Source organism: Rosa rugosa, chromosome 7, assembly GCF_958449725.1.
Source record: "Rosa rugosa chromosome 7, drRosRugo1.1, whole genome shotgun sequence".
Taxonomy (NCBI): domain Eukaryota; kingdom Viridiplantae; phylum Streptophyta; class Magnoliopsida; order Rosales; family Rosaceae; genus Rosa; species Rosa rugosa.
Window position 1 is genome coordinate 25,552,962 of NC_084826.1, and position 142,253 is coordinate 25,695,214.

The 142,253-nt window shown below is 38.2% G+C and overlaps 12 protein-coding genes and 1 long non-coding RNA gene across 17 annotated transcripts in view; 7 read left to right on the top strand and 6 right to left on the bottom strand.

The window, feature by feature from the left end:
• Positions 1-2,020: 2,020 nt before the first annotated feature.
• On the top strand, positions 2,021-2,539 carry LOC133723110 (uncharacterized). The gene has a single exon (XM_062149938.1). It carries the CDS (start codon positions 2,021-2,023, stop codon positions 2,537-2,539), a length of 519 nt encoding a protein of 172 aa, XP_062005922.1.
• Positions 2,540-2,891: 352 nt separating this feature from the next.
• Positions 2,892-8,476, top strand: LOC133722359 (S-formylglutathione hydrolase). The gene is made up of 7 exons (XM_062149248.1): positions 2,892-3,096; positions 3,698-3,815; positions 4,204-4,251; positions 6,457-6,653; positions 6,822-6,920; positions 7,004-7,069; positions 8,107-8,476. Exons 1-7 carry the CDS (start codon positions 2,941-2,943, stop codon positions 8,296-8,298), a joined length of 876 nt encoding a protein of 291 aa, XP_062005232.1. The 5' UTR covers positions 2,892-2,940; the 3' UTR covers positions 8,299-8,476.
• A 568-nt stretch (positions 8,477-9,044) lies between these two features.
• Positions 9,045-11,082, bottom strand: LOC133721600 (calcium-binding protein CBP-like). The gene is made up of 5 exons (XM_062148258.1): positions 10,533-11,082; positions 10,081-10,127; positions 9,810-9,985; positions 9,661-9,679; positions 9,045-9,300 (listed from the first exon to the last, which is right to left on the bottom strand). Exons 1-5 carry the CDS (start codon positions 11,026-11,028, stop codon positions 9,196-9,198), a joined length of 843 nt encoding a protein of 280 aa, XP_062004242.1. The 5' UTR covers positions 11,029-11,082; the 3' UTR covers positions 9,045-9,195.
• A 7,711-nt stretch (positions 11,083-18,793) lies between these two features.
• On the top strand, positions 18,794-21,350 carry LOC133723457 (peptidyl-prolyl cis-trans isomerase Pin1). Its single transcript, XM_062150282.1, has 3 exons — positions 18,794-18,955; positions 19,858-20,222; positions 20,956-21,350. Exons 2-3 carry the CDS (start codon positions 19,988-19,990, stop codon positions 21,078-21,080), a joined length of 360 nt encoding a protein of 119 aa, XP_062006266.1. The 5' UTR covers positions 18,794-18,955; positions 19,858-19,987; the 3' UTR covers positions 21,081-21,350.
• A 528-nt stretch (positions 21,351-21,878) lies between these two features.
• On the bottom strand, positions 21,879-24,836 carry LOC133723585 (peptide methionine sulfoxide reductase A5). Its single transcript, XM_062150448.1, has 5 exons — positions 24,491-24,836; positions 23,620-23,966; positions 23,114-23,226; positions 22,892-23,036; positions 21,879-22,374 (listed from the first exon to the last, which is right to left on the bottom strand). The coding sequence occupies exons 2-5, from the start codon at positions 23,929-23,931 to the stop codon at positions 22,177-22,179; spliced, it is 768 nt and encodes a 255-aa protein (XP_062006432.1). The 5' UTR covers positions 23,932-23,966; positions 24,491-24,836; the 3' UTR covers positions 21,879-22,176.
• A 9,434-nt stretch (positions 24,837-34,270) lies between these two features.
• LOC133720078 (cation/H(+) antiporter 19-like) lies at positions 34,271-38,074 on the bottom strand. The gene is made up of 3 exons (XM_062146264.1): positions 37,722-38,074; positions 36,466-37,467; positions 34,271-35,738 (listed from the first exon to the last, which is right to left on the bottom strand). The coding sequence occupies exons 1-3, from the start codon at positions 37,914-37,916 to the stop codon at positions 34,503-34,505; spliced, it is 2,433 nt and encodes an 810-aa protein (XP_062002248.1). The 5' UTR covers positions 37,917-38,074; the 3' UTR covers positions 34,271-34,502.
• Positions 38,075-41,805: 3,731 nt separating this feature from the next.
• Positions 41,806-52,970, top strand: LOC133721527 (chromatin-remodeling ATPase INO80). 2 transcript variants are annotated; one of them, XM_062148168.1, is made up of 23 exons: positions 41,806-42,043; positions 42,175-42,262; positions 42,511-42,895; positions 43,022-43,454; positions 43,550-43,750; positions 43,923-44,033; positions 44,365-44,783; positions 44,899-45,007; positions 45,116-45,196; positions 45,269-45,441; positions 46,936-47,061; positions 47,551-47,712; positions 47,794-47,851; positions 48,476-48,706; positions 48,846-48,992; positions 49,702-50,262; positions 50,413-50,670; positions 50,779-50,886; positions 51,104-51,198; positions 51,327-51,483; positions 51,710-51,907; positions 52,045-52,200; positions 52,327-52,970. In XM_062148168.1, the coding sequence occupies exons 1-23, from the start codon at positions 41,978-41,980 to the stop codon at positions 52,534-52,536; spliced, it is 4,533 nt and encodes a 1,510-aa protein (XP_062004152.1). In that variant the 5' UTR covers positions 41,806-41,977; the 3' UTR covers positions 52,537-52,970. The 2 variants fall into 2 exon arrangements, with proteins under 2 accessions (XP_062004152.1, XP_062004153.1); XM_062148169.1 differs by having other exon boundaries at positions 42,193-42,262.
• Positions 52,971-53,504: 534 nt separating this feature from the next.
• On the bottom strand, positions 53,505-56,689 carry LOC133721528 (eukaryotic translation initiation factor 3 subunit E). Its single transcript, XM_062148170.1, has 8 exons — positions 56,374-56,689; positions 56,138-56,292; positions 55,729-55,956; positions 55,491-55,612; positions 54,811-55,030; positions 54,583-54,725; positions 53,946-54,083; positions 53,505-53,850 (listed from the first exon to the last, which is right to left on the bottom strand). Exons 1-8 carry the CDS (start codon positions 56,579-56,581, stop codon positions 53,757-53,759), a joined length of 1,308 nt encoding a protein of 435 aa, XP_062004154.1. The 5' UTR covers positions 56,582-56,689; the 3' UTR covers positions 53,505-53,756.
• A 4,572-nt stretch (positions 56,690-61,261) lies between these two features.
• Positions 61,262-65,355, top strand: LOC133721597 (alpha carbonic anhydrase 4-like). The gene is made up of 7 exons (XM_062148255.1): positions 61,262-61,500; positions 62,556-62,773; positions 62,914-63,020; positions 63,303-63,405; positions 64,090-64,248; positions 64,352-64,405; positions 65,081-65,355. Exons 1-7 carry the CDS (start codon positions 61,341-61,343, stop codon positions 65,168-65,170), a joined length of 891 nt encoding a protein of 296 aa, XP_062004239.1. The 5' UTR covers positions 61,262-61,340; the 3' UTR covers positions 65,171-65,355.
• Positions 65,356-68,660: 3,305 nt separating this feature from the next.
• LOC133720446 (uncharacterized) lies at positions 68,661-69,461 on the top strand. The gene is made up of 3 exons (XM_062146747.1): positions 68,661-68,780; positions 68,870-69,055; positions 69,136-69,461. The coding sequence occupies exons 1-3, from the start codon at positions 68,685-68,687 to the stop codon at positions 69,433-69,435; spliced, it is 582 nt and encodes a 193-aa protein (XP_062002731.1). The 5' UTR covers positions 68,661-68,684; the 3' UTR covers positions 69,436-69,461.
• A 22,159-nt stretch (positions 69,462-91,620) lies between these two features.
• Positions 91,621-93,199, top strand: LOC133720458 (uncharacterized). The gene is made up of 4 exons (XR_009851873.1): positions 91,621-91,878; positions 92,030-92,166; positions 92,707-92,834; positions 93,008-93,199. It is a non-coding gene; the product is annotated as an uncharacterized LOC133720458 (long non-coding RNA).
• Positions 93,200-104,883: 11,684 nt separating this feature from the next.
• Positions 104,884-117,435, bottom strand: LOC133720171 (fatty acyl-CoA reductase 3-like). 4 transcript variants are annotated; one of them, XM_062146359.1, is made up of 10 exons: positions 116,979-117,435; positions 116,526-116,629; positions 116,225-116,427; positions 111,673-111,773; positions 111,371-111,566; positions 111,117-111,278; positions 106,008-106,089; positions 105,579-105,833; positions 105,345-105,463; positions 104,884-105,227 (listed from the first exon to the last, which is right to left on the bottom strand). In XM_062146359.1, the coding sequence occupies exons 1-10, from the start codon at positions 117,055-117,057 to the stop codon at positions 105,053-105,055; spliced, it is 1,476 nt and encodes a 491-aa protein (XP_062002343.1). In that variant the 5' UTR covers positions 117,058-117,435; the 3' UTR covers positions 104,884-105,052. The 4 variants fall into 4 exon arrangements, with proteins under 4 accessions (XP_062002343.1, XP_062002344.1, XP_062002342.1 ...); XM_062146360.1 differs by having other exon boundaries at positions 105,387-105,472; XM_062146358.1 differs by having other exon boundaries at positions 105,345-105,472.
• Positions 117,436-139,441: 22,006 nt separating this feature from the next.
• Positions 139,442-142,253, bottom strand: part of LOC133720442 (uncharacterized) — an 8,574-nt gene continuing 5,762 nt past the window's right edge. The window contains exons 7-11 of the mRNA XM_062146738.1: positions 142,231-142,253; positions 141,533-141,768; positions 140,939-141,017; positions 140,669-140,809; positions 139,442-140,159 (exon numbers count right to left, since the gene is read on the bottom strand). The exon at positions 142,231-142,253 is cut by the window's right edge and continues 184 nt beyond it. Of these exons, the coding sequence (XP_062002722.1) occupies positions 139,947-140,159; positions 140,669-140,809; positions 140,939-141,017; positions 141,533-141,768; positions 142,231-142,253 (692 nt within the window). The 3' untranslated portion in view covers positions 139,442-139,946. The remainder of the gene's footprint in view (positions 140,160-140,668; positions 140,810-140,938; positions 141,018-141,532; positions 141,769-142,230) is intronic.

The following is a 142,253-nucleotide window of genomic DNA, read 5'->3' on the forward strand; positions in this document are numbered from 1 at the left end:
ATAGATATCTTGGGGATGTTATTGAAGGTGATGATGAAGAGTTTGACTTGTTGAATTGGTGAAGAGTGAATAGAGTTTCTAAATATCCTACATTGACCTGCATTGCAAGGCATATTCTAGTTATTCCGGTGTCAACTATAGCTTTGAAATCTTCATTTAGCACTAGTGGGAGGGTAATTGATCCATATCAATATAGGAATTTGGTTATTGAAAATACAAGACACAAAGAAAAATATATGTATGGAAAGCGGTGTATCTTCTATTATCACTAGTTCTCTCTCTCTATATTATATTGAAGTTCCTGGATGATCAACATCAAGTTTGGGTTATTTAATCATCGATCACTCACAAGTTTTCTTGATTTAGAACATTAACTAGATGAGTCACATATTGACCCCAATACAACGTGAAGAACCAAATAAATAATAATATTTACAGCAATTTCATATTCATTTATATTTATGTATGTTTTGTTTATATGATTTTATGTTGAATATCTTTTGTTGTTGTTTTTTTATAGGAAGAACGACAAAATTTATTAATGAAAACTAATGATTACAAAGGATTACATCAAGTATCGGAAGGACAACCCCACTCCAAGAAACTTGCAGCCCCGATATTGGAGCACTATTAGCTAACATGTGAACAATTTTATTAATTCCCAGTAAACATGACAAAAGAAAGACTCAACCATAGATATTAATGTCATAGTGAGGTCATCAATAATCCTCCCATTATCATAAATATCCTCACCCTCTGCGTGAACAACCTAAACCAACTGTAAGCAATCAGTCTCAATAGCAATAGGTGTCAATTGATGCTCTAAGACTACTTAGCAAGCCAAACGACCTGGAAACGCCTCTACCATGTAGGGAGAAGTGACATTGTCACACCTACAACATGCTCTAGCCACATTAATATATTTTGTTGTTGGTAGGACTTTATTCAATAAAATATAAGAAACAAAGCATTTGGAGTTTTGACCTCATTTCTCTAATATAACATACAAAAATCATTGAGCTTTGTTGTGTCAACTTTAACAGTTAGGTGAAACCATTTACCTTTGTTGTGTCAACTTTAACAATTTAGTGAAATCATCTACCTTTGTTGTGTCAACTTTAACAGTTTAATGAAACCATCTACCTTTGTTGCTACATTTGTTGTGTCAACTTTAACAATTTAGTGAAACCATCTACCTTTGTTGTGTCAACTTTAACAGTTTAATGAAACCATCTACCTTAGGCAGTTTGATTAAAGTAAAAATATGTGTACATCAAATTGAGTTAGGACTAGACTAAATCAAGAGCAATTTCCCGTAACAAAAATGATCTTAATCCCTAAATCAGGGCCTGGTTTGAGCCTGTTGGTGATTGGGCCTGAGGTACTACTCTAGGTCCATTAGGGTTTGTTATTTATATTAAAGCTTTTAGTTATATTAATTTATGTTTGCTTGGCAATTGTTGAGTTAATAAGTTACTACCTTTATTTGGTAGGACGCAGTGGGTTTGGTCCCGATCTATGCACTTTGTGTGCCTTGTTTGCTCTAGGTAGGCGGCGACTTTTTTGCTCTGGCGAATGGCCGCAACCTTCTAGTGGCAGTAACGTATCTGCTCTAGGTAGGCGGTGAGTTCTTTGCTTGGTCAAATGGTCGCTACCGCCTAGTGGCAAGGTGAAACCAAGCGTCACCGAATTTATATTCTGGTGGCAACATAGTGGGAAAGTTGTGCTATTTGTAATGATGTTTCTTCGTAATAGAGTAATATTTCTGGTATATCACCACAATTGTAAAGCGAATGGAGTAGTTAGTAGAGCACTATTCGCTAGTTGGTGCTTGTTAGAATACATTGTTTTAGTTGAGACTCTTGCTATTATTTTAGGATATTCTCATAATGCTTATTGTAATATGGGGTTTAGTCCCCCCCCCCCCCCCAATATATTCTGCAGTTTCATTAATCAAGGGTTGAGAGCAGCCGCACAAGCCCTTGTTCAAAAAAAAAAAAAATTCATCGGTAATTCTCCTATGCGGATTAACGTGGATGGGAGCTACAGACCTGATTTTGGTGATGGTGGAATTGGGGTTGTTATTCAGGATGAGCACGGTATGTGTCAAGCAGCTATGGCGCGTTATTTTCCTCATGTTCTCTCTGTTTTTCATATGGAGGCAGAGGCATGTAGGGCTGGCCTCCTTTTGGCAATCCACCAAGGGTGGGAGGATTTAGAACTTGAAAGTGATTGCTCACTGATGGTTGTTGCGTTGAACACGAATGTGGAGGACCGATCTGAAGTTGGGCGTATTATCGATGATTGTAAGTCATATTTGACATCTTTTCACTCAACTCAGATTTGTCATGTCTTCCGTGAAGCAAACGGTGCAGCTCGTAGATTAGCTCACCTTGCTAGTTTAAATTATCTTAATGATGTATGGCTAGAGGAGAGTCCTGCTATTATTCAGAATGTACTCTATGAGGACAATTGTAACTATAATCGAGGTCAAGGCCCTATGTCCCCCTCGAGGTATGATTCTATTTTAATGCAATAAGTCAGGCGTGTGGATGAGCCTCCCAGTTTGGCTGGGTTCCAAACCCCTTCAAAAAAAAAAAAAAAATATTATAAGCAAGTCCATTTCATCAATAACTGTTGACATAGCTCTACGAGCATCTCTGATGTATATCCTAATTCAATTTTTATATCACCATTTGCGCTAACTCTAAGGGCAGACTAAAATAATTTTTAATAAAAAAAAAATTAAGGTAATAAAATGAATTTAGTCAAAAATAAATCAATAACCGAATAAACTAGAATAAATAAATTCCAATGAAAAAAAAAAAAAGGGGAGAGAGAGAAAGAGAGTGTTTAGGGGGGGACCCTACTTTGGTTAAAGAGCTATATATATATATAGTTGGGCAGCAATTCCAGTGGGAAAGAAGCACAAGTGCAGAGATGGAGGAGTGTAAGCCCACTGAGATCAGCAGCTCAAAGATGTTTGGAGGGTACAACAAGAGATACAAGCACTTCAGTCCTACGCTGGGCTGCTCCATGACCTTCCACATCTATTTTCCTCCTTCTCCTTCCCCTTCCCCTTCCCACAAATTCCCCGTAAGTACTGTTTTTCCATTTCCAAATTTTCATTATTTTCATACCCAAATCGACTGATAATCTGGGGTTTTATCTGATTTTGATACCCTGTGGGTTATGTGGGTAAATTTTTTGTATTTTAAGGTATCAGTTGTTAAGGGTTTTGCTCTGCTTGTATCTAATTTTTCCGGAGTTGTGTTCTTTGTGCATGTCTTCTGCTTTTTTGGTGTTGACATATACACACGTAAGGACAGACAACCCACAATTGAGAAACCTGGAACTGTGGCTTTCGATCAGTGTAATAATCGAATATTTTTCATACCTCTTTCTAAATGGAAGCAGTTATGCGCTTAATTGACAACGTTGTCTTTGATGAAAAATTCAGTAAAATTTTGTGTTATATGTCATTGTTGTAAGCTTAAAATCTTTTCATTAGTTTCTTGGGAACCTTCGGTAGCTAGAAAGATTTCAGATAGCGTTTCTCTGAGCATTGTTTGGTTAGCATTTGAAAACTACTTTCCGGTGCTTCTTGTAGTATCTTTGCCCCATCATCACTGCTATAAGTTGATGCATTAATAAGCAACAATCAGACTTAACAAATTATATTTGCGTTGATGAGCAGGTTCTTTACTGGCTCTCTGGCCTTACCTGCACAGATGAGAATTTTATAACCAAATCAGGCGCTCAGCGTTCTGCAGCAAAGGAGGGTATTGCTTTGATTGCCCCTGATACATCTCCTAGTAAGTCGAGTTCCCTCCTTGAATCAAATCAGGATTTATCTCGTGAAACTATGGTGTTAATCTTCGCAGCTTGAGCGAGGCAACAATTCTTTTCACTCTGTTTTTAATCTTCTGAAACTTTTTTTTTTTTTTCCATTGCTATATCTTAAAATCCTAGTTGTCTTATTATCCAGGCAAGAAAAAATTGGGAATGCTATAGGTGTATGTTGGAAATTGAAATTCTAATGAGAAGCCACAACTGCATTTATGAAAAGTCTTGTTCGCATTAATTCCCTGCTAGTAGCTAAGCTGTCATATCTTTCATCTACTATGGTTTTCATTTTCCTATAATAAGCTCATTGTAAACCACCATTTGCTGACTATTTCTTCATGTAAACACTTTTAATAGGAGGCTTGTCTATTGAAGGAGAAGCAGATAGCTGGGATTTTGGTGTAGGTATGCAACATTGGACTGTTATATATCATCTTATGAAGTGTTTATGAGAAATTGTGTTACATCCTTGGTAAACTTCTATCACTTTATTCAGAACAGATAGCATCTAAGCAACGGTATTCCAAAATAAGTTATTTGTATATTAAGCATCTAAAATGGAGTCATGACTATATGTGTATATATAGAGAGTGCCCTGTGTATAATATTTTTCTTTGAATGTAATATATAATGGTAATGAATTCCTTGAAGGTGAAGAGAGAGTAAATAGGTGGAGAATGCCCTATATAATATTCAGATAACTCAGGCCACACAAATATTTTACAAACACAAATCTCCATTGACTGCTACATCCCCTGCAGTGCTTTCATGGCACATATGTTGGACCATTATGAAACATTCTAGATTTCATGTTTAATGTGAAGATGTTGAGGTGCATGAGTGGTCATACTGAATAATAGGTGGGGATTTAGTATTAATGTTTAGTAGTCTCTGCAAAAATAACTACCCTATACGATAGTTTTGATCATGTATTGGGTGGAGGCATAAATGTTTATGTTCAGAAGAGGGAGAAGAAGTAAACATGACCAGGAGGACTGGATGACAAGAATATAAACAGTGAGGAACAATATTTTGATAACAAAATCTGAATCCCACTTTGAGCCACCCATGGCTAGCCAAACTGTATACCTTCACTTGCCTGTTGATGTATCCAGGATTCTACCACCATGACCCCAGAGCAACCATAGGCCGTCCATGCTGCCTTGACAAGCTAATGAAAGCTTGTAATGTTTTGCATTGGTCCATGAGATATATGGTAGGTAGGAAGGGTGGTGTCACTTTGTAGTTGGGGTAAAGGTGAGTTTCGTGTTCTTGTTGTGTTTTTTAGAATGGGGAAGACTACAAGGATATGGGTCTTCTGAGTTATCTTAAAAAATCTTCCTTACCCATCTTTCATCAACATCCCAATCCTATGGCTGCAATTTTGTTTGATGTATGAACCAAAGGAGCCTTAAAAGTTAAGGTGCCTGCTTTTCTTTCAAAATTTTATGGTGCCAATAATAGGTAAAAAAACACCATTGTCATAGATCCTGCCAAACTTTTTAGATGGCATTGCCCATACGCTGGTTATAAAAATTTGTCTGCATATTTTTTTGGAATGACATTGACCCAAGTTTTCTTTTTTCTTTGAGAACCCAAACTGTCTTTTGAAGTTAAGCAAGTTCAATTCGTAAACAAACTCTTATGTCAAATTTTCATTATGTAATCAAAATCCACTTTCTTTGAATATATTTTCGTTTAAAGGAAATTTGATGCCTTGTTTTCTTTTATTAAAAAGAAAATTTTCCACTTAGAGGGTCAGTTATACCAAACACTTGAATTCCATGTTAAACGTATCACCTTTCTATTGTGTTACTTTAGACTGAATTTATTCTCTATGGATTATAGATACCTCTCCATGATTTAATTTGTGACTGCTCTTTTTAAGTAGTCCTTTTCATCTTTCCTTTTCTTAATTAAGGTATAATTGGATCTTTGGAGCTGAATGGACCTTACATGTTCTTCAATGTTTGACAACTGGGAATTAAACATATCACATGAGCTGATCAAGTAACCTCTGGGCTTTCTTCTAGCAATTTTATCACCCCCTTTAAACTATTAAACTCTTCTGATCCATTTCTATGACGTTGGAAAAACTTTTATGCCGAGTGATGCTTTTGATTCACTCACTTCTATGCTGAGTGAAGCATGGAAGAGAAGTTAAATGTTTTCTCGACCAAATCGAAGTGCATGAGCATGCTGAGTACTTAAAATATTCCAAATTTTCATTATAATGTTTTCTTGACCATTATAATAGAAAAATTGTCCTCATGGGCTTTTAGTAGTTTTAGCTGTGTATATATTCCAAATCGAAAATTTGCTTGAGGACCTAGAGTTCTGTTCATGCAAAAGGTTTGATCTTCTGATATTTCCTAGCTATAGTTTTTCCTTCTTTGTTTTTCCATGCAGATCATAAATACCCAATGCTAAATTATCTTTCATGCATCTTCCCAAAAACAAATAAAATAAAATGAGTGACATTTTTTGCAGCAACTTCTTGCATGCAATACATTCCGACAAGCTTGGCATGGTAGTTTGTGAGCACTTAGTGATATGTGTAAAGAGCCATCACTGAATTTTGTCTGTGCATTCTATTATTTTCTCAAACAGGTGCTGGATTTTATCTCAATGCTACCCAGGAGAAATGGAAGAACTGGCGTATGTATGATTATGTAGTCAAGGAGTTGCCCAAACTTCTGAATGAAAATTTTCCACAGCTTGATACATTGCGGGCATCTATATCTGGTCACTCAATGGGTGGACATGGTGCTTTGACAATCTACCTGAAAAACCTAGACAAATATAAGGTAGTAAATCTTTTAAAAAAAATATTAAAAAAACTGTATTAAATAGCTTTGTATAATTTTGTTTTCTACATTTAATGCAATTATTGGAATGGATCTTGTTGCTATCACTGTAGAATCTTACATTGGTTCTAACTCCTTTCTGTGACTTTTAATTCACTAATTCTCCAGTCAGTATCTGCCTTCGCACCAATTGTGAATCCTATCAACTGCCCATGGGGTCAGAAAGCTTTCTCAAATTATCTAGGTGGCAATAAAGCTGACTGGGAGGTAAGTCAAGAAATCTAGTTAATCAATTATTTGTTATGATCTTCTGGTCCCTACTTTGTAACAAGCTGTATGCAAAAATGCAGGAATATGATGCCACTTGCCTAGTTAAGAAGTTTAATGATGTGTCAGCCACCATTTTAATTGATCAGGTATGATTTGTGTCATGCAATATTTGCCAGCTGTGATTTTCATTGTTTGTCTTTCTTGATACGATAATTGTTTAACTTTGTTGGTTTACCACTGTTTCCAAAACCTTAAGATGGTGCATGCATGCCTACTATATTTTAATTGTTTCTCTTAGTGCTTTCATGCAATTCAATGTAGACTGAGAGGTTGCAGTTGCAAGAGTCTGAACTAACTACATAGGATCATTACTCTGATTTCGTATTAGATTTTTATTTTTTTGGTTATCAGTCTGTCAGAAACCTTTAGTTAGGACGCAGGCCAATTGCCTTTTTATACTAAAGAAATTTCCTTGAAAGTGCTATTGATTTGAAGATGCATCACAAATTTGCATTCAGCATTGTAGGTAAATTTTTTATGATACAACTTGGTAGAGGAGAGAAGTAACAAGAACCCTTTTTTTTTTTTCCCCTAAAACCTTTAGAAATTAGTTGCGGTATTGGATCATTGTGGTTGATCATGTCAATCCCGTAAATGGTTCTTTACTTTTATTATGTTTCATTCTTACTATTCCCATATTGATCAATGGAAAACTGGAGGCTGCTTCATCTCTCATGAGCTTAACAGTCTGGTCACACAACAGTCCCAAGACCTTTATGCTTGAAGGTGCTGGTACTTAATACTAGAGTTGCTGCATAGACTTGAGCCCCTGAGGCTAGACCATGCGATGAGTGGCGTATGAAAAGCGTTAGTATTAGGTTGAGTCATGGGTTTGATCCCATCCTATGTTATTAAAAACCAAAAAAGTTTACAGTTTATGTGGCCTAGTGACAACAGATGCCAAAATTCAAACTCATGCTAGGCATAAGCACAGGGTTTTTAATTATGAGCATAGTGTCTTTGCATTACAAAAAAGGGATTTGGAATCTATGAACAACAACAATAATAATGATTACTTTATCTACCAGAGGTTGCTGCCATCACTAGGCCCTTTTTGTGTAGATTTTATTTGTGTTTATTAACCAGTGAAGCTAATTAGTCATTACTATTATTTTTGGCGAAGGGGGAGGATGACAAATTCTTGCATGATCAGCTACTACCACATAAGTTTGCTGAGGCATGCAGCAGTGCTAAAGTTCCACTTCTACTGCGTACCCAGCCCGGTTATGATCACTCATACTATTTCATTTCTACCTTCATAGACGATCACATCAGTCACCATGCTCAAGCTGTTAAACTGCCTACACCACCATGAAAGTTGTGCTTGTTATGAATCTAGAACCGAGAAAGCTTTAAGAACTTTGGATAATATCTGCTTCTTTGCTCTTATATTTTGTTTCTTTGACGATACATGTTTCGGAGAAATATGTGTTATCCATGATGTGCAGTTTATGCCTTTTAATAATAACTTGTCTAAATGGTGAATTTCCTAATGTCCGTAATACTGGTTATTCTCATAGAATGGCATTCTCCCTGCTATATATTTTGGGCATTGTTTCATGGTGAGAACAGAGGATTCGCATGAATACCGTTTTAGGATTGTAGTGCTCTTACAATTGGTACAACTATTTTGCAAACTAATGCAACCCAAATGCATGTAGATGGGTCTATTCACACTCATTTTTGGGATCTTTAAACCGATGCGAAATGTCAATGAATGGAGTAGCACTTTTTTTTTTTTTTTTTTTTTTTTAGGACAGAATGGCACTCTTTCATATTTGGAAACATTGAGCTCAATTTCAAATTCACATTTATCTTGTTCTTATCAATAAATTCCTCATGGCATAACAGAAGATATTGTATATATTGATTTATCTATCTTGCATTTTAAGCGACACCTGCAAGGTGATGGAAATCTCAATTTGAATCGAATAGAATACCTTCTGTAGTGTGTGTGTTGTTTCATGGAAAATTAACCACAGTTCAACCCTCGTCAACCACTACCCTTTTGACTTTCACAAAACAATGTAGAACAATTATAAGGAAATTAGGCAAGGTGCATGGTCAAACCAAATACTTGAACATTATTATACTAGAGCAGTTGAGCACATAGAACTGTACCACTAAAGTTCACTAGCAAACCAGCACAAATATTACATTAGACTCTAGCGGAGAAATCATAATAGTCTTTCTTCATTAACACACCCTCTCTCTATGCGATGAGGAAAGGCAAAACAATCAACATGAAGTCCTCGTAACTAAAAGTTGCATGACCAGTGTATGCTTTGTCCTTCTCCTTAAACTTCTCAGTTAACCCCTGCAAGAGACACAATAAACAATAGGAAAGTGAATTTCCATCAAACTTATTGGTTAACCCGTGAATTTTCATCTTTACTCCCTACTTCTTTTCCCCTGAGGGAGTTAAACCTTTTTCTTAGGTATTTAATATCCCAGAGTTTAAGGGGATGTGAAATGGGTACAAGGCGTCTCCCAGGTGAAAAAGCAAAAAAATACAGGATTCTTCTTTTAAAATTGGCTATGAGCTAAAGGTAAAAAGTTCAACACTTCAACCATGGTGCAATCCTAAAACCATAATACTCGCACAATCACAGTAGTAGTAGTAATATAAGTGAATGCAAAGAATCAGCAAATAAGATTTAGACACAAGTAAGCTCACCTTAACAGTAAGACAACACCTGCATTTCACCAAAACAAAAAGAAGCAATGATTTCAGATTCAGCGATTTGAGTGATCAAAGAAGATGGAAATAGACCACCAAAAGAAAAAACGAAACGAACAAAGTTAAGAAAAGGGGAGAGAACGTACTCGATGAAATTATCATATTCAATGGCCTTCATGTGGCCTCCAGTCTTATCAAACTTGGACACCAGCAAATCCAAAACCGCAGGTGAGACAGAAAATCCCAGACTCCCCAATGCATCTCTCAACTCATTTGAGTCAATTTTCCCACTCCTGTCTCTGTCGAACTTCTCAAATATTCCCTAATCCACCCAATTACACAACACTAAGTAAATCCAAATTTCACACACACAAAAGTACAAAGCATTTCAACAAAAAAAAAAAAAAAAAAAATTACCCTCCAGTTCTGAAGACTGTAAAACACAGCAGTGAATTCCTTAGGCCCTGTATTCACAATTTACCCAAAACAAGAAATCAATAAAAGTTACTGACTGTTTAATTTCATATATATTGGTCCATGACTCCATTCTCTGAATAGTCCTATTATTAAAATATGTGGGCCACGCAATTTATCCGTTACGGGCCCAAATACAAAATAAACGCGGTTGGATTACGCGGACACGTGAAACATCGCGTGGCAAGAGATCATCGAGGGGCATCACCGACATTTCACATTCCCAATGCATGGACGACTCGGCATCCGTCAGATCACTGACCCCCACGACCAAAACGGTGCCGTATTGAGACTACTCGGGCTGATCAACCACCGGGAGCAACCCTAATTCTGAGAGTAGGATCGGCCAATTTGGAGGAGAAAAGAAGTAAAATTAGAGATAGAAATGGTTTTACCGATCTTTCTGGTGTTGGTCTGGGTGAAGAGATACATGAGAAGATGAACAGTCCTCAAGCTGAAGCTCTGATTGTACGACGAGAGCGCCTTCTGCAACTCCTTGTCGTCGATGAGCCCGCTGCCGTCCTGATCAGCAATCTGGAAGCAAGCCACCACGTTCGGGTCCGTACCGGGCGGGAACGACGACGGCACCAGAGCACCAAAGGGGCTTCCGTAGCCCGGAGCCGAGGCCGGGGCCGGGTATCCGCCGCCGCCGTGTTGTGGAGGAGCCGCGTACGGAGCACCGTATCCGGCGCCTCCGCCGCTGCTTCCGTGAGGAGGAGCGGCGTAGGGCGCGGAGGGAGCTCCGTACGGGGAGGAGGCCTGGTGTTGTTGGGGTTGGTGTTGGGCGGCAGGAGGAGGTGCGCCGTAGGGAGGGGAGGCGGCGTAGGGTTTGCCGGGCGGAGGGGCGCTGCCGTAGCCGTAGTTTGGCGGTGGTTGTGGGTATCCGGACATCTTTGGTTGCTCTCTGTAGACTGTGAGAATAGTGAAATTGGGTTTTTGGTCTACCAGGGCCACATAGATTTATCATTTATATGGATGCAAGCTCAGACATTGGGTGTAAATTACAGCGTTGCCCTTTGTTTCAAAATATTTCCTTTCTTTTTCTATTATTCCTTATGCACCAAGTCTTTTTTTTTTTTTTTCCTCTCTTGTTTAATTCGTAGCAATATCAAAAGATTCTCAAGTCTAACAACTAACAATCAATAACAATAAAAATAGGAAGTTCTTGGTGTTGGGTGAAATGAACGAGGGTGTGAAATTAGACCGGAATTAAGATATCTATCTTTTAATCCATGACATAATTAGAAAAGTAATGGTAATGATCCAACATACTGTTGGAGTAGATTATCAAAAATAGTTTTCTACTTTCCTTGATTACAATTTTTGGTTTTAAGGCGTCCAGTCATAGTGTCATTAATACCGTGTTGGTTATGTGTCTAAATCTCATTAGCATCATGAATGAGTCAGTAAAACAGAAAAGTTTGTTTTGAAACTCTCGAGAATGAGTTTGTTTGATCCTTCTCAGCACTAGCATCCTTTTACATTCTAATTTCTCTTTTCCATTTTGTTAGTAAACATTGGAGTGTTCTTATCTTGTTTACTTGATGAACAAAAAAACTATCATGACAATGCCGCTGAGAAGGGAAATCAGAAAAACAATTGGAACTATTTCTGAAAGGTGCAAGATGAAGCCGACAAAGGAGAGCCCCGTCATCATCATCCTCAACTAGAGAAGGGAGAAACCCCAACTCTTCCACCCAAAATTTTAGTGCCGCCGCCCAGAAACCCTAGCGAGACCCTCATCCTCTTTGAGAGAGTAAGAAAAAACACATTAAAGATTTTCGCCTTCATAGCTAAAAGTAATTCTACTTTAGCTTTTATTTGGTCATGTAGAGACTCTATGTCTTTGAAGTCTGCGGGAGGCAGATTTAGGAGGATAGGTTGCTATTATGACTAGTTGCGCAGCCCTATTGGAGCACTTTTGGTGCTCTATGGGTGGCCCTGGACATCCGGTTTTAGAGGGTTGTTGGAGGCGCACGGGGACAACTGGGTCGGATCTGCAAATGGTTATGATGGCTAACATGGTATGGGTACTAGGTGCCTGGACTTCGACAGAGTTGGAGAGATCTCAAGTTTGAGAAATATCACCAAGGATACCCACACATCCTGTGCCATTTGATTGTAAGCATGGGTTGTGTAGGGTTATTTTGGATGAGCTTCTTTGTTTTTAAAAAGGTTGAATTGCTTAGGTAATGAGTCTTTTATCAGTCTCATTAGAATATGTTGTTATGTGTAATTTCACTAATCAATAAATGAGTTGGCATGATTTCTAACTTACTTAGGGGGGTGTATTGTATATGGAATTACTGGCATTTTTAAAGAAGTCTATGGAATTTAAAAGTCTGGGTGTATTCAATACAGACTTTTAACAATCCATAAAAGTCTGGGTGTATTCAATTAGGATTTTAAAAGATCTTTATGAATTCCACCAAAGTCTAGGTGTATTCAATTAGGACTTTTAAAAATGAATAGAAGTTTAGGGGTATTCAAAATATCATTCATACATATGGAATTAGAAAATCATGGAAAATCATGGACTTTATAGTCTTTAGTATAAATACCAAACTCCAATATTTTTCCAGCCATCAGAGCAAAGATTTTGAGCGTGGAAAAGTCTATCAAAGTTCTTCTCTCTACGCGCGAAGAGGTTGGTCCTCCATCATCTCTCTTTCTTAAATTTTTTGTTGTCTTTTCTCTAATGTTTTGTGGTATCAACTTCTAATACCTAACATGTTCATTGTTGTTGTTGAATTTGATTTTTTTGTTTTTCAATTGTGATGCTTGGAACCCTAATAACCCAAATATTATCATCTACTCCTAAAACCCTAAAACCCAAATTTGTCGTCTGTACGTATATGCTTAATGCTTTTACGTTTGATCATAGTCCTGCGTCTTGCGCTATTGTTGTTATTGCAATTGTCATCCTTATTAATTAGACTATTATGCAATAAGTTCCGTTTCTTCTGTTGTTTGCTGCGTCTGTTTCTTCTTCTCTCTAGGTTTTTGGTTTCTTTTATTACTTGTTGCCGTCCTATATTGGCCTGGTTCTCTTTGTTTAATTTGATATTGGTTTGCCCTTGTGGCTCTTCAGTTTGGGTAGATCAGCCGAATGGTATTTATGTGTGTGTGTGGTTTTTTTTTTTTTTTTTGTGTGTGTGCATGCCAGACCTTCTTTTCTATAACTAAAGTGTGTGTGATTCTACTGATAGAAAACAAAGAAGTGTGATTAAACAAGTGCGTAATTGAATGAATTATGAAAAAGAAACATTAATCAAAGAGAAGCTATCTGGGTAATAATCAATATGAACAGCCTTTTGCTATCAATTAAAATATTAAATTACATAGCCTAAGCCCTTACTGAGTGAGGGAAGGGAATTAACTAAAGGGTATGTGAGGTCTCCATTAATCATTAATCTCTATATCTTAAGTGAGTGGCTGTGCAGTGCACAAAAACATGACTAGCACTCTCTCCCTCACTTTTACGCATTAGACAACAATGATAGTACTTTAAGCTTGTGAATTGCAGTAAATTTCAATATAGAACATGCTAGCCTTGCTTGAAATTTTTTGTTTCGGGCTGGTGTTGACAAGTGTAAGATAAATAAGTTGCAGGTCCACTCTAAACTAATCTCTAGTTTGTTTTCGTTCTTATTTTTTAGATCGGACTATAGGAACATATAACTACAGATATTTTTCTTACTTCATAAGAAGCAACAATTTATTGATACAAACAGAGGACACAGAAGTGGTCTTGTAATTTTTTTCCGGTCTATACTTTTTTTTATATTTTTTTATATATTATTATTGAAGACTCATTTTCTCATGGCTTCTGATACTTCAAAGTTGTACATACATTGCTTTGAATTATAATGTTTTGATTGATAAAAGTTGCATGTATGATTACTTCTACACAATCGTATAGTGGTTTACGTGTTATACGACCTTGTATTCAGCATACGTGGTGAACGCATTAGACGTCCACTGACTCGGCGACCAGTGACATCAAGTGGATACATATATATGCACAAAATATTGGACAGAGACCCTCAAATCTTTAGAGAGGTGTATAGAATGTATCCTGACGTTTTTCATATAATAGAAGTCATTCATATAAAGTCTGTAGATTTTTATAAATCAGTAAAAAGTCTATGCTAAAAGTCAATAGTTTTAAGAAATCAATAGAAGTCTATGAACTTTTTATAGAGTCCATGGACTTTTGAAAAAGTCTATCATTTAAAAAAAATCCACATAAATCCAAATACAATACACCCCCTTAGACAATCTCTATAATTCTACCATCCCATAACACAATCATTTTTTCTTCAGTACTTTAATAGAGAGTAGACTGTTTTTTTTGTTATATAATAGTAGTTCATTTGAACAATGGACTTGCCAATAGTTTCCTTTAAAAACAAATTTAAAGCCATGTAGAATGATCCTATGTAAGACTCTGCACATGTAAAGCTTTCATAGATCCTTCTAACGCGGGGCATTTAGTCAAATTCCATGTATACTCTGGGGCAGATTTAGAACGGGAGAGCGTAGAAACTACCTCTAGTTAATCTTCTTGAATGTTATAGTTAAGTTTCATATTCATGTGTTTTACAAGGTTATGAGAAGACAAAGTGTTCATAGAAATATCCCAAAGAATTGTGTAATAAATAAAATAAAAAGAAGCGAGTTGCGATTGATTATTTAAAATAGACACATTTAGAAATTTGCAACTATGTACAGGTTTGCATCCTTATTGATAACTTACTTTGGTGGTAATGCATAATCGGTCCAAATATTTGTTACTTTTGGAATCCAATATTGTGTAATTGTGAACCACAACTCAACTTATATTTTTTTCTTTTCTTCCAATTATGAAGTGCATATCCCATTGGTTGTGAGTTGTAATCCACTGACTCAATCATCAGCCAAAAGAGTTTTTCCTTTTTGCATATGCTTCTACACTCATTGACCCCAAGTAGTTCTTAATATCATGATGTGAGCAATGTGCGTATGAATGGTATATTACAATAATGCAAAATCAAGTCAAGATGATACAGATATTAATGCAAAACCCAGTCAAGATGATATAGATAATAAAACCCAGTTTTCTTGAACCAATCTTTGATTTTTTTTTTTAATTATTTACATTTATTTTTAAATTCAATCCATTGGAGAGTTACTAGTTGTATGTGTTTGAACTTTGAACGGACTTTGTATTTTTGAAGCTCAGCCAAAAAAAAAAAAAAGAGGCTCTTTAAAATTGTCTTAGGGATACAAAATTTGTACATGATATATTGAGAATGATAAAGAAAGAACCGTGTTGGACAATAGTCAAAAGGTCAAAAAACAAAAACAAAAAAACTAGTTTTATGAGGTTAAGAGACTCAAGTTTCTGAACCATCAGCGGTGATCCTTCGTCGAATCTATCGGTGTGGCCCTGTGTCGTCAAGCTCGTCAAATGGCTATTCTCTCATCGAATAAGTATGGGTGATATTGCATGTGTTACTGACTTGTCCAACCACTAGAGGTGACACAACCAGCTTTTGAGCAAGTTTAGGTATTGGACATAGGGCCGAAGGATTGTACTTTCATCTCTCCCTTTGAGATTTGGGATTTCAAGTCTAAATATCAGATGAGTCTGATTAGGTCTTCATATGATGTTTAAAATTAGACATTTCAGGAGGGTGTCTTACTACCACACTTGACTAGGTAATTACTATACCATACTCGACTTATAAGGATAGTAAAAGGGGAAACCCAATTCCCTTCCAACCACTGGAGTTGAAGGTTGGATTGCGAAATGTAATAGCAAACAGCGGCGGAGGCAGGACTATATGTAAACGGGGGCAAAAAATTTTCTTTTCTTTTCTTTTCTTTTCTGCCTCTCCTCTACCCGTGAATTCAGAGAGATCTCTCTCTCTCATTGTCTTTATTCCGTTCTATCCATTCTTCCTCGATTTAGAATCCACATCAGTCTTTCTTTCCCAAACATCTAATTCCTAGTCTCTTCCAGCTCTGATTTGAATAAAATTCATCTATATCTTCAATTTGTAAACTCAATCTTAACAAAAGAATAAAATCTCAGAAAAAAAAAATGTGGGTTATCATCAGAATCTCCATTACACCACTCCAAAATCAATTTTATTAATTAAATCCCAAATTTTTTTTGGTCCTTATTCGCATCCAGCAGACAATGTCTTGATCTCATGAAGATGAGCAGATCAGACAACATCACCTCTCACAACCGATATCAACAACAGAGTCTCCGTCCATCCTCTGCACTTTGTTTCTCTTCCTATAAATTTTCTTTAGAAAAGAATGCAAAATTAAGGGTATACTCTATATGAGACGAGCGAAAGATTATGAGAAAACAACCTCTGAGGAAGTATGGAAAAGTAATGGAACTGAAATGATCATATGAGGCAAAAATAGAAGAAAATGTATTGAAAACAATGAAGTACATTTATAGAGTTTGACTCACACAGACGTAAGTCTAGCATGCGCATACTATTAATATATGTCTAATTTAAAGCTATGGGGCCAAAGTAGGCCTGGCAACGTGCGGGTATAGTGCGGGTACGGTGCGGGTTCTTAACGGGCCGGGTTTTTAACGGGCCGACCCGATAAAAACCCGTTAAGTTAACGGGTTTCGCGGGCTAAACCCGACGGGTTTGCGGGTTTTCCGTTGGAACCCGTTAAAACCCGTTAACAATTTTTATTTTTTTTTATTTTTTTTTTAATTTTTAAAAAATTTTAGACAATAGCACAGCTAAATGATTTCTTGCATGCAACTTTCTTTTTTTGTCATCACACAATCTCCTTAAGCTTCAACTACTGCAGAGGGGAAGCAAGCTCATTTTATGATAAAAGAGGGGAGACGGAGTCTAGGCACAACATGAACAAAGTACCAAGCAGGCAAAACTTTTCTAATACAACCACTAAAGAGCAGTGTTAATCAATTAGCAAAATAAGCCTGAGAATTTACATTTTGTTTGTGGGAGTATAGGGTTTTTCTGTGATATCACTTTCCTACTAGAACTGTTTTTTTTTTAAAAAAAAAAAAAAACTATAAACACAGTCCTTCATTTTCTTTAACTGTGAGTCTGTAAGCAGCTTTCTGGTCTTTCTGGTCTATAAACACAGTCCTCCATAACCAGCAATCAAACAACAAAACGACGACGCACCCTTAATAGCAGAGCACTCTGAGAACCCAAAGTTGGAAACTTTCTTTCATTACAGCAAAAACCCATAACCGAAATCACAGTATTGATCGAACCCAGTTGAGATTTGTATGAGAAAACCAAAACCCATGTTGCAAAAAGGGACATAAATAGGGTCTCAAAGATTCAGAAACGCGTAGAGAAAAGAAGAAGAAGAAAAAAAAGGACCAAATCCAGATCCAGAAATTGAAGCAAACCCAGATCACCATTTACACCAAAACAGATTTCAGATTATAAAATGCAATACCCAGATACAAAGACTGCAAGGAATCAAAGAAAACCCAAAGCAAAAGACAGATCCATGCAATACCTTGACAAATTGGGTTGAGTTCCAGAGAGAGAGTTGCGTTTTGGTGAATGACGGAAAGGGTCGAAGACTCGAAGTGGGTTTGTTTGGAAGTAAACGGGTTCCATGGGTTCCAGTGGGTTTAGCACGCAAGGCCCGTTAATTTGTGGGCTTTTTGCGTGCGGGCTTTTTTAGCACGAATTTAATAAATGGACGGGTTCGTGCGGGCTTTTACCGTGCGGGTTTCGGGCGGGTTTGCGGGTCACGGGCTCAGATGCCAGGCCTAGGCCAAAGGAAGCTCATGCAGTTAACAAAATTCATGATTTTAGTGAGGGCAGTGGGCCCCACTCGTCCGCTCCGCCACTGAATTAGCAAAAGTGGTTCCAGAGAAAGAAAAATGTTTGAGTAATAAAATGGTGGAAGAACATAACCGCAATGGACCAAGTGAGAAAAAAAGGTATTACAGTTTTTGGATTGGATTGGATATTTGGTACGTATAAAACCAATCCTGATAAACAACTCCACCCAATATCTAACTACTCTTTTTGGATTGGCACCTATGTCTTACGATATATGACTTCAAGTCAAAATTGGATGAAGACATCATTTATGAACTCATGTATCAATATTTTACTGTTGGCGTTAAATTATTTCTTTTGATATGTACTTTTGCGAGTTTTAAATTTTAATAGTGGAGCTATCTTGTGATTTAAAATACTAGAAAAATTATTATACGTATCATCGCGGTTTTTCCATTTATGATTTAACATGATCATCAAGGTTCATGTATAATCCAAGCAAAACAAAAACTCATAGTTTTGTTTTTCAGAGTAGCACCCTCTACATGCTCTCTTACACTAATCTAATGACTCGACAACTATTCATGATTTCGGTAAACAGAAAATGAGACTTCAATATTTCTTTAATATTATTACCGCTACTAATAAGAATAAGAATTGAATCCATGATCTTCAAAATTCCAAAATCAACAGGTGTTTGCTCACTGATGTATTTAGTTGATTGTATCTATCGACTCTTGAAGTCTTCACTTATTTTATCAGTCATTTCTTTTGCTTTTTTTTTATTTATGTTTTTTTCCGAAAAGTTTCTTTTGCTTTTTTAATCACGGGCTGATTGGACCCGAGCCCAGACCAAAATAAAAAGAAATTGAAAAAAAAAAAAAAAAAAAAAACCTAGGAAGAAAAGAAAGAAAATATATAAGTAGGAAGACGTCTGGTAGTGTGAGCATATATCCAGAGCTAGAGTCGGCGTCTTCAGTCCTCCTCCAATCGATCTTCGACTTCATCTTCCCCAAAGTGTAAGTGTCTCTATTTTGAATTCTTGTTCAGTTTGGATTCAAATTTTAGGGTTAAAAAACACTTTAGATGAGTTTAATTCCTAGTTAGTTAATATTATCTCTGCGATTCTTATCTCTTGTATTGATCTAATCTGCTCTAGTTTCTAAAATCTTCTTTTCTTCTAATCATGATCATTGAGTTTGAAGCTTGAGGGACTTGTAGGGTTGGAAATTTTTTTTTTTTTTTTTTGTATATTTTTTTTTTCCTAAATGTTGTATTGCATTGCATCTCTATTTGTTGTTTGATGGGTTAATGTTTATATAGATTTTTACCAAGAACTTTTAGCCCACCCTGGTTTTGATTCCTGGATCCGCCACCGGTAGGACTAGTGTAGATTGTTTGTTTCCTTCAGACCAATTGGTTTAGACTTGAGCACAACTGTAATTGTACCTTGTTTTGGTATACAACTTCACCAGTTTAATCGTGGTCAGTGTTGGGATAATGATTCTATCTTATATGAGTGCCATCTTCGTAACGTAACATTAAAGGGAGCAGAAAATACCAAGTTTGGTTTTCTTGGGGAAGGGTAAGGATGGATTGCAGCATTGATTTCTGTTTGTGGGTGGCTATCGATTTAAATATTAGCGTGGGAAATATGAATGTTGCTGAACTTAGTCGCAGATATCAGAAATTCTCCGTTCTAGGGAAAATGGCTTTCTACATACTACAAAGAAGCACGAAATTGTTTTTTTTTTTTTTTTTTCTCTTTGTTTTCTTTATAAGGAATGTTATAGAATTCTTCGGTCTTCATATATGGTAAGTGCTAACGTTTTGGATTCGTATTCCATGAGAGTGGGTAACTTTCCATATGAAATACTTGACAAATTAACAAGTCCTTCTAAATTGTCTTTTACACATGCAGAAGATTCGAAGCCGCAAAGATAGAGCCATCCGACCGTAAAAGGAAGAAAGCAGCTTCTTCCCTCGCAGCAGATCATTTGGACAATAACAAAGACAAAAGGCAGAGAAGCACCAAGAGCAAAAAGACGAAAATGTCCTCATCGAATCAGGTCAGGGCATCCCACATACTGATCAAGCACCAAGGTTCCAGAAGAAAGGCCTCATGGAAGGATCCAGATGGTGTTGTTATCAGTAACACCACCCGAGATGCGGCTGTCACTCAACTCAAGTCACTTCGTGAGGACATTGTTTCTGGCAAGTTCACGTTTGACAATGTTGCTACTCGCTTCTCTGATTGCAGCTCTGCCAAGCGTGGTGGTGATCTTGGTCAGCTCCTTACTTAACTTTCAAAGTCCAACAAATCAGCGTTAAAGTTTTACATTTTTTACGTAAGGGATTTAAATGTGAAAAAGCCATAGAGAAACCTTTACTTCTTAACTATGGAGACTATAGTAAATTGAAGCTTACTTTTCTTATATGTTGATAGATTCAAACAAGCAGCTAATACAATGAAGCTTTAGCTATCAAACAACAACCATAAAATATAGTTAGGAAGAAACGAAAAGCCCAATTGATATCTATAAATTTTATCCCATATAACTCCTCCCCTTAAAAGTCCTTCAAAACCCTGTTATTCTTACCACAACACTAAATATCCCTTACACCTCTGCCTTCTTTCCATCCCCAAACCTTGTGCCTAACATTAAAACAAGTCTCAAAATGTTAAAAAATTACTGAAGACTGTCCATTGTGGCTTTTATTTAGGACTTAAAACTTTTACTTGATGAGATATTAAAGGTAACCAGTTTTGAATTTCTTTATATACAAATAATACAATACATTTCTGAATTCTGTAATATCTGGACGACATAATGGTCTTCTCTATTCATCAATTGTTGTGAGTCTCATAAGTTATCAATTGTCTTAATTGTTTTAACAAGCCACAAGGATTAGTCCCCAGAACAAGCATATATTTCCATGATTTTTATTTCTTGGCAACAGTTCCTCATCTCATATAAATGGATAGCGCTGATAAATGTATGGTAAACTTTTGTTGCAGGCCCTTTTGGCCGCGGCCAGATGCAGAAGCCTTTTGAGGAGGCAACATTCTCTCTCAAGGTTGGGGAGATAAGTGAAATTGTGGATACAGACAGTGGAGTTCATATCATCCTGAGGACCGGTTGATCAGTTGGAAGTGAAACTTGTTGATTTTTGAGCATCCAAGTTTATCAGTAATATATGGATTGTTGCTTTCTTTTGTTATTGCCAATGACTAGCCATTCATAGTGTATGAAGCAAAATTGGCTAACTAGATGGATTTGAACACTTCTTTTGATAACATTTATTATGGGAATTTTATGGTTGTGATTTGGAACTTTGGATTTCCTATGAAGTTTTATTCTCTGTATTTCAGAATTCTGATGTTATGGCTAATAATAACTTTGATCTGAAGTATCATGTGGACTGCTTCTGATGTCTTATATCAGTAATCATCTTTACTGGTGATTTTGAAGTATTAATTGCAATTATGTTTTTCTGCTTTTTATTTATTTATTTTACCCAAAGTACTATTTAAATAGTTTGGACAATCCCTATTTTGGTGAAGCCTAAATAGTATTTTTTGGTAAAGTAAATAAAAAGCAGAAAAACATAAATGCAAATTTTTTTTTTTTCAAAAGAAATAGGTGACAATTGAAGGAACTTCACCGATTAAACGTGCATTGCACATGTAGGAGACTAGTTTAATTATCAATAAAATTGTGATAATATTCCTTTTCAAAGATATAAAATTAATTCCCCGGCCACATTTTCAACTTTTGTTTTTTCCTGTCATTTAGGCATCTGAGATCAATATACGGCAGAATAAGACCAATGAGGGAAAGATGAAGCTTCATTGGCTTCATTGGTTTTTTTTCCTTTGGCTGAAACCAATGATGCAAAGGTTAAGGATAAAGCTAACAGTCTAACAACGACTACCACAAATGACAGAATGAGACCAATAGAGCTTCAGTATATTCATTTAGCCATGACATTAAAAGAAACAACAATCAGTGTCGAGAAAAATGAATAAATTTATATGAGTTAGAAGACACTGAATGATCATCGTACTTTATGTGATCGGAGATTTCTAGATGCATACATAATGACGAGCCAGAGTGGGCAAAGAGCACTGATGAATTGGATTGCCTATTCTACAGATAGGGGTTCTCGGGAAACCAGCTTGACCAGGCATATAAATGGTGTACAAATGCGAGACCTAAAACTCTACCGCAAAGGCCACCTACAAGTCACTCAAAATTGGCCATCCTTTTTTAATAATCTCGTTGATCTTTACATCAATCTTCTTCTGAATATTTGGAGGGCAAAGCTGTGCGGCATAGCTATTCAGTTTCGCTGCCAAATGTGACCTCTCAAGTTCCTCTTCAGGCAAGTTTCCCATTAGTTGAAGAAGGAATGGCCTGCGCTTCAGCTCAAACTTCTGCATTTTAAAAGTGAATCTGTCATTCAAAAATTTTGGGATTACCAAGTAGAAAAGGTAGATCTGACTTGTAGTTTTAAAAAAAAAAAAATGAACAAGCAAGCAACCCAATTTCCAAGTATAGCAAAGAATCCATTTCCAGATACTACACTCATCCACTAGACTATTAGTTTCCAACACAAAACATACAAGACCATATAATTTGGCACATCCATTTCTCTTGGTGAGGATGCATTAACCCTTCAGCTGAAATAGCAGCTTGAAAAAGGGAGGGGAGGTCGAAAATTTAAGTACACTTTCGGGACCTACCATGCTATTATCTCTTCTTCTTTCTTCTATTCAGATTCCCAAAGAGCTCCACATCAAAGGCAGGCTCTAAAATACCAGGAATAAAAGAAACCAACACCCCCCCCCCCCCCCTGATGATATAAGAAATGTTTAGAATAAATTATCTGACTGAAAATTCCCTCCTTAAGACTATAGTTTGGGCAGAAAGGTATAGGATCTTGAGTTGTACCTGATGTTCAGGCTCAGCAGGATAAAATGTTCCAAGTGGTTGGATTTGAGTAGTGACAATGCTGCTCTTTGACTTAGTTTGCTCTCTCCCTTTGCTTACAGAAGCCAATCTAGACTCTTCAGTTCCATTCGTAAAAACGATAGATCTGTTTACATAACTAGTGGCGATAAGTTGATGTTATGGAAGGATGAATATGTTATGTGTTGTCAGTCAAGCTTTTACCTGTATTGGTTACCCACATCAGGACCTTGCCCAAATACTTGTCTATAATCATGACTAGACCAGAAAACCTCCAAAAGTTGCCTGAAGCTGATTAGCCTTTCATCATATACCACCTGCAAATCATTTACAAAACATACACAACTATATCAGTCACTGAAACTTTCAAACATACAGGTAGCAATTGTATAAAAAGCCAGATATCTACAAATACATCATATGAAATGAAAGGAAGTGAAAAGTTATACTACAAAATTAATGTGTAGCCCACCAACACTTTGATGCCATATTAAAAAAGATGAAAAAATAGGGAGGTCATATTTTGCACAAGATCGAATAAATGATCCTATTTGGTCGAATTCTTAGAAATATCCAGATCAAACTCCCCATTTAAAAGAGACACCATATTGAGGTATGAATGCTATCCGATTCAAGCTTAAATTCACGGGTGAATGTAGAAAAGGGGAAAACAAAATCAATCAATCAATCAAAAAAAGAAGGGAGACCACCTGCACACACTCGGCATGATCACCCAAACTTCTGTACTCAGGATTGGTTTTGGATCCTCCAGCATAACCAACAGTGGTCTGAAGAACCCCATTCAAGCACCCGAACACAGCTTCAGACCTCCAAAAGCAACCCAGAGCAAAAACTGCTGATTTCAAAGGCGGGCTGGTCGTTGGGTGGATCCCTAGCCTTGTAGTTTCAGTGATCTGATCTGGGATCCGGATGCACACCCGTTTCTCAGCCACTAGGATTGTCATAAGCACGAGCGTTGTTAATACACGGCTAAGGGAAATGTTGCTGCAAATAATAGCCATTGGCTTTGTCCAGTGGTGGATCCAGGAATGAAAACCTGGGTGGGGTTAAAACTTCTTAGTAAAATGAATTGAAGGCGAGAGAATTTTATCAATTTCAAAGAAAGATACACCTAGTCAGTGGGGATGTAGTGAGCATTACCCCGGAATCGTATATATAATCCTAAAGAGAAAACTAAACAAATAAAAGTGGAATGCAATATATATAACCCTGAAAGTCCTAGAGCTTCAAACTCTGTAATCACTGAATCATGGTTCTGGGTTCCAGGCTTTCAGCATTAACACTAAGCAATGGAGAAAGTGAGCAATAAGCTAATTCAACATCAACTGATTCCTGATTTTGTTTATCCCAATTCCAAAACATTAAAAGATATCAACTTTACATCGCATCATCTATTCATCTTTGGGAGACCAAACAACAGAGGCAAGAAATGCATAGAAGCTTAACAAATCAGAGCAAATTAGATGAATTTAACAGTAGGAATACTGGGGATAATCCCTAAATTGAACTAGGAACCCTAAAATCTTGTATCGAATTGAACAGAAAATCAAATAGACTTACACTTGCAGAGATTGGCCGGAAATTGGAAGAAGAACTCGAAGAAAGGAAGAAGCAAGACTGGTTCCTTGGCTAGTCGCTTACACTCGTATATAGGTTGATCCCAGGCAGGGTAGATTCCAGTGGCGGATCTAGGATTCGAAAATGGACAGGGCTACGTATTCATGTGTACCTTTGGGCGAATGCCAAATTTTTTTTTTTAGTACAATTATGCTCAGGTGTGGGAATGCAAGAGTAAGGACACGAGAACCTGAGAGTTCAAGTGTTCAAAGATTGAATTTAATCCGGAATTTAGGCCTTTTTGAGAAGAAGAAAAAGACGAAGAATCAGAATTTGTGATGGACGCAGAGAATGGGAGAGCCAGGGAGGAGTTTGACTTCGATAATTCGGGAGTTCATGTGAGCTTCGTTAAAGAAACATATATATAAACAAAAAATATACATCTGTTTAAGGAAAACTGAATTGGGAGAGAATTGAATCGTACTTTCATTGATAATAGGGGCCTCTTTATATAGAGGATTACAAACATAGAGATAGAGTTGTACATGGAAACATAATCGTACATTGATTGGATATCTCCTAAGATTCTCCGAGAATATCTCTAATATAAACTCTATTTCAACTAGAGCAAGTAACCTCTAGTTTGGGCCAGACACATATTCTAGATTTACTTAAACACTCCCCCTTGTGTCGCCCAAACGTGGTGCTTCTCTCGTTGCCTCGCTAAAAACCTTGTCGAGTAACAAAAACCCAGTGGGACAAAAATAACCTCGGTCGAAGGGGAAAAAGAGCACAACACACCCTTCACGTTTCGAGACCATACATATAGACATCTCCCCCTGATGTCTGCATCCCCCCCTGATGACTACGGTCATGGGAATTCAGATAACTTCCGCAAACGATGCTACCAACATGTTTCCCGAAAGTGGAATTTAGGCAATGACTTAGTGAGCAAGCCTGCCGCACTGTCCTTAGATTGAACATAGTTCACTTTGATCTTGAGGAGAGTTTGTTGTTGCTGATTATCCTTGGTGATGTCGCTTTTGATGTAGCCTTGCTTCATTTGTTCAAAACAAGCAGCATTATCATATATACTCGTAGGCTCATCTGTGGTAGACTTCAAACCACAATTGTTCGAACATGCGTAATTATGGATACAATCCATATACATTCACGAATCACTTCATGAAGAGCAATAATCTCTGCCTTGTTCGAAGATATAGTGACTAGGGTCTGTTCTGTAGACCTCCAAGATATCACGGTCTTTACCCATGGTGAACACTTAACCAGTTTGGGAATGACCTTTGTGTGGGTCAGAGAGATACCCAACATCAGCAAAACCTTCCAAAACACATGTTGTTTTGGGATGGGGATAGAGGACGCAGGCCAGTGTTGGCAGCGTTCCTGGTGTGTGATGAGTCTGAATCCATCATCTTTCTATAGGGATAGAACAAGCTCATATCAATCATACATCTCAAGTACTGAAAGATATCTTTTACACCAATCCTAATAGCGTCGCGTTGGCGCAGAGCTATATCTTAGCTAACAAGTTCATGGCAAATGAGATGTCCGGTCTTGTGCATTGAGCTAAGTACAATAATGCGCCTATTGTACTTGACTAGGGCATTTCTGCCCCTAGTGCATCTTCGTCATCATCCTTTGAACGAAGAGGATCCTTTTTCAGGATCAAGACTACGGACGATCATGGGGGTGCTTAAAGGCTTGACTTTGTCAAAATGCCTAAGCATTTATCAACATGATGCTCAAGTTCCAAACCGAGACATAATCGTGTTCCCCCATAATCCTTCATCTCAAAATCGGATTTCAAGTGTTCAGCGGTTTTCCTTAACTCTTTAAGGGCTTCCAATGAAGATCATGTCCAACATGAACCGCGATAGAATCCGAAACTTGTTATGGAAACGCGCGGGCATATCCCTTCCCAATCAAGTAGTCACTTAAGTGAGCGTTTCAACCTTATTGCAAACGCGATCCGAGGTCTAGAGCCACTTGACTTGGGTGAATGAAGTTCACCATGAACCTTCATGTATATTCCGTATCTAGATCCCCATAGAGATACGTAGTGACCACATTCGTAAGCTGCATGGTCAGTTATTCGGAAACTACCAAACTGACAAGGTAGTGGGGTGCAATGACATCCATTACGAGAGAATATGTCTCGTCGTAGTCGATTCCAGGGCGTTTTGTGAGAAGCCTTGCGCCATAAGGCGAGATTGCCATCTCTTTTTCTCATCACGCTTTCTAACGAAGACCCATTAGTCAATAGGTTTTATGTTAGGAGGTGTTGGCATCACTGGCTCAAAAACTTTCCTCTCCGTTAGAGAATCCAATTTAACCTAGATCGCATCTTTCCATTTAGGCCAAATCTCTCTACGTTGGCATTCATTCATCAACAGAGCGTGGTTCGATATCATATGACTCAACAAACTCATGCGCAACTACATCATCAATTATGATGGAGTTTCTATCCCACGTCTCATGTACACTAGTGTAAGTTTCATAGAGCTCTATATTCTCAGGAATAGGTTCTGACGTTGAGGCGTCCCCCAACGATAACCATAACCCGGAAGATACTCATGAGACGGATTTTGAGTGTCGATGATCAAAGGATTGCAGTGTGCGAAAGTATCCTTCGAACCCACGGGCCTCCCATGCATCCTAGCTGGGGCCATGGCCAGTAACGCCAAAGTGCCACTCTCTATGGCGTTGGCGCCATGCCTACCTCCGTGGAGGGTGGCGCTACGTCCTCTTGTAGAGACGTCCATCCTTGCAGGCATGTTTGCAGCATATTTGTGTGATCTCGTCACTTTAACGGGGATCGAGATGAGACATAGTGGGGACAGGCCACGACAATTCCTGTCGTTCCTGCTGAACATCTGTGTTCTTATCTCCCCCTAACGATGGGAAGACTCTCTCATCAAAGTGACAACCCGCAAATCTAGCGGAAAGGAGATCGCCTAGCAAGGGCATTAAGTGGCGGACGATTGTTGGAATCTCAAATCCAATTGAGTTGCCCATTCGTCTGTGAGGACCCATCATAGAACGTTGTGGCGGGGCAATTGGCACATAAATGACACACTCAAAGATGCGTAAGTACGATACTTGTACCCAGTCACTAGCTGTAACGCAGAGGTAGATTGAGTGGTGGTGGGTCGTAGACGAATTAGCATAGCTGCATGCGATATTGCATCACTCCAAGCGAATATAAGGAAATTAGTGCGCATTACCAATGTCCGGACTACCATAGTAGTCGTTTCCGCGAGACCAATTGGGTGTGTTAATGAGAATATGATGTCCAACATCAGTCACATTGCAATATCCATCGAAAGTCTTTGATGTAAACTCTCTATCATCGTCAAGTCCAATTAATGGAATAGGATGATCCGGGGAGTGAGCCCGTTGTCATATGATATGTGCTAGAAGTGTAGCATAAGCAGCATTTACAGGTGGACAATGGCACAACACGTGACCAGCGTGTTTGCGTGTCAACCAATATCATGAGATATTTAAACGTCCGCAAGTTGGTTGAATCAGTCCACAGAATCCCTATGGATTCTATGTAAGAACATAATGAGTATTTTTATATCCTTTGCATAGGACGGTCTCAGTCCTAATTTTCCTAAGGAACGGGCTTTGTAAAACGAGCGAGAGGCTTTAGAAGCAACCAATGAGGATTTTGGTTGGGCCTGAGCGTCTGAAACGCTATTTGAAGCAAGTTGGTGATTGCAGCATCACATGGGGCGCCATCACCATGATGGACGCCATCCATGGTGTCATGGATAGGGACTGTGCCAGCCCTAGGCTGGTGGTGGACGGCGGCGGTGCCAAAGGCAGCGACGGCGGTCACACTTAGTCCAAGAATCAACATTTGATTCATGCTTCATTTCTCTCGAAAGAATGGATGTCCGTGTGAAGTCTTTTGTAGACGGGTCATCATATCATGACTATGATGATCTATCCTATCGTGACAAAGCTAATATGTGTCTAAATTCAAGAGATCTTCTCTCATAACTTTTATTGGATTTAATAGCTCGAATAGTGACATAGAGTCCACTAGAGAGACACATAAATTTCTCTAAGATGCGCCTTTGTTCGCAATCATTCTAATTAGTAGTGTCGATCAGATATGTGCTTATCTGAATCGACTTGAGAACTGTGAGGCTCTACTCAATTTAATTTTTTTTTTTTTTTGAAAATAAAGGGCTTGTACGGCTACCTTCAAGCCTTGATTAATGAAACTGAATACAAGGGGGGGGGGACGTGGAGCCTAAACCCTTGATTACAATAAGCACCTAGAGAACGTCCCGAAATAATATCAGGAGTCTCTACAAAATACATATATTCTAACAAGCACCAATTAGCAAAGAGTGCACTACTGGCTACTCAATTTGCTTTGACATAACGGTGACATACTTGAAAGATAACTCGATTACAACGAAGCATAATTACCCAAATCAAAGCTTTCCTACTATGTTGCCGCCGAAGATGAAACCCGACGACACTGAGTTTCATCCTGCCACTAGGAGGTTGCGACCATTTAATCAGAATGGATCGCCGCCTCACTAGGACAGACAAGGCACTTAGAGTGCACACACAGGCAATTAACCCGACTAGCCCTACATGATAGCTGCAGGGATTTATTACACGCCAAAGGCGAGACAATACTAACCAACTAACAGAAGCAAAACTAAAAACATAAAATAAAAAACCAACCCAGGCTGGGCTCAGAAAGAGGGCTCAAGCCCACGCCTCCACCCAAGAAATAGGAAAAACCACAGCCACCATCCAAGCCCCGGCCACCGCTGCCCCGCCGCGCCAGATTCGCCGGACCACCCACCTTCTGCCACCCTGATCACGCCATCTCGCGCCACCACGAGCGAACCAAATCCCAACCAGTGTGCGCCCGATCCATCCCCAGATCGGATTCGTCCTTAGATCGGATCCCATAGTACCAACCCAAATCCGCAACCACGACCTAACCAAATCGGACACCACCCAGATCAGAAGCAATCCTACCGCTGATCCGACTCCAGCCACGCTGCGATGACAACTCCACCAAACCCGACAACTGCTGCGATCTCTCCCATTCCGCACCTCACATACCGCCGCCTCAATCTCCCCAATCCAGACCAGAGACATGGATCGAGAAGCCTGGCCTCACAACAGTCCCACACGGGGATAACAAGACCCGTCTGACGACGGCGAAGGGCTCGCCGCAGGACAGGAACGAAGATCGCACTTTTTCCTTCAGGCGCGTGCAAAGCGTGTTCTTTCCTTGTTAAAAGATGATTTTACTGTTTATCTTCAATACTCAATTTGATTAGATTGGGACAGATAGATTACTCTATTTCAAATTAACAATTGGTTGATTGTTTCTTATGCCAGTGGGTTCAAACCCACAATTATGGAGATCAACCGTCTCTGTTTATTGCGAATGTTAATTATGCTAGTTTTCGTAATCATTCTCCAAAACATTTATATGCGCAATTTAGAATTCCTAATTGGAAAATTATCATTTTGGTCATTCAATTATTACTCAGTCATGTTAATAGTTTTAGTATCCATTATATGTAAAAAGAGTGTAAATAGAAATAAAAAACAAACTCATTTAAACATAACTATAACATCGAAACCCACATATCAGCGCCTAGATAATGGCTCCAGGCGTATATAATATTGGAACTAATTTTCTCCTTCAGCTTTAACTCATGCAAACCTGGCTAATTAAGCTTCCAACATATCTAACTTTGTATAGCTCACATCACGTCATACATCATCATCATCATCTTACTGCATGTGATGAGCAATTGATGTACATTGGCATGGGACCGGGTCACTATAGCTTGCAGTTGAACATTAATTAATGTGCATATGTACATCTTTGTACCTAAAGTAAGAACCTTTTAGAAATAATCAATATTTCAGATTTCAATTTTGAAAGCCAAAATAAAAATAATGCATTTGGAATGAGCAAAATATGAATTATATATCACTTCCATTTCCATGTTATTATCTTCCATTTTCCAACTATGAATGAACTAGTCAGCAGTTAGCTACCTTGAACTTAATGCATGCAGAAGAACTAATTTATAACTTGTTTTCATTTGAATTTTAAATTTAAATAAGAGAAACTGATGTAGCTCCAAGGCCAAAAGAATAATGGAGGTTTCCTCATTTAGTCTCTAGCTAGCATTATATATGTCTATGCACTTCCAACATTTCTAGCTATCTTGCTCACATCACCATCTTTGGTACATAATGATGAGAATTGACATGCATGTCAAGTTAAGTGCCCTTTAAAACAAGTATGGTCCTTTAAAGTTTATTTTGTTATGATCTAATAGTTGTGTTCAAAATAAGTTACTACATATGGATTGGTCTTCATGGTGTTGTTGACCGATAGCATGCTGTCCTGTAGAGGTGGCAAACGGGCCACTAAGCACGAGCACAGCACGAGCCCGGCACGCTTAAAAGCGGCCCGGCACGGCCCAAGCCCGTTAGTGGCCCGACACGACCCGAGCACGTTAGAATAACGGGTCGGGCTGGGCCTAAGAATATTGGCCCATTGGCCCGGCCCGGCCCGAGCCCGTAATGGGCCCGACACGGCCCGAGCACGACATATTGTGGGCCGGCCCGTTATAAACACAAAATTTCATTTTGTTTTTAAAAATATTAAAAAACTACAATGATGAGATTTGAATATGAGACCTTTTTATTTAAAATCTCATGACAATTCCACCAATGCTTTCTTTTATATTGTCAAAATAATGAAACAAAACATTATATCCTTGTTTTGACATAAGTATTTTTTCTAAATATTAAATATATGTTTATTAATAAAGACTAATCTCATAATAATACAACTATAGAATGAAGGAAAGAATAATAGATACTAAATCTTCATTATATTAATAAAGATTAATCTCACAATAATATACTAAAAACAATATATTTTGAGTTTTTTTTTTCTTTCTTTCTTATAGTGGAATATAAAAAAATTATTAGAAATCTAATCTTAAAAAGCTAAGATTAAGAAAAACGTTGTAGAACTTAATTTATTTTAATTTTCTAAATAGTTAAATAAAATTAATTTTTATTTGTTCAAATTAAGATTTTAAAATCGTGTTTTATAGTGGGTAGGCACGAGCACGGCCCGTTATTGACCCGGCACGAGCACGGCCCGGCACGATATGGGCTCGGACCATGGGCCGGGCCGGGCTTAATGTTTAAGTAAATGGGCCTGCACGAGCCCGGCACGATAATAAATGGGTCGGCCCATGCACGGCACGAAGCACGACTAGGCCCGCTTAAAATGGGTCGGGCCGGCCCGTTTGCCACCTCTACTGTCCTGATGACATGTGTCCATTTCATGTTTTTGTTTATGTTTCTGCTCTAAGTCCATATGGATGTAGTAGGTGTCAAAATAGGAAAAGCTTACCAAATATCATGTCTTTATATAACATAAAAGTTCATTTAATACTACATTATTGTTGATCTGGTTTGTTATTATAAAGTATTTAATCTCAAATTCTCACAACAGAAGTATGAGATTGGGAATTTGGGATGAGCAATCTTAAACTTGAGAATTCAGTAGTCAAGGATTGCAGTTTGGAAATGAGGGCCTTAGGTGCCATTTCTATGTAAAAAGCCAACCAAAATGGGGAGAGATAGTATTTGATACATTATAATTGATTTGATCAGAAACATAATATGTGGTGGACCAAAATGGGTAGAGATAATATTTGATATTTATGTACAAGCAGTGACAGAAACATATGCTAATTGACTAGAGAATTAGAAGGAAAGTTCATGCATACAAAGAAAGAAAATGAAAGTATTAGAACGCAATGACAAATAAGATACTAGCAAAATTTAAAAGATGAGTTTTTTTTTAATCGGCCCGAGGGGCAATAATATCATTCATCACAAGCCAGAATAGGCCGTTGCATACCCTTCCGCTGCCATTTAAGGACATAGGCAAACAAGAAGATAGTGGTAGTACCCACAATGGTACATAGAAATAGACATACTCATTAGACATCAAATACGTAGAGGTAGCGGAGATCCTCCATTGGTACTACGCCGGAGGCGCTAAAAGATCTAGGTTCCTAATACAAGGAAATTATTGTAATTAGACAAAGCCAAAAACATAGAGTTGGGCCAAGGGCAAAAGCCCTAGCCCAATTAAAGCCCAAATATAGCCCAAAGAGGAGAAGCCCAAAAACCACATGGCCCAGCAGGAAGCAGGCCCAAAACTTTATCTCCCCGTGTGTCTGTGCAAACGCCGTCAGCTCCCACCACCTGCCTGACTGTCCGCTGTAACTCACCGGCACGACCCAGCATACAACGACCACCGCTTGGCCTCGCCGCGCTCCCCACCAGAATCCCAAGCCACTCGGATCCTCCAGATCCCGCCGCCGCACCGCTCCTCTGAACTATGCCGCTGCTCAACCCATCAGAACCGCGCCGCCGTCCGAATCTGTAGAGCCCCACGCCGGACCCCCATCCCTGCAAAAACGCGACGCAAACACACCAGAGATCTCTGTCTGGAAACCACCCAGCCCCGTCTGACACCATGAGTCTGACGCTTCTCCCTCTGAACCTCCGAGCAAATAGCGCTCAACACCCGTCCGGCAGCAGCCCACTAGAGGCGAGGCGAACCTTCACCGATCCAGAGCGCCGCCGGATGAGCAGAATTTCTCAAAACCTTGACCTAGGGCAGTCCGAGTTTCTTAAATTTAAAAAATGAGTGATAATTATATATGAGAATATACTAATTACTTTATTGATTATACTTTTCATTATTAATTTTAAGGATGATAATTAATGGTGAATTATTATATTTAAATCTTGGCTCCCCTAAACTCTAAATTCTAGTTCCACCCCTGATAAATATGCAAACCTCCTCACTCTTGAAAACAATGCCACACTGATGACATAGAAATCAAGGCCGTGAATTTAAAGGATGACGACAACGAATTGAGGGACCTTAGGGTTACATTTTAACTAGAGGAGGATCCATCACTGAGTCACCACCCAATTGAAATTTTTAAACTTTGTTTCTGTCGCTTTGTTTGCTTCTCTATGTTGGTTTTGGCTTTTCATTTTCTCTTATACGGGTGGTGAGGTTTTGAGGTGCGCTGGTGAGGCGACACATTTCAGAGAGGCGCGATATCTTCACCTGAAAACTTACAAGTTGCATCTGATGATTGACTTGCCGAATAAAAAAATAAAAAAATAAAACATAATTGCAAGGGTGGATAGTTAGGGTAATTTTTTTAAAAAATATTCGAATTAAAGTAATAGAAAAATAGAGAGAGCTGGTGAATAGAGAAAAAGGTGTGTCAATGACCTAAAAAAAACTGAAAAACCTGCAACAACAAAAAGAAGAAGACAGACCAAAACATAGATGGAGGTGACATGCACCCCAGTCAAACCTCTACACACATTCCGATTGACACTCGATGTTCTCCGGTTATTGACAAAATCAAGCATTTGGTTTTTTTTTATGGGATAAAAAAAATTAGTAATCAAACTAAACTAAACAACATAATTCAATACTACCTTATACACCATCGCAAAAAACTAAATCTTATACACTGACAAGAATTCATTAAGGTTCGCACATTTGTGGCTGAGATGTGGATAAGAAAGATAGACGTTCATATTGAAATGCATATTTGCTTACTACACCTTTGCATTCTTACGTCCCTAGCTACAAACAAGAAAATTGTTATTTCATTCAGTTTCGTTAGAAACTTGGAATGAACTGATACCTAAGCAATTGTTATTGGCGCGGCACTCTGCGTACTACAAATACAAATTTGGATGAGAAATACAAGTATAATTTGACTACAGTGCTTTATGACCCTATGGATGATCTCCTAGCTCATTACATCAAAGTTCGAAAATGCTAAAGCTCTTACTCCTGACCTAATTTCATTAAATATCTATATGCATGCATGTGTTTGCAAATATACTGTATAATCTCTCATACTTAAACCATAGACGACGACTCTGGCAACTCATAGTCAGCTTCCTCCACCACAAGCGGTCGCGACGCCGTAGCATCATACTGTTGAATCACCACAACTGAAGCTGTGGAAGAGAAGTCTGACGAGGCTAAGAAGCTTCCGATTGGCCCAAGCTCCGCACAGTCACTCGACTCTACCAACGGGACAGTCGGCGACATTCTCCCTACTATAAACAAGTTGTGCTTGCTCAGAGTCTTTAACGCCACCGCGATCTCCCCTTTGCTGTCCACCACCTTCTCCTCGTAAAACATGGACTCTTCCTTTTCCTTACTGCTACTTCTTACATTCTTGTACTCCTCCAAGAACTTCTCGTCCTCTTCATTCTCTTGGCTACTGTCTTCTTCTTTCAGTATTTTCTTGTTGTCAGCTGTTATCCCAACTAATTTCGCTCCAAATCTCAATGTCTTCCCTTGTGGAGCAACAAATCTAAAAACAGTCAACGCAATCCCAGGATGTTCAGCCAGTCTCATACCATAGGCCAGTGCCTCCCGGTCATCTCTTCCTCCGAAGAACGCTATCACCGCCGTATATGACACGTCGCTAGCTGAGACCTGCGTGGTGCCACCGAGTCCTCTATCAACTAGAATCCCAACCGAACAAGGCGCATGTCGGAGCACACGCTCGTTCACCACTTGAAATGAGTGTCCCACCGACTCCATGGTGCCGTCCAGCTTCTGATGCTTGTGAAATGGCAACAAAATCATTGCCGCGGTTTTTTGGTGTGCGCAGGCGCATATGTCCTCGTGCATGTCGTTTAAAGAAGAGATGGCGGTGGCTGGCCGAATCTTGACGCTGCTGAGCTGCTCGTAGGCCTCGAAAGCAATAACCATTTGGTCATTTCCATCACTCTTCTTGTTCCAAAATGGGAGGCCATTGTAGCGGGCTTTGTGGACCATGGAAATCGCAGAGGACCGCTCAGAGAGCTCCATGAGGTGCATGGCGTAGACGGTGAGTCGTCCGCGCTTGCGGGTGCCGCGGGACGACTCGATGAGGTTGATCATGGTGGGGATGTTGCGGGTGGTGTGGAAGCATGCCAATATTCGAAGTTCTGTGTCCGGGCTTTTGCGGAAAATGGTGCGTAGTTTGTAAGGGGCTCCCTTTCTTGCTGGTTTGTACACTGCCATCACTAGTGGTGTGGTGATGAAGGTGGTGAACAACGCCATCAAAATAAAGATGGCAAAAGTCTGTTCGTTCAGTACCTGCTCGTAGTCACAAGAAACAAGATCAATAATGTAAGTAATAGAACCAAACAAATATCACACACAAATTTTCTAAAGTAAGATGTACCAAAACGCAACTTATGCGCTGTTGAGGTAGAAGGTACTAATAGAATGTGGTAGATATGTTAAATAAGTTCATCCACAGAGTATAAAATGAGTTCTTATTCGGCTAATTAAGTCATCAAAGTGGTATTCATATATGCCAAACATTTTTGCAAGAGATTATATCAACAGTGTATTATGCTAGATTAATTTAATACAATGAAAGACCCGGTATATTACTAGCCCCCACTAAGCTACTCCACATGTATTCGGTTGTTGTGATTAAGTTTAAGAGAAACTCATTCGACAGCTAAGAGAGAACCCATTCAATTTTCATAACTAAAATGAGAAAAGGTGGACTTCACGATTAAATTTATATGCATTAGATCTAATTAATACATTTTCAGGATGAACGATAAATGTGCGCTACAAATAATTTCTAAGTAATTATCATTATAAAAGTGTTTTTCGTATGGCAACATGAATGGATTCATGGTTCATTTTCAATAAAATTGATCTTGTTTTGTGTTTCTTGCTTTGAAAGTTTCGATTTATAGAGGTCAAAACTCAAAAGCATATATATATATATATATATATATATATATATATATATATAGACACACACACATATACATACATACATACATATAAGGAGGTAAATTACCTTTCTATCCTTGCCAATATTGAGGACGATGAGCTCCACCAAGCCCTTTGTATTCATAAGGAAGCCAAGTGCCAAGGCCTCCTTGAAAGGCACCTTGAACAGCATCGACACAGTGACAGTCCCGACGATCTTCCCAAATGACGCTGTACATATCACCAGCACCAGCATACCCCACGACACCCCCCCGCTTATAGTCAAAAAATTAGTCTTGAGCCCACTGGATACAAAATAAAGCGGCAACAAAAGCCCCGAAACCAGGTCCTCAATCTTCTCTATCAACACACCTGCGAACGAACCCTCCTTCGGCATTATGATCCCTACCACGAACGCGCCGAACAGCGCGTGTATCCCAATTGTGTCTGTCACGAACCCCGCGGCCAAAACCAGCGAGAGAGTGATGCAGATGTAGAGCTCTTTCACGGGTTCACCCTCCGGGGACCTTCGCGCCATCATGACCAGTATGGGGCGGATGGCAACGACGGCGAACCCGACGAAGCCGGCACCGCAGAGGAGGACCCAGACGGAGACGAGTGGGGAGGTGTTGTTACCGGTGAGGGCGATGGCGAGGGCGAGAAGGATCCAGGCGGCGACGTCGTTGACGGCGGCGGCGGACATGGCGATGCGGCCGACGTCGGTGGTGAGGAGCTTGAGCTCAGCGAGGATGCGGGCAAGGACGGGGAAGGCGGTGATGGAGAGGGCGACGCCGTTGAAGACGAGGAAGGGGCCTTGTTTCACGCCTTTGGAGACAGTGGCGCGTAGGGCTTCGGAGGTGCCGATGCCGAGGACGAAGGGGAGGGTGATCCCGCAGAAGGCGATGCCGAGGGACTTCTTGCCTGTGCGGCGGATGGCGCTGATGTCGAGCTCAAGGCCGACGAGGAAGAGGAAGAAGCAGAGCCCGATGTTGGCTACCGTGTCTAGCACCGTCATGCCTTTTGGCGGAAAAATAGTGTGTAGAAAGGTCTTGCTCCTCCCGAATGCGGAGGGGCCCAACAGACATCCGCCCTGCATTCATTAAATTTGTTTACCAAATGATGCACGCGTGCATGAAAAAATTGATTCAAATACTGTTGCGGTATAAACAAATTGAGTGAGCATTAGAAAAAAGCGAGGAGCTTGGTATAAAATGTCATAATGAACAAATTTGATGAATGCAACACTGTGATGTCAGAGTTTTGTAAAACACTTTGTGCCAGAAATGTTGATCAAAAAGAAAAAATGAGCGTTTGTTTAATGAACAGAAAAGGAGAGGCTCTTACTATAACTTCGGCTATGACTCGGGGTTGCCGGAGAGGTTTTAGAAGATATGCAAGAAACCTGGTGAACACCACGACCAAGATGATTTGGAGGATGAGTAAGGGAAGAGCGTAATCAAGTGGATTTTCACCTTGAAATGATCCATTCGAAGTGGCCTTCATGGGCGGGGTGGTCGCCGGCAGCGGCGCAGGTGCCATCTTGAGACCGACTTAGTTAATTGTGATGCATACAATAATCAATACGAAAATTATCTCAGAACCTCATAATTATGTTCTTCCTGTTCTGTTACATGTATAAGAGAGCACCAAACGCATAACTAACTGTAATTTTGGGATCTCTTAATGTATGGACTGTGGAGGAGCACAAGGCTAGCAGTACAGCATGGGTGGAGAGTTTAAATATAACTAACCAACTTAATTATAGAAAGTAGGACTACACATGTCCATCGGTTTCTCTGCTTTGGTTATGGTCTGGTTTGGTCTTATTCCTTCTTCCTCTCCTATGTATGGTTATTGTTTGTTTGAAAGACTTAAGACTTGTGTGAATCTCTTTAATTTCACCCACTAAATTTTACTCGACATTTAAACTTTATCACAAATTTTTTTTGACACACACAGGAAAGGCAATAAAAGTAACAAGGAACAAATAAGCTAACAAACTATACCTTACCACAAATGCAGCCACAAACAAAGAAACATAGAACAAATCAATTCTCTCTAGTTGTATGCAAGAATTTTCTTGCTTAACAACTCCATAATGTCCGTAGCTCTAACAAACTAAAAGTCCTTTATAACTGTTCTGATCTCCTAGCAAATGATACTGCTAAATTAAAACTGTAAAATGGGCATAAAAATTAATGAGATGAAATAACCAACAACATTCCATATTCTCTGCGTTTGGGAAATGTCATGAAAATTTTTTCTATGATGTTTGTTAAGTGCCTTTGATTCTAAAACTGGTCATGGCGTTTCATAAAGGTCATAAAAAATATATATATATATTATGACGTTTTACTAAGCTATTTTTTTTCAGGCCGGGCAAGACCAAGTTATTTGGGTGGACAGGGCCGAGCTCATTATATATATAGGGCCCTTCCATTAAATGATCTTTTTTTTGACCATTTTAAGGGATCCCTTGTGGGACCCAATTTTCCATCACATATCGACGTCTTAACTGTTCAGTTCTTAGGACTCCATGAATAGATCAACTCTGCAAATTTTCAGCTAAATTGATGATCGTTAAGGTATCGAACTATATCAAATCAATGGACAAATCAAATATGTCCAACCTGACGATGATCAAATTTTCAGTTTTGAATGCCTTAACGATGATCAGTTTAGCTGAAAATTTGCATATATGATCTACTCATAAAGACATAAAAATTGAATGCTCAAGATGCCCATATGTGATCGAAAAGTTGATCTAATAAGTGATCCCTAAAAATGGCCGAAAAAAAGGATTCTTCACTAGAAAGGTTCTATAAATATATTCAAAGAAGTACAAAATGCTATGGGATAGCTCTTTTGTGGTTAATAATAGAACAAGATAGAATGCAAAATTAAAGGGAAATATGGTGTGATGAAATAATTGGTCAACACGTTCAACTAATAACTACATAAAAAAATATTAATACTAACACTAAATGGGCTTTTGGGCTGGGCTTATAAGGTTGGCCTAGGCGGATTTTAATGGTCATATATTGGGTAGTTTGGGGTTTATACCTTCCGCCATATTATCTCTGCCCTATGCTTAATGGGTCGAGCTTTTTCAGGGCACCTGAAAATAAACATGTCATCTTGTGCCCTAATCGATAGCCAAATTTGAAGACCCCAGACCTTCACCATCGTCCCTATAAATGCCTTCATTCAGAGAGTACAGCAGCCGCCCTACCACATAGTAGTGGTTCGAAATGGTTGAATCGCCCACATAATCGAAAGATGTCTTCCCCTTGTCGGAGATGGCCCGAGACGCCGCTAGTCTAGCTAAGACTTCGTCCACCATTGTTCAATGGTGGAGGTGTTGAGAAACCACGAAAAAAACCCTAGAATTTTTTTTTCAATTTTTCTCTCTAAAATAACTTTCAACACTTTTTACCTTGTATATTTACCCACATATATAAAATGAGAAAGATACGAGAGAGTGTTATTCATATATAGATTAAAGTGGAAGTCTGAATTATATAAAGGGAAAATGCTCATTTACCCAATTTTAGCTTAAAATGTGCCCACTTGCCCGACTAAGAGTTTTTAACCCCATTTACCCAAAACACTCTAAGGGATTATTTCCCCTTTACCCAATTAATTCTTTTTATTAATTTTTGGGACTTTTTTGCCCTCTCCTTCAATCTCTCTACTCTCAGTTTCTCTCTCTCTCTCTCTCTCCCCCTCACCGATTTCTCTCTCCTCCCCCCTCACCGATTTCTCTATCTCTCTCTCTCTCTCTCTCTCTCTCTCTCTCTCTCTCTCTCCAGAAGACGTCGGATCTCTCTCTCCCTCCCTCCATCCCTCCGGCAGGTCGCCCACGACGCCTGCTCTAGCCATCGCCGCGCCGAAACTCGTCGTCGTGCTCTCCGCTGCCAGGCTCGACGCCAAGCCGACGGTCCTCGTCGCTGAGAAGCTCGGCGAGGCCGGGGTTGACCTTCTGAAGGAATCGACGACGGACTGAAAATGGCTATCTGCTATTGTGCAGTCATAACCATAAAAGTTGTAACATTAGTGCCCCCCAGTAGACTTTGTATTGGGGGCCAATGATGACTGCTTTATTTATTGACGGACTGAAAACTGCTATTCCAAAGTAAATGTAGTGTTAAATTGCAGTAGTTGATAAATGAAAAAAATTGTGTTGTTTGTGTCAGTCTAGTGGGGGGCAGTAGACAGAATATTGACCCTCATAATGTGGGTTTTTAGACATTATCTGTTGTTTTGAGTGTGAATAACTTGTATAATCTGCGAAACATAGGAAGCGGTGTAATGTTTGATGGTCTATTGGGGGGCAGTAGACACATTAGTGCCACCCAATAATGTCTTTCTTAGGAGACAGTAATCATCTCTTGTTGATTTGTTTGTGATAAAGTGCAATACACTGTGAATCCTTGAAACTGGTGCAAGTTTTAATGGTTTAGTGGGGGGCAGTAGACACATTACTGCCCCCAAATAATGTCTTCATACGAAGTCAGAACCCTTCACTTAACTAGTGCAAGTTTTAATGGTTTAGTGGGGGGCAGTAGACACATTACTGCCCCCAAATAATGTCTTCATACGAAGTCAGAACCCTTCACAAAACTGAGGCAAGTTTTAATGGTTTAGTGGGGGGCAGTAATAATGGTTTAGTGGGGGGCAGTAGACACATTACTGCCCCCAAATAATGTCTTCGCGTTAAGTTTAGGGTTTAGGGGCAGCGTTAGGGGCAGTAGACACATTGCCGATGAACTGCGACGAGGACGTTGGAGTGGCTGGATCGCCGATCAATCGAACGGCGACGAGAACGTTGGATCGCCGACTGGAGCTTCATCGTCGTGTTCAGATTTGGACTGCATCTCCGGCGCGGCGATCAGAGAGAGAGAGACAGACCGGAGGTGGAGATCATGGGGAGGAGAGAGAGAGAGAGAGAGAGAGAGAGAGAGAGAGAGAGAGAGAGAGTGGAGGTGGAGATCGGGGGGAGAGAGAGAGAGTTTGGGAAGGAGAGAGAGACTGATAAGAGATGGATGAGTTTTAATTTAATTAACAGGGGCTAAAATGTCAATAGATGTAAGATTGGGTAAATGGGGTTAAAAAACTCTTGGTGGAGTAAGTGGGCATTTTTTGAGCTAAAAATGGGTAACTGGTCACAGCCCCTTATATAAAATCTAGACCATGCATGATGAGAGAATCAATTCTCATACTTGGATCGGTGTCTGAATAGGATTGACCGAACACAACGACATCTGTTTGTCATCAAAAGATGGTTGGATGACAGTGATCTGGTCATGTCATCTTTGAGATATATACACTAGTAAGTATCTTTGTAAATCATAAAAATTCGTAAAAATATTAAAAATTCTAATATTATTGCGACATTTTTGAAAATAAAATAAAAATTCGAGAAAATTGGCTGAAAGGAAAAAAAAGAGAAAATCTAATGGCGGATGAAACTCGGAGGCGTTCCAATTTGGAAAACTACGGTATAAAACAATTTTGGGCGTCGCGCAATGGAGGAGTCTGGACTTTGGGTTTCTTCTTGAACTCCTCCTAGGGTTAGCTTTAAACACTATTCGACCCACATGGACCACAGGCGCCAATCCAAGGACTCTCTCTCCTCCTCCTACTCCAACCTCTTCAATCTTGAGGTTCCTCACGATTTCAATTCTCTCATTCTATTTTGTTTTCTCAAATTTTACGTCTTTGATTCGCCGTGTTCTTGTTAGACTTGGGAATGTTGAATTTTGGTTGTAATTGTTTATTTTCTGCTGTAATGTAGCCTTTGATGAACTTTCAGCTTCCACAGCCAGATGATGATTTTGATTATTACGGCAATAGTAGTCAGGATGAGAGCAGAGGTAGCCAAGGTACCCAATTTCTCTTCGTCTTTTGGGTTTTTAGGTTCAAATTTCTCTTAATCTTTAGCTCAAGCTTGATAAGACAGTTTTCAATTTTTATGTTTTCTAGTAAATGCACGTTTGTTTTGCATATTTATAGACCCTGTGTGTGTGTGTATAAAAGTAGAGTGAAGTCGGTTAGACGATTTGAGCAGGAAAGGTGTGGACTTGTGTATGCTGATAGTTTGTTTGTGCTGTCTGGCTGGTTGCATGGGTAGGTGGAGCTGCTGGTAATGGGATGATGTCCGACCGCGAACTGAATTCAGTAAAGAAAAGGAGGCGGTCTCAAAACAGTGATTACGAGGAGGATGACAGTTATTACGGGACGCACATTACGGAGGACAAGTATAGATCAATGCTTGGAGAACACATTCAGAAGTACAAAAGGAGGTTCAAGGATTCCCCGTCAAGTCCTGCACCAATCCAGATGGGGATTCCGGTTTCAAAGGGTAATAAGGGTTCGAAATCGAGGAAACTGGCGAATGAGATCCGAGGAGGGTTTTATGAAATGGAAACCACGTCTGAGTGGCTCAATGATACTATTCCTCAGAAACCAGGGAACTACCATGATGCTGATTTTGCGCCACAAAGTGCCGCTGATAGGTTTGTTTTCTTCCTCTGTTTTTCCCTGTGAGCATGGCTAATATTCTGCCATGGGACCGTATCTGTCATTATATTCACATAAGTAATTATCCAATTATTATATCTTCATTTATGTGTTTTATGCAGAGTAATATATGAACCTCCTTATCTGGATATTGGAGATGGTTTCACATACAAGATTCCACCAATTTATGATAAACTGGTGACATCTTTACACTTGCCGAGCTTTTCTGATTTTCGGGTGGAGGAAGTTTACTTAAAAGGTACATTGGATTTGGGATCCTTAGCAGAAATGATGGGTAGCGATAAAAGGTTTGGTCCAAAAAATCGGGCAGGAATGGGGGAGCCCTATCCCCAGTATGAGTCCCTTCAGGCAAGATTGAAGGCCTTGTCCACTTCTACCTCTGCTCAAAAGTTCAGCCTCAAAGTTTCTGATATTGGGTTGAATTCCTCCATCCCAGAGGGGGCAGCTGGAAGTATAAAGAGGTCTATTTTGTCCGAGGGTGGTGTATTGCAAGTCTACTATGTGAAGGTTTTGGAGAAAGGAGACACATATGAGGTTTGTATTCTGCTTACCTTTTGTTTGGTTGATGTATTTTTTTTTTCATGGGGGCATGTGCTATTTGGGCTGGGTTTTCACTAAGCGTTCTGCAGATAATTGAACGAAGCCTACCCAAGAAGCAAAAGGTACAGAAAGATCCTTCTCAGATTGAGAAGGAGGAAATGGAAAGGATTGGAAGAGTTTGGGTAAACATTGTAAGAAGAGACATACCAAAGCATCATAGAATGTTTACTACTTTTCACCGCAAGCAACTAATTGATGCCAAGAGGGTTTCAGAGAACTGTCAAAGAGAGGTACTTATGATGTCTAAGGGCAATTTAGTCTTCTGATTCGTTTTCTTGCACTCAGTTTTTGTGTCCTGTCTGACCTTGTTCAGACTGATTCTCTTAACCTTCTGATGAATGCTTTTCATTATCTTACAGTTGTACTACCTACTGAGGCTATGAATTGTTTTTTTTCTCTTAGGTAAAAATGAAGGTGAGTAGATCACTTAAAGTGATGAGGGGTGCTGCAATTCGCACAAGGAAACTAGCCAGAGACATGCTACTGCTTTGGAAGAGAATAGACAAAGAGATGGTATGCTTTCTTTCTTTACGAAAAATGCACGAGTACAAAGATTATATGCAAGAACATATAAAATCCATTCATCCTATTGGCCTTTAATCTAGTTGCATGTATAGATATTAGTTGGCTTGAAATTGTTATTCTTGAAAGAAAAAAAAAATCATGCGCAAAGTTCTGTTTTGTCATTTCTCCGGAGGCTTCAATGTCAATATATTATTCTCATGAGTATAGCATGCTATCTTTTGTTATTTAGCATGATATTGAATGTGTATTTTTGATTCTTTTTTATTAAAACTCAACTGATTTTTTATTGGTTTATTTTCTGTTGTTGAAACTCTGGCAGGCAGAAGTGAGGAAGAAAGAGGAAAAAGAAGCTATTGAAATGCGCAAGCGTCTGGAGGAGGAAAGAGAAGCAAAGAGACAGGAGCAAAGGCTCAATTTTCTCATAAAACAAACCGAACTTTACAGTCACTTCATGCAGAACAAGTTAAGTTCACAGCCATCTGAAGACTTGCCTGTAGGAGACGAAAACCAAGATGACCAAGATGTATCTCCAAGCTCCTCAGATATTGAGAATATTGAAGAAGATTCTGAGGAAGCTGAACTGAAGAAGGAGGCATTAAAAGCTGCTCAAGATGCAGTTTCAAAGCAGAAAAAGTTAACTAGCGCATTTGATGACGAGTGTCTGAAACTGCGTGAAGCCTCTGAACCTGAGGCACCACAGGATGTTGCTGGAGCTAATAACATTGATCTGCATAACCCGTCAGTCACCTTAGTCTTTTATTGTTGTTCATCTTGCTTTTCTTCTCGGTTGTACTACGAAATTGGAGGCAAGCGTTTTTAGTCAAGCTGATAAAGTTTCTATTTCTAATTGCAGTTCCACTATGCCTGTTACGTCAACCGTTCAGACACCAGAGTTGTTCAAAGGTTCCCTTAAAGAATACCAGCTAAAAGGCCTCCAGTGGCTGGTTAATTGTTATGAGCAGGTTGGTAACCTGTTCGGAAGTGGATATACATGGACACAACACACATACAATAGATCACTTGGATTTTTTTTTTTGATTGACTAATAAGAAGGTTTTCTTGTCTTTCAGGGTTTAAATGGCATCCTTGCTGATGAGATGGGCCTGGGTAAGACCATCCAGGCCATGGCATTTTTGGCTCATTTGGCTGAGGTAATTGTTTGACTTGGTGTTGTACTCATATAACTTGTATTTGTAGTAACTTGGTTTGGTTGTCTCATTCAGGAGAAAAATATATGGGGGCCTTTTCTGGTTGTTGCTCCTGCTTCTGTCTTGAACAACTGGGCTGATGAAATTAGTCGTTTCTGCCCCGACTTGAAAACTCTTCCGTATTGGGGTGGCCTTCAAGAGCGTACGATACTTAGGAAGAAGATCAACGCTAAGAAACTTTACCGTAGGTAATTTGTTATGCCCTTGCCGTTATTTTACATTTTCAAGAACGAGAAAAATGGTGATACTTGACTGGTCTTGGTGGTAGGAACAAAAATATTGGCTGGGTTACTAGATAAAAATTTAGCTTCTCATATCTGGGTCCTTCTGTCTTGCAGACATGTTTGTGCTAAAAAGACCTTTGCAAAAATTTTAAAATAAAATAGAAGTATTACCTATAAATGGGTAATAATCAAAGAAAGTTTAGAACATATTACTTTTTCTTGTATTTTTTATTCCCTTAGCTTTTCAAATGAACACATTGTTTTAGTCAGTTTCAATTATAATTTCCATCAATGGAAATATGTTTCTTCTGAAAAAAGAGTTTCAGCTATGATACGGATAGAATATAAGGAATAAAAAATTATGGAACTGTTAGCAGGAATAATGCTGGAAAGAAGATTTGATAAGGGGGGAAACAGTCATTGTATTTCATTGATTCCGCATAAAAGAAACATAGCTATCTAACCACCAAAATTTCCTGAAAAAGCATACAAGGCCGTAAACAACCTCCATAGAAGAGAGAGAGAGACCCAGTCATCCTTCATTATGACTTCTCCTATCTTTAATTTTTCATTCAATTTTGAGTGAAGGCAACTGGCAATTTGGGTAATGCACTATTGCACTGTTTGACTGGGAATTATGAAAAATTTAGGTATTGCAGTTGTTAAATATCCACTCGGTATGGATTGTGCATAATGTGGTACTGCAGAAGTTGTATGAGATCAACCAAGAGAGTGTGATTGGTTATTGGAAACTGGTTATGGGTTTTCGGATTATGGGTTACAAAAGGCTCGAAAGCAGTACCTGAATGCAGAAGGATGAGATGATTTTATGAAGAGAAATACTGCATTATGTTCAGAAACAAGGAAATGAAAGAACTTAGTGTTTCCTCTTTTACAGATGGAAGAAAGAAAAGTAGAAGCAAAACATAGTCCTCCGTCACACTAAATGTAGCCTAAAATTAGTCTAGCTTAAGCCACCCCCATTTATCCAGGACAGTCTTGACACCTAGGGAGGCACACGGGCACACGGCACTCCTTTATTCCAAACGACCTAAGAGTTTCAGTACCCTTGAGCTGGCTATAAATATTGTCATGTTTGGTTATGGAACTTGTTAAAATAGATGTTTGGTTATCGAAGAATGGATTCTATGTTACTATGTCTAACCGCATAAAGATATTTAAAGCAATACATTGTTCCTGAAACATTTTTGTCGGCATGTTTTATGCAGGAAAAATGTCAAAATATGAGATTTTCTTTTCAGTTTATCACTTGGGATTATCAATGACTTGAGTAAAAAAAAAAAAGATTAATTAAAGCAAGAAAATAAAGATGACTTTTTAAAACTGGACATTGACTTATAAGTGGTTCATATTTTCTTGAAACATTTTTGTACCTGAATAATGTCATGCCTTAGTATATGTAATTTATATCAAATTTTGTGTTCTATTTCTTGTCAGGGATGCTGGGTTTCACATTCTCATTACCAGCTACCAGTTGCTAGTGGCTGATGAGAAGTCTTTCCGGCGTGTGAAATGGCAATATATGGTATTGGATGAAGCACAAGCTATCAAAAGTTCTAACAGGTTCGGGACTAAAACCTTGCTTAATAAATTACTGCAAGGCTTTTGAAACTGCTTGTACTCAGTCTTGGTTACCTCTACGTGAACCTGGCATTCGTCTTTCTTAATTTACTGTTTTAGTTGTTTTAGTTTACCATTCACCACTATTATTTTACTATTAGACCAACGGGCTTGTATTATTTGATCCACCTTACAATCTTTCCTCATTTATCTTTTTTTGAAGTTAAAGATATAAGTGATTTAAATCATAAATTTACTTTAATTTCTAAATGAATTTAGGAATTGTTTATTATGGGTAATAAATGTTACAAATTTAACAATAATAATAATAGTAACATGACAATAATATGTAATAGTAACAATAATATGTTAATAGCAACCATGGACAAAATTTTTGTAAAGCCAATTAGATTGTAGGTTCATTTATTTTCTTATTTAAAATCATATTTGTTCCCATCTCATCTGTCTGTTGTTGGATATTTTGTTTCACAGTATAAGATGGAAGACACTGCTCAGCTTTAATTGTCGAAATCGTTTGCTGCTTACTGGTACACCTATCCAGAATAATATGGCAGAGTTGTGGGCCCTACTACATTTCATTATGCCAACCTTATTTGACAGTCATGAACAATTCAATGAGTGGTTCTCTAAAGGGTATGCAATTTTATATCACAAACTCCTACCCACTCACTAAGGTTTCTTATTAATTTTTAAAATTTTATTAAATATTACCAGAATTGAAAATCATGCGGAACATGGGGGTACTTTGAACGAGCACCAGCTTAACAGATTGGTTAGTACCCTGAATCTGATTATTGCTTTTATTAATTTTTTGGAACTTTATTGTATATTCTCTTGACCTTAAGCCTTTGGGGAGTTCTAATGTTGCTAATGAGCTTCTATGATATTGATCCTTGAAATGTGCTGCATTGTTAAATATTCCCCTGTTAGTTAGAACTTAAAACTATCAATTGTGAATGGGCTGCACGTTTACATTCAGTCCAGCGATGGTCTGTTTCACCGGTGTGTGATTTGAGAACTTCCAAACCCAGATAGGGGTTGAACATGGGGGTTTTTGGCGAAGTTTGATCCAAACAAAGGACCAATGGATGCTGATTGGTTTGGGTTATTTAGATGCATTGGTAATCATCTAGTGAATTGGGGACTTAAATTGTGGCTGGAAGTGGGACATTATAGCGGGAAAATATGGATAATGTTGTTCTTTTTGACAGTAACACCCGATTTAAGATTTATTTGACAAATCATTAGGCAAACCAATATTATTATTTCATCATCCTGTACCCCTGAACATCTTGGAACTGTGGGATTCGATACCTTTTTTAATATTATTTTTAACCTTTCTTAATATTATTTTTAACCTTTCTGACTTAATACTACTTCTGTATTCTTCTTACAGCATTCGATATTGAAGCCATTCATGCTCCGTCGAGTTAAGACAGATGTGATTTCTGAGCTGACCAGGAAAACTGAAGTTACTGTGCACTGCAAGTTGAGTTCTCGGCAACAAGCTTTTTATCAAGCTATCAAAAACAAGATATCTCTTGCTGAGCTGTTTGACAACAATCGTGGGCATCTTAATGAGAAGAAAATTTTGAACTTAATGAATATTGTCATTCAGCTAAGAAAAGTATGCTATCTATTCCATTGCAATTTTCATTTCGGCAACAAGCAGAATTATTAGTACTCTATAGGGTGGGATGCAATGTTATCGTGATATGTGTCTAATGTTAACAAGTGTCACAAGTATTTCATTTGTTTAATGATAGGTCTGCAACCATCCTGAGTTATTTGAGAGGAATGAAGGAAGCACATATCTTCACTTTGGTGAGATTTCAAATTCTCTTCTTCCTCCGCCATTTGGGGAGTTGGAGGACGTACACTACTCGGGAGGTCAAAATCCTATAACATACAAGGTACATTCTCAGACCATTTTCCCCTTGTATGCACTCTGTACACAGAACTCTCTTTGGTCATTGAATACCCATCTTTGTAGCCTATGGATTGTGCTGGTGTTTATTTGTGTATCCTCAAGGTACTGTCTAAGTTTAGCTAGCTGCTGGTGTAGTGTGGGTTTGGGAACCATTGTTTTCCAGCCGTGGAGCCTAGATCAATTTTGGGCCATGGTTTTCAGACTAATTTTGGATCCACTGAATCTGTTCATAAGTTTTGAATCTATGACTTAATTGCCTCAATAAACCCTTGAGAAGTTTTGATCTGTTTTTTCCCCCGTTAATTATATTTTAACAAGTATGATGGATATGAAGGTTGTGCTTTTGAGTCATGCAAAGCTACTTGAAATTCATGTTATGATATCTTAGATTATGTTCCTTTTATGTTCCTTTTAATTTTTGTAATGCACATCAGAGACCTGTATTGAAATGTGAAGACCTTTTAATGCATTACTGAGGATCATTACCTTGTAATATGCCTCCTTTCATGTGGGTTTTACACTTATTTCCTACAGAATTGTTAGCATAATCATTGCTTCAGCAACCCATATACCTTCAATATGTTTATCCATCGGAAGAAAATTAAAGTCGCTGAATTATTTGTTTTGTGCTTTAGTTTCAAGTAACTGAACTACTGAACTGAAGGTTAACTGGAATTTTCTTGTTTCTCCAGGTCCCCAAACTTTTATATCAAGAAATACTCCAGAATTCTGAAACGTTTTGCTCTGCAGTTCGGCATGGTGTCTACAGTGAATCTTTTCAGAAACATTTTAACATATTTTCACCGCAAAATGTGTATCGATCAATATTCTTGCAAGAGAACGACTCAGATGAGTTGTCGGTTGGAAGTGGAACGTTTGGTTTTACTCATCTGATGGATCTGTCCCCTGCAGAGGTTGCATTTTTAGGAACTGGTTCTTTTATGGAGCGGCTAATGTTTTCCATTATGAGATGGGACCGGCAGTTTTTGGATGGATTGATAGACACACTAATGGAAACCATGGATGATGATTCTGAATGCAGCTTTCTTGAGAGTGGAAAAGTGAGAGCTGTTACACGTATGTTGCTGATGCCTTCAAGATCTATAACTACCATCTTTCAGAAGAAATTGGCCTCTGGACCTGGTGGTACTCCATTTGAGGGTCTAGTTGTCTCTCATCGGGACAGGCTTCTCTCTAATATTAGGCTTCTCCGTTCGACATACACATTCATCCCCCGAACTAGAGCTCCCCCAGTATGTTTCCATTTATTAATATTCTTCACTGCTTATTTTTATTTTTTGTGGTGAGGCAAACTGACTCCTAAATGGCAGGAACAAAGCTTGTCATTATCTCCGTGAACAGTTTGAAATATATTTCCTTTCTTACAAACTTGTATTATGTAGGTTAATGCCCATTGCTCAGATCGAAACTTCACTTACAAAATGAGTGAAGAACAACAGTACCCCTGGGTGAAGAGGTTGTTTTCTGGCTTTGCGCGAACATCTGACTACAATGGACCCAGAAAACCTGAGACTCCTCATCATCTAATACAAGAGATTGATTCTGAACTGCCTGTTGCACATTCAGCTCTTCAGTTAACATACAGAATTTTTGGGTCTTGTCCTCCAATGCAAAGCTTCGACCCGTCAAAAATGCTCACTGTAAGAGTGCTTACTCTCTTCTGCTTTCTTTTTTATTCTATAATTTCCACTTTTTTCTCATTGTGTGTGTGTGTGTATTAAGATGAGCTTATACTGGTTTTTATATAGGATTCGGGGAAACTTCAGACACTTGATATATTGTTGAAACGCTTGAGGGCAGAAAATCATCGTGTTCTCTTGTTTGCACAGATGACAAAGATGCTGAATATTCTTGAGGTATATAATAATTCATTTGTTGGACTATCTTGGTTAGTTGGAGTAACAATGCAACGGTAGAAGCTTAGACCTGAATTAGATGTTTTAGTTATGCTCTTGTTATTTCAGTTACCTCACTTGTCAGCATGTCGTTTTGGAAAATATTATGGAACACCATAGGACTACTATCTGTCTTCTATGGAAGTTTTTTCGTTTGCTGATGATTCTAAATGTGCAGGACTACATGAACTACAGGAAATATAGATACCTCAGACTCGATGGATCTTCCACCATTATGGATCGTAGAGACATGGTCAGAGACTTCCAGCAACGGTAGGGCTTTATCATCATGCAATGGTTTTGAAGAGATGGATCTGTTCTTACTCCTATTATTACGTACTACTTCATTTATTATTACTTACTACTTCATTAATGTCTTTCACATGATTATCTTCTTGCAGAAGTGATATTTTTGTTTTCTTGCTGAGTACAAGAGCTGGTGGACTAGGCATTAACTTGACAGCTGCAGATACTGTCATATTTTATGAAAGTGATTGGAATCCGACCCTGGATCTACAGGCAATGGATAGAGCTCATCGGTTGGGCCAGACAAAAGATGTGAGTTTCTTTTTGCTAATCCAGCGTACACCAATCCACTCCCAAATGGCTTGACCAATATTTTGGTGGAGCCGTCTGTTTGTATGGTGCTTTAAAGATATCTTGCTTGTTTATATGGCCTCTTCTACATAACAGTTTCTTTTGAAATACATATGAGTTCTCTGCTCTATTTGGTATTACTTTTTATACTAAAAAGTATACAAATTCTCTCTTCCTCATGTTACAGGTTACTGTCTACCGCCTAATTTGTAAAGAAACGGTTGAGGAGAAGATTCTGCAAAGAGCAAGTCAGAAAAATACTGTGCAGCAGCTTGTAATGATGGGTGGTCATGTTCAGGGTGACCTTTTGGCTCCCGAGGATGTTGTATCTCTACTTCTCGATGATGCCCAGTTGGAGCAGAAATTAAGAGAAGCTCCATCACAGGTGCTACATTCTCCCAAACTTGAGCTTATTTTTGGATATAATTTCTCTTTGAATTTTGTTTGGTGCAAGTGTTTCTTTGTTGTCTCTTTATTTTCCAGAGTTCAGTATTCTTAATCCATATCATTTTGTTTTGCCAGGTTAAGGATAGACAAAAGAAGAAACAGACAAAGGGTATACGGGTAGATGCAGAAGGTGATGCCTCTTTGGAAGATTTAACAAACACTGCTGCATCACAAGGTACTGGAAATGAGGAATCTCCGGATGTTGAAAGATCAAAATCCAATAATAAAAAGGTACTGAAGTTGATTTACATTCTACTGTAGTAGTCATGCTTAGTATTAGCAGCTGGAGAAACGGAAGTGCTATGGCTATTACTCTAGTTTCTATCAGTTCTGCTTATGATAATAACATATGTGCAGAGGAAAACCGTGTCTGACAAGCATACTCCGCGGCCGAAGAATCCTCAAAGTATGGATGAACCAGAGGGCTATGAATTGGAGGATTCCTTACAAAATACTGATCCACAAGGTACAAGACCCAAGAGGCCAAAGAGGTCAAAGAAGAGTGTAAATGAAACTCTTGAACCTGCATTTACAGCGGCATCCCCTGTGGTCCCGAGGCAGACCTGATATGAGCATTGCAGTAGTTTGGATCTTGTGGGGTTTTAAACCAGAAGCTAGGCAAGACATCTCAAGGGCTTATCTGCTTGATAATATCATGCAAATGAAGAAGATTGTATTTGACTGATGAGCATGAGCATCACTTGCTGGAACTCTTACAACTGGTCCCTATGGAGCTGGGAAGCAATGGAAGCAGATACACGGAGAAGCCAAGGCAGCTGTATGATTGTATATAATTTGTATCATATCTATCTCCCCCAAATGTAGAGGGTGATTATTTTTGGTTACTTTAGGGCTGTGTAAAGTTAGTTCGTAGTCACACTGCCAATATCAAACACCTCTCTGGTCTTGCCTAATCAGGGCCTAAAATGGTGCAAAAATTTTAACGATGGAGCATAGAACCAATGAATTGCAGGCTAATGGTATTCATGCATTTACATGCAGATGGAACTTTGGGGTACAGGGTACAAGGCAAAGTTTGTAGTAGTGAAGAGATGCAAATGGGCATGTATTGCCAATACTTCTGAATAACATATGAATCTGACCCGTTAGAAACCACTAATAATTAAGCAACATTGAGTAGTATTATTGTCACATTTGAAGGAGAGAAAAGATTCGGACATCTTCTACAATACTCTAATCTACGAAAATAAATTTGCTCATCACTAATTGGCTGCTCATATGTAATCACCATAAAGCCTTCAGCGCAAGAGTTCTATAGCAGAAGATTGCAAGAACTGCAGTTGATTTCTTGTTTTGCAAAAGCATGCATAAGTAGGACATCCAAGATGTAAGCCCGTCTTCCAACTCCCTTCAAAAGTAATCAAGCAAGCCCAGAAGTCGGTGCAACTTTGAACATTGTCACTATTTTGAACTAGTGCTCGCTGCTCCCCTGGTTGCAGTCATTCACCAATTTTAACAAAGGAATTCCATTATATGTATTATATGAGTTATGTTTCTTATCAATTGCATAATAATAGAAAAAAAAAACTTTCCATACGCAATAGCTCCAAAAGTAGAGACCAGCAAAGCAAGTCAGAAAGTAAATTACAGTTTGATCCGATAAACCTCATGTTACTGAAACTTTTTAACCCTTTCCACTTACAAGTCAACAAAAATTCTACTAATTCAAATCTCAGTCTAGACCTGGAAAATGACAGTGAAATAAATGAGGAAATTGGCCACCAAACTTATCGCGCAACCTGTGAAAAACTAATTCAAATCTCAGTCTAGACCTTTCCACTTGCATGTTCCCTAATCTGACCAACTAACTTGTAAGTACGCCCAGATAATGCCTTAGTGTGGTCTATCAGTTGCTCATACCTGGAAATCATGACGTAGAAAAACAAAAAATGAGTCCTAAACAAAAAAGCAGTAGCAGTATTTATCAATTTGGCAATCTGTATCAATGAACTTACACATTTGGATGGTTAGGTTCCATGATAACAGTTCCTGACTGTGAGTCGATCTTTGCATCAAGCTTTGAGCTCCGAATAAGATTCACAATCCATCTCTCAGCCTCCTCATAATTCAAATTCAATTTTTCAGCAAGCACTCTGCCAAACAAGAAACTCAATTAGAGGAATGAAGAAAGTTTATTTTCTACTAACAAGATAAAGAAAACAGATTACGGTTAGGATGGTAAAGAAGCCAATTGTGCAATGAAAACTTATTACAACTACTTGATTCCTGCTGATATACAACCAATAGCCATGATCCACATCTTAGAAACTGCATGCCTGAAAATTTTGACCATATCTTAATATACAACCCCACATTAGCCCTCTATTGCCCGAGTTCCAGACCAAAAATAGACAAATATGTAGAGACCAGTTTAAATGAACCCAAAAATTTTGAATGAAAAAGAAAAACTCCATGTAATGGGCCTTGGGAGGAGGGTGGGGCTAAAACACAATGAAAAGCATAAGGAACAAAGTAGAACAAGAAAAATCGCAAACTCTGATGGGTACCTTACTCACCACACATCACTTTTCATAATGTATTACAGAGTGCTACAATTAGAATAATATAATTTCATTAAAAGAAATTACTAACCCCATGTCAATGCGCTGATGTATGCGGCAATAAGTCTCAAAGATAAAAAGACGAGCATTTTCAAGGAATTCATCCCTCAATGGCACAGTGGTGAAATTGCCTTCTTCAACTCGCTTTCCAAGGAAGGGATCATTCAATATCACCTGCATTGTCATACCACCCACATTATCACTTGATTATCATCTAGAACATTATCATAGATATGAGCAAGCATGGCAATCTACTTACTTCCTGACACTCCCACATCTTCTTTTGTGCTCCATCAAAGTCATAATTTACATAAACACATGTCAAAAACTCAGTGATAGGGTCTTTGTAAGAATGCTGCTCCTGCTGAATAACCTTTATAAAATCCTTGAATTGAGGTCTCCTTCTCTTATTGACAATGAATGCAGTGGCCAAGTAACGAATGAGATGGGGAGCATTGGTTTGGATAGCATTCAGATACCTGTAGAAGTTAAAACATTTCAGTAAGGACATACAGTAAAATTCAAGCCACTTGATGTTTCACCAAAACCAATTTTCACAAGGGAGAAGGACAGCAAATCTTATATGCACCCAAACCATGACTGGTCTTCTTCAGAACAAAATGCAGACATTATTGATGATTATCAAAGCTATTTTCATTGGAAAGAGCAAAAGCAAGAGTTTATCACATTTACCGGATAAACATCAGAACAATAAAATATCAAGAACAGAAGTAGCAGTAACAAGAGTATTAATAACAAAGATCACAAATAATATAGTTAGGATTCCCATTAAAGGAGAATAGATTATATAACAATCTTTAAACTTTCCGCGTGAAAGCGATCAAAACAATTTTTTTTTTTTTTTTTTGCAGTAGTTCAAGCAAGAAGTGATTCTAGTAAAAGCCAAAATGTAAAAATAGATGAATGCAGATGACATACTTGTCCTGATTAAACAGTTCAATGATTTGAGTTCTTCCATTGTCATGGTTAAAAAATATGAAGAGACTCCAGTGCATCAACCATATTCTGCTTTGCACCTGATTCATAGGTGAACTGAAATTCTGCAACAAAAAGCATCGCCTTGATAAATAACATGCCCGTTTTAATAAATAAGTATCTGCGTGTCTTTCTGTGCGAGTGCCGTGTAAAAAAAAAAAAACATAAAATGAAGACAAACCTTTGAATCAATAATTTCTTTCAGGCGGTTAAGCTCTTCAAGAGCAATATCCCAGTTTTGCATCAAAATCTCAGCGGCCAGCTTTCCCCACAATGCACTGAGACTCCTCTCGCTGTTGGTGCATAAAGCCCTGTACTGATACAGATAATCAGCAGCGCCAGAGTAGTTACCACATTCAAACTGAAACTTTGCATACTGATACAGCGCCTCTATCTGCTGCGGACCAATCTGATATTACAAACGACACGACATGAGCTCACAGCACCAAAACCCCACAAATCCAATAATAAAAGCTATGTTATCCATACAGCATTACAATATTTGTCAATTCATACAACGTAGGATATGCTAGAATTATCTACTACTTGTTCGAAGGGTTGAAACACAAAAAGAGGAACAAGAAAGAAACCTGGTAACGGTCATTGAGCATCTGGAGATTGTACTGCTTGTCAGACCTGAGCTCCTGAACGGCGGCGGCGTTCTGCAAGAAGTTGACAAGGGGCGCCGCGGACTCCTCGAGAGCCTTGAGGCGAGCGACCACCTCGGCCCTCATCTCGACCATCTCTAAATCAAACACAGAATTAATCCAATGAAACAATCCCAAACACAATCACAGATATCGAGAGAGAGAGATGTGCTTATTACCCGGGGGGACATCTTCGGTGTGATAGAGGGACTTGTGGATGTCCATGGCGTAGTCGACCATGTTGGTCTTGTTGAGGAGCTCGATCTTGGACTTGAGGATCTGCTCGTCCGGGTACAGCTGCCTCTCCTGAAGAAACTCCATCAGAGGGAACACCAGGTGCCTGTCGAGGTTGGGCGCGATGCGCGGGGTTAGGTCATGCTCAGCCATCTCTCTCTCTCTGGATTTTGCGGCAACAACAACAACCCAGAGATATATCAAGGGTTTTGCAACTGCGCCCGAACACCTCTATTCTACTAGGTTTAGGATTACGAGTCCCTTCTCTTGTGTGTGGGTTTTTTTTTTTTTGCTTTTAGCCCGTTTACCCCTTATATTTTGGTAAAATGCCCCTCATATCCCCAGTACTAATACTAATAAATTTAGGTAAAACGTGCCTTTACTCGGGTTTGAGATTTTTTTATTTATTTTAAATTTAGATCAAATAATTGCATTCATACGGAATAAGTTACAAGTTGTATGAATACTACATTTTAGGCCACTAAATGGACCACTTATAACAAGATCAGACCAAAAGGCCTGAACACCACTTTCAAATAGAGCTACTAGATCTCTAGTACGCCATGAGACAAGGAAAATGGTCATACCGACCAAGCTAAGGAGACTCAAAATCCGACGAAGCGCCAACATCGTTGGTAGGGAAGTGTCGGCATACCAACTGGGTAGTGGCACAGATTCAGGGCGTGTCTGTTACGAGAGGTTGGACATGATTGGGTAAAAACACGAGCTAGCTCTAGCTCGTGTTTGGCAACAACATGGATTCTGTTGAATGAGACTCTACAGTTCCCAAAACTAACCCTACACCTTCTACAAGAGCGACATGCACCAAAAAATCATGGGATTGTGCAGGTAGGTGTTACAGACGCTGAAAACTATTCTCGCTGGTTCTGCTCTTCACCTCAACCTTATCATTCTCTCTCACTCGTGTCATTCTTTCGCTTTACCTTAATAACATACATAAATAGTAGTTAAGGTATTTATATAAATTAATTATCTCTCCAAATCTCCTAAAATTAGTTGTTGTTTAACAAAGAAAATAAAGCTTCCTAAATCAATTACAAAATAATAAAGGGATAAGTTGTAGGTTCTAGTTGGACCTCTAAATTTAATATTTGGACCTCCAACTTTTTTCAATTATTAATAGACTTTGTCAAGTCATATGAAAAGACAAATAAGGACAAAGAGAGAAAAATGAAAAAAAAAAAAAAAAAACTCTTCTTACCTCCCTAAATATAACATTCAATTAAATTATTATTTTTTATTTCTTCCGGAATTTCCTTATATTGCCATATAGTTTTATAATTTACCTAAAATAATTAAGCAAAAATAATAATTTCTATACATGGCCCATCATTTAATACAAAAATAAATTCAAAATAATCTGATTTGGAATTTCCTTAAACTAAATTCATTGAATATTATGATATAGTTATTACTCGATCTTCCAACCCAAAACTCTTGAAATCCTTCTTTTAACAAATTCAAAAGGATTTCAGCAACATATCAAGATCAAGAACCTTTGATTAATTTTGGTAGAGGAGAGACCTACTCATAAGAGAGCAATATCATGTGATTTTGATTCATTATTCTTCTCACGGTTGAAGATAGAGATAAAAAGTAGAGTAACAAATTGTTGTATCTCATATTCAAGAGTGTTTTGGTAAAAATAAGGAGGTCTACTTAGCTTTTCAAGTATTCTAAAAAGTAAATTAGAGGTGTACTAAGTATGAGAGCTCCAAATAGCAAATTTGGAGGTCCAACTAGAACCACCCTAAGTTGTATGTGGATATAAAAAAAGATGAATATATTTAGAAAATAAAAAAATAAAAAAATTATTAGGGTTTGTTTGGGTGGGCTTAAAGGGCCGGGCTTCATTTCATAGCCCTTAGTCTACCCTATTTGAAAAAAATCCGGGCCAACCCACCCTAATGTAAGGGCCGAGCCAGACTTCATTTCCATGGCCCTTACCCTACCTTATTTGAAAAAGGGCCGGGCCAACCCACCCTAATGCAAGGCCGAGCCAGGTCGGCTTGAAATGGGTTTAGGGCCTAAGGGCCAAGTGATGACCCTTATATCAATGTTGATTTTCAGTCTACCACATGGAGGACATTATCACTTAGTAGGGGGCCGTTTCTTCTTCCTTGTAGCCTTTGGATGGTACTTCTGTAATTCTTCCAAGCTTTTGATACACCAACTAGTCATATGCATAGGTTGGAAGTTGCCACCTTTCAGAACTAACTTATTTATCTCTGTCTATATAGTCCAAAGAGCCATGAAAAGCACATCAATCATTTTTAGCACGAAGCATTAAAGTGCTGAATGTTACACCTCATATCTAGAATTACCTGTTTCCTAGTCAATTGGATGGTAAAAGATAAGATTATACTATTTTCACCTTCGTAAAATCATTTAGGAGACTCAAAAGTTGACTTTTTCTTCAGCTTAGTTTTTTAGGAAACTTTATTTATGAAAGTTATAAAGGACGTTACATCGAGTTCGTGGACATGCGGCACGTTGGAGTCAGAGTTCGTATGAAGAAATTACAATTTGAAAAGAAAAAGTTAATATTTTGGGAAACCTATTTGCAGCTATCTCCTTTTGGGAAGGTTTACATTTTTAGTCAAATCCTAAATCCAGATTTCTCTCGACACAACCCAGCTCTTGACCGGACCCGCTTCGTGATCTGAATTGTGACCCGGCTTTTCCGCCATCCTCCGGCCACCAGAGCTCTAGCCATTGGTCGGAAATGGAGTGCCTCTTCACGCTATTGAGATACATACCCCTGGGTTGAATCAATTAGTAGCAGAGACAGAAAATTGAAGCACTTTTCTAGTCGCGGGTCCATGAGGCTCAACTTAGGTCTTCCGCTGCTATATGGGTTTGGAAACTCTCAGCACTCTCAATCCACTTATACAAGTCTCATTCATCGATTTGGCTTAAGGAAGGGGAATTAAAGCATGGAAAGTTTCTGGTACTGAAACTTTTGAGGTAAATTTCGAGTTTCTCGTTCTTTTTTCTGACCTTGTTGTAGTAAAATATGTTGTGCTTATTTGGATGAAGAGTTTGGCATAGGTATCAGCTCCTGATTTGAGATTGGGATGACCCCTTGCGCTGCCACTTTTGGCAGCGTGTGAGGGCTCGTTCCACCTCTTCTGGCCATGTTTATTAGCTCGTTAGATAGAGCTTAGTATTAGTAATATTAACTTTTCGTGGTCATTGAAGCAATCGAAATTTCAAAATTTTGAGAATTTCGGATTTCATTTCGTGACGATCCGGCCATTGGATAGTCATGATTTTTCCTTAAGTTCAATTATTGAGTTAACAAAACTTTTGAAGTTCGAGTCAATTTCGAGGCGAGTTTGGATTTTCAAAGTTTACAACAAATTAATTAAAGAGGTTTTGTCTTGAATTTAAATTTAGATTATAATTTAGGGGAAATGCTCATTTACCCAATTTTAGCTTAAAATTTACCCACTTGCTCCACTAACAGTTTTTTAACCCCATTTATCCAAAACACTCTAAGAGATTATTTCCCATTTACCCAATTAATTCTTTTTTTATTCTTTTTATTTATTTTTGGGACTTTTTTGCCCTCTCCTTCTTTCTCACTTAGAAAGAAAAGTCATCCTCCACCTTGCTGTGCTCCGGTGACCAGTGGCTGGCCGCGGACTCCGGCCACCGATGACCGGAATCCGGCAAACGATGACCGGAATCCGGTCACCGGACTGTTAACCGGATTCCGGCGTCTGAATTTATTGCCCCCTAATAATACCCAGTAACCATATTATTACCCCCCAGTAATCATATTATTGCCCCCCAGTAACCATATTACTGCCCCCCAATACTCATATTATTACCTCCTAATAATCATATTATTGCCTCAAATAATCATATTATTACCCTCCAGTGAATTGCATAAACTCCCAAAACCAAAATGAATACACTACAGGCACAATTGATCAATTTATATGCATATTATTACCCCCCAATACTCATATTATTGCCTCCCAATAATCTTATTATTGCCCCGCAATAGACATGTATAACTACTCAATAAAACTTTTTTTTTTCATTCTTCTGCCAAATTTACCAAAAAAAAAAAAAAAAAAACGAAATCAAGCCGGACGCAGAACCCGGACCCTGCGGCGACTACACCGACTGCATATCTCAAACCCCAGAACCCGGACGACATCCCGCACATAATCGAAACCCGAGAACCCGGACGACGCCGTCGGAATCAAAAAGAAATCAAGCCGGACGCAGATCCCAACCCTGCGGCGACGACACCGACTGCAGATCCCAAACCCCAGAACCCGGACGACATCCCGCTCATAATCGAAACCCGAGAACTCGGCGGTGATGACGTTGCGGTTGCTGTAAGGGTTAATTGACTTCTCCGGCCGGTCAGTTTTGGTCTTGCTTGACTGTGAGTGAAGGAACGGCGAAGAGAGAGAGAGAGTTTGATAGGAGGTGAGAGAGAGAGAATTTTGTGATTTATTAATTAGTTTGGGGGTAAAAATGTCACTTGCATTTAAATTGAGTAGATGGGAGTAAAAAACTCTTAGTGGAACAAGTGGGCAATTTTTTAGTTAAAATTGGGTAAGTGGTCACAGCCCCTATAATTTATTAGTCTTCTAATATTTAAAAAAATTACTCAATATGTCAAAATATTGCGATAATTTCGGATGTCATGGCGATCATTGCCACCTTCCAAGATAACGCCGCATAAACTCTTAAAAAATCGCCGATAAACCCTATTGCAAATTATGGAAATACAAAAATGATAATCACGCGCCCGACAGCAGAGCGTGAAGACGAGGAAAGCTGCAGTTTCTCTTTTACTCTCTAGCAGCAGATCGAGGAGACCACCTCTGCTCCTCTTTATATATGAGTCTCACTCCTCCTTGTGGCAATGCCATTTCCAATTTTGAAGCAACGAAGCATTATGTGGTTCTTCAACCCCAAACCCAACTTGTTCTTCTTCTTTCTCATTTTGGGTTCCCTCCTCCTCTTATCCCATCATTCCTTTTTCACCATTTGCAGAGCCGCACTTGATGACTCCGGGGAAGTTGGTAATTTCGGATTCCTCTCTTCGATTTTTTGGTTTTCTGTCTCTCCCAGTTTGATGATAAATATGGATCATCTTTGCTCCATCATACTGTCCTTCAATGACTGTGTATCACTTGCATTCATCATTCATCATTTATCGTTCTGGCATTTTCTTCTTCCCTATGTATTGGGTTTTGTGTTCTTATTTTGTCTTTTTGTCTCTGGCCTTTTTTTTTATTTCTATTTTCTGTCAAAGCTCTGGAAACTAACTGACTGAGATTGAATTTTTTAACAACAAATATACAGATACGTTTTTCTACATATACATACATACGGATGCATAGGAGATATAACTTCATACAAACAATTTAGAAACACCCCAGATGGGTACTTACAAACAATCAATCTCCATTGAAGTGCACTTACGATCAGGAAAAGGTTACGTATAGAAGAGACTCGAGTCTAGCTTTTTCAGTTTCTCAGTTGCTATTGACCATTTTTTTTTTTGGAATTGAAGAAAGTTTCTATTGACCATGACATATCTATGGTGCTTATAATTAAAGTGTTAATGGACCCCCTAATACATGCATTAGGTGTTGACAACCTTGTTTGCTAATCAAGTCAACAGTAGTGCCTCTCATTTCAAATACTAAAATTATGCATCTGGGTCAGATCTGGCTAGGTCATTTCATTCAAACTCATGTCCCACCGTGGACCAAAGAATTACTTTCATTTTTATGCAACAGAAGTATTTCAAATTCAGGAACCATTTTCACGTGCTTGAACAGAAATTCCATATATTCATGTCTCTGTCATTTGCATGCTTGGCAGCAAAGCAAGTATTAGCTTCTCTACACTTTCACCTTCTTTTTTTTTTTTTACAGAATCGGCACTTTTCTTTTTGTCTGAGAAAGAAAAGATTCTGTCTTTCACATACGTAAATGTAAATGGAATAGATTATTAAGTTTTACAAAAGTAGGGGCAATGATTTAAGATCAAAAGACATAATAATATTCTTGCCATTGAGCATAAGCATACCTTCTGATATGATATGACTTTACATATTTTGTATGCACAGATGATGAACTTCCATTTACTTATGTTGAGGGAACTGGTAAAGGACCAAAGAAATGGGGTCAAATTGACCCAGATTGGAAAGTTTGTGATAATGGAGAAATGCAGTCTCCTATTGATCTTCTTGACGGCAGGGTGCAGGTTTTCCCTAACTTGGGGAAATTGAAAAGGGATTACAAACAAGCCCCTGCTACTATCAAGAACAGAGGGCATGACATTACGGTGAGCTATGCCTAAACGTCTACTAAATTACTATGCTTATTCTAATCAAAATTACTCGAGTAACCAGAACTTCCAATCCAATTTGTTGAACTAGAGTTTGAATGTTTTTGTTGGTTTTTTTTCATATGAATTTTTTTCAGGTGAAGTGGAAAGAAGACGCAGGGAAAATCAATATTAATGGTACAGACTATAATCTGCTACAATGTCATTGGCATTCACCTTCTGAACACACATTCAATGGATCAAGGTTCTTATTCTTTTTCTCTCATTTTTTTGTCATGAAAACCAGTGTCGAAGAGTAAATAATGCAAGGACTACATTAACAGTTGATCATTATAACTTATGTCATAATTAGGAATTAAACATTAACTGCATGCCCCCTAGTGTGGACAGCTAATGCCATTTCATGGTTCAAGCCATGTTGTTTCATATAATTACCAGTTTACTACCCACTTAGCAAGGTTTTCTTCTCCATACAAAACCTTCTAATGACTGTCGATGACCTTTTGCCTCAAATCTTCTTTTTCAGATATGCTTTGGAGCTCCACGTTATTCATACAAGCTCTACTGGAAAGATTGCTGTTATTGGAATTGTATACAAATATGGCCGACCTGATCCCTTCCTTTCAAAGGTACCAATTCTGAATGTGCATTCCCAATGAAATAATACATTGTAACATTATGAAGTAAGTTCAAGTTACCAATGCAGAAAAGCCCTAACTATGACTTAAAATGAAGATATCCATGACTAAGTTAGGGATTCAACGCTATAGCTTGGTCAAACAACCATGTCACCAGTTCTGTCACAATTCACATTAGACACTTTCTGAATGATCAATTTATAATCAGCTATTTGAAAGTAGATTATCAAATGTCTAATTGCTTGAATATACCACAACTGTTTTGGTAAGAAATTCTATTCTAGAGATTCTCGAAATCTTGTCTGATGTTTATGGTGATGTATTGAGTTTACTAGACTTATAGCCTTATCCTTGAAACAGATTAGTATCCAGTATCCATTCTGGCACATATCGAAAGAGTAGTCTGCCTTATATAGCCTCCGTCACTTTGTACACATTGGTTTAAAATGATAAAGCAATCTCAATTCATCTCTGTTTACTTCAATTTTGCAAATGAATTTCAAAAAGGAGATATATATACTTTTGACATCTAAGCATTCATAGAGTCATCACTACATGGTGAGTTATTGTGCTTTAAATTTTGTGGTCATATCATATGTACTCCTAGCTTCTAGATGGTTTCCTTTTTTACTCACTTTAATTTTCTTCTTCTTAATTTATAATTCCCCATGGCAGCTGTTCCACCACATAAAATCAGTTGGGAAAGAAGAGGTTGATATTGGCATTATTAATCCAGGAGACATCAAGTTTGGAAGCAGAAAATATTACAGATATATTGGTTCTCTCACTGTTCCTCCCTGCACTGAGGGTGTAATTTGGACAATAGTCAAAAAGGTAGTCTTTCGCCAATTAAAGAAATCATTTATATTGGTTCTCTTAAATTTTCTCATTCCAAAGATGCGCTTACCGACATTTATATATTACTTTTCTTTTACAGGTGAGGACAGTTTCAAGGGAGCAAGTGAGAGCACTAAGGGAGACTGTTCATGATGTAAGTTTTTACTGAATTGACTGTTGAACTAATCTGCTCTTTTTTTTTTTAACTTTAGAGTATGTTTGTGTGAAATGTTGTAAAAGATTCCTGCCAAGCACGTATTTGGCAAAGCACTGGACCCCTAAATCAAGAGTCAAAACATTGGCTTGGATCTCAATGTGGCTTAGCTTCAACTTGCATGATAGTCTAATCTCAAATTTAATATCCTTGAGGCTTGTTTTAACTCAAAGCCTCAAATATTCTCAAAATCTCAAATAGAAGAATGATCACTTATCCTGTCGATCTTTCAGTTGAAATTGATGTTCTAGCAAAAGTTAATTAACAAGTTCAAATAACTTGCTATATTTGATGATGGAATGCAGCAGTCACATTTTGGAACTCTTAATAGTTCTGAGGTTTGAGAGAACGACTAACCACTATCCTCTCTGTTATCCTTATACTCTTATATGATAATTGGCTAGGGTTCAGTAGGCAGTAATGTTTGATAAATAATTGTAGGATTGAAGAAAATTTAAGCATGTTAAAGCATTAAGCTGATTGTAGGATTGAAGAGAAGTTAAGCATGTTAAAGCATTAAGCTGATGAAGCAATAGTTGTTTGTATATTTTCCTTGTTTAATTAAGAGCTCTGTAGATTTCAATCTTGCTTTTGTGTTGTGTTTGTTCATCTCAGGGATATGAGGAAAATGCAAGGCCAACTCAGCAATTCAATGGGAGACCAGTGTTGTTATACACTCCAGGGGAGAATGGAGGTTCTGGTTAGGTCTATATATAAATGTAAGGAAAATGTCTTCTTTAATTTTTATCTTACCAACAAAGAAGTGGGATTTAGAACCACATGTTCGAATATGTTTTATATTTTGTGGGTATCATTCATGAGTATGTAAACAAAGTTATATGTTCCCGACTTTTAGAAAAAATACAACTTGATCTATGTACTCTTGTCTACTTCTCAAGTTTCTCCTTTCTCTCTTAACTCTCTTATTTCCCCCTCCAACTCTTTTCCCAGCAAGCTGTTCTTGCCTGCATTTCTCTTATTAAGAGAGATGACTCTGGAAATGGTTATATGGTTCTGATACCACATGTAAAAATTAAACATTAAATAGTTGCCACAAGATCATTCACATTATATAGACACAATTGTGTTAACATCCTATATGATAATCAAACAACATGTAGAACTTGTACCTGAGGAGTCATGCATGTACTCAGGTACAAGTAACAGAAGACATTTTGCTAGCTAAAGGTGTTGTGCAATTCTCATATGTTATGAACTGCATGCTTGGTTGTAGAGGGTGCATGCACTTTTTGCTTCTTTATATAGGAGTTAGAGTTAAGACTCGAACCCCGCCCATAAAGCAAGTTCAATTGCATTAAAATTATACTCATGATATTATAGATTCCATATATTTTGAGTAACTTAATATCCCAGAAATAACTTAACCTAATCAGTAGATATACATGTTGTGAGGGTTCTGGGACAAAACTCTTAACAGTTGAACTCGTGGACATTTTTTCTCCATTGACAAAGGAGCCAGAATCATTGTGTAGTAATCTTTTATGACGTTTGTACCAAAAACTTTGAGTATCTCCCTATGAATGCCGTGCTTCTGGAGTACATTCAAGCTGTTGAATATGTGAGTTACTATAGTTTCGGTCAAAGGAGGCAGTAAGCTTTGATGCAATGGCCTCGTCTTCTCGGGTTTCTGCTGGACCTCAGGGCCGTCTCAAACTTTTCGGAGGCCCTGTGCGAAAGCTTAAAATGCGGCCCTCTAAATTGTAGTCTTATATAAAAATAAGGAAGACAAAATCATCGAAATCTCATTAAATTCATAACTGAAACGTATACCTTTGTTTTTTTTTTTTGTCTGAACTGAAACGTATACTTAAACAAACAGACAATATCTAATGTAATAAAATCAAATCAAATAGCCAACGATGTCTGATCAATTAAACCTCATTAATGAGCCTACAAAAGAGGCCAACTATTCAATACAAATGAAAATTTATAGCAAAAAAAAATTACAAAAAGATCTCACATAAAATCCTCAAAATAAAACATTTTTCCAGCAAAATGTTGATTGATATATGAGCATCAGGCTTTCCTCACTGCTTGACTTCTCTGATCCCTGTTTTAGGTTTCTCAATTCCCAGAAAATTGCTAGGGCTTTGCAATTTTAAAAACAAATCAAACCATTAAGAAGGGTATACAAATTAAACTATTAAATAATAACTGAACAAATACTAAAGCATATATTTATTATATGTGGATACAAATCAATTAATCATAACTGAGTCGTGACTAGGGTCTAAGGATTACTGATGAGCTTCATTTTGCTTCTAGATCTCTCAATGAAGAATGAAGACTTGAAGTGGGAGAGAACTAGGCCTACTCTAATGTGGAATTTTTTTAGAGCTATCAAAGAATGAAAAAGGATATAAACGATCAGGAAAATTCTAGTATACGTCGATGTATGCCATACATTAACTTTTTTAAATATTTTAGACCGTCGGATATAATTAAACTGAGAATATATCTAACGGTTCAGAATATTCAATGATGGTGACCTGCTCACCTGGTAGCCTTTTTTTTTTTTTTTTTTTTTTTTTTTGCAAAATTCTGAATTACATGATAAATCAATTTCATAAATTATAACTATAATCCACGACATAAACCCTAATTCCTAAAGACCAGAAACTCGGCCACCCCATCGTTCATTCAACAGCTACTCATTCAACCTAGCAGAGTTGCGAAGGCTTCGTATCCAGGTAAACGACATAATTGAATTTGGTTGACCCCATATATATTTCATTCAACAGCTACCATCATTGGAATCATTCAACCTATAACAATCCTGTACGTTTATGTTGATTTTTGATTGCAGTGAGTACATGATCATTTTGCTCAAGGATGAGGACAAGGAGGCGAAAGAGAAGATGCTGTAACCCAGGTACATGGTCATTTTGATCATTCTGTTCAGTATAAGATTGAACCAAGAAATCAGAAGGTTATCAACCCAGGTATGAGGCTTCATTTTTCTTTGCAGCAATTTTTATCTTTTGTAGTGTGAGAAACTAGTCTTTACTCTTTCGAAACTAGTCTTTATCTTTCATAAATTTTATGTTTGAGCACCGATTCCAGTTGAAGATTAGACTATAGAGTTTAAAGACCTTCGTTTTGGTCTCATTGGTCTTAGGGCTAATAGCAAAATAGAAACAAGTAGGGAGGAGGGCAGCCTCCGAAGCATAACTTCATTAAGTTCAATTTTGATGCGGCTTGTGATGGGAGGAGGGGCTATACTGGGTTGGGAGCAGTGTTAATTAAAATAACCACATTGGACACCGATCTTCCTAATTACTTTGATTACTTTGCTATTTTTATCCACTGGCATGCATGGACATCACTGTTAAGGCAATAAATTTGCTGTTCATGTTGGTTTTAAGTCCCTTGAAATTGAAGGGGATGCCCTTACGGTGATTAACACGCTCCATGAGCAGGGAGAAGATCTTAGTGAGGAAGGAAATATATTGGATGAAGCAAAAGATGTGATAAGGCAATTAGATCATTGCAGCTGGGGGTATGTTCGTCGGAACTGTAATATGGTTGCTGACAAGATTGCAAGAGAAGCTCTTTCTTTTACTAATCCTATGCTTTGTTTACAGTTTGGGCCTTCATGGCTTTATAGTTGTATTGAGAGGGATTCTTCTCATAACTAGTTAGTTCTTGGGTGTGGTGCTCTTTCCGCGTCCCAGTTGGGAAAGATTTTAGTGAGGCCACTAGATACCCAAAATCGTTGTACCTGTGTTTGGTTAATGAATTGCTGTTTCGATCAAAAAAAAAAAATGGTCTCACTGGTCTTGCATGTACCGTACAATCCATTAGTTTTATGCAGTTTATTACTTAGGTGGATTCTATTATCCTTCCATGGATCAAAGACGGTTTTGATTCACATTCGATCATGGTGTCTAATTTGATTCCTACATTTTCCCTCAAGTACAGAGAGTCACAAACACCTCTACAAGATTTGTACTTTCTATATCTGTACATGTATTTCCAAGTCTAAATTTAATTGTCTCATTGAATTAAAGTTGTTTGTATGTGTTTTCTTGTCCTTTTTTTTTTAATGTTTTTATTTTATTTTAGTAGTCTTTTGTTTCTCACTTTTTGTACAGTTCTACGTTAAGTTCATATGATTTTAAGAATATGTTCTAATATATATGTGCAGATTTTTATTCCCATCCTAGATAAAATTGGAAAAGTGAACCACTGGTTCCTGATGGTAGTGAAAATAAGAAGCAAGGAGGTTGAGATATGGGATAGTTTACCTGGTCGCACATGCAAAAAAACACGAGAGAATCTAGTTTATCATTTGGTAATAAATTATTTTTGCATTATTGTTATTATCTTAGATTATATGTACACATTTTCAAAATTCACACATTATTGTTCTTAATGATGCAGCTGAATACACTGGATATGATATTTGATAATGAGATTATGATTCATTTCGATGAAGGATGCACATTCTCTTCATTTAAAATTTGTCATCCTGATTGTGTTCCAATACAACAAAATGGATTCGACTGTGGCATTTATATGCTAAAATTCATGGAGGATTATGAGAATGCATCCAAAGCAGGGGACAAGGTAGTTATTTTATCTAAAATTCAACATGTAATTTTTCAAGTTATTGGTTTATAAAAATTCTAATAAACTCGTGCATGCAGTATCATTCTGTGAATGAGCGTCTGCGCATAGCTCTCTCCTTGTTGAAGCATCCGGACAACCAAGCACGCAAAAATATTGCTGAAGCTAGACAAAGGTCACTACAAAAAGTTCTATGCAAGAAACGTGGACCACAGACGATGAAGACAAATGAGGACAGAGTAGCACATAGCGACACCGATGAAGGTTTGCAAAGGTCTCCAAAGAAAAAGAAGACAATCCAAGAAATAGATGCAACCAATGTGAACAAAAAAAGAGGTCGTGGTCGGCCTCGTGGCTCAAAGAATAAACTTAAGAAATAACCAATAGCGCACAACAAGTTACTACTAGTTACATTTTATCAACAAGTTACAATTGCACAACTGTGATAAAAGTCTGGTTGGTTAGCTAATCATTTTGCTTGTTTCAATGACATACTAATGTGGTGGGAGTTAGTTGAATAGATGTGGTGAAATATTTAAAAACTCGATGAGAGAGTTTAACCCAATTTTAATGAAGGAGATCCTGGAGAATACAGTACTACATCTTATTTACTAGGTTAAGCTGTGATAAAAGTCTGGTTGGTTAGCTAATCATTTTGTTTCCCTTCACACAATACAGTACTACATCTTATTTACTAGGTTAAGCTGTTTGTTCTTGATCATATTTATAGTGTAGCATTGCTTATTACACTTTGATTACTTAACTTGTTGAAGAATTTTGCTTCAGGTATAGAGCATATTGCAGGAGATATGTTTGTAAGTATTCCGAAAGGAGATGCCATTTTCATGAAGGTCAGTGACTAGCGTACTATTGAAGAAGATAAATTATGAAGTAACAAAATTGTCAAGGAGTTTAAGAGATAGTTACATGTTCATTAGTACTAATGTACTATTATCTTCTTGGCCGTGCTTTCAACTAACACAGGGTTTTATAAACAGTGGGTACTACACCTTTTCGATGACAAATATTGCTTGATGATACTAAAGAACTGCTATGAGGCCTTGCCAGACCATGGGAAAATGATGGTAGTAAATTTGGTTATACCAGAAGCCCCTGAAACTAGTCTTTCTGCTAAAAGCTTGTTTCAGTTTGATATGTAACATTGAAAGAAAGGAAATTGATCAGATTCAGGATATATGGAACTACCAACGAATCCTTGGGAATAAATCTGTCATTCATTAATAAGATTAGTTTCATCAAAAGATTGAGGTCACAAACACAATGAGCATTTCAATCAGAAAAAATGCCAAATACAAAACTCCCAAAATGACAATAGAATTACAAAGTCTGAGTCAGTGAGTTGTGTATCTCCAAAACTCACCCTCCTTCTCCTTGTTGATGAGAGACCAAATATGATAATCGCAAACCCCTGCATCATCAAAAACATACAAATCCAGCCCTGTCCATATAGTATTGATCTGTAAAAACCAAAAGCATCATTAAGGCTGAGTAGTTTGCAAGCTTCACTTCATCCAAATACAGACTGCAAAATTGATATCTAAATTAGATAGACATTGATCTCTAAATCAGACAATCAGTAATAACACATGAATATGTTAGGCTTCCAAATATTGAATAATCACCAAACTTATGTATTGCAGGTTCTTCTCTAAGTCAATTCTTCTACATAAATCAGTTGCCAACAAAAGAGTTTTTAGCACAGAAGTAATTAGTTCATGATTACTATTTGCTACCAGTTAATAATCACTGTCATAATAATATTCAAAGAGTGGAAATACTATACAAATTGATTCCAAAGTCAAAAACTATACATGAGTATGTAACTTTCTGCAAGAAATTACAAATCTTTACAACAATATCAATGAAAAAGTGCAGCTGCCTTGAAGAATTGATATGTACCATACCAATTTACACATCTGCTTTCAAGTAACCAAATAGATTTATGAACTTTAGAAAGAGGTAACTAAAATTGCTCTAAAGTTCCGAAAATGAAGGCAACCAAAACAATAACTGCCCATCATCTTTGAAAACAAAAATACAAACATGCAGGTATGCTTTCATGCAGAGTCGAGAATTATCATATGATAAACTAAAATGTCCTTTTATCTTCAATGTAAGAACAATTCATGGTATCACTACTGCTCATGAATTACGGTAAAACTAAAGGATGCAAAACAGAAACATTAAGACACCCAGAATATTCACAAAAACCAAAGCAAACAAAATAAGCATATGTTCTCAACTCTACTTCAATTAAATTTCATGCCATCAGGAAACAACTAATAATGCCAAACAGAAAGAAAACTAATCCAATCCATATCTAGAAGACAAACAAAAAAATATGCTACTCACTCAACTGCAGAAGTTTCTCTATGGAACTGTTGCAGCCCGTCCAAAGTGTCTTTTCGAGCATTCTTGATTTACCTATATATGTATCAAAAAATGGGTACTGAAAATCATATTTCAATTGAAGCACATGCCCAATACTATGATTATATTGCACTAATGATGTCGTTGATTCCAAACCCCAAAACCATTTGCCTTGAGAAAGAAAGAAATTCACTTTTTGAATTGTTGTACATAAAATCATATAAAAAAACCAACCTTCACACTCAGAGTCTTCGGTTAAGGGCGGTGCTAAAGCCGTCTTGAATTCCTCTGATTCTTTCGTACCCGGCCCCTCAGTCTTTGGAAATTCGATCACTCTCTTTCGTTGTGAATTCCTCTCCCGTTTCCTCCAGAATCGCCTTCCCTCTCCTCACCCAAATCAATCACGTACCTAGGAAGTCAGACATACACCCAACAATCTTTCACAAAAACCCTAAACCAAATAAGTGCTAAATCGAACAGAAACGACAACATGCAGAGATAGACAGCCATGGATCGAAAATTTTAGGGTTTGGGAATTCTGATTTGGGATTTTGGGGCTTCTTCGATTAGATTTCTGTAAATTCAAAGAGAAGAGAAACTAAGGATGGAGAGAATTGCAGCGGAGAAGTGAATCAAGTGATAGCGGAGCGATGTTCAGGCAGCCATGGATCTGACACGCTAGAATTTCAACTATGAACCAAGGAGGAAGAAGGAAGAAGGACGCTGGAAGAGAGACAAATAGAGAACCCCAAATCCTCAGTTCGAAAAAAAAAAGGGAAAAAAAAAAACACAACACAATCTCTTGATAGAACGAATTATTGTAAAAAGTGGTAGTCAAGTTGTAATTAGTGTTAATATTTCACTATAACAAGTTTGAGAACAGTTTTACCAATAAAACAACGAATTGTGGTAAAAAGTGGTAATTTAGTTATAATAAGTGTTAATACTTCATTAGTACAAGTTTTCAGAACCACTTTACTAATAAAACAACGAATGTGTTGCTATAATAGTAAAACTTCATATATTTAAGTAAATTTACGGTGAGTCCTTTATGGTGTAATAAGGTTGTCTAACTTGTAATTACTGTCCTTTATGAGTTATTTACATATTTAACGATGTTTTTTCCTGATTTTACGACAATTGAGGTCCAAAGTAGTAACTAAAGTTGTATTTATGGTAATTCTTTAATATTACAAGTTTGAGAACCATTTAACCGATAAAACAACGAATTGTTGTAGAAGTAGTAATCAAACTCTTATTTGTAGTAATTTTTTATATTACAAGTCTGAGACCCATTTTACTAATGTGACAACGAATTGCTGTTAACGTGGTAAAACTTTATGTATTTATTATAAATGAGGTGCGAGTCCTTAATTGTGTATTAAAGTTCTATATTTTGTAATTTAATACTTTTCTTGTGTAAATCTCATCATCCATGAGATAATTACTCGTTTGACAATGCATTTTACTATAAATTACAACAATTGAGGTATAACGTTGTAATTATGGTTGTTTTTATGATAATTACATGAAATGTGATCCATTTACAAAAAAAAATGATCCCTTTACCAATGCTACAACAAATGTTTTGTTTATATGGTAAATAATCATATTAGACCTAAAACTTTTCAAGTCCTTATTTTTGTAATCCAGTTGTTCTTTTTGTAATTAGAGTTCTTTCTTTTGTAAATTATATCATCGATGAGGCATTTTACAACAAAAGACCACATTGGACGTATTTAGTGATAATTATAGTTGTAATAAAAGTAATTACAACATTTACGATCTTCATTACAAGTTTTTGAACGATTTACGTATAAAAGAATAAATGAGTACTTAGTATGATAATTTTTTTTTTTTTAAGTACACATGTCAAATTATAAGTGGATAACCTGTTGACCTGTACAACAGGTTTCACTAACTAATTTAATTTAATATATATTAATTAAAAAGTTGATGTATGACAAACATCAACACACCTTAGACTTCCCATCAATGGGAATGGAGAAAGAGACGATGAGAATTGAGAGGAGAGGGAGAGAACGCAGAAACCAAGAGGAGAGGAGTTGGAAAAGTCTGGGGCCCTATGATTTTATTGTTGTCTGGGGCCCTATAATTTTTTTTTTGATTGACACTTCCACAGTTTGGGCCCTATTATATATTATTTTTAGTTTAATTATATAAACATAAAGCTTTATAGAGAAAAACCCTAGGTAAGAGAAAACGCAAACAGGGAATCGTGCCTGTCCGGCGGCGCGCCCTCACGGCGTCGTCGTCGGACGGGACAGAATGGACCTCGTGTCTGGGAATAAGCTGTCCGGTCGGAGAAGATGTTGCTGGGGTCTTCTACTCCTCTCTAATACCATATATATTTCTTCTTCCCTGCCTAGAGGAGATTACTCGAATCTCTCCTCGAGCAAATCACTCCTCAAGCAAATTTTCCTTGAATGATTTCACCATAACTAGATCCTCCTTGATGAGATATTTCCTTCTAGACAAGAAATATGCTCCTCAACTAGATATTTCTTCCTTGTTAAGAAATATGCTTCACGACAAAATATTCCCTCCTCAACTAGATATTTTTACCTTGGACAAGTTGTCACCTTTTTCAATAAAATTTAGATTTGAATCATATATGTTTTTCTGGAATCTTGTATATCTCTTTCCTGTTAGTTAAATTCAAGAGCTAGAGTATCAGTACTTTAAGGTTTTTTAGAGCTAAAATTATTTTACCACCTTGAACTTTACATCTAAAAATCATTTGTGTCCCCAAACTTCTAATTTGATCACATATGCCCTTATACTCTCCAAGATGATCAACCAAAGCCATTAGTAAACTAATTCATCAATTTCTTCATAAATTGGAGATGATGAGAGTCCACCTAGGTTAATTTAGTTTTAGCTTTGGACATGTAAATAGTGTGTTTCTTGCATGATTGAAGACCAAAATCTAGTTTGAGTGGGCAACACTATATGAAGAAATTGATGGATTAGTTAAGGATTGGCTATAATCAATCACATTGGAAAGTACAAGGGCACAAACGATCATATTAGAAATTTAGGGGTACAAATGATTTTAGGTATAAAGTTCAGGGCGGTAAAATGATTTTAGTTTTTTTTTTTATTTTTTTTTACTAACATTGGAAATTAATTGAGTCATTAGAGAGTGATAGAAAACTGGTTTGTAGCATTTTGATTTTCCTCATCAAGTAGGAATCTTTTTTTTTTTGTGGGAACTGATTGAGAGGAGAAGATCTATGATGAGCAGGCTTCTTAATTTGTGATGTGAATTTGTTAAGAGAATTCAATGTTGATACAACGGTCTCTTTCAAACTTATGTTGTGGAATTTTTTCAAAAAATTTAGTGGTGACAAGATGGCAATTAGAGGACTTCATAGAAAGTTTCGTTTGGTCAATATACAAAAGGAGCTCCACAGAATCTATATATAACAGCATATAGGCAAAAAGAAAGTAAGCCCTCAGGTGCACTATTGATGATCGGTGATTCCTCTCACCCTAGATAGAAGAAGAAGAAAAAGAGTCGTTAGTTTTAGTGTTTTAATCGACGTTTGGTATTCACCCGGATTTTTTGTAAATATAAATTTATAATTTTAACTTAGAGATGTTGGGTTAGGGTTGAATGAGGGTGAGTTAGAGTGACTTTAACGGGGTTAGTGGGCTAGTAAGTGATTGTTAGGCTGAGTAGGCAACAAATGCCAAATGTTAAAATTTTATAGGGAGACAGGGAAGGGGATAGGGAAATGGGGACAGAAGATTTGAAGCCATGAAGGTGATTAGACTTCTTAAATAGGCATGATGAGAGTGGGTTTGACCTTGTTTTCGATGTGGGAGATATGTCCTTGCTATTTAGTAGTATCTTAGGCTGGACATCTCTCCAGTTAGTCATGAACGTTACCCTTCGGGTACCAGAATGGTGGGTGGTCCCTATAATTACGTCAGTGATGTCGCTCCCAACCTGAGTATCGTGGTATGCATTGGCGGACGCACGTGAGGACGAGTGGGGGCTGGTGTCCCCAGTGGACTTTTTTGGTTTGCTAAGCAGATTCATTTATATGCTATGTTCATCGGTGTCTGTGTAATACCCCGGAAAATCCAAATTAAATTCCGTGGATTTTTAGAAATGATTTCACGATAGTAGGAGCGAGTACGAAGCTTGGAGAAGTTGTGGAATTAGTTCGAACGATTTTATTTTCGAAAACGAACGTTTTTAGGGGGTCAACAAAGTTGACTTTTTATACGTTCAAAATTTGGGAAAACTTCCTTCATGAAAGTTGTTGAGCTCGTCGATACGAGTTCGTGGACATGTGGAACGCAATATTTGGAGTTCTTATGAATAAGTTATGAATTTTTGAAAATTGGGAATTTTCTATAAATAGGAAATTTCTGATTTTTATTTTCATTTAAGGACGAAAAAATATTCTTTTTGCGGAAAAGCCCCCAGAACCTCCGTTCTCTCTCTTCCTTCGACCTTCAGAACCCTCGGGTTCCGACCGACCCGACCCGGCCAAACGATGGTCCTCCAGCCTCCTCTGGCCCCGGACCCGGCCTTCCCCGAGCTCGCCGTCGCACGCATAGCCTCCCTCTGGTGTCGCCTTGCTCCGCCGCTGCTCCAAAAACTGGATCGAAGCCACCCAGAAGCAACATTCGGACCCGGCCGGAAAACCATTTTTCCGGCGTTGCATGGGCCGATCGTCCCCATTTTCGTGATCTCCTCCTCCCCCTGATCATCCCCATATAGGCCTTGCTTGACGATTTGGAGTGTGGAGTGAAAGATCACGAGTTGAAGATTTCGACGTCCCTGATTCAATCTGGAATCTGATCAGACGCACGAGATTAATCCAACTTCAACGCTTGATCTAGGACGATCTAGGCCGAACCAGGCTTAGCTCCAGGTATGAAAGTCGACCACCCTTTCATTTTGAACCAGTTTGTAGTTGGTCACTTTGCCATCTGAGGTGGTTGACCGCCGCGTTGACCGCCGTTGACCGCCCACTGACCACCGCTTGTGGCGGCGCATCAGACCATATTTCGAGTTTTCATTATCTAGGTGATGATCTATGCATCCATACGAGCGTTTTGATATATAACATGGTCATGTTAGAAAAAGTTGATAAATAGTGGATTTTCGTTTTGACGTTACTATTTAACGTTTTTACGTTTATCTTCGGTTTACGATCTGTGAAGATCTGACCATCGGTTTTGCTTCAATTTTGGATATGTTGATCGTATGACTGTCCCGGTGACTTTGTGAGGTCACGGGCGAAGATCCGACCGTTGGATCTTCGTATAATTGAGAAATAGTGATTCGGAAGGCGATTCGTGAGAATCTGACCGTCGGATTTTCATATAATTTTATGGAGATGTTTGTTAGAGTGATTCAAGAAGATCGGAGTCTTCGTGATAATTTTGGAGGATGATCCTAAAGGCGATCCGTGAGGATCCGACCGTTGGATCATCATTAAATTCAGATCCGACCGTTGGATCATCGTATGATTTCGATCTGACCGTTGGATCATCATTAAAATTAGAATCCGACCGTGGGTTTCCGTATATGTGTGCTTTTGAGTTGTTGGCTAAGTTAAGATCATTATTGGATTAGGTGATCGATGGATTTATTTGGCGGACGATTCGTGAGATTGTTAATGGAGCTGTTAAGAAGACGCAGCTGGATTAGAGGTGAGTAAACCTCACGTGGTTCATATTACGAACCCAATATATTTAATTGCTTTATTTTGCAATCATATGAACTATTGTTGGTGTATTAGACATTCCTGTGTGAATGTCTGTATATATATTATTACGTGAAATAATATGTATTGTTGGAGTTGTGTTGAGTTTATTGTTGAGAAACAATATATTGTGAGAGGTATTGAGTTTATTGTTGAGAAACAATATATTGTGAGAGGTGTTGAGTTTTATTGTTGAGAAACAATAAATTGTTGTGATCTGTGGAGATCACTAGGTCACGAGGTGACCATGGCATCTATTAGTGAATCACGCTCTCGTACCGGGCTGGTGGTTATTAATAGTATTAAATCGTAATCACGTCTGTGGCCGGACGAGTGGTTACGTTCAGTTAGAGCTCTAGTCTGTCTGCCAAATGTGGAGTGACCTTATGAGTGAAATTGAGAGTAACTCATAAGTGTCAATATATATATGGTAACCTTATGAGGGAAATTGAGAGTAACTCATAAGGGTCTATATATATATATGAGTCTGTCTACCAAATGTTGGGAAATCTTATGAGCGAATTTGAGAGTAACTCATAAGTGTCTATATATATATATGAGAGTGAGGGATCTTATGAGCTAAATTGAGAGTAACTCATAAGTGTCTACATATATATATGAGAGTGAGTGATCTTATGAGCTAAATTGAGAGTAACTCATAAGTGTCTATATATATATATGAGAGTGAGAAAGTAACGTGGGTTTGTGGTAGTCTTGAAATCTAATAAATCAACAGTTCTTTCTTGTTTACTCATACTGGCTGTAAAAAGCTTACCGGGTTTTGTGTTGTTGCAACTCCCGGTACACTATTCAAATTGTGTAGCGGGTAATCCTACAGGACAGGAGAACCAGGACGGTGATCGTGCGGTTAGAGCAATTGTTAGAGTTTTACAACAATTGTAAGTTGTGAGGTGTGTTATGCTCATTTGAGCTTTATAATATATTGTGAGAGTGAATTGTAATAATGAACTCGAAGTTTCGAGATTTGGTTTTTTGTAATTGTAATTATTCAGGTTTCGGATTTGAATTTATCATTCAAAATCCGGGGCGTGACAGTTTGGTATCAGAGCGTAAGGTGCATATTTGGTGATGTGTCAATACCTTCCGAGTGATGGCCCGTCTGCAGCGGATCCCCATCGTGTGCTCTTTGGTATTGGCTAAGTCATTGGGTATGCGTGAGTGTTGGGAGTTGTTTAGGCCGCTAGGTCGTTTAGGGAACGTGAATACATTCCCTATAGTATTGACTTGGTTAATATGAATTTGTATTTGACTTATACTGTGTTTTAAGTGTTATACATGTATTAGCCAAGCATACTATACTCCTTAGGTGATGGAGATTCGAAGGGGTTGTACTTAGAACCTTACAGTTGTCTTGTAGGTTCGTATTGGAATAAGTTCAGTGGCCGCGAGTTACAATCCTTGAGGAATAGGAACCTCTTGATTCAACTCTGTTAAGTCAACGAGGATTGTTGTATGGAAGTGAGGTTCTTTTGGATGTTGAAGTGTTTGGTTGAAGGCATGATGTGGACCTATGCACGTACCTAGTGTGGATACGAGTATTAATGGATAGAAAGTTGCCTTCTTAAGTTGGACGTACATATGTTTTTGGATGAGATGTACATGTCAAATAATAGATATCTTGTTTTGTAATGAGATGTCCTTGTGGAGTTTGTTAGTAGGGTTGAGGTTAGGGAAGAAATTATTGTGGTTACTTCTTCCTTGTGCTTGTAAGTTGTTAAGCAGGGTTTAAGGTGCGAGACAAGAATTTTATTTTGTGCTCGATGGTTAGAGATGAGAGACCATTGTTTTGGGTTGTCGTTGAGTACTATAATTCCTTCAGAATCAGGATTGTTGGTAGAATTGGAATTAGTAGTAGTTTTGGTGATTCTGAATTTGAATTGAGTTCGCGAGATGTGTCTTATATACGTGGTTGATGTTACTTGCATCATTTTGGAACGATACGTTACGATTCACAAGGAAAACTGGATTTGAAATTTATTCATTTGAACACCATGGGTTGATGACCTGACCGTGACTTGTGAATATAGTTTTGTTCAAGTGAATGAAATTGAATTTTGTGGCCTTTGTGTGGTGAACTAGTTTTCTTAAGTTTTGGATCGTAGTATGGAGATGGGCTGCAGTGAATTTGAAGTTGTTGTGTGTTTTAAGTTTAAGTAGGCGGGACACTTAAAGTTTTGCAATGGAGTTGATTTTGGTGTAATTAATTGGGAGAGTTAGAATCAGTTCTTGTGAATGATGTTGGATGAGAGTGTGTGCCTTTGGTGATTGATTTTAGGTGTTATAGTTAAACGCAATTTCGGATATTGATTTTAGTGATTTTGTTAGGTATCCATAGTGGTTCAAGTGAATTACTATGTGATATGGAGTTTGATTTGATTTCTGAATCGCTAAATGTTAGGGATTGAATTGTGGTGAGTTTTTGTTGAAACAATTGATAGATGGAATTATCGAGATTCTATAAGAGTTGTAAGAGTAACTCTAAAAACGTGGGTTTTTCCTAGCTAACTCAGGATGTGTTTAGCTTTATAAATCCCTAATCCTATCGATGAAATTGTTGTGTTTGGTTTGACTCAGAGGATACTAGCTAGACCTCGATGCGACTTAATTGATTGTTGGATTCTTTTTGAGTGATTGTTTTTATTGCATCATTATGAAAGATGTGTGCAGTAGAGTTGTTTATGGTTTTGAAAACAGTATTGGGTGACCAAGGTTCGATCCTTGGTGTTGTTGTTGGTTAAACAAACAGGAAAGAAAACATGCACACCATCTTATTGAGTTTATATTACAAAAAAAAAAAAAAAAAAAAAAAAAAAAAAAAAAAAGCGAGGACTATGCTATACTAAGCCTAGTCAGCAGCTCCGGATGGGTTGAGGCTGAGCTCAAGAGAAACGTTTGAGCCACTGTGGTAACCGCCTGAGCCACCAGAATAGTAACCAAAAGCGCTACCTTCCTCGGAAGTAGCCTTCAGGTTACCAAAGACGTCCTCGCCGTGCACGGGGAACAGAGGAAGAGTTTGAACCTCCTGGTGATCTCCTCCTCGTTGTTGCAGGGATGTTTGTCCTCCTGTTGTGCCAAAAGAGTTGTACTAGTATTAGTGTTGAAGTGTGAGGAAGAATATGAAACAAAAATTTAAGTAAATAAATCCTTCATTACCAGTAGAATAGGTGGAACCAAAGTTGAGATCAATGGATCTACCATCATCAGTAGAACTAGTGGACCCAAAATTGATGTCAATGGATCCACCAGCTGGCCCAAAATTGATGTCGATGGATCCACCAGCACCAGTAGAACCAGTGGACCCAAAATTGAGATCAATGGATCTACCAGTACCAAGAGAACTAGTTCTCATGGGCACTGGAGCAGCCTGATTACACCTATTCATCTGCTTCTCTCGAGCCCTGACGTTCTGGAACCAAAAGTAAATGTTCTTACCCTCAACATACCCATACTGGTTCAGCTGGAGACAGATCTCGTGAATCTGCTCTGTAGTTGGGCACTTAAATCCCTTGACATAGTAAAGATCCTTGAGGATTCTTATTTGTTCTGGAGTAGGAATCCACCTGGTACGGCTTCGCCAGAAATCCATGTTGGCACTACTTCCAGCTGCTTGGGTGTTTCCTCCCTCCTCTGTTAGTTGCTGTTGTTGTGGTTCCATTTGTTGCGGGGTTTGGAGCTCCATTAGTTGCAGAGTTCGTGGCTCTTGGGTCATGGGGTGAGAGGATGTGGAAATCGAGGAATACATGGTTTAGTGTTTGAGGGAGATTTTGTTAGAAGGATTGGAGTTGTTGAACTGGTGATTGGAGATCTGAGATTCTCAGAGGAAAGATGAGATCGAATCTTCAAATGGAAGAAAAGATCTGAGAAAGAAGGATTGAAGATTTGGAGGAAAATATTGAAGATCTGAAAGTTCAGAGGAAAGATGGGATTGAATCAACTAGATGGGAGAGAAGATCAGAAGAGAAGGATTGAAATTGATGAAGAAAGGATTTGAGAAGAGAAAGGCTGAAGAGTTGAGAGAGAAAGACTTGAGCTCGGAAGAAAAATTTCTTTTCTTTTGGAGTGAACAGTTTTTCTCCAGAATGCACCTATTTATAGAACAAGGTGAGCAGATCTCCACCGTTGGATGAACGATCTCTGAGATTCAATCCACGCGTTGGATTAAAGTCGCCCCGAAACCCGGAAAAGCTGTTGGCGCGTGGAGAGCGTGTAAGGGGACCGAGGGAATCTCGAGGCGCTGTGGCAGACAGCTGTAGCCGAAAGCAGATTTGACTGCCGTAAATCACGGAAGGGATAAGCCGTGACACAAGTGGGCCGTACTTGGGCCTGTCTCGGATCAAGGCATCACTGTAGCTGTGGGTGGAGGCCTGATGGGCCGAGTTTCAGAAACAGTTTTGGACATGATGGGCCGAGTTCTGAAACAGTTTTGGATGAGTTGGGCCGGATTTCTGTAACAGTTTTGGATACGTTGGGCTGGGTTTCTGCAACAGTCTTGGATGTTTTGGGCCGAATTGTTTAAACAGTTGAAACAGTTGGTTTAAATAAAAGGATTGGTATGGATAATAACGTGAGCAGCCGTGCTCGAGTGGTTGAGTGTACAGTTCGTGTACAAGAGGTCTGAGGTTCGAACCTCGCCTCTCGTTTATTTTTATTATGTTTGTTATGACATAATAAGTATAAAATTTGTACACATTATATTAAGCACAGCTTGTGCTCCAGTGGTTGGGGGACAAAGGTTTCGTGCGGCAGGTTGAGGTTTCGAACCTTGCCTCCCCCGTTATTTTATTTATGTCGCTTATGACATAATAAATATAACACGTGAGCATATATTAATGAAGGCAGCTCTTGCTTCAGTGGTTGGGAGCAAAACCTTCGTGTTTGAGGTCGGGAGTTCGAACCTTACCTCTTACAAATATTTTTGGATCTCGTATATGCTTGATATACGACGTATATACGGTATGTACGGTATACATACGTATATACGGTCTGTACGGTATGCATACGAATATACAGTTGTACGGTATGCATACGTATATACGATCTGTACGGTATGCATACGTATATACGGTATGTACAATTTCATACCGTAGCCGAGCTGGAAGTTGGTGGGCCGATTGGTAGGCCCAAATAGTAAGCCCAAATAGTAAGCCCGAATGGTAGGCCCAAATGGTAGGCCCAAATGGTAAGCCCAATTGTTCGGCCCGAATAGTAGGCCCAAATGTTAAACCCAAAGTGGTTTGGGCCGGTTCGAAATGTGGATGGTCCGATTTCTTCAGGCCCAATTGGCCAGCCCTAGTGCTTAACCCAAGGATTGAGCAAGCCCAAGTCATCATCATTGGATGACATAATTTATTGGCGTGCTTTTGGGGATGATTTGTTTTGAGTGATGCATCTCTATGGTTGTGAAGAGTGGTGCATGCTTAAGTTTTACTATGGAGATTTACCGTGATGCTAATTGAGTAGCGAAACACTTTGTGGGAGTGTTTACTGTGCTTGTATGCCAGTACAGAGTGATGATCTATGTGAAGATCTATGTGAGGATCTATGAGATGATCCATGTGACGATTTTGTGTATGTGATGTGGAGTGTTGTTGAGTAGTTGTTGTGTGAGTCTACGTTTGTGATGAAAGGATTTAGTGGCCATAGGAATGTATTTTTATACAAGGGTTGAGGCTTTGTAGATTACTACAGCTTTGGGAAAGATGGATATTCGATGGTTAGGTCAACCTTAATCGAGAGGAATTGACTTACGCTCAAATTTCGGGACGAAATTTCTTTAAGGAGGGTAGACTGTAATACCCCGGAAAATCCAAATTAAATTCCGTGGATTTTTAGAAATGATTTCACGATAGTAGGAGCGAGTACGAAGCTTGGAGAAGTTGTGGAATTAGTTCGAACGATTTTATTTTCGAAAACGAACGTTTTTAGGGGGTCAACAAAGTTGACTTTTTATACGTTCAAAATTTGGGAAAACTTCCTTCATGAAAGTTGTTGAGCTCGTCGATACGAGTTCGTGGACATGTGGAACGCAATATTTGGAGTTCTTATGAATAAGTTATGAATTTTTGAAAATTGGGAATTTTCTATAAATAGGAAATTTCTGATTTTTATTTTCATTTAAGGACGAAAAAATATTCTTTTTGCGGAAAAGCCCCCAGAACCTCCGTTCTCTCTCTTCCTTCGACCTTCAGAACCCTCGGGTTCCGACCGACCCGACCCGGCCAAACGATGGTCCTCCAGCCTCCTCTGGCCCCGGACCCGGCCTTCCCCGAGCTCGCCGTCGCACGCATAGCCTCCCTCTGGTGTCGCCTTGCTCCGCCGCTGCTCCAAAAACTGGATCGAAGCCACCCAGAAGCAACATTCGGACCCGGCCGGAAAACCATTTTTCCGGCGTTGCATGGGCCGATCGTCCCCATTTTCGTGATCTCCTCCTCCCCCTGATCATCCCCATATAGGCCTTGCTTGACGATTTGGAGTGTGGAGTGAAAGATCACGAGTTGAAGATTTCGACGTCCCTGATTCAATCTGGAATCTGATCAGACGCACGAGATTAATCCAACTTCAACGCTTGATCTAGGACGATCTAGGCCGAACCAGGCTTAGCTCCAGGTATGAAAGTCGACCACCCTTTCATTTTGAACCAGTTTGTAGTTGGTCACTTTGCCATCTGAGGTGGTTGACCGCCGCGTTGACCGCCGTTGACCGCCCACTGACCACCGCTTGTGGCGGCGCATCAGACCATATTTCGAGTTTTCATTATCTAGGTGATGATCTATGCATCCATACGAGCGTTTTGATATATAACATGGTCATGTTAGAAAAAGTTGATAAATAGTGGATTTTCGTTTTGACGTTACTATTTAACGTTTTTACGTTTATCTTCGGTTTACGATCTGTGAAGATCTGACCATCGGTTTTGCTTCAATTTTGGATATGTTGATCGTATGACTGTCCCGGTGACTTTGTGAGGTCACGGGCGAAGATCCGACCGTTGGATCTTCGTATAATTGAGAAATAGTGATTCGGAAGGCGATTCGTGAGAATCTGACCGTCGGATTTTCATATAATTTTATGGAGATGTTTGTTAGAGTGATTCAAGAAGATCGGAGTCTTCGTGATAATTTTGGAGGATGATCCTAAAGGCGATCCGTGAGGATCCGACCGTTGGATCATCATTAAATTCAGATCCGACCGTTGGATCATCGTATGATTTCGATCTGACCGTTGGATCATCATTAAAATTAGAATCCGACCGTGGGTTTCCGTATATGTGTGCTTTTGAGTTGTTGGCTAAGTTAAGATCATTATTGGATTAGGTGATCGATGGATTTATTTGGCGGACGATTCGTGAGATTGTTAATGGAGCTGTTAAGAAGACGCAGCTGGATTAGAGGTGAGTAAACCTCACGTGGTTCATATTACGAACCCAATATATTTAATTGCTTTATTTTGCAATCATATGAACTATTGTTGGTGTATTAGACATTCCTGTGTGAATGTCTGTATATATATTATTACGTGAAATAATATGTATTGTTGGAGTTGTGTTGAGTTTATTGTTGAGAAACAATATATTGTGAGAGGTATTGAGTTTATTGTTGAGAAACAATATATTGTGAGAGGTGTTGAGTTTTATTGTTGAGAAACAATAAATTGTTGTGATCTGTGGAGATCACTAGGTCACGAGGTGACCATGGCATCTATTAGTGAATCACGCTCTCGTACCGGGCTGGTGGTTATTAATAGTATTAAATCGTAATCACGTCTGTGGCCGGACGAGTGGTTACGTTCAGTTAGAGCTCTAGTCTGTCTGCCAAATGTGGAGTGACCTTATGAGTGAAATTGAGAGTAACTCATAAGTGTCAATATATATATGGTAACCTTATGAGGGAAATTGAGAGTAACTCATAAGGGTCTATATATATATATGAGTCTGTCTACCAAATGTTGGGAAATCTTATGAGCGAATTTGAGAGTAACTCATAAGTGTCTATATATATATATGAGAGTGAGGGATCTTATGAGCTAAATTGAGAGTAACTCATAAGTGTCTACATATATATATGAGAGTGAGTGATCTTATGAGCTAAATTGAGAGTAACTCATAAGTGTCTATATATATATATGAGAGTGAGAAAGTAACGTGGGTTTGTGGTAGTCTTGAAATCTAATAAATCAACAGTTCTTTCTTGTTTACTCATACTGGCTGTAAAAAGCTTACCGGGTTTTGTGTTGTTGCAACTCCCGGTACACTATTCAAATTGTGTAGCGGGTAATCCTACAGGACAGGAGAACCAGGACGGTGATCGTGCGGTTAGAGCAATTGTTAGAGTTTTACAACAATTGTAAGTTGTGAGGTGTGTTATGCTCATTTGAGCTTTATAATATATTGTGAGAGTGAATTGTAATAATGAACTCGAAGTTTCGAGATTTGGTTTTTTGTAATTGTAATTATTCAGGTTTCGGATTTGAATTTATCATTCAAAATCCGGGGCGTGACAGTCTGCCCCCAGAGGAAAGGAATATGCTGCCCCATGAATATTATGTAATCTGCTGCCTCACAACAACTAAACAATGGAAACTTACACATGTAAATATATGCAAGCATTTGGCTTGTCTACAAGTCAGCAAGTCTTTATCTTCTTAATTTTATATTTCTAATTTATGAGAGTTTCACATACTACTTACTAGGACACTAGGTGCATGATTTCATAATTAATCAATTTTGACTTTTTTTTTTTAAGAAGTACATGATGATTACTAACATTTTTTTTTTTTGCGGGTAAAGGTCATCCATTATGCAGCTCAGCAAGCAGTACAAAAACGATCCCCCCCTATGGGGGCGACAGAAAGAACCGTTCCGTAGAAACTACTACAAAGCCACCCCTAAACAGAGCAAACAAAACTAGTAATCTCCTAGCACACCCACCTTCTAGTATTAAGCCCAAACAAAGAAAAGTAGAATCCCGAGGAATAAAAATAACGCCTCCAATATAGGGGCCCAACGGGTATCTCTTTTCTTTGTGATCTTTCCCACTCAAAGCAAGAAACAAACAAACCCATTATCTTTTTGTTCAAAAAGATAAAGGATCAAAATTAAAATGACAAATAAAAATAAAAATAGGGTAACTGCGAGGACCCAAATTGGCCCCCTAACAGTTAAATTCCAGGCCCAATCCAACCACCTAGGACAAACCCTAAGTGAGAAAGCAACCCTGCCGCCGCCACCAAACACCACCTGCTGGAGGACGCCAACTGCGCTTTCACCACTTTGGAAATCCTGCACCACTGTCCTCCAAATTCCGTCACCGTACCTTTCACCTCCGGTGACCACAGCCTTCGCCTGAAGTTCCAGACCACCACCACCGGACAACTGCGCCGCTGCTAGAGGACCACGACCTCGTAGACCACCTCGACCAAACACCGTAGACCCATCTCGACCAACCATGTCCGCTCGCCTGCAGGCACCAAACTCCAGATCGCCACCGCTTCCGCCATACGTCCCCGCCGCATAGCACCGCGACAGATCCGACCGAAGCAGCCCTTCCCGACCGCTGCAAGCAGAAAGAGGTAAACCAAGCTTCCCACCGTTGTAGCGCTCCCGCCAACCACCAACCCAGAGCTTAGATGCGAGACCCAGATCGGGAACATGGTCACCATAACTTGCCGCTGTGAACCAGCCATGATCCAGGAAGGCCTCGCCTTTGAGATAGAGAACACCATTAAATCCGACTGTGATACTCTCGCCACGGTCGCCCACCCCACAGCCTCGGTCCAAGATCCAGCCGCGCCGATCTGCCGCAGACCACCACGGCTTCAAACCATCGGACTTCAGCCTCAGATCAACCATGAAAACACAACCACCGTCTTTGACAGGAACCACAGGGCTCCTTATCCAAGGTGGTACTCCCAGCGCCAAATCGAACGCAGCAAAAAGAAGAAGGCAATGAGCCACAAGGCTACCTATGGCCATGACCATTGAGGTTTGAAAGTTTGGGAATTTTTTCGAAGGAGGAGGCCGACGATAACCCTAGCAGAGGCTAGGTCATATACAAGTCAGATCTGAATACATACGGCTTACTAACATTAAATTGTAACAAGGTTTTAAACATCTTCTATACTATCAATATCGAAAGATTCAAAAATTATGTTTCATTCATTGTAAATGGACCCGATTTAAAAATCAGAACTTCCATTTGCATCTTCCTCTTCTTCCTCTCCTTGATCTACCCCTCTATGTACGTTTTGCGATCGTTTCAATACCACTTCTACAGCCAGCAAGATGCAAATTTTTTCCAATAACTATCGCCCAAGACTCCAAATTGAAGACGAGAACTGAAAAGATTTAGTTTTTACTAAGTGTTGGAAAATGGCAGCAATGAAAGATGTAGACTTTCATTCTACCATTTCTACAAATTAGCTTTTGTTCTTTTTTGATCGAAGCAGATGGTGTACGTCTTGCAGCCATATTGTTAATATATGGCTTCATCATTATGATCAGACAAATGGGTTTCGAAGAAGAGAGCAAGATGATACCATCATTAGTAGAAAGATGAAGAAACTTTATTTCTGCTCTGGTAATAAGATCTAGGAAAATTCTACAAAATGTTAATGTATGACATGCATACAATTGCCTTAAAAGTGGTAATTTGAGTCATCAAAATAGTAATATTAGTCCTCAAAGTGGTAACATGAGTCCTTAAAGTGGTAAATTTTCTCAATTACCACATGAGTCCTCAAAATAGTAATATTAGTCCTCAAAGTGGTAACATAAGTCCTTAAAGTGGTAAATTTTCTTAGTTTACCATATGAGTCCTCAAAATAGTAATATTAGTCCTCAAAGTGATAACATGAGTCCTTAAAGTGGTAAAAATAGTTGATGTATGAGAAATGTTAACATACCATAGCTTTACCCTAAGATCTAATACTCAGCTCCAGCCCCCTACTTTTATTATTGTGTTTAGACCAGATGGTTTCGGTTTGCTTGTCAGCTTGATTCCTCAAATAATCTACTTCCAGTTGTTTATGATATTAATTATTTAGGTGCTTTATTCGCAATTCATGTACTAAATGAAAATCGATCAATCTATTTGATATAAAATGTATCGATTGAAATTTTGTTTATTAATCGAAGTTTTATTTTATAGTTGTTTATTTTTTTTACCGCCCCCATTGACAAATTTTTCTGCGTCCGCCACTGGTGGTATGTGATCTCGGAAGAGGTAGCCGACACAAGTGCATGTGTCGATTGATCTTGATATTCTGCTGGTATGTACAATACACCTTTTTTTTTATTGTTTTAATTTAACTTTGTTTTGGATTCTTTTGAAATTGTTTTCAGTTTTGTTGCATTTCACCGCAAAACCAAGTTTTAAACATTTCTATTCTTTGCCAATGTCCAGGGACATGTGACAGAGAACTAACCATGTGCAATACTACTTGATACTCAAATTTCAGAACCCACTTTGCCTAAATCCTCTGCCTAACACCTCAATAACTATAATATAGAGTTCTCAGGCCCCCCTTTTGCTCATAGATCACTACTAGCAAAAGCCTCATAGGCCACTAAATTTTTTCTGTATCTTTTGCTTCAAATGATAGGGATAAGAGTATCTAAAACTCATTAGGTACGGTGCAGTCACGGAATGAAAAATGGTATTCTCTATAGCAGGCTCCACTAACCAAAAGCTATGCTTAGGACTTCAGTATCTCCCTTTTTTCTATTTTATTATTTTGCGTTAATTTTTTTTTCTCACTCCTCATTTGCTTTTTTTTTTTGAAGATTTTTTTTTTTTTTTTGAAGGGGTTTGGAAGAATGTTTTTATTTTTTATATGGGGATATTTATCAAAATATAAAATATTTTATTTTTATTATCTATAAGTTTTCATTTATACAGTATTTATTTCAGATATATATAAATATATTTTTTGAAGTTAATTTTTTATTTATTTAATCATGATCATATCTAACAGCTCGACTCCGGCGACAAAATCCTCTCTTTCTCCGGCAATTCTTCTTTCTCCCTTTATCTTTGCATCTCTCTTTCTCTATTTGCAGCCATTCTCGCGCTTAATTATCCACCCATCGTCATGGACTATATAAATAGATCAAAAGGACAAAGAAGTCAACCAACTCATAAGATTTCAAAGTATGAAATATGAAAGGAAGAAGGAAATCATAATCACAAATAAGCTAACGGATGACCATGCATGCCGATGTGATGCCGCTAAAGCTCAGTCTAATCTGTAAAAAATAATTCGGTCAAGATCAATTATGAGTATTGCTTATATCTCAAGATAAAAGTATCAAGATTAAATTTAAATGGTTCTATTACTAGGTGATGAAGAAGATTGCAGCAAATTAGGTTTTTCAAATCAACTTGAGGAGTGACAGAGATGCTCCTCGAGTGCTTGAGAGAAGAACTCTAATTGTAGAGAGAAAACTCATGGTGATAGTTGCTTAAATCCTTGGAGGGAGGAGACGCTATACATGCACTACAACAAAAGTCCTCATTTCCGACGAAAATTTCCGACAGCACATAATTGCCCTCGCAAAAAAACTCCTTTTTCGACCACAAAAAATGGTCGTCGGAAATGTTCTGTCAAAATATATTTTATTTCCGAGGGACAATATGTTGTAGGAAAAGCGTTCCAATTTCGTCGGAAAAACAAAAAAATTGACGGGACCTTTTGGCGCCAGTATTATTTTCGACAAGATTTTGTGTCGTCGGTAATGATAGACCAATTTCCGAGAGGCAGTTGACTTTGTCGGAAATGATTTCTTAATTTCGAGGGCAACAAAGTACCCTCGGTAATGAACAAAATATTTCCGACGGCTAGTGACCCTTGGAAATATTTCTCTAAATTGTATAATTTTTACAAAAATATTATGTCAAAGAGGAGAATTGAACATAGGATCTCTAACTTTTCAAAATTAATTTTACCATTTTTCCACAGGTCACTTGATGACATATTATTAGTTTATTATAATTGATGCATTATATGTTAAAGACAAAACAATTTTATTATATATTGGTTATAAGGTAAGATCGGATAAATCTCATAATATATATATATATATACATATTATATATATACATATATATTATAAGTCTCATAGTTATATATACATAATACATATGGAAAATTCTAGTATATGTTGACGTATATACATCAAGTTTTTTGAATATTTTAGACCGTTGGATTTAATTAAAAGTTGAATATATCTGATGGTCTGGAATATTCAATTGTGGTAACCTGTATCTACTTTTTTTTTTTTTTTTTTTTAAGATTCCCAATTACATATCCAAAAAAAAAAAAATTAGAAAACCCTAAATTGAAAAGGAGAAGAAGAAGATTAAAGGAAGATATTGTCCCCGTCCAGATTACTCGTCCATTATATATATATATATATATATATATATATATATATATATATATATATATATATATATATATATTATAAGTCTCATAGTTATATATACATATGTGTTTTGGATTTATATAAGACTTGATCGATCGATCATGCTAATTGTGCCGAATTTCAAATTTTGGATGAAAAGAATTAGGGGCGAAAACTTTCGCCCCTAATTTTTTCTTTTCTTTTTAACTTCTGGGTAAGGTTTGGCAAATATAAATAGTGTGTAGCAACTAATTGGCATTAAAACGATGTAGTTTCGATCTCACATATAAATAGCCTCTCCATTTATTTCTTTCTTCCCTCGTCTAAGTTCTTCAAATTATATGACGATCACTGCCCTGCAACTTCCACATACAAACCTCTGAACACCAATACCTCCCAGCAACGGTATCTCTATAATTCAATTCCTCTCATCTATCTCTCCTCTCTTAGTTTCTCGATCTTCTCTGCATTTAGTACCCTAAATCTCGAATTAGCTAGGGTTTTCAATGTTGCAAAATTTTAGTCTTTTTTTAGTTTTGGTAATGCTAAATTTTGTTGGTTGAGGTTAGAGGCGTGACTAGAAGACAATTGCATCGCTGATTGCTACTAAGAACCTAAGAGAACTTTTTTGAAAATCTGGATATTAGATAATCTTCTATATTTAGCGTCTTAGGATTCTTTTACTTTAATAATTCCTAATCCTAATAGCGTATTAGGATTCTTTATTTTAATTAATTTATCTATTAAAATAAAAAAGTTTGTTAGCCAAAACAAAGGTGTTTATTACTTTATTTGATCAAAAAAAAAAAACAAAGGTGTTTACGTAAATACCCCTTATATACATACTAGGAAAACCACGTCGATGAAAAAGGATAAACAAGTAATTTACAAATAACAAAAAAAAAATAAAGACATCTTTTATTAAAATAAGAATAGAAATCTCAAACTTTTAGCTTACAAAACAAACAGATATTAGAGAAGATGGCGAAAAAAAAAAAAAACAAAGCTTTGCTAGGGTTTTGTCTTTCATCGAGCAATTTTGGGGCAGCCAAGGGCTTCCATCACTGGCGATATAGACAACTACCCAATGATCAAGTTTTCAAGCTGTCTTTCAATCAGAAACAAGATAAACCAATTTCTCAATTGTCAGCATTTGGGGAATACGGCTCAAGAATTTTGGGTAATATTCCCTTATCTCGAACGTATTGCGTTCTAGGTCGTGCGATCCGGATCGCGGTTAGGAAGCAAAGTGAGCGAACCAGGTAATTCATCATCTTTATTCTCGTTTATAATTCAAGTTTGAAGATTTAAACTCTGTTTCTTGGTCTCACAACATTTAAGAAAGAGCATATTGTAATTCTTAGCTCAGTAAAGATTCCCTTTAAACTGTTCTTGTTTGTTCCTTGGTCTTAGGTTTTAATACGGCTTAGGTTTTAATACGGAGCAAAATTTGTCAAATTTATGGCTGAATGGTGCTGTTTTAGTGATGGGCTTTGTATTGGTATTAGTTAATCGTGGGAGGCCATGTTCAATGCTATTGAAGAAGTTAGGTAAGCTCCTTATCTACAACGAAAGATCGATCAGTTTGATGCATCAATCACATTGATTATAAACTGTTCTTGTTTGTTCTTTGGTCTGAATGAAGATTTGTTTGTTACTCTTGCACTGAAAAAGTTGGGAGTGGTCTCAATGAAGATATGTTTTTTTTTTCTTTCTTCTTTGGTCTGGAATTATGTTTGTTACTCTTACATTAATGGGATGATGAACTGTTACATATGCTACTCTTTTGATGAGTTGTAGTTTTGTCATCGAGTAAGTTTGGCTTACAGCAATTTTTTATCAAAATGATTATAGTTATCTGCACTAATGGCATGTAGAGTCTACTGGCTAATTAAGTAAGAGGAAGGCTTGTCTACTGAATATGAAACTTTTGTTTTTTGTTTCGATATGTATGTTTTATTCTCATCTTCTTATATATCCAGTGGAGCATGTGTATGTTGTACTTTTTTTTTTTTTAAGGAAAAAAAACATTAGTATTGTAATACTTATTGATACTTACTGATTATTTTTTTTAATGTTTTGGTTATTAGGATGTTGAAACCGACCAAGGCATCAGCCAACGACAAGAAGAGGAAGTTATCAATGGCAAGTTAGCCACTGCCATACCAACAACCTTCTCTACAACCAGATCATGCAACTAGGGTAGAACACCCAATGTGTAAGTCATATATGATGGTTTACTTGAAATTCTAAAGCAAGAAACTCACATTCTGTGGTACTATTTCTATCTTTAAAATATTTGTATATGTTGCTATTGTTCATGCTATTTACTGCATGTTTTAGCTCTTACTTATTTTGCATTCTAACTTCTTTGTTTTTCTTTTACAATAGGACAATATTGCAACAGATTCAAGTGCACACCATGATGAAGATAGTGATGAAGATGTTGCTCATGAATATGATGCAAACTCTAATGATCGAGGACTTTTATTAGATATATTGTTAGCTTCCTTGCTTAAGAAATGATTATATTATAAAGACCAAATTTTGAATATTTATCTTTGTTTGAACATATGTATGAATGATTAACTATGTTTCTTCTAATGCAATTTTTTTTATGAAGATTTAATTGTCTCCTTGTATGTTTTTTTTTATTAATCTTGATTCATCTACCTCTTCCAATCAGGTTAATTGAATATTAAATTGAGTGGGAGGAAAAAAAAAATTGCTGACAAATTTCAACGAATAAATCTCGTGGAAAAACATTTCCGACCACTTTTTCCGACCACAATATCATTCTCGGAAATATTAGATTATATTTTTCCGACAGAAAATATCAATTTCCGAGGAAAATATGATCCTCGAAACTTATTCATTTTCGATGCCAAATAGTCGTCGGAATTAAATATTCTTATCAGAAATAGTTTTTTCCGACCACTACTATTCGTCGGAAATAAGTCCTTGGAAAAAAATGGATTGGCTAGCAACCAATTTTTTCCTACAAGCAACGAATTATTTCCAACAAACATCTTTTGTCGGAAATACTATTTGTCGTCGTTGAGGAATAACAATTTCCGACCACCGAAAAATTATTTATGACCACATCTGGTTGTCGGAAATATATCTTTTTCTGAGGGTTGGTCTGAAAAAGACTATTTCCAATGACATTTTTTCCGAGGACCACCGAGGGCACCTAGCTGTCGGAAATAGCTTTTTCCGACGGGGAAAGTGGCTTTTCCGACCAAATCGCACCCTTAGAAATGACTATCATTGTTGTAGTGATGGTGAGACTTGCTTGAATAAAATTGGAAGGGAAATCTCGTCTGGGATCGTTTGGAAGCTTAAGTTTGCAATCACTTCTAAACAAGCCTTCACGGGCACTACAAGATCCCTCCATATTGAAATTTCTTAAGAGAACAAATAACTAGGGCTGGGCAGAAACCGAACCGGAGCCTCAAAACCGGCCGAACCGGCCCAGAATATCGGCTCGGGGACCGAACCGGATGAAACAAGGGTGGAAAAATGATATAACCGGACTGAACCGGAGTATTACAGTTCGGGACCGGTTTTAGTTGTTGAACCGCCCGAAAATAACCGAACCGGACCGGATATTTAATATTTATTTAAATTAATATTATTTTACTTAATTTAGTATTATCTATATATTTTTAAATGTGCTGTCGAATTGTAATTGGTGGAAATCCAGGTATAGCTACTCCCTGATGCACTGGATTACTCTCAATGAGAGAAAACCCTAGCATCAGCCTCTCAATCTCTCATTTCGACTTTGCCTCCTCCCGACCTCATCTCTCTCGACTCAACGAGTCAACGCCGACCTCTCCCCAGTTTCTCAGTTGACTGAAGACGCCTCAACTCCATGCCAATCGAAGACTGACGACGCCGACTGACGCTGACGATAATGGTCTTCTCAGCTCTCATCTGATCTGAGGATGGAATCGGTATGGAGAGTTAGTTCGATTTCAATTTCGAATTGATTTTGAGTTAGATTTTGGGTTCAGCTTGTTTGGGAGCATCAGTTTCGGATTGATCTTACTTGGGTTAAATTTTGGGTTCAGCTTGTTTCGATTTGATCTTAAAACTCCATGACTGGTTCTTGGAGATTGTTTAATCTTTTGATGAACAAACTCGATTCTTAGTTTCTTGGATGATTGTCTTTGTATATGAACTATTACCCTGCATCATTTTCCGTTTCTTGGGTTTGTTTGTGTCAAAAATGTTCCTTGTTGTTCATAAATTTGGCCATACATGTTTCTTGGATTTGTTAGTTTTTGAAGAATGAACTTGATCTTAGTTACTCTGCATTCTCTGAAAATGGGCATTGTTCTTAGCAGCTCGATTTTGGGTTCATTAGTTTCTTACTTATTGTTTGAGAATTGTGGTTTGATTGGGAATGTTTCGATTTACAAGTCTGTTTTTTATTTTACTGTCAGGGAAGTGGAGCATCACAAACTCCCAATGCGACACCAACTGGGTCAAGCACCGGAACTTTGATTTAGTTTTGGAAATTGCTTTTTGGTTTGAAATGTTGAATAGTTGGAGCAAATTGTTGATGTTTGAATGTTTGATAGTTGATCTGCATGTTTGACAGTGTTAATGTTATTTGTCTAGTTGAGAACTTGAGATTTTGATGTCATGAACAGGTTATTTGAAATGTTCATTACTTGATTTAGTGAACAGATTATAGTGGTTTATTTTGTTGATATTTTGATAGTAATGGTTACTCATTTTAGGACAGCTAAATTTTTCGACTTTGGTCGAAAATATGCGAAAAAATAGAAAGTCGAACACAACCGAAACCGATCCGCACCGCACCGCAAAACGGTGTAACCGAAGTAAGCGGTGTAGGTTTTTAAAATGCAGTTGCGGTTTTAAATATAGCACAACTGAATGAAGCGGTTCGGTTGCGGTTTTGGCCTAACACCGAACCGCGCCCACCCCTACAAATAACCTCTTATCCTTATCTATGTTACGAAACCTAAAGCAATTAAACGTCTTCTCTTCCTTTTTATTTATAAAACAAATATCTCTGATAAATATTTTTGGTATATTTTTTGGGTTTAACAACATATTAAATATGTTTCTATTTAAATATATATATATATATATATATATATATATATATATATATATATATATATATATATATATGTTTAACAACATATTAAATATGTTTCTATTTAAATATATATATATATATATATTACATAAAAATTTAAGTATTAATACGGATTTTAGTTGGAGAAATTGAAAGTCATGGTCATAATAACAGTGTGCAAACAAAATATACGGATAAGGGTGTGATCTATCCAATTTATATAATTTTATTTTATTTACTTTTATTTTTTCTCAAATACGTACTGATATTTGTATCTAATAAATCCCTATATTTAGATATACTAATTTACCTTCTCAGTTGTCACGGTTATGTGTATTTATTAAACAAATGAAAAAGAAAATAATGAAGGGTGTCATTTGCTCTATCAAATGATACTGTTACAAAAGTGTGTCTAATAAGGGGGTGGCTAATGGCAAATTTTCTAGTAGTGGATCCCTTTTGGGCCCTCATGGCAACCATCATATGTGACATTGGACTTACCGATCCATATTTTGCAAAATCAAATTTCAGATTTTAGTTATGTCAACTTGTAGCTAAATTCACCATAAGTGCCTTAAATCTTTTGACCGGATTAATTAAAAAGTGATCAACGTGATATTTGTACTCAAAATTTTGTATCAATGTGATACTTTCATCTCTATTCATATCCATTAAAATGGACCATTTGCCATCAATGTTTTAAAAGGCGAATGTGTGAGGTCACCACAACAAACATGGGCTAAGGATACCAATAAATACCCACGTTTTAATCAATGGTGAGAGCCCATTGTATATCTCACCAATCCTTCCAAAAACTATACTGACTTCAACTGTTGCAGTGTCACCAAACAAGTAATAAGTCAATCTTCTCTTGTTTTGCCCCGACGCAGAATTTGGGCTTATCTCAATCACTTGATACCTAGAAGATCACAGCCGTTCCATCTAAGGAGATGATCACAGCCGTTCCCCTTTCCCTTCAAGATATATAACACAGAGTCCAAAGACTCCAAACCCACTTTCCCCTTCTCAGATCTTCCAGACCGTTCTAAAGGCTCTCTCATTCACTCTCTGATGTACAAAGAAGGGCAACAATATGAATCCCGGTAAAATCGTAGCAGTCGTGTTGTCTGAAAGGTGCCTCTTCTCTCTATTTGTCTATCTTTCTCCATCTCTGGTTTTGAAGATAGCAGAGAAGTAGCAATCTCTCAATCACCTACCTGTACTGCACAAAATTAGACATATCTTCCATCCGGCTAGTTGTTGTAATAGTTTCGCTTCATCTCCTTCAAAATGGCGAGAATTTGATACCCGTATGGAATGAAATCTCATATTTACACAAAAGGTACAGCAAATTATTTCTCTTTTTGAATTTTAGGGTTTTGGTTCATTAATTATAGGTAATTATATTTGGTTGGTTCTTTGGTTTTGATTTTGGTTTTAGGCTATTGCATGCATCTCTGTTGATGGCAGATCTAAATTTTGGGTTTATTTTTGAAGGTTAGAATGAAATTTTCATTTTGGTAAGAAATAATGAAACTTTTTTTTATTTTATATTTTGATTAGTTCATATTGAACTGAATTTGGATACATGTTTTCAGAAGGGTTGGTGTTACTGTAGCTTCTCGGGATGGTATTCAACTATTTATTGCTCGAGTCAGACTAGTTTTGGTGATGTTTTGGGCATTTAGTCTCACAGATTTTCTTAAGGTTTTTGGCTTCTGAATCGAATCCCTGATTGTGAGATATGGTACTGATACTAATATATTTTTCTTTTCGAAAAGTTCAAAAAAAATTTGGGTACCAATTCATTTTACTAACTCTCATCTCTTCTCTTATCAGATCATACCAAAAGTGATGATCTGTTGGCAGAAGCATGAATCCTTGTGAGGAACCAATGATCCACATTCCTGATGGATTAAAGGAAGACTGTATATTTAGATTCATAATTAGCAGTGGTCAATAGACGATTGCTGAAGTGTTGTAGTCATGAACTCATGATCTATTCTAAATTGAGATATTGTGAACATTTAAAGTCATGGATTGTGTTTTATGCATAAGTGTTGAATTTTGATAAATCAAGTAACGGTTAGTTGACTGCTCGGATAGATGCCCATTGAGAAATTTAATTTTTTTTAAGGATTAAATACTTGTTACTCCTCAAACTTTGCCCTGAAAAACAGTTTAGTCCCTCGCCTTTTAAATTAAACTGGATAGTCCTTATACTTTGCAAATCTCACACAACAGGTCCTCAACAGACCTAAATTGACTATTATGCCCTCATTCATCTTCTTTTTTCAATTTTTTTTTAATTTCTCTCTCTCTCTCTCTCTCTCTCTCTCTCTCTGTGAGTTGGTGTAGGCATACTCTGCCGTTAGTGCAGACCATCATCCCAAACTCAATTCCCCTGTCGCCCAATCTACTACATCCAAAGCCCCTTCCGCGACTCCCACAACGGCGAGAAGACCACCATGTCTTTTCAGTCCAACCCCATCCTTTGCCCCGTTGACTCCCCTCACCACTCCCAATCCCTTGTCGGCCGCCACTCCCGTGACTCCTCCGCCATCATATGATTCAAAAAACAAAATATCCCAATTTCAATTGCTATACCAACATCAATCCATCACATTATCACCTCTACAGAAAGCTAGACAGCAAACACTAACCTAAAGCTAAAGATCCCGACTTGGTGCCCGATCCAGAACCCAGCCCACAACTGTACCCATAACCTTGACTCTCCGACAACTCCCTCTCCAGTTCCTTGTGAGTTTGACTCGTCACACCACTCTGCCCAACTCAACCAAACCTCAGAGACCAATTCCACCATCTGCACCCAGCTCCGATCCCATTTTACCAAAAAAGAGAAAAGAAGAAGAAAGAAAATAATTGCTTTGGGCACCTAGAGAAAAGCTCTGGGCACCCGGTTTATCATTCTCCTCTACCACTGGCCTGAGTCGAGCGCCGGAGAGCTGGGTCGAGCACCGGAGGTCGAGCGCCGGAGGTCCTCGGTCGAGTACCAGAGGTCTGTTGCCGGAGGTCCTGGGTCGAGCAATGTGGATCCTCTTCCTCTGTTGCCGGTCACCAAAATAGTCTTCGGGTCCGGAATCGAGGCTGGGCCTTGTCGATCAGAATTGGAGGCGTCGGGTTGAGAAGGATGATAGAGAGAGAGATGGCGTTTGGAGAGAGTTGGGTTGCAGAAGAACGTTGATGTCGCCGGCGTGGAGTCTCAATCTCGTTTTGGGTGGAGTGGGGTCCGATGCCGAGGTTGGAGAGAAGTGCGGCGTTGTTTTGGGTGGAGTGGCCCATCGGAGAATGGGGCGGGGCCATCGCTGTGGAAGAGAAGAGGAAGAAGAGGCGGGTCACCGTTGGTGAGCGAGTGAGAGAAAGAGAGAAAGAGAGAGTAAAACAAAAAAAAAAAAAGAGAGAAAAATAATATAGAAAAAGGAAGTGAGGGGTATAAATGTCATTTTGGACCTGTTGTGTGAGATTTGCAAAGAATAAGGACTATCCAGTTTAATTTAAAAGGCGAGGGACTAAACTGTTTTTCAGGGCAAAGTTTGAGGAGTAACAAGTATTTAATCTTTTTTTTAAATATAATTTGATAGAGTCACCAATCATTATTTGGGACTCACAATTTACTCACTATTGATTTGGTTGGTGAGTTTGTTGGGTATTTGTCAAGCCAGCAAAAGATACCAACAATAATTAGTGTCTACAACCGTGCCTATTGATCATCTCCACTAATCAATGGTGTCCATTGACCCAATTCACACCATTCAAAATGGTGTGTGAAGCCCACTTTTGTGGTAGTGGGTTAGATGTTTTCTTAAGCCTTAAGCCTCGAAAGCCTTAAAGCCCTTTCTAGGCATTGAGGTGTAAGCTTTTTGCACGTTGCACTTTTAGAGTTTTTATCACAAACAATCTTTGAAGTTCGGGTTATTTAACACTTTAGTTCCCTACATTAAAACTATAACATTGGTACCACGTACAAGATTAATCCCTAACATACTTTGTCGAAGACATTTTCGTCTCTCTCTCTCTCTCACATGTTAGTCAATTAGTATTTCTCATTTTGCATGTACTAATAATATTTGTGCTTTGCATTTTTTTTTTTAACCAATCAATGGCTTTGATGAGAAATTGAGAAGGCCCATGCTGCCTACGCCCCTACTCCCAACCATTGCGTGTGTTTGGTGCGGTGATAAGATAATTATTTTTTATTTGGAAGGTCATGCGTTCAATCCTCATCCAAGGTGTGACGTAATGGTTTATATATTAAAAAAGGAAGAAAAAAAAACTTTCAATATTGATTAGAAAATTCTCATGAAGTCTTTATTTTAGTGGTCTTATTATAAGCTCTTTTGTAAGATAGAGGGGCCGGTGAGAATATAAATGAACCAACTTAAATAAAATAGCTTGCCTTCTTTTAAGTCGAGCTAGCTTGAGTTGTATGATGACTTTACGGCATCTTCAAGACTTCAACAAAAGGAAGATGCACAGAACGAAATGTACAAATCGAGAGCACCATGTTTGTATGTTTGAAATATCAAAGTATTATTTAAAGGACTCTTGTAAAAACAAAAAGACACAATATCAAATCCACTCACATTAAAGTCATGCATCTCCATGACATGCCATTTGCCCGATTCGATCTCCTTCCTTTTTCACATTGCAGATAATAAAGCTTTTAAAGGGTCCTAGTCAAAAGTTTGAATGGAATCATGGTGCATGAAAAAGCACCTTTCAACCAAACTTTGGATGTGGAAGATATAATGACACAGTACGCACTTGTGTCCATGTTTTTTCCCTATAAATAGTTTGATCAAGGCTGCATGGATGTACTGAACTGGAATAATATATCTGATCATTATTTCCTATTGTCTAAAATCTTGCATGAATAGGTGGAGAGTAGATATGAGCCTGGGATGACTTGCCGGCCGGAATAATGCTTTAGAGCTATATTCCAATTCCCACCGGGTTTCTTCCGGGGAGTCGTCTCAGGTTCAGAATTTGTTCTCCCTTCTCTCATGTGAGATTCTAAGGACATGAACCAAAGCCAAGAACTCGACCAAGGATTTAATTAGCTTCAACAATATTTACACTCACAGTCCCATCCATAGCCAAAAATTCGCACTTAACGACTTATGTGTATGCTATCTCTGTCTGTAGGTCTTGACATAAAGCTTCTAGCATTTTCGTAACGTTGTTGAATTATGTAGTTAATTATCTTCCATCATAAAATCGTATTTTGTTCTTAACCTATATATATGCACATACAGAGACATTCACATTTTGTAATAGTCCCGGTAGCTAGGACAAGTAAATATCAGCACATGCAGAGACATGCACATACCGGTCACTGTAATTAATTAAGCATCCCTGGCACTGACCCCTTGACATTATTGTCAGCTAACGTCACCAAAACCCCCAAGATTCAGCCATTGAAGGGGGTACTAAACTCAATCGGATCATGCATAGAACCCTACTAATCTCCATGTATCGGTACATGTGTGCTAGTTGAGAGAAACGTTCTAGCTTATGTAGTTTTTCTGCATCATTTTTCTCTCCGTTTTATCATATTATTTTTGCATAGCATGTGGAAGGTCACACTCACATGTCGAGAAACATACACGCCTAATCAGTTTTTTCGGAAAAATTCTATAATACATACCCTTATATCATACACACATTTACAAATGTGACAACAAATTTGTTGTCAAAGTGGTAACCTGAGTCATATTTTGTGTAATCTTAGTTCTATTAATGGTAATTACACCACCTACAACATTGTTACAAGTTTTTGAACAAATTTGTTGTCAATGTTGTGATTTTGTTTTAATTATATGTAAATAGTATAAATGAATATGGTAACTTTGTTCTCAATGTTGTAATTTTGTTCAAGTAGATGTAAAATGAGTGTATGATAAACATCACAATACTATAGCTTGTCTCATTTTTTTGCATCATTTGCCCTTCGTCTTATTATTTTTCTATTGGCTAAATTATCTTCTATTAAAAAAATGAAAGAAGGAAAAATGTTAGAATATAAACTGAAAGAATATAAACTTAAAAAACTGGAAAAAGAAGAAGAAAAATTAACGCCAAAGACGGCTCTGTTCCAAATTGGTTTAGGACTTACTTGACAAGGGTGTTTGGGGATTAAGAAGTACAGCTTTTTCCTGGGACTTGGTCTTTGATTACTGATCCTTTCTTCCCAAGTTCCCATGGAGCTAGGCCGGCCTGCCGGTGCTGCTGCTCATTACTCTTGGAACCAGTACAATGGGTTCTTGCATTGGTGAAACTTTCTAATTCTTTTTCTTTTCTGTTGCAGCATGACAATGGATTTACCTACTCTCATCAGCTTGTAGGGGATGTTACGATTAATATATTGTTACTATCAATTAATAGAACTGCCATAAAAATATTTCAGTACGTCCTATAATTTGGTGCAGTGACGTATTGCTCTAGAATTAGCCGGGTTAGATGGCTCTATATAAATGTTGTCTCATGTAATCGATATACTTCCGGATAATCTATTGCTGGTCGAATAAGTCTTTTGGCCGGTTAGGCTGCAGGTTTGACGAACTACCTTATCCTCAACAACTTAGCCCTTAATAAGGCCTAAAAGAAGGGGGCATATTGGTTTTGGTGCCTTGAAGCTAGACATGAGTAAGGCATATGATCGTGTGGAGCTTCTTGAAGGTGGTGTTGATGCAGCTTGGATTTAGTCCTACTTGGGTTAATTGGGTAATGAGGTGTGTAACTACAGTGTCATACTCTTTCATTATTAATGGAGCTCCTAGGGGGAAGGTGGTGCCCTGTAGAGGATTGCAGCAAGGGGATTCCATTTCACCATATCTATTTCTGTTTTGTGCGGAGGCTCTGTCTAAATTGATATTGCGTGCGGAGGAGTCTAGCCAGTTGCATGGTATCCAAATATGTACAGGTGCACCTTCCATTTCACACCTCTTTTTTGCTGATGACTCGTTTATTTTCTTCAAGTCCGAGCCAGAGGAGTGCCTTGTTTTGAAGAATATATTCAAGAAGTATGAAGATGCTTCTGGTCAGCTAATTAATTACCAGAAGAGCTCCGTGGCTTTTAGCAAGAATGTAAAGATGGCAAAGCAGGAAGAACTTGCAGAAATTATGGGTGTCATGAGGGTTGATAAACATGACAAATACCTTGGACTCCCTATTGAAATTAGCTACTCCAAGGCTAAGGCATTTGGTTTCTTAACAGAGAAGGTGAGAAAGCGTACAAGCGGATGGAGGGAGAAGACATTGAGTATTGCTGGCAAGGAAATTATGATTAAGGCTGTTGCGCAGTCTATTCCTACCTATGTCATGAATTGTTTTTAGCTCCCGAAACACTTGTGTATAGAGATGCATAGCCTAATGGTAAAATATTGGTGGGGTGACAAATTGAATGAGAAGAAAATTCGCTGGCTTTCTTGGGAGAAACTTTGTGTTCCTAAAGATGAGGGAGGTTTAGGGTTTCGCAATATGGTACACTTCAACCAAGTGTTACTTGCTAAACAAGGTTGGCGGATATTACATAACCCTACTTCTCTGATTGCTTTACTTCCCAAATTGTGGATTTTTGGATGCGGTGTTACCGAATGGTGCTTCGTATGCTTGGCGGAGTATTATTCATGGAAGAGAGTTGTTGAAAGAAAGGTTGTGATTTCAAGTTGGGGATGGTCGGAATATTGCAGTATGGGCTGATCCTTGGGTACCACACCCCTACAGTTTCAAGCCTTTCTCTAGACCACCTGAAGGTTTGGAAGACTTACGAGTTGCTGATCTGATTGATGTGGATATGCACGAGTGGAATGAGGAATTACTTCAGGCCCTTTTTACACCTTCGGAGGTTGAGATAATTGGACGTGTCCTTCTTAGTTTGCGTGGGTCGGACGACAGACTTGTATGACACTATGATAAGAAGGGCTAATATTATACTGTCCATAATGGGTATCATGTAGCTAGAAGGGCAGCTGAACGTGATTCGAGGGCGTCTGGATCTAATAGGTCATGTGGCGTTAATAGGTCGTACTGGAAGGTTGTTTGGTATGCATGCATTCCACCTAAGGTACGTTCTTTCATCTGGAGAATGGTGAAAGGTCGGTATTCTACCTACAAAAGTTACAATTGCTAGACGTGTTGATCTCCCTTATATGAATTGTGCCATTTGCTTTAATGCTATTGAAGATGGCATTCACTTATTTAGAGATTGTGAGTTCACTGGGGGCCTTTGGTTGCTTAGCTCCTCTGGCTTGAACTCGAAAGATGTGCCCGGGAGTTGTTTGGAAGAATGGGTACTTAATGTTTTTGATGCTTTGCAGGGTGGTCAACGTGAGGCTTTCTTCATGTACCTATGGGTCATATGGATGGAGAGGAACATTGTTATTTGGAAGGGTACATGCTTTAATGCATGCAACACAGGGCAATGGGCTTCTCAGTTATTACTTGATTATCGGAAGCTTCATGTGGCTGGGTTCACTAAGAAGACAAGAATCAAGGCTAAGTGGCAGCTCCCCCCAACTGGGCGTCTGAAAATAAACGTGGATGGTAGCTATAGGCCAGAATTCGGTGATGGTGGTATTGGAATCGTGGTCCAAGATGAGGATGACATTTGTATTGTAGCTATGGTGCGTTATTTCCCTCATGTTATCTCTGCTACTCATATGGAGGCAGAGGCTTGTAGGGTTGGAGTTCTTTTGGCAATTCACCAATATTGGGATGCCTTCGACCTTGAGAGTGATTGCTCACTTGTGGTGGCTGCGTTACAACAAAATGTGGAAGATCGATCTGACATAGGGCATATTATCGATGATTGTAAGTCATATTTGACATCTTTTCACTCTATTCAGATTAGACATATTTTCAGTGAAGCAAATGGTGTAGCCCATAGATTGGCTTATCTTGCTAGTCTTAATTATCTAGATGATATTTGGGAGGAGGCTTATGTGATTATCCAGGATGTACTCTACGAGGATTTATGTACTAGTGCTAGAGGTCATGGTGTTATGTCCCCCTCTTTGCACAATTCTAATTTTAATATAATAAGTCAGGCGTGTGGACGAGCCTCCCAGCTTGGCTGGGTTCCAAACCCCTTTAAAAACAAAAAAAAAATGAAACAGGCCTAAAAGCAATTTCCAATGGATAATTAATATATATAAAAGTATACATAAAATATCATAAATAAAACGTACATATTATAGCTAGATCTTTATTTTTGTAGAATACAACACTCGTGACCTCTTTAGTAGCCATTACACTTATTCTCCTTCCTGTAATATCAGTGCAAGAAGTAATTTATTCCTTCAAAGTCGACTTTGGCTGTGTTTGATGACAACATTCTTTGCAAAGCCAGGAATGTGAGTATGCATATAGTAGTCTTCCCAATCTATGCACTTTGGATCAAAATTAAAATTGCCTGCATCTGTGTAGTTCTCACTTGCTATCCTTCGCAACTCTTCTGCATTGGTGTCATCAAAGCTACAAGCGAAAATGTGAACAAACATCACAGTGATGCAAATATACAACCTTGATGTACATAATTAGACAACTCAATCTATGTTTAATCATCGAATTAGTGAAACAAAATATACATACATGCCCTTGAATAGCAAATATGCTCTGTAGAGCTCAACCAACCGTTTCACTGATTTGACTTTCCTGTTATAGTTAACGTATACGTCTTGGAAATATTGGTCAAATTCCTTGTTCATGAACTTTAATACCTTAAAGGAATGAAAGGAAACTAGTAAATGAAGATCATGTTTACGAGAATATAAATGTATTAGTGTATGTTCTGGTAGAAAGGAAAAAAGTGAAAAACAAACAAACCTGCAATGGTATTTGCATGTACAAGTGAAAAGTGTCCATACTCCTCAACATTTTCAACTTTCCAACCTTGACTGGGCTTCCATCATTGTTAAGCCATGGATTTTTGGTGCAGTATTGGAACATAAAGTTGTTAAAATCAGAAAATGTTAAGGGATTTCTCAATGAAGTTCCCAGGTGGTAAATGATTTTGCCAGATTTGTTCGCATTAACGACCATCGCTGTAATTATCGAATTTACCACCATGTCAACCGGAATCTGCATACATAATTCAACAATTATTATGTAACACCAGCTTGAGAATGAATTTGAATTTCAACAAATCTTTTCGTAGTATAACCACATAAAAATATTTTCACACTATTGATTTTTTAAATAGAAACAGTTGATCAAACAAGGTACGTTAAAAATATGCATACAACTTAAACTCACCATATCCACTACTGACATAGGATCGACAGGTATGCCTGTGAGCTTCCCTTTCCAGTAACCACCAATTAGAGTATCATATGTTCTGTACATAATCATCAACAGTTAATATATATATACATATATATCCATGAATATTTATATTTTGGTCAAACATGTATTCCCATTCTTGTAATCCTTGAAACTGATGCTGAGATGTAGGTACAATTCTTGTACATATCGTATTGGCATTCCCATACAAAACTATGACAAAGCCCTTTACTGATCTCGGAGAGTCACAGGTAATTGCATCAGTTTTATGTGGAGTCCGATTTTGGAAAGTAGGTTTTAGGTTTTATGTATTTATGTCTTTACAAGATTTTTCTGAGTGTTAAAATCGTGGTGTTGATGTCCTAGGGTTTTTAGGACTTGTCTATTCCTAATTGATTTCCCTTAAGATTTGTTGGAGTTCATATATGGGAAGTTTCTTTCCAAATTAATTGGGAATTAGGGTAGAATCTTTGCATCATCTTTGAGTAGTTGCCGCAGGTCTATTATATGAGCAGAAAATATACACGGTCTGCACACACATCCATAGAGGCAAGAATTTTGATAGAGTCTTGCATGTTTGTTTGAGTTTGTGTCTTCACAAAGAGTCAAAACACTTGGTCCATGTATAAGTGTTTGTGATCATAGTTTCATATGCATAATACTCTCTCGAGATCAGTAGGGAGACTGTGAAGAAAGAAGAACAAGATTTGAAGATCGTTCAAGTGAAGGAGTTCTAGAAGGAAGACAAACTTTGTATTAGATTTTGTGTGAATCTTATAGCCGAGCTAGTGCTATTCAAAGTTTGTAAAAGAACATATCCTTTTCAATATGATGATCTTTATTTTGGGTTCTCAAGAGTAAGAGCCCCGCAGTGTTTTTAATCTCATACTTGAGGTTTTCACTGCGTAACCAAAATCTGGTGTTTAGTTTGTTATTTTGGTTTCTGCTGCCCAGTAAGGATTGATCAGTGCACTGCAATCCTCGTTTTCCAGAAAATCATATTCTGTCCTTGTATTTTCACTTGGTATCAGAGCAGGTTCTAAAGCTTTTTTAGTTGATCCGTGGTCAAGGATGGAACGTGAATATAACAGAGCCTCTAGTTCTATAAATTGCCCGCCTTTGTTTGATAGTGAAGACTATTCACAATGCAAGATTATGATGAGGGCTTTTCTCTACTCTCAAGATGAAAACATGTGGAATATAGTTGAGAATGGATGGGAACACCCAACCAAGGCAGAAGAATCAAAGAAAGTAGAAGGGTGCTCTGCAAGGGTTCTCAAACCTAGGAAGGAATGGACAGAAGAGGAAGTTCGTGATAGAACTTGTGACTTTAAGGCAAGGAATTCACTATTCACAGCTTTGTCCAAGAAGGAGAGGATGAGAATTAGCCACTGTGACACAACCAAACAAGCTTGGGATCTACTTCAGGTTACTTATGAGGGAAACAAGAAGGTTAGAGGTCAGAAGCTTCAAAGACTCATATTGGAATTTGAGAACATGACCATGGGGGAAGATGAATCAATTGATGATTTTGACGCTCGACTTCTCAATGTGACAAACCAATGCCGTAGCCTTGATGATCCATTTGAGGAGCATCGAATAGTCAAGAAATTTATCAGAGCTCTTCCTTCAAAATTTCAAGCCAAGCAAATTGCCATAGAGGAGACTCAAGACCTGGACACCTATTCTCTTGACGAACTGATAGGTAATCTCAAAACCTTTGAGATGAGGATCAAGCCCGAGAAAAAGGTAAAAAATATTGCTTTCTCTTCTGTTAAAAAGAAAGATTATATTGTTGATGATTCTGTGGATTTAGCTTTGTTGACAAAAGAGTTCAAAAAAATTTTAAAAAACAAATCCTTTGGAAACTCTTCGAAAATTTTGCCTAACAAACCTAAATGCTTTGAGTGTGGTGGAATTGGTCACCTTGCTGCCGATTGTGGCAATAAAAGGTATAATTTGCGTGGAAACAAGGCTCTAAAATCTACTTGAAGTGATAGTGATGAAGGCTCTCAATCTGAGAATGAAGAGGTAAATCTTGCTCTTACTTCTTCTCTTAATATTGATTTTTCTGATGGTTCTGACTTGGAAGATGATACTCTTGATGAAGAAACAAATGAAAAGTGTAAGCAATTGTATAATGCTTCCAAAATTGTTCTTCGAAAAAATAAAAAACTTGAAGAAGAAATTGAATCTTTAAGAGTGGAAAAGGTGAAAATTGAGCAAAAATTTGATACTTCTTTAAAAGAATGGGAAGAAGAACATACTGACCTTGATGATAAGATTAAAGTTTTGCAGGGTGAGGTCAAATCTCAAAATTGGGACAAGGAGCATGATGAGCTTATTAACAAAATCAAGGTTTTGCAGGTTGAAACAAAGGCTCAATCCTCCTTAAATGTGTCTCTAACCCTTGAGAATGAAAAATTGCAGGAAGAATTATTGAGGGTCAAGGAGAGTTTCAACAAATTCTCTATAGGGTCTGAAAAAATCTCTAAGATGATGGGAATTGGCAAAGCCCATGGTAATAAGGAAGGATTAGGATATAATGGTGAGTCATGCAAACTTTGATTTTTGTAAAAAGTATGGAAGGTGAGAGCTCATCAAGCAATTTACAAAGCCCTAGTGACAAACCATCTGGCTCCAAGTTGGCTGAAAGAACAGAATCTCATGAAGTCACTAATTCACATCAGAAAAATCTTTCGGTAAGTTCTAACAAGCACACCTCTGTGCATCAGCCCAGGTATATTCACAACTCCAAAAACTTTGTTCCTACTTGTCATTATTGTGGAAAATTAGGACACATACGTCCTAGATGCAATATACTTCGCAGGGCTACTCAAAATCAGAGGAAAACGTTGGGAGTTAACTCACATGCCTCGTTGCAAGCTGAGTTGAAAGAGGGTCTGAATCTGATCGCCAGGATTGCAAAGCTGGCTTCAATCCCCGTGAATCTGGAACCAAAAACGAAGCAGAAGCAAATATGGATTAAAAATGGTTCAAATAATCGTTTTTCTACTCATATGGATAATCTTGATAATATGTTTGAGCGTGCTTTTGTTCCTACTGATCACAAATTGGCTAATTCGTTTACTAGGTCCTTAGACATAACTCAATTTGAATCACTTAGAAGCACCGTTGGTGGATGCTCTAAGTATTGATACTCTCACTTCGCTTGATCCATTTTGCATGCATTCATGGTGTATGTCTTCATGATAGTATAGGTGCATTTCTTTACGTTTCTGCATTGTTAGGTTCAGTTTCTGGAAATTTAATTAGGATTGAAAAATAGTGGTTTGTATCCCCGAGTGTCTGACAGATTATTTTGAACTTAGATTGACAAGAGCCATACTCTTTTCTTTAAATCTGTGTGCAATAAGGTGCCTAGCACGTTTTGAACTTGTACTTACGTCACTCTGTAATTGTGAGCTTGAACAACATATTCTCTATAATCTTGAAACCTCACATGCACACATACTCTAAGTGGTGGTAAGTTTTAATTGATGGTTGGCTTGTTCTCATTGCTCATGTACAAAATTACTCTTGTTGGTTGCTCCTTGATATAAAAAAAAAAAAAAATGTAGTTGGTTAATGGAGCATGGCCAGGCTATTCCCAAAGTAAACAGGCCTCGGTCGTGACGAACGATATGAGGATTGGGAAGAAACGGGAATGGTTTGGTCACCCTGGTGGATTGTGAAACTATTGACTCGAGTAGATGTGCTCTTTGGGATGTCCTTGTTACATCTAGTACCCTAAAGTCATCTGACTTGGGAGCTGCTAGCATAATACTCGTTACAAGGGTCGTAGTCTTCTTGAGCAAAAATGTTACTTTGTGTGAAAGGCCAAAAGAAAAAATTCAAAATCATGCCCACACGGTGTTATAAGGGGGAATAAAGTTTATGTGCTTAAATGTGTTTCGTATGTGAGCCTTGCTTTTCAGGTTTCCACAAATATTACACACCCCATCTTGAGATATGTTCACTCTTCACAACAAGCGGTATAGAATACTCGATCACCCTCTATCTTACCTTGTGATTGTCGGAATAAATTCACTCGTGTGAACTTATTTTGTTGCACTCTTGTTTATGGTTAAGTGGTATTGCTCTTGTTGGAAAAGCTATGCGAATTAAATCTGTTCTTAGCATTTGGATACAACCCACTCATTGTGTGTTTGCATTTCATTCTTGCATCTCTCATCACATGATCACACTTAGGGGGAGTATTAATACTTGGACTATCTTCCTCTGATTGATTCGACTGGGGCTAGTGTCTACTGTGCTTCCGCTACGTAAGTTGCCTTTGTCATTCCTATTCAAAAAGGGGGAGAATATGATGTTAAATGTGTTGTGTGATCTGTTGGATTTACATGCTATGTTTAATCAGTGGTATCATTATTCTATCTTGTGAATTCTACCAATTGTGTGATAAGTGTTTCAAAAAAATTATGGATGATGAATTGTGATGTCTCTCTTGTACTTGTTGAGGGGGAGTTTGCATGGATTAGATGTGTTTTGTATAGGAATGCCAAAGGGGGGAGATTGTAGGTACAATTCTTGTACATATCGTATTGGCATTCCCATACAAAACTATGACAAAGCCCTTTACTGATCTCAGAGAGTCACAGGTAATTGCATCAGTTTTATGTGGAGTCCGATTTTGGAAAGTAGGTTTTAGGTTTTATGTATTTATGTCTTTAAAAGATTTTTCTGAGTGTTAAAATCGTGGTGTTGATGCCCTAGGGTTTTTAGGACTTGTCTATTCCTAATTGATTTCCCTTAAGATTTGTTGGAGTTCATATATGGGAAGTTTCTTTCCAAATTAATTGGGAATTAGGGTAGAATCTTTGCATCATCTTTGAGTAGTTGCCGCAGGTCTATTATGAGCAGAAAATATACACGGTCTGCACACACATCCATAGAGATAAATATGTATCTCTATTACAATTTCTCTTCTTGTACCAACAAACCAAATAGAGAAAAAAAAAAAAAAAACTAGTCCTTACACGCACACTTAAACCGATCATTTTTAGTCAAACATATATTATATGTTAAATAAAATAATGAGGGGGTTACATTGCTCATTACCTGAAACCTTCGATCCAGCCTGAAAATGGCTCCTTGTATGTACTTGTAATCATAGTTGGACGTATAATTGCAACTGATAGATTACCTTTTGCATGCCCTAGATACATTTCTCCCATCACCTTTGTAAGCACATAGGTATTTGGCCACCCGTACAACTTTGACCTAAGGTGAAAATAAACAAATAATAATTAAGAAAGTCCAATAAAACTATATTTGAGAGTTGATAGGGTGCAGTGTTAGTCGAACTCTAAAACCTTGCGGTGCCTAAGTCCTTCATTGCACTTGTTATAACTTCTTCCGAAGCGTTTTGTGCTTGTAGTTCTTTCAACTTGCTCTCCACCATTTTCTTTTCCTGTGATTTCAAGTCAAATTTACTGGGTTTTTTCGCCATCTCATCCATTGAAGAGGAGTCCTCTAGTATCAGCCCTGCCCTTTCACCACACACATAAGCTGGAAAACATGCATCACAGGTCAAGCAAATTCAAGAAGCATAAGCACGTGCAAATGAGTTGGAAGATCCATTAGTACAGTAGCAAAGCTAAAGATAAAGAGTAACCTGTTGACACGTGGACAACCATCTCCAATTTCAAGCATTTTTTTGCATAGTCCAACATATTCAAAACTCCAAATGTATTCACATCCAACGCAACATCATACCTTCACATTCGATATGTATGTTATGTTCTGTATTGACATTTAATAATTTAAGAACACTTAATATCAAGTCATATATAAGACGTGTTATTGTGTTTATGTGTATGTATATGTGTGTGTTTATATTGATTTAAATGGCGTGGACTGTTTGAATAGGAATAACAAAATGATATCTAATGTAGCTGAATTTACATATATGACATATGATATGTGAGTGGAAGCAAAACTATAGTGGGTTTGGATTGTTGAAATGAAATTTCATAGGAATTGGGCATGCATGCATCTATTTTGGTTCGGGTGTGGAAGCCAGGTGATTTTGTATAAAATTTGGAAAACTGGGTTGGGTTAGGTCAGGAACGTTGAAGGAGTTTGACTTCCTCTTACATATTGTTTATGTAGTACCCCGGAAATTCATTATTATTTTCCGAGGATTTTTCGGAATTTAATTAGTGGGTATTGGACGATTTCGTGGCTCGTGGATGGAGCGGAAGTGTTTCGGGCGAATAATTATTTAGGAAGCGCCATTTTAGGGAGGGCGCAAGGGTTGACTTTTTATTCGTTGGGATTCTCCGAAAACTTCCTTCACGAAAGTTGTAGAGCATGTCGATATGAGTTCGTGGACATGCGGAACGCGTCAATCGGAGTTCGTATGAGAAAGTTATGGTCTGCGGAAGTTTTGGGAAAGTTCTATAAATAGGAGTTTCCACTTTTGGAAATTTACTATTTCCATTTTACTTTCACCCTTCCGGAAAATAATCAAAAACGCTCCGTTCTCTCTCCTCACCCGCGTTTGATCCGACCCGAACCTGGTGATCAGACCCGGATTTTCTGGCGATCTCCGGCGACCTCCGGTCCCGAAACCTGCACAGATCGATTCGCCTCTCTCGTGCGGTCGTCTCTGTGGCAGCCTCTTCCCGCGATTCTCGGCGGAGGAAGTGCAGCAAGGCGGCGCAGTTGGGTGTTTTCGGACCCGATCGGTTCTCCGATCTCCAACGTCGGCAAGGCTTCAAGTCTTCTTGGTTGAGCTCAGAGCAGCCTCCTTGATCAATCCTTGGTGGTTGTTTGGATCGATTCATGTGAAACTTGGTTCAACTCGGATTGAACAGTAATCCACGGCTTGTGAGGTAGTTTTCGATCCTTTATGCTTGTTTCTGACTTCGAGCTAGTTATGAAAATTCACAAGCATGCTTAGATGAAACTTTTTGATGTTGGGAGTTTTGGGAAATAATGAGTTTTGGCCGGCGGCGGTGCGCCACCGCCTGTGGCGGCGTTCTGGTGGCTTTCCGGCCATGTAGGGAACTGTTTTTGGTATTATATATGTTCTACTCGTTGATACGAGCGTTTCCATATATAATATGCAAATTTTGGAGTTCGAATGGAATTGTTATGATTTTTACGGTTTCATACCGGTGGATTTATTCGATCCGTGAGGATTCGAGCTTCCGATCGACTTGTGGTTTGGACATATCGATCGTGGAAGTATTCCGGAGACATTGGGTGGTCTCGGATGTGGTTTCGCCTTAATTGGCGTCACTTTGGGAATTTTGGTTCGATTTAAGGTTTCGAACGTTATTCTTTGTGATTCGTTATTTGAATCAGAGCTGTAATTCCTTAAGTACGTGACGAGGTATTCTTTGGACAACTAATTTGGGTGGTTTGGTTGCTTTGTTCTGTATTGAAGACGCAGCGGGAGTTTCAAGGTGAGTAAATCTCACGATATTTGTTATGAGCCTAATTACCATATTGCCTTGGAGTTATGGGATTAACTGTGACTATAGTGGTATTAGTGACATTCCTGAGTGGATGACTACGTATATATATATATTTGTGTGATATATATGTATTGGTGGAATCTGTGTAATGAGTTGGGTGGTTACTACCTGTGTGATGATTGGTGAAATTGTGTATTGAGTTGTGATTGTACAATATCATGTGTTGAGATACCATGGGTCTAATATGACCGTCTTAAGTGAGATTTAAGATATGGTAAGGCTTGTGTAGGAGTATCTGTGTAATGAATCGATGACATCAGTGAATCTTTGTGATGATTGTCATGTAAGGCTTGTGTAGGAGTATCTGTGTAATGAATCGATGACATCAGTGAGTCTTTGTGATGATTGTCATGTAAGGCTTGTGTAGGAGTATATGTGTAATGAATCGATGACATCAATGAATCTTTGTGATGATTGTCATGTAAGGCTTGTGTAGGAGTATTTGTGTAATGAATCATTGAGATCAATGTGATGAATCTTTGTGATGAATACTATCTCTGTGATGACAGGCGGAATCTGTGTGATGACTAGCTGGATGATGGCTATCTGAGTGATGACCGGTGAAATCTGTGTGATGATCAGCTGGACAATTGCTATCTGTGTGATGACCCACGGAATCTGTGTGATGATCAGTAGGATGATTAATATCTGCGTGATGATCGGTGAAATCTGTGCGATGATCCGTGTGATGACTGCTCGGTAGTGGAGCTGAATTGTTATTAAGTTAACAATGATCGAGAAGACTGCTGTGATAGTCGGGGTTGCCTACAAACGTCAGAGTGTGGGTTTACGATGACTACTTTGACTTGAATTGCTTGACTTAATGTGACTCCCTGAACGAAATTATATGCAGGGGTTACTATGAATTGTTTTGCTTACTGCTTGAATTGTAATTGCCTTGTTTTCTTCTTGATTTATTTATTGATGCTTTGATTTATCTTAAGGGCCATTGTGGTGACGAATAGTACTCTGTGGTGAGGATGGGAAGGTGATTCATTGCTTTTCACCTTTGATGTCATGTTGATGACAAAAGTTTCCAGTGGGGAGGGAATGAGTGTGATTCTGGAATTCGCCATAGGGCGTTAGGATGGCGTCAAACATTGCTTGAGAAAGTCTTGTTTGACCAAAATTTGTGTAATTGGATGCTAGGATTGAGGATCTGAGCATGAGCCCTTAGTCACCAGTTGACTTACGTAAGCACGATATGGAAAGATATGAAATTGATGGTTGTAGGTGTGAGATGTGTGCTTATCATTGTTTAGGTTATGGTGACTTAAGAAATGTGTTTTGCTTTATGGTTTTGAGTTTACTCATACAAGCTTTCATAAGCTTACCGGGTTTGTTGTGTGGAAACCCGTTGCACTATTCGATGGAATGGTGTAGGGGTTAATCCTACAGGTCAGGGTAATCGTGGCTGAAGCTGAGGTAGCTTGTTGGCAGCATAACGGGTAGGAAGCAAATTTTATTGGCTTTGCCATTGTTATGACTTCCGCTATGTAGCAAAACTCTGAGGAGAATTTACGTTTTATTTTGTTATGGCAATTTAATTCGTAAGCTTATGTAATATATGACTCTCGGGTCGATATTGAAATTGTGGGTTCAGGGCATCAATATGTACTTGGTTTAAAAGGAAGATGTCTCCATGTATTTTGTATTGATGACTGAACGATCACGCATGTATAATTATGGGGTTATATATCGATTTTTATTTGTGTTAAAAATCAGGGGCGTGACAGTCTAGTTCTAGATCTACAGTGTTTTCTATGTCACATGCTTATAATATTAGGCTTTGGTGGTGTTCTTTAGATAATGGATCTTTTTGTACGCTCCTAAGAACTGAGGATCATTATGTGTAATTTTGCTCATATTATGCGTCATTAAGATTTTTGTTTCCGCTTAATAAGAAAAGAATCTAACCCATCAATTCTGAATCAAGGAAAAATATTTAAATGTAGGGAGAGCTTCTAATGAGGACAACTAAAATGAGGACTTCATGAGAATTTTCAACGGTTTGGGAGACCCATGTTTTATTACATTACCCAAATCAACTGTTAGATGTTTCTGTGTGCATGAGTAATCACTTCTGGAAATTTTCTTCCTTATTGCTAATTGTTAAGTATCGAACTAGATCAAATCAATGGACGAAATAAATCTGTCAAACCTGAACCGTTCATGTTCATATATGATAAATCACAATTATGAATGTCTTAACGATTTTCAATTTGGTTGAAAATTTTCTTAAATGATCTACACATGAATAAATAAGCATCTAACGGTTGATTTGTAGAAATGTAATAGAAAAGTGGGTCTCACAAAAGAATCCTCATGAAGTCCTCATTTTAGTGGTCGTCGCTAGAAGTTCTCCCTTCAAATGTATATTATTTTACTTTTCAATTATAATATATATAAAAAAATACAATGTATTGACAGTTGTCTTTGACGCGTTTCTCTTAAGTTGGATTTTTGGAACAAACAAGTTCATATCGATTTCATCCAATGGCTGAAATAAGAGGTTTGCAGCCTTTTAAAAATAGCAAATTAATTACTAATTAGTGAAATTGAAAACAATATTTTCTATTGCATATGATTTAGTTATATTTCAAGTAAATTGGTGAGGACATTCTTACTTAAATTTAAAAGAAAACTATGTTCTCTCAATGAACTATATGTATAACCGATTACCTTTCATCAAACTTAGTGATTGCTGCAGAATTAAGTATGATTTGTACTTCATTGCACATCTCTTCCTTTAGTTTGACTGGCTTCACTCCTAGATCTTGAAAAATTACATCTCCCGACAGAGCAACAACTTTTTCTAATATGAAGGAATCAAAATCTGCACCTAATTTCTCCCTCAGAACCCTGAACAACTCTTTTCCTGTAATCTAAATAATTGTCACAAAAACAAGTTAATAATAAAAAAATATGTGAAAATAAGTGTCAACTTTTATGGAAGTTAAGTTTGAATTTTTCTTCCATAAACCTCATTATGCATGCGTTGTGTGGCAGAGTTGGCATCGGAAGCTCTTAAAAGAAGATAGAGCCTTTTCACGTCTGGTTGAACTCTTAATATTTTCTCCACCAAGACTGTATATATGGTAAGTGTTACAATTATAATTAGCTGTTAGAAGTATAAATTAATTGCTGGCTCACATCCTGAGATATGTTTTTGAGAATAGCAGTAATTAAAAATCAACAATAGCTAGCTTTTAGAGCTTATATGATAATTATATATATTTTTGAAGCCTCGATCATATGACAATTGTTGGACTAAGATCTTGAGTGTTCTAGAAAATAGCTGGGTAAACATGCAAGAGAGAGAGAGAGAGAGAGAGAGAGAGAGAGAGCAGTAAAAATCAACAACAGCTCTTAGAGTTTATATGACAATTGTTGGCCTAAGATCTTGAGTTTTCTAGGATCGTTAAACAAATAGTACCCTTTCCTACAAAGCCGGTAGCTCCAGTGATTAAGATAGTCTTGTTCTTCAGGTATCCTAGAATGCTCTCCAATTCCATTGTAGAGATAAAGTTCACAGAGCCAGATAGGGAGAAGTATTTAGATTGAGAGTAGTAGTTGTACTAAAATTTGAGCTGAGTGTAGTTTTTATACCAACGTTTTGGTATTTTCCCAAGATAATGACGAGATTAAGCCTGCTGAAAATCAAGATAGGATTGGAGAATCTGGGTTGAAGAGAAAAAATAGTATATAATTGCAGAGGTTTCTTCAAGAAGAAGAAGAAGAAGAAGGTGATGATGATGATGATGACTACGACGACGACTTGTTATGCTTTTCCGAATTGATTACATGCATAACTGCATAAGAGATTAATGGTACATTATATAGGCTTGAGCTTAAAGCCTGCTTAGATAACAAACAAATATCTGTTGCAAACCAGCTACCATTACTGCCAGCGGTCGAGCTTAACTGATTTTAAAATGCTAATTTATTGAATTTGACACGCAAACCTTCCTTATAGAGTGTTGATGTATAATTAATATTTTTTTTATGTTGTCCTATATGCCTGATTTACCCTTGGGGTAGTGAAAAGTAATAAATGATAACTAATAATTAATTTTAGCATTTACTCTTTGAACATGTAATTAATAAATGACATAGGTATGAGGTATCTAAAACTAAATACCTTTTGACAAGGTATTGAAAAAAACAAACCACTGCAAGTGGCCTAGTGGTTCTTGCCTAATTGGGTGTGCTCCCCAACCTAGGTTCGAACCCCGAAGCTGTCAAAGTGGCCAGACATTGTGCTGCAATGCATAGTTAGAGCATTTCACATGCGCCGAAAGGGTTTATCTTGGGCCTAGGAAGCCTTTGGGTTCCCCTTGACAAAGTCAAAAAAAAAAAAAAAAAGTATTGAAAAAAACACATATCAGAAAACAACTTACCTAATAGCCATGACATTAGATAACATACCTCTAGAACAGGTAACCAATAAATGACATAGGTATGATGTATCTAAAACTATATACCTTTTGACAAGGTATTGAAAAAAAGATCATAGCATAAAACAACTTACCTCATAGCCATGACATTAGATAACATACTTCTAGGACAGATAACCAATAAATGACATAGGTATGAGGCATCAACTTTATACCTTTTGACAAGGTATATATTGAAAAAAAATTCATGGCATAAAACAACTTACCTCATAGCCATGAACATCGCTAAATATTATACATTTGGAATCAATAACCAATGAAACTCATAGCATAAAAAAAAAATCAGTAGGCATTAAAGTTTGGGTGCAGCTACGCCACCCTACTAACTATTTTGTTCACCCTACAAGTTTCTGATTTATTAAAATAAAGGACAATATTTGATTAAAAATTACATTTAGTTTTTCTTATTACCCCTACATAATACGTACTTAAGCTTCATTCTTAATCTTTTCATTCATCGTTAAACCCGGTGAGACTGATTGACTAAGACTTCATGAGATTGATTGATGAAGATGAGGAGAAAGCCAAAAAAAACAACTAAGAGAGACGCTGAGGAAGCCAAATAGAAATCTTGTTCTGAGTTAAACCCTACATTGGACAAGGATATTTAATATTTGTAGGTGAGAAGAGAATGTAGGGTGAAGAAAGTAGTTAGTAGGATGGCAATAGTCGCATTCTTAAAGTTTTGGAATTTGAAAGTCATACCTACTACATTTTTTTTAATCGTCACCTGAAAGTCAGGTGTTTTACCCAACTCTTCAAGTTATCGGTATAATAGGTATGGTATAGACTATAGACGTATAATTGAACACACCTATATACAAACTAAATTCTCAATAACATTTCATCAAATATATTGATTGCACCGCTGTAACGCCCCAAGCTGCACCTCACTAGCCTAAGCTCGTTATAGTGCCGCGAGTCTCTAAAACATAAACCGAACACTCAGTTTACATTCTAGAAAACCGCTAGGCATTTTGTTTGAAAAACTTTTCGCAAAACACAGCGGAAGCTAGCTACCAATATTTTTGAGGTGAAAATCCTTGAATTGCTAAATTCAATTTCTTCGTCTAGACTTGAAATGAACGGTCACTCAGGAGGTACCAACTTCAAGGAATAAGACATTAACTAAGTTCGACACAAGAATAGTTTCACTCGAGTTTCGAGACACAAAATTCGAGAAATAGATATTAGAATAAAGTACAGAAAACGGTTTACCTAACTTGTTCTGCACACCCAGCTCCGTCCGCCATTGTCCCGTCACCAGTGCACAGTACTTGCATCCACACTGTTGTAGGGGTGAGCTTTCGTCCTCGCTGCTCTACAGGAACTCTACCTTGACTACGTTCGAAACCAGTAAATATGTGTTTGGGATCCCAGTATGAAAACATGCTTAAACCAAAAACTCCAAGGAACGACAAACTTTATAAGATTTTATAACTTAAAAACCGATGCATGATGCTTTAATAAATACGGCGCCAAATCCAAGTATTACCTGATGGCCGGTCTCATAGACCCACTACACGACCTTACCTCAAATTAATTTATCACCAGGTAAGCGTAGTGAGAGCGTCCACTACCTAGCTACACACACGTACCAAGTCCGTGATTACGGATACTGAATCCCTACCTGGATTTCGATACTTTCTCTCACGTACTTCGAGAGTCGCGAACCTTCCGTTCCTCGGTTAACTGGAGTCCTAGATTCGACATTTCGACCGTTAATATCTCATTGAACAATTATATGAAATCTCGACGATTAATAAATCGTCCAACCAACCTTTCCTGATTTGACCAGGATTGACCAAGGTTTGACCCTATTTGACCAACGTTTCTTAGTTTGACCAATGTGTGATCAATCGTAGTAGGTTCGACAATTAACTTAAATCATCGAACATTCACTTGAAATTACAGTACCAATCAAACATATATTGAGCGCACCCGATTCACTAAGGCCACCCAACATATGTAATTTCTTTTCTTTACTTATTATCAAACCGCGAAATACACAAGCAAACCAATAACGACTTCACTAACGAAAGATCTCAAATTTACTTAACCGTTTTTCCGCATAGTAATTCCACGGAATTTACTATGGACACCCAATACTTTCCAATTTCCATGCAAGGTGTGCCCAAACTACTATAGACACCCAAGCTTTATAACTTCACCATTTTTCCATTATTCCACAACCAATTCATAATTTCTATACTGCTACCTCCTAAATAACAACAACCACAATCAAACATGATAATCATAATTCATTCAAATCAAAACACCACAACTCATCCAATATGTCCTCCTAGTTCAAACATATCTTCAAACCACCAAAACTACACAATTCAACCAAATTTCTGATTCAAGATCACAATATCATATTATGATCTCAACCCACTATCATAGTATTTGACTCCCAATCATTCCCAGAAGAAAAATACTTGATTCAAGGGTGGTATCTACCTTCGAAAACCAACTCGGTTTGCTGAAATTCCTTGTTGCACTGGACTACGGATGAACTGATGACCTTGGTGTTAATATGTAGGTACAAGGTTTACACTTGATGTGTTGACATCCCTATACAAAGCACTGAAGAAGCCTACAAAGTTCATCAAAACTGATCTCCGAGAATTTCAGGTAATTGCATCTCATGCATAAGCACGGGATTGCAACATGTGTTGCAATCCCCGAGTCAGTCCTAGTCAACCCTACGTTTTTGGGAGTCCAATTTTGGAAAGTATCTTTTGGTTTTTAGATTTTATTTTACAAAGATATTTTTTAACTGGTAAAATCGTGCTTTTGACGTCCTAGGTGATTTAGGATTTGTTTATTTTAATTGGATATCTTTTATTAAAATATCTTTCCTAGTAGGAGTCCAATTACAGTTAAGTCTTAATTGTTGAGAATTTATTTTCTTCTCAATATATTTAGAAAAGCAGCGTTGATTGTGTAGGGATTTTCATGCAAGAATTATTGTGTGTCTTGCTTGCTTAGAAAGAGTTTCATAGGAGTCCATGAAACACTTGTTCCGTGTCTAAGTGTTTCATTGTTCATTCATATACATGCATTGATTCTCTCGAGATCAGTAGAGAAGATTGGTAGTGCAAGTGGAGCGATATTTGCAGATCGTTCAAGTGAAGAAGAAGGTCAAGATTCAAGACAAGCACCTCTCTAGTGAGTCTAGAGATTGTAGCCGCGTAGAGAGCTATATGTGTTTGTAAAGAACCATATCCTTCATCAATAAGTTGATTGATTTTATTTGGGTTCTCAAGAGTAAGAGCCCCGCAGTGTTTTTAATCTCAAAATTGAGGTTTTCACTGCGTAACCAAAATTGTGTTTTCTGTGTGAATTTTTTGATTTCTACCCAGTAAGGATTGCAACGTGTCTATCAATCCCCGAAACCCAGAAAAACGTTTCATCCAAGTATTTTCATAATATCCCAGAAAGCTTCACAATATCTCGCCTAGAGCTGCAACCGAAACCGAAACCCAGACCAGAAATGCCGGAAAAGTCGCCGGCGCTGAAGAACACGGCAGAACCGAGATGAACCCAGAAACGAAAACCATCAAAACCCAATCCAAACTGAAAACTAATTACGCAGACATGTAGAGGAAGACGAGGGGAGGAGATTCCATACCACAGGTAGTCTAAACGGTGGCCGGAACCGTCGGGAATTGCAGAGCTCACCGGAGAAATCTCGGAGCTTCCAGTCGTTGCTTCTCCGTTCACCGTCGATGCATGGATGATCTGAGGATGCAGGGAGGTAGGCGACGCAGAGACGAAGAAGTGGGTGCCCGCGCGCCGTCGTGGGGTGGCCGGACTTGGAAGTTCCGGTCCGGTCTCTCTCTCTCTCGGGTCGTGCTGCGTCTCGGGTCAAATAGCACCGAGTTCTCCCTCTCTCTCGATTCTTCTGGTTCTTCCCACTGTTCACAGTCTTATATAGACTTGTCCAATTAACAGTGGACGGCTTGGAACAAGCGGTAGGGGAAATGGGAGGCTAGGATTGCTCCACTTATTTTCCATTTCTTTAATTAATTTCCAAAATCCCAAAACTTCGGAAAATCACGATAAATAGATCGAGTATCCGAAAACTTCTCCGAAAATTTCCACGAACTCGTCGTCACGTGTACTTTATTATCCAACTCTGAATTTGAGGATTTCACTTTATGAAAATTTCTGAAAATATTCTCGATTACTTTAACGTTTATCGAGATCGATAAGTAAATTATCGACCTATTTCACTTAATTAAGCTCGATAAACTTTTCCGGGGCTCACAACCGCAAAAAAAAAAGGGTAACCATTGAAACTCATAGCATAAAAAAATAATAAAAATAAATATAGGTATTAAAGTTTTAGAACTTGAAAGTCTTCTACTACATACTTTTTTGGACTAAATACTAGTTACTCCCTGTACTTTGTTCTCTAAAACAGTTTAGTCCATCACCTTCTAAATTACACCGAATACTCCTTGTATTCTCAATGGGTGCGGCTATTGCCACCCTACTATTTTCTTAGTTCACCCTACAAACATTTGAATTATTGAAAGAATATATTACCCAAGTGCAAAATGACTAATAAGTACACTAATTTTCTAAAATCCAAATATGTAAGAAAAAATAAATATTTAAGTAATTAATTAAATACAAAGACTACTTAGTTTCTCACTGGACATCATTAATCTTTATCTTCTCCACCCAAATTTGAATTTATTACTATTTTTTTATCTTTTTGTTGCCTCCTCATCGTTAATTCGTTATTTAATTTACAAAACCATTACTTTTAACTTCATCAAAATCTTTGCAATATTCTTTGTGAACACCGAAAGTAAAAATTTAAAACACAAAGCAAAAAAAAATCAATCTCTTCTTCATTGATCATAGTTGCAAATTTATTAATATTTTTACATAGATTGAAATAGAGAACATTGAAATTGAAAGAAAAAATTAAAAAAATGGGAGTAAATCAGATTATGATTTTATTAGGAAACTTTAATAAATTTTAATTTTTTTATGAGTATAAATTAAATGAGAGATTTTCGTTAAAAATATTTATTTTTTAATTGGATATGTCATATAAAGATATTCTTGGAAAGAGAAATGGGTTAAATAAGTAAATTTAATAATTGCAATTAAAATGTAGGGTGTAATGAGCAAGTAGGGTGAACAAAGAAAATTGTAGGGTGGCAATAGCCGCACCCATTCTCAATTTCTCACCCAATAGATCCAAAATGCCATTCATACCCCTCACTTTCTTTTTTTAATTTAATTTTTGGGATTTTGTCTATTTACCCTAATTCTAGGGTTATTTATCCCACTTATCCCAGTAAATTTTTTTAATTTTCCCTTATCCAAAACACTCTAAAAACTTGTTTCCTATTACACAACATTTCCATTTTTATATATTTTTCTTGACCTTTTTACCCTTTTCTTAACGACCCAACCAATACACTACGCAGTTTCAAATTTCGAGGGAACGAAGAGAGAGAAGCTTCGGTTAGAGAGAGAGAAGCTCTGGTTCTGGTGCGATAGAGAGAGAATGAAGAGAGATAAGCTTGCAATGGAGAGAGAAGGAGCAATCTCGCTCTAGATTTCAACCGTGCTGCAACTCGATTTGAATTCTTTCTTCGATTTCAATTCCGTTTGTTTTTCTTTTTTTAGATCCGAGTTTGCTTTTTGTCTCGATTGAATTTGAGTTTGATTTTGAATCTGAGTTTGTTTTCCTGTACAATTTGTTATTTCCGAATCATTGTGCTAAGTTTGGTCTATGTTTCATGAATTTGAGCTTTGATTTGGTTCGATTTGCTATTTTTCTTGATTATAAGTTTGCTGTGCTAAGTTTGATCTGGTTCGTTGTGCTAAGTTTGTGTGATTCTGTTTTGAAACAGTTCAATTCATTTTGTGTGATTTTTTTTGCAGATTTTGATGAATTGTTATGTTTTGATGAATTGTTGTTCACTGATTTATTTTCTGTGTTAAGAGTGAAGTGATTTTGGTCTTTGTGAATCCTCTATTGCCCCCCAATAGACATCTATTGGGGTCAAATAGAGGATTCACAAAGCTCCTTTTCTTCTTTTTTGTCACGCTTAATTGTAACTGAAGTTTAGTAATAGTTGTTTATAGTAACTTGTTTCTGTTTTGTGAAGTGATTTTGGTCTTTGAGACCCCTCTATTGGGGAGCAATACGGGTTTATTAGGGGGCAATAATGGTTTGATTTATTTATTTTTTTTTGGTTTTTTATACAGGAATATGGATGGTTCCTTGGTTGTTAAGTGCATTCATTCTGGACAAGGTTTAATGTTATGTATTAATCAATATATAAGCTATGCTCATTTGTGAACTGTTCAAGTTTTTTGCAACTGATGGTATTGAGCTTCAGTATTCGCTTCCCGGATGTGCTGTTTTTTTTTCTTCACAATGATAACGATTTCCAGATATTGTTTAGCGGTGCCAAGATTTACAAGTTGGATTGTGTTGATATTACGGTGTTGAAGAATAGTGGAAGTTGCAACAAAAAAGCTTCTATTTCATTTGAAGTTAGTTGCTCCGATTGTGGATGAAGATGATTACCACACTAAGGCACTTAGGACTGAAGTTCAGAAGTCTTACTTGTCGAATGAGTGGTCTAGTTACATTCAATGTGTAGGGCAGAAATTCCGTCACGGTTCCCCTGAGTTTCGAGACAAGCTCAGAAAGTATGATGTTGAAGTTGGGTTCAGCTTTGTGTTTATTAGAAATGATTGGGACAAAATTCATGCAGTTTGTTCCAATTGGGGAACCGAAGGATGTGAATAGAATGTTCGTGGTTATGTATTGCCTACAAATAGATGCTTTTTTATTGGTGAGTTGAACAATGTCCACTATTGCAAAGGTGTACTTTGGAAGCAAAAACATGAGCTTTTGGGATCAAAAATTTTCAAGACATGCATTGAAGAGGACATTAGTTATAACTTGTCATTGAAGCCGAGGGAAATTATTTGCAAGTTCAAGTTGGCTTATGGGTTTGATATATCATACAAGGTTGCTTGGAAAGCAAAACAGAAGGCTGTGGAAATGATTTATGGTTCTGAGGCTAATTCATTAACATGTTAACATGGTATAGGGAAGCTGTTTTTGAGACTAACCGGGGATCGTCTTTTGTTTTGGAAGTTGATCCATTGAGTAATCAGTTTCAGAGGCTTTTCCTAGCTTATGCAGGCTGTGTTCAAGGCTTTGAATTCTGTCTTCCCGTGTTCTATGTCGATGGGACTTTTGGGAAGAGTGTCTACAAGGGGCAGATTCTTTGTGCAATCGGAAGGAATGGAAATCAAGGTAATTTTCTTATGTTTATGTTCTTTTATTGGTAATTTAGTTGAAACTGTGGAGCGGCACGCTGCAATTATCTATTGCCCCCAATAAGGGTTTATTGCCCCAATAAGCTTTTATTTTCTTGTGATTTCTTTTCCCTTTTTGTATCTTTTATGTTTTTATTTTTTTTTTCATTTATTCACAAAAAAAGGATCAAAGGATTTCACTCCTACCCCCATGGTGACTTTATATCTTTTATGTTGATTATTGTTTTTGGATTCTTTTTTGTTGAAACTCTGGAGCGACACGCTACCGTTGGCAGTACAGCGGCACGCTGCAATCATCTATTGCCCCCAGTAAGGGTTTATTGCCCCCAATAAACTCACCTCTTTTTTTCTGTTTTGTGTAAGTTTCTTTCCTCTTGCAATGTGTGTCTGTGATTTTGAGACGGATGCTAATTGGTCCTTTTTCTTCCAACACTTGAAGAGCTTGCTGGAACCTCAAGGTAGAGTGATTACATTTATTAGTGATCATGATGTTGGACTGTTGAGTGCTTTCGATAAGATATTTCCTGTTTATCCTCATCTTTTCTGTTACAAGCACTTGGCGCAAAACCTTATATAGTGGATGATTATTATGTTTAACTCTAGCATTACACTATCGAGAATTTGTGTTTCACTTGTTCTATATGGTATTCAAGGGCCCGAATTCGAACACATAAGAATCAGAACAATTTTAGTACGTCTGCACGTTAGTGATACTGTATGCATAGCGAGTGTTTTCTCAACATCAACTTGTACTGCAATTCCTTGTGTATCAGTTGCTGTACATAAAGAACTCCATGCCTTCATGCAAATATGTACAGTTAACAATAGAAACTTGCTTCAAAATTATCAGTTTGGTCATCTCATATCCAACATAGTCAAGCACGTACAAAGTTGCTAGGCTTTACCCAAAAATTGAGCAGAAGAGTCAAATATCTAAGATAGAAGGTTTGTTATATAGGGACAAGTGAGGTTAATTTTTTTTTTTTTTTTCTCTTTTTTTTTGTTTTTCTCTTGATCACAAATCATACATATATTGTAAACGCTAGTATTGTTGCTAGTTCATTAATTTCCGTATTTTAGTAACTACTAACTGGTTATTACTTTAGCACACAAAAGAAGCTAATGTCTTTGTAAAATAAGACTGGTCAGATTAGTTAGAAGAATTCTTTTCTGGATATCGAACAGCAATAACAAGCTCATTTTAACAGAAAGAGGTCATACTTAATTAAACTAGCTAGCACCACAACATTATCGATCTCCTAATTGGTTCTCTTGCTGGTGTATTGTGGAGCTCTTATCGATCGTTTTGTCTACTTTGTAAAAGTTGTTGTTGTTTTTTTTTTTAATATGGTTTTATTATAAAAGAAGAACAAAAGAAAAAAAAACTATGATTTCACGCATGAAAGGGTTGTGAAGAAGAGCTTTCATACTCCCAAGAGTAGAAGATGAAGGACACTACAGAACAAGTGTTTTTGAGGTTATCCTTCCTCTTAGAAGCTTGATACCTCACTAGCTTGGAGTGCTAAAGCCTTCCGAGGCATTTGAAAGCTTGATGTTTCTTAGTTGTGTTCTCTGAATTGGTTTGTTGCACTGGTTCCTCCGTTGTTTGTTCATGGGTTTAATCCTTTTTTCTTTTTTTTCAATAACCCATAACATTAAGGAACAAAAACCTTGTAGAGATGAAAAGCAAATGACAACAGGAAGTAGACTAGCAGGGAACAACTTTTCCATTATGAAGCTTTAAACGTGCATTTATAACATCTGGGAGCACAAACAAATTACCCAAGAAAAGAAAAACGTTTATACAAAAACAAGTAGATTTTACAACTTATCCTATTTCTTTTCCATCGAACCCAACAAAATATCTTCTATCCCGGCTAGCACTTGCTGAAGATCAAATGTGCAGGCTCAAGTTGTCTGCTAACAGTAGTAAGTTATATATCCAAACATTGCTGTCGTATTGAGATAACTAATTTACCTCATCTGTTTTCCTGTAAATTATATGGATACCAAGCTCAAGATCTCCATATCTATGAGCAGTTAGCTGCGAGATGAAAGAAGGCGGGTGCTTTTGAATGAATGCATTCATATGGAAGTAATCCCTGACCACCAGCTGCCAGAACCACAATCCCAATTGATTGGCTATGAAACCTAGGGCCACTCCAAAACCAACCCAGAACTCGTACAGAACTCAATTCTCAAGTTCCTTTTACCATCGTGAATACGAATCTCCATATGTCTTCCAACCCTCCCTACTGTTCCGACAATATGAGCTTCTCTCGAATGGAGAGCTCTAAAAATCTGGTTTTCTATAGCTGCTGCGTCTAGGACTCTGAAAATCTGAAGACTTTCTGTAGACGCCACGTTCCTTGCTTTCCTTTGCTGATTTTCTTATGTCTTCCTCAAGATCATATGCTAAAATTGGATTATGGAAGTTGATCATAATCCATTTGGAAGTTGATCCATCGAGTAATCAGTTTCAGAGGCTTTTCCCAGCTTATGCAGGCTATGTTCAAGGTTTTGAATTATGTCCTCCCGTGTTCTATGTCGATGGGGCTTTTGGGAAGAGTGTCTACAAGGGGCAGATTCTTTGTGCAACCAGAAGGAATGGAAATCAAGGTAATTTTCTTATGTCTATGTTCTTTTATTGGTATTTTAGTTGAAACTGTCTATTGCCCCCAATAAGAGTTTATTGCCTCCCAATAAGCTTTTATTTTCTTGTGATTTCTTTTCCTTTTTTGTCTCTATTATGTTTATTATTGTTTTTGGATTTTTTTTTTGTTGAAACTGTGGAGCGGCACGCTCCCATTGGCAGTACAACGGCACGCTAGAATCATCTATTGCCCCCTAATAAACTCACCTCTTTTTTTCTGTTTTGTGTAGGTTTCTTTCCTCTTGCAATGTGTGTCTGTGATTTTGCGACGGATGCTAATTGGTCATTTTTCTTCCAACACTTGAAGAGCTTGCTGGAACCTCAAGGTAGAGTGATTACGTTTATTAGTGATCGCGGTATTGGACCATTGAGTGCTTTCGATAAGATATTTCCTGTTTATCCTCATCTTTTCTGTTACAAGAACTTGGCGCAAAACCTTATATAGTGCATGATTATTATGTTTAACTCTAGCATTACACTACCGAGAATTTGTGTTTCACTTGTTCTATATGTATTCAAGGGCCCGAATTCAAACACATAAGAATCAGAACAATTTTAGTACGTCTGCACGTTAGTGATACTTTATGCATAGCGCGTGTTTTCTCAACATCAACTTGTACTGCAATTCCTTGTGTGTCAGTTGTTGTACATAAAGAACTCCATGCCTTCATGCAAATATGTACAGTTAATAATAGAAACTTACTTCAAAATTATTAGTTTGGTCATCTCATATCCAACAGAGTCAAGCACGTACAAAGTTGCTAGGCTTTACCCAAAAATTGAGCAGAATAGTCAAATATCTAAGATAGAAGGTTTGTTATATAGGGACAAGTGAACCCCCCTCCGATATCAAGTCAAAAAAAAACTCGGACTGCTTCCTTTGGTCTAGGGTTGGAAATTCTTCTCTTGTCCGGTGGCGCTCAGGGTCGGCTCAAGACTTGGCTCGTCAATGAGGAGCCGCTGCCGGACAGGTGATGTGCTATAGCCCTTCGACCTTTTAGGATTGTTGGCCTGAGGTGTTTAACAGACTAGTTGGTGTTAGTTCTCCAAAGCTCTGCTGCGGGACTGGAACGTCTTCTCCAGGTGGCGACGATGGCACCGTCAAGTTCATTAGTGGCTGGGACGCGGAGGCTCCGGATTGATTTTGGAATCGGGTCTGGCGACCATGCTCTGGTCAAGCAGCTTCTCAGTGTTGGCATCATGGTGGGACAACGGTTTCCTCGAGTCGTGGTCGTGGGGTGCACTTGTGGCAAGGGAGAAGTGCGCTTGCGGTGGCGGTTCCGATGGAGGGTGGGTAACGGTCGTACACAAGGAGGGGATGGAAACTGGGCTGGGCCGACTGTTTTGGGCCTTGGGTTTTGATTTTCCTTTGGGTCTGTTGGGCTCCAAATTAGTTAGATTATTCTTTCTAAGTTATCCCCTATTTTTCAGGGCCTATGCACTTTTTTGTGATTTATGTGCCTATTTACTATGTATGTTCATAATTCATAGGCTCGCTGAATAAGTGAGCACTGGTTGTCTAATGGGTGGTGCTAGCATACCACGTCCTAAACTCGCCCTAACATTGGCAAGGGAAGGTATGTATCCGTGCCATTCTGGCTTGAGATGAATGAATGATTTTGGTTCAAAAAATATAGGGACAAGTGAGGTTAAATTTTTTTTTTCTCTCTCTCTCTCTTTTTTTCGAGAGTTTCTATTAGGACCTCTTAATCTACTCACTAGACCTCTCTCAATTTTTAATTATTCAATGTCATATGTATCCTTATATAAAAAGACTGTTAAAGACAGCAAACTAATAAGGAAAATATATTTTTTCTCTGCAAAGATTTATAATAATGGAAACACATTTACAGTACTTTAATTATTCATTTCCATTTTATTTCTCATTTCATATTTCTCATTTTCTTTGTTTATAAAAGCTTTTAAAAAAAAAGAAAAAATTAAGAGAAAATGCATTCAAAATTAATTGGCAAATTATATAAAAATAAAACTATGATACAGAGGTCTTTCTCTTGAGGATCATGAAACGGGGGATAGAGAGCCCTCATGTAAACTAACCAAATAAGTTTGTGAGCGACATATAAGACAAAAATAAATAATAAAAGAACAGAGCGTGAACAAATTTAATATTGCAACCTATTTAAATTCCAGCATGCAACCATAAATCATAAAAACTAAGCTTTGAAAATCCATAATTTGTTGAAGGAATATCGATTTAGTGTGCCTTATCAAACTAGGAGTAGCAATAGGAGAGAAGGTTCTAGATTTCTCAATCCTACACGGATTGGTATTCCTTGTAACATTAGAACTAGTACTTTGTAATCCCTATATATAGGGCTCCTATTCTCAATAATAATACACATCTCTCTCTACAATTCTCTCTCGAATCTATTTTACTTAAACACGTTATCAGCACGAGCCCTAAACCACAAAAGCTAAAACCCAAAAACCTGAAAAGAAATTGTTCTCCTCAAAAATCTGCCGCAAGCTCCTAGCCCTCGCTAGCCTCGCTCGCTGCTGCTGCCCTGCGCGCCCCTGCGCCCACTGCTGCCCCGCACGCCTCCGCAGCCCCTGCTGCCCCGCGCGCACCTCCGCAGCCCCTAGCCCGAGCTAGCCAAGCCTTCGCTGCAGCCTGCTCCTTGCGCGCCCAGCGCTACGCGCCCCTGCGCTCCGTGCTGCCCGCCTACGCGCCCGTGCGTCTGCAGCCCCGCGTCACTGCACTACTGCTCCTGCAGCTCTGCCGCACATCTGCTGTCCCTGCAGCACCTACGCGCCCCTGCGCACGCATCCCTACTGCCCCTGCAGCACCAACGCACACCGACTGCACCTTTCCCCTTTCCTGTGCACGTCCGTCTGTTTGCAGGCTCCGAAACATCTAGTTTGGAACCTCAGATCAAAATCTTTTCTTCATCAAAGTTGTTCATCTCTGTCTCTTCCATCTGACCTCCGAATTTCAGCCTTATCGGAGTTATTTTGAGACCAGTACAACAATCAAAGTGAAAACTGTTCAGAAGAGAATTTGCTCCGAATTTCAACAAGCTTGACCTTATAAACATTCGCTGCACGCCTCTACTCGGATTGCTTCGCTCCATCACGCCTGCATCGACACGCGCGTGATTCAAATACAAGTAAGTATTCAAGAGTAAGTTTTGAAGTTCCTATAATTCAAATATTTCTTCTTTTCTCGGGGACTTGAAAACCTCCCTTCTTCTACATCCCACCTTTCTTATAATGTGGGTTCGATTCTTGAAAAGCGGAATCGTGGGGATTCACGCAATTAACGAACTAAGAGCGTTCGTAAGACTTCGGACTAAGAGCGTTCGTAAGACTTCGGACTAAGAGCGTCCGTAAGCATCGATTTAACGAACTAAGAGCGTTTGTATGCTACGGACTAAGAGCGTTCGTGAGCATCTATTTTGACCATTCAAACATCATTGTTTCGGTCTAATCCAATTATTCTTGGAAATCGATTTCTTGGTAGCATAGCTCGGAAATCTTATTTATATTAGTTTTCGTGGAAGCATTGACTCCGAAACTAACTTGTTCTTGTTTCATCTTTCAGGATGTCAAACATGAACAAACTCGATTTTGTTCCATTGGATTATGCAGGCAAAATGTACTTAATTTGGGTCACTGATGTCGAGATCCACATTATTGCCCGTGATTTATTGCATACAATCCAAGAGCTTTGTCCTATAGAAACAGCTCCAGACCCTCAAACTGAGAAAGATAATTCCAAGGCACTTGCCTTCATGAAACGTCACATGGATAGTGACCTACAGTTTGAGTTCATAAATGAGGATAGCGCCATAAAGCTTTGGCATGCGCTTCGCGAACGATATGGCAATGTTCGTGACTCCATACTTCCGAATACAGAAGCAGAATGGAAAGATCTTCGCTTCTCTGAATTTGACACTGTCATGCAATTTTATTCGGAAGCTCTCAGCATCAGAGCAATGATGCGTCTCTGTGGAAAAACAATCACAGAAGACCAATTGATTGAGAAAACTCTCAATACCTTCCCCGTCTATGCTATGAGGTCCTCTGACTTACTCCGGACTCATGTAAATGCAAGACGGATCACAAGTTTTCAACAGCTTATTGAAGCTATGGCCACTACTGAAAGACGTGGCAATGAACTTGTGCAAAGAAGATTTGATAGGCTTCAAGATAGCTGTCAAGAGCATCGTCCTATGGCTAGAGAAAGTCGCCATCGAAGTCATGATCCATACGATCGAAATGCTCAAGAAGGTAATCGCTCAAGGTGACAATCCCACGACCGTAGGAGGCGTGATTTTGAGGGACATAGGGTTGGAAACCATGGAGCCAACGTTGGCCATGGGCATCACTTTCCAACGCCACCAGTCCTAGGGACTATGCATATTGCGCCAATGCGCCTCAATCAAGGGAGAATCCTCTTTATGGTGTCTATTTCTGATATGGAACGTCTGATCAATGGACCTGAATTTGCAATGTACCTACGAAGGTAGTCGCATCATGGTGATCAAGACATCGAGTTCACAAAGACTTTAACTCTGGCGATGAAGACAAAATGCCGCAGATTTTTATAGTCTTTATTATTTCCAAGAATCATGTAATGGCAATTATACCTTAAATCAATAAAATGACTTATTGTATTAACTCTTTCCCTCTAGGCGTACTCAAGAGTAATTGTGATGTCTAGGCAAGGTTTGATCTGAGAGAACGGTTTTAAAAGTGAGCAACGCTCCACCAAAATCTCGCCTTACCTTACCTGGTCACAACTAAATTGAAATTACCGAACGGATTGAGTGACTACGATTTGTCTACGGTTTGATTTTTATATTGGATTAGATTTTGGTCAAGAAACTTTGATGTAATCATTGGCTATTATTAATAAGGGAAAATTTTGAGAACAGTACATCAACTTAAGGCCACTATGCATTTCTGTACACAAAGTTACAAATTATATACTTTAGTACACGAACATTTGTCCCCGACTAAAGAATAGTACACGACGTTAATCACTCCGTCAGTCCATATGCCATTATCTATATTATGATGGGTAGAATAGGAATTTTACCTAGAAAATATGAACCCAACCCCAACCCAACCCTTACCCAGAAACCTACGCTCTCTTCTTCTCCTCCTCCTCCTCCTTCTTCTTCTTCTTCTTCTTCCTCACTTCTCTGTTTCTCTCTCTCTCTCCTCCACTAATCCTATCACTTTTTCTCTTCACTCTTTCAAATATTTCAGACCAAATTAACCAAAACCCTTCTTCAATCTCGAACCCTCAAAAACCCAAAACCCCATTCTCTTCCAAATCGCAAAATGTTCACAGAAGGCCTCGACGAAAACGCAATCAAGTGGATCAAACAGGTATCCAATTCGATTCAACCCTTCCTTTTTCCAAAAACCACACAAAGTTTCCATCTTTCTCTCTAATTTTTGCTTCTCAATTTCTTTCAGGGATAAGACCTAGACCTATCGGAACAACAACCACCGCCGCTGCCACCGCAAATTCGGTCGCCGCTCGCCGAGAAGCTCACCTCCGACCGTTTTCTGAAGTCCCCTTTACTCTTCAGCTCCAATAGCTTCGGCCATGCTCTGCCCCCAATTTCTCAGGGCGTCCAATTTCTCAACCAGCTCTTGTTGTAACTTTTCAGTCTTCCTGCAAATGCTTCAGCCTCAATTACATTCTACTACTATCTAGCTCTGCAAACTTAAGAAAATCAAAGAGCTTTCACAGAACCCAATCTTGAAACAACAATCAAACTCAAAAGTTGAAGACTTTCCGAGATTTCCAGATCAAAGACCTTGATGATGATGTGATTTGAAGATTTACTCAATCCACCACTAAAAGTTGAAGACTTTTTGAGATATCCAGATCAAATACCTTGTCTTTGAGGATATTGGTAAAGATTGAGTGCCGGCGGGGGAATGAGGCATGTGCAGAACTCGAGAAGAAAAGGATGGTTGCTGCATCTGCAGCTGAGGAAGCAATGGCCATGATCTTGGGTGCCCAGCGTAAGAGAGAGGGGTGCCCAGCGTAAGATCTGAAGAGACTAAATTACCCTTTAAATTATGCCAGGTGGCACACTAGCTAACGACGTCATTCACGGCATGTACACATAGTTGGTCGAGATTACAAGTTCGTGTACTAAAGTTTATAATTTGTAACTTTGTGTACAGAAATGCATAGTGGCCTTAAGTTGATGTACTGTTCTCAAAATTTTCCCTATTAATAAAGTATCGATTTATTTTTCATGTCATGGACATATTTTTTCGAACTTTATTACTTCAATGATATAAGAGCCAATGGTTCTCATGTGGAAACACATTGTGAGAATGGACAAGAGTTTCTTTGCATCACCTCTAATGACTACAGACATAAACGAGTATTAGAGAAACTTATGTGTCGATCTAGTGGGTTGTATGCAACCACTATTCGAGTTATTGAATCCAACCATGTCATGAGAGATGATTTATGGGATTCCGACACATATAGGCTTTGGCACGACCGTTTGGGACACCCAGGTCGTGACCTGATGATCCGTATATTAAAGACTTCACACGAACATCCCTTTTTTAGAACGAAAAGAAGTAAAACTCGGTTTTTGGACACCAAAGGAGCCCCTGCGCCTCACGGCGCCGTTCACCCCCAAATTCGGCCACCCTTGGCCGGCGCCGCCTTCCCCCTGCGGCCTCAGGGTGGCATTGACGCCACCAAGGCTCCTTTGTCTCCAACTTTTACTTCTAAAGTCACTTGTGATTTTGTGGCTCAACCAAAATCCTCATTGGTTGTTTCTAAAGCCCATCATTCGTTCTGCAAAGCCTGCTCTTTAGCAAAGTTAGGATCGAGACCATCCTATGCAAAGGACACCAAAAAAAATATACCATTCTTGCGAAGAATCCAAGGTGATATTTGTGGACCTATTCAACCATCATGCGGACCATTTCGATATTTTATGGTATTGGTTGATGCATCGACAAGCTGGTCACATGTCATGCTATTGTCCACAAGGAACGCTGCATTTGCTAAACTCCTAGCACAAATAATTAAGTTAAGGGCTCACCACCCTGATCATCCTATTAAGTCTATAAGATTAGACAATGCTGGAGAGTTTACATCAAAGACTTTTGATGATTATTGCATGTCCATTGGGATTGATGTTGAACATCCTGTTCCTCATGTTCACACCCAAAATGGTCTCGCAGAAGCCGCCATTAAACGACTACAAATGGTCGCTAGGGCATTGGTAATGCGCACCAATCTCCCTATTTCTGCTTGGGGCTATGCAATATTGCATGCAGCTGTGCTTATTCATTTGAGGCCCACTGCCACTCAACCCTTTTCTGCGTCCCAGATGGTGACTGGGTATGAGCCTAATGTCTCACACTTACGCATATTTGGGTGTGCAGTTTATGTGCCAATTGCGCCACCACAGCGCACCAAAATGGGTCCTCAAAGACAATTAGGTATTTATGTTGGATATGATTCTCCAACGATTATCCGCTACATAGAACCCTTGACAGGCGATCTCTTTACCGCTAGATTTGCGGATTGTCACTTCGATGAGACAGTCTTCCCGTCGTTAGGGGGAGATAAGAACATCAATGTTCAACAGGAACGACAGGAATTGTCGTGGTCTGTCCCCACTCTGTCTCATCTTGATCCCCGAACCGCACAGTCCGAAATTGAAGTGCGGAGAATTCTCGATCTTCAGAACGTAGCAGAATCGATGCCTGATGCGTTTTCTGATATCGCTAAAGTGACGAGATCACACATACCTGCTGCAAACGTGCCTGCAAGGATTGATGTCCCTAAAAGTAGAGGACATGACGCCAACTCAAGAATGCATGAGCATGGCGCCAACGTCCCATCTCTCAATGATGGTGACGTTATGGCTAGGCCCACGGCTCCTGCCAGGAAGCGCGGGAGGCCCATAGGTTCGGTGGATTCTCGCCCAAGAAAGAAAGCGAGTTTGGCACAAAATAATCCATTAATCATCGATGTGAATAATCCATCTCATGAGAATATTCCGGATTATGGTTATGTCCAAGAGACATCATTGGGGGACGCTCCAATGTCAGAACCAACTCCAGAGAATAGAGAGATCTCCATAAATTACACTAGTGTACATGAGATGATGGATAGAAATTCTATGGCGATTGATGATGCATTTGCATATCATATTGCAAAAGGAATTATAGAATATGATGATATCGAACCTTGCTCTGTTGAAGAATGTCAACGAAGAGCAGATTGGCCTAAATGGAAAGATGCGATCCAGGTTGAATTGGATTCACTAACAAAGAGACAGGTATTTGGGCCTGTAACGCAGACTCCCCCAAGTGTAAAGCCTGTTGGCCATAAATGGGTATTTGTTAGAAAGCGTAATGAGAAAAATGAGGTGGTAAGATATAAAGCCCGCCTTGTGGCGCAAGGTTTCTCACAACGCCCTGGAATCGACTACGAGGAGACATATTCTCCCGTAATGGACGTTATAACGTTCCGCTACCTTGTCAGTTTGGTAGTTTCCAAAAAACTTGACATGCAGCTTATGGATGTGGTTACAGCATATCTCTATGGGGATCTAGATTCAGAGATATATATTAAGGTTCCAGATGGACTTCAATTACCCAAATCAAGTGGCTCTAAACCACGGAGCGCGTTTTCAATCAGATTAAAACGCTCACTATATGGATTAAAACAATCCGGACGGATGTGGTATAACCGTCTAAGTGACTACTTGATTGGGAAGGGATATATTAACAATGAAATATGCCCATGCGTGTTCATTAAAAGAACAAGTTCCGGATTTGCAATCGTAGCAGTTTATGTCGATGACATGAACCTAATTGGAACTCTAAATGAGTTAAAGGAAACTGCTAATTACTTGAAATCTGAATTTGAGATGAAAGATCTTGGGAAAACACGGTTTTGTCTCGGTTTAGAACTCGAGCACCGTAGTGATGGGATTTTGATCCATCCGTCTGCATATACTCAGAAGGTCCTAAGGCGCTTTAATGAAGATAAAGCAAAGCCTGCGAGTACTCCCATGATCGGCCGTAGTCTTGAGCCCGGAAAAGATCCGTTTCGTCCAAGGGATGAGGACGAAGAACCATTAGAGGCCGAAGTGCCCTATTTGAGTGCAATAGGCGCATTATTGTACTTAGCTCAATGCACAAGACCGGATATCTCATTCGCAGTGAACTTGTTAGCTCGACATAGCTCTGCGCCAACACGCCGCCATTGGATTGGTGTAAAGACAATCTTTCGATACCTAAGAGGTACGATTGATATGGGCCTATTTTATCCCTACAGAGAGACGAGGAACGACGGAAGAATGGGATCGGACCCCATTAGGCATGGAGCCGCCGTCCATAACATGACTGTCGGCCATGTTGTCACCTCCAGCGCCGCCGCCGCCTATGGTGGCCGGCCTCACCCTATTCCCCTCCATCAAAACGACAACAATGTTTTGATGGGATTTGCTGATGCAGGGTACCTCTCTGACCCTCACAAAGGTCGCTCCCAAACTGGTTATGTCTTTACCATGGGAAGCACTGCGATATCTTGGAGGTCTACAAAACAGACCATTGTTGCTACTTCCTCGAATCATGCAGAGATTATTGCTCTACATGAAGCCGTTCGTGAATGTATATGGCTAAGATCTGTGATTCGACATATTCAAGGAAGTTGTGGTTTGAAGTCTACCACAAATGAACCTACATGCATTTATGAGGATAATGCAGCTTGTATTGAACAAATGAAGTTAGGTTTCATCAAAGGCGATAACACCAAGCATATATCGCCTAAGTTCTTTTATAATCAGCAACAACAATCACTTCTAAAGATTGAAGTGAATCAAATCCGATCAGAGGATAATGTAGCGGACTTATTCACTAAAGTCGTTACCTAAATCCACCTTCGAGAAACATGTGAAGAGCATCGGATTGAGAAAGTTATCCGAACTCCCACGATTGTAGCAATCAGGGGGAAATATCGACATCAGGGGGAGTTATGATGTCTACATGTTCGATCTCGAAGAGTGAAGGACGTGTTGTGCTCTTTTTGTCCTTCGACCAGGGTTATTTTTATCCCACAGGGTTTTTGTTACCTGGCAAGGTTTTTAACGAGGCAACGGATGAAGCGTCACCACCAAGTTTGAAGCGGCACAAGGGGGAGTGTTGAAGGAATATCGATTTAGTGTGCCTTATCAAACTAGGAGTAGCAATAGGAGAGAAGGTTCTAGATTTCCCAATCCTACACGGATTGGTATTCCTTGTAACATTAGAACTAGTACTTTGTAATCCCTATATATAGGGCTCCTATTCTCAATAATAATACACATATCTCTCTACAATTCTCTCTCGAATCTATTTTACTTAAACATAATTAAGCATGAAATAGTAGGCTTAAAAAACCCCTGATAAATTTATGTTAATTAGTTACACTATCTTTTTCAATAATTATCTCAGATTTTTTTTTTGAACAATGTCAAGTTTATTTTGTGGTAAATAAATAATTATGGGAGCACTAACTCATCTTTAATGCTCCCAAAAATTTTCTTTTATGAGTAAGGTTAAGTTAGGTAGCAAATTTTACTTTTTAAAGAGCAAATAGGAGGTGTAAAGAGATGAGAGGTCAAATGATCAAATATGGGGGTCTCAATAGAAAAACTCTGATTTTCTCTTGATCACAAATCATACCATATATTGTAAACGCTAGTATTGTTGCTAGTTCATTAATTTCCGTATTTTAGTAATTACTAACTGGTTATTACTTTAGCACACAAAAGAAGCTAATGTCTTTGTAAAATAAGACTGGTCAGATTAGTTAGAAGAATTCTTTTCTGGATATCGAAAAGACGAAAAGCAATAACAAGCTCATTTTAACAGAAAGAGGTCTAGCACCACAACATTATCCCCTTCTGGAACTAATATTTCAACCTAAAAGGAATTTTGTGATTAGAGTGCAGTAGTTTTTTCACCATGCGTGTTCTTGAGGTTGATGTCTCTTTCTTTTTTTGGTTCTCTTGCTGGTGTATCTTGGAGCTCCTATCGATCGTTTTGTCTACTTTGTAAAAGTTGTTTTTTTTTTTCTTTTTTTTTTAATATGGTTTTATTATAAAAGAAGAACAAAAGAAAAAAAAACTATGATTTCACGCATGAAAGGGTTGTGAAGAAGAGCTTTCATACTCCCAAGAATAGAAGATGGACACTACAGAACAAGTGTTTTTGAGGTTATCCTTCCTCTTGGAAGCTTGATACCTCACTAGCTTGGAGTGCTAAAGGCTTCTGAGGCATTTGAAAGTTTGATGTTTCTTAATTGTGTTCTGTGAATTGGTTTGTTCCACTGGTTCCTCCGTTGTTTGTTCTTGGGTTTAATCTCTCTTTTTCTTTTCTTTTTTCAATAACCCATAACATTAAGGAACAAAAACCTTGTAGAGATGAAAAGCAAATGACAACAGGAAGTAGACTAGCAGGGAACAACTTTTCCATTATGAAGCTTTAAACGTGCATTTATAACATCTGGGAGCACAAACAAATTACCCAAGAAAAGAAAAACGTTTATACAAAAACAAGTAGATTTTACAACTTATCCTATTTCTTTTCCATCGAACCCAACAAAATATCTTCTATCCCGGCTAGCACTTGCTGAAGATCAAATGTGCAGGCTCAAGTTGTCTGCTAACAGTAGTAAGTTATATATCCAAACATTGCTGTCGTATTGAGATAACTAATTTACCTCATCTGTTTTCCTGTAAATTATATGGATACCAAGCTCAAGATCTCCATATCTATGAGCAGTTAGCTGCGAGATGAAAGAAGGCGGGTGCTTTTGAATGAATGCATTCATATGGAAGTAATCCCTGACCACCAGCTGCCAGAACCACAATCCCAATTGATTGGCTATGAAACCTAGGGCCACTCCAAAACCAACCCAGAACTCGTACAGAACTCAATTCTCAAGTTCCTTTTACCATCGTGAATACGAATCTCCATATGTCTTCCAACCCTCCCTACTGTTCCGACAATATGAGCTTCTCTCGAATGGAGAGCTATAAAAATCTGGTTTTCTATAGCTGCTGCGTCTAGGACTCTGAAAATCTGAAGACTTTCTGTAGACGCCACGTTCCTTGCTTTCCTTTGCTGATTTTCTTATGTCTTCCTCAAGATCATATTCTGAGCGCTGTTAGCAGAAAAAAAGGGTTTTGGTTAGGGCTACATCCTGACTGAAGTATCTGCACTTCTAACAAGCTTACTGCTCTCAAGCAGGATATGCTATTATCATCATGAAATCTAAAAGGACATCAAAGTTTAATGGTTGTTCACTTTATTGACAGGTACAGAACTTCGAATTATGAATTAACATCTTACTCTACACATGATGAATTTAAAAGGAAAACAAAAAAAGGATGTAAAATGGAAATTAAGTTGAAACTGCAGTTGCTGGACAATTTCAAAACTTAAAGTTGTGAAAATGGCATGAAAAAGAGAGAACATTTGGAGTCTTTAAGAGAAGAAAATATTTGATATTGTGGGAGGCTAGGAGCTGGCAAAATTAGTATGTTCTGTAGATTTAATGATATATGATCTATAGTATGCAAAGATGCAAAAAATGGCTCCCCTGGTGCTAGTCAATCATTCATTTATTTTAAGTATGTAAACTCTCAAGTAGGATATCAATCGACACGACACCTTGTTGGGATCTGAAAGTACTGCATATGCCTCTCCGATCATTTTAAAGAGTCTGTCAGCATCCTTGTGAACCTCGAGAGAGATTTCTTTCCAGAGTTGCCCTTCATCTCCACTCTCACTTCTTGCCAAGAACTGACCAGCCTAAATAAACGAAAGACAGAAAAAAGAAAAAGAAAAAAAAAGGATCATCAATTCAGAATTACATAAGACAATCCATCATCGAGAACTTTATCGAGGAAGAAGAGTGAACGGGGTATAGAAATTTAAAACCTTGTCGGGATGATGCTTGAGAGCAGCCTTACGGTATGCCTTCTTAATGTCAGAACTTGTGTCAGATGATTTAATTCCCCTGGAATTGAAATTAAAATAAGCAGTGATTTGCATAAGCCTCCAGGAAATAAGATTGAACATCCAGAACTCAACTAAGTCAACAATAACAACTTGCTTGCAAAAGTGCAACAATTATCTCAAATTTCTATCTAGAAGTTTTTCCATTTAAAAGTACTAAGAAACTCCTAGTTAGCTTTAACAATGACATAACTGCTCAGGACGGGAGCATATAGTTTTTTCAATTTATACTTTCGGACCTTTGATTTTTCCGAAGGAATAAACATAACCGCTCTTGTGTCATCAAAGTTTAACGTGTTGAAGACTTTTTGCTTCAGTAGTCAAGATATGGAGTATCAGAACAAAGTAAGTTTTTGATACCCATTCCAGAAATATTGTGGTCATCTATCTATTAGTTAGAAATCAGAACACTAAATACTTTTGATTCGGTTGACTTTTCTAAGCATGATTCTTGAACTATACAGATTGAATAAAAACTAGGTTTTTAATAAAGGCATTAATGGATTAAGAACTTACAGAATGAGGTAAAAATTCAAGGGGATTCCTTTCTTAGCTTCTTCTTCCATTAAAGGCATACGTCGATAAGAGTTCCGTAATTCTTGTGTACGGCCATTGGAGCTACCTTGTGAGGTAGGTTCTTTGGCCTTGTCACCAGATTGGTTTTCCAGTACAGAAATAAGTCTTTGGAGATCGCTAGCAGCCTGTCCATAGTCCCGTATCATCTCATGTAAGGTAGCTCTTCTAGAAACTGCCTGTTAAGAGCAGGAGGACTAGTCAACAAATCACATAACTGTTCAAGTTTAAAGCAATTCTGTGCTAAAGATAATCAATTCATTTGATGAGAAATCAAAACGAGTAATACCCCACAATGCCTCTCATAAATCATAGTTAAGGTAGGCGAGGGTGAGCATGTACATGGAAAGAGTTAAAATCAAATGTATCAACTTGGCTTTTTTTTTTTTGCAAAAATTAGGAAAAACAATTATAACACTTGTTCCAGTAATCAAATTAATAGCATTGTATCTCAAACATAAGAGCCCAGAGAATGAACTAAATCAGTTAAGTTACACGCATTTGTCCCTTCCAGAAATTACGTCTACCATTCCCGACTGGTATATCAGATATCACCTTAAGGTCCATTAGTTATCAATCTTAAAGAAACAATAATAATCAAAAGTAAAAAACGGCAGATGAGTATACTGGAAAAGGTATACCTTAACATAATGTCCATCAAGAG

Excerpts from the sequence above, each read along its gene's own strand:
- LOC133723110 (XM_062149938.1), top strand. The coding sequence starts at position 2,021 with ATGCGGATTAACGTGGATGGGAGCTACAGACCTGATTTTGGTGATGGT.
- LOC133722359 (XM_062149248.1), top strand. The coding sequence starts at position 2,941 with ATGGAGGAGTGTAAGCCCACTGAGATCAGCAGCTCAAAGATGTTTGGA. Across the intron at positions 3,816-4,203 it reads TGCCCCTGATACATCTCCTA|GAGGCTTGTCTATTGAAGGA; the intron begins GTAAGTCGAGTT and ends CACTTTTAATAG. Across the intron at positions 6,921-7,003 it reads GCAATAAAGCTGACTGGGAG|GAATATGATGCCACTTGCCT; the intron begins GTAAGTCAAGAA and ends GCAAAAATGCAG.
- LOC133721600 (XM_062148258.1), bottom strand. The coding sequence starts at position 11,028 with ATGTCCGGATACCCACAACCACCGCCAAACTACGGCTACGGCAGCGCC. Across the intron at positions 10,128-10,532 it reads GACCAACACCAGAAAGATCG|GGCCTAAGGAATTCACTGCT; the intron begins GTAAAACCATTT and ends TTGTGAATACAG. Across the intron at positions 9,986-10,080 it reads ACAGTCTTCAGAACTGGAGG|GGAATATTTGAGAAGTTCGA; the intron begins GTAATTTTTTTT and ends TGGGTGGATTAG.
- LOC133723457 (XM_062150282.1), top strand. The coding sequence starts at position 19,988 with ATGTCCTCATCGAATCAGGTCAGGGCATCCCACATACTGATCAAGCAC. Across the intron at positions 20,223-20,955 it reads CAAGCGTGGTGGTGATCTTG|GCCCTTTTGGCCGCGGCCAG; the intron begins GTCAGCTCCTTA and ends CTTTTGTTGCAG.
- LOC133723585 (XM_062150448.1), bottom strand. The coding sequence starts at position 23,931 with ATGGCTATTATTTGCAGCAACATTTCCCTTAGCCGTGTATTAACAACG. Across the intron at positions 23,227-23,619 it reads ATCATGCCGAGTGTGTGCAG|GTGGTATATGATGAAAGGCT; the intron begins GTGGTCTCCCTT and ends AATGATTTGCAG. Across the intron at positions 22,375-22,891 it reads CTGCTGAGCCTGAACATCAG|AAGTTTGAGCTGAAGCGCAG; the intron begins GTACAACTCAAG and ends TTTAAAATGCAG.
- LOC133720078 (XM_062146264.1), bottom strand. The coding sequence starts at position 37,916 with ATGGCACCTGCGCCGCTGCCGGCGACCACCCCGCCCATGAAGGCCACT. Across the intron at positions 37,468-37,721 it reads GAGTCATAGCCGAAGTTATA|GGCGGATGTCTGTTGGGCCC; the intron begins GTAAGAGCCTCT and ends TAATGAATGCAG. Across the intron at positions 35,739-36,465 it reads ATATTGGCAAGGATAGAAAG|GTACTGAACGAACAGACTTT; the intron begins GTAATTTACCTC and ends GACTACGAGCAG.
- LOC133721527 (XM_062148168.1), top strand. The coding sequence starts at position 41,978 with ATGGACCACAGGCGCCAATCCAAGGACTCTCTCTCCTCCTCCTACTCC. Across the intron at positions 45,008-45,115 it reads TGGTTAATTGTTATGAGCAG|GGTTTAAATGGCATCCTTGC; the intron begins GTTGGTAACCTG and ends CTTGTCTTTCAG. Across the intron at positions 50,671-50,778 it reads ACCCGTCAAAAATGCTCACT|GATTCGGGGAAACTTCAGAC; the intron begins GTAAGAGTGCTT and ends GTTTTTATATAG.
- LOC133721528 (XM_062148170.1), bottom strand. The coding sequence starts at position 56,581 with ATGGCTGAGCATGACCTAACCCCGCGCATCGCGCCCAACCTCGACAGG. Across the intron at positions 55,613-55,728 it reads AAGAAATTATTGATTCAAAG|AATTTCAGTTCACCTATGAA; the intron begins GTTTGTCTTCAT and ends TTTTTGTTGCAG. Across the intron at positions 54,726-54,810 it reads AGATGTGGGAGTGTCAGGAA|GTGATATTGAATGATCCCTT; the intron begins GTAAGTAGATTG and ends ATGACAATGCAG.
- LOC133721597 (XM_062148255.1), top strand. The coding sequence starts at position 61,341 with ATGCCATTTCCAATTTTGAAGCAACGAAGCATTATGTGGTTCTTCAAC. Across the intron at positions 61,501-62,555 it reads TGATGACTCCGGGGAAGTTG|ATGATGAACTTCCATTTACT; the intron begins GTAATTTCGGAT and ends TTGTATGCACAG. Across the intron at positions 62,774-62,913 it reads ACAGAGGGCATGACATTACG|GTGAAGTGGAAAGAAGACGC; the intron begins GTGAGCTATGCC and ends AATTTTTTTCAG.
- LOC133720446 (XM_062146747.1), top strand. The coding sequence starts at position 68,685 with ATGGTAGTGAAAATAAGAAGCAAGGAGGTTGAGATATGGGATAGTTTA. Across the intron at positions 68,781-68,869 it reads AGAATCTAGTTTATCATTTG|CTGAATACACTGGATATGAT; the intron begins GTAATAAATTAT and ends TTAATGATGCAG. Across the intron at positions 69,056-69,135 it reads CATCCAAAGCAGGGGACAAG|TATCATTCTGTGAATGAGCG; the intron begins GTAGTTATTTTA and ends TCGTGCATGCAG.
- LOC133720171 (XM_062146358.1), bottom strand. The coding sequence starts at position 117,057 with ATGGAATTGGAGAGCATTCTAGGATACCTGAAGAACAAGACTATCTTA. Across the intron at positions 111,774-116,224 it reads ATCACTAAGTTTGATGAAAG|GTATGATGTTGCGTTGGATG; the intron begins GTAATCGGTTAT and ends TCGAATGTGAAG. Across the intron at positions 111,567-111,672 it reads GGTTGTCCACGTGTCAACAG|CTTATGTGTGTGGTGAAAGG; the intron begins GTTACTCTTTAT and ends CATGTTTTCCAG.